Raw genomic sequence first — 144,179 nt, 5'->3', positions numbered from 1 at the left:
ATTGTAGATTGGTTTTGGGTGAACCTTTTCGAAGATTTTGGAAATGCCTGATGTCGACATTTCCCTTCAGGTAATAATTTTGACATTTTAGAGTAGTACGCCAGTTTAGCAATTCACAAACGCTAAATTTAACTACAAAATTTATTCTCTTACAAATTGTTGTTGAGATGATACAGTTACGTCACGCATGTCGTTTGTGCCTCTTTCTAATTTTCTGTCTCTAACAACTTTGCTGGCACAACAGAGCTTTGTTCTTGAATCAGCTCTTCGTCAAACCTATTATAGTGACTTACCATGATAGTTCGATCATGGAACCATTTAAGTCCTCTCCTTTATACACAATGATAACAATATTATATTCTTGATAACTGCTGTGATTTCCAAGTCCTTTCATGTATAAGTTCCAGGTTTGTTGCATTTTATACATTAAAAAAAAAAGACCTAGTGAACATCTTCCTAAGGAGCTTTACAAATATCTACGAGAAACGGTTAAATGTTTACTTTCAGCCAATCGTTGTTTGGAAATATAAATGTATAAGGAACTTCAAATGTGAAAGTAACTAAATAGGACAGCTCATTCAATTCGACTTTTGCCTTGGGGCGATAGCCTGGGTTTTAGTACAATTGCATAATTTGTAAACTGAAAATTTACAATGAAAATGGATCATTCTAATTACGCCAATGTCAAAGTAGATGTACCGTCCGGTACCAGAGTACGTCAAAGTCTAATAAAATGTTATGTCTTGGATACATTAGTATTGCATTATTTCATATATTAAGGTTAATATAGATGTAGTGTTAATATTTGGTACGAGTGATATTGAAATCCTAGAAGACATGAAGATTTAAAAAAACCTTGTTATACCTCATTGTTACATGCCTTTTGAGAAAGATAGTTTTATAACTGATTCACGCAATTTAGGGATCTTAAATGATGTATATTGACATACATTTATATGTGTAAGAGTTGCTGTTACGTAATGTTTACTAAGGTAGTAAAACGTAACACACTATTTTGTAGGACATTAGGAAGATGTTTATTACGTTGCTGTAAATGTGTTTTACGCATTTTTGGCTTTTCAAGTTGGATGAGGTAAAGTTATTAGACTGTGTATGTGTATCCTTCGAGTCACTCTTTCCTATGTGGTTTGTTCCTCATGCTTCCAAAATACTTATGGTTATGGTACCTTTGTTATAATATTCTTTCATATACTCCTCGACTAATATCATAATTCGAAACATTAGTTACCGCTAAAGAATGATCAAGAATGTATATTGATAGCCACTATGTGACACTTTACTGTCTGATGGGTAGGTATAATCATTAATTACAGATACATTTGTACTCATCGAAAATGAAATGACTTAAGTTTGTGAAATTCAAAATTTTGCATTCAAATTAAGATTCATAACTGATTCATTTACAAATTCCGAATAAAGTAATGGTCCAAACTTTATATTACTGGATTCTGCATGTTAAAATACCTTTTCTCATCTGCATATAGAATATAAACACGCCATGTTTACATGAACAAAACATTCCAGAAAAGGGATGATAATGCAATTGTAGAATTATTTTAATTGACGAATATGAAGATATTTAAGGTTAAAATTACAATGCCGTTATGTATAAATCTTTAGGAAAAGAACACAATCAACGGACAGCGAAAATGATGATCTTCTAGATCCGTAAGTAGTAGTTGTAATGGTAGTATATACCTTTCCTGTATCACTTAATAGTTATTCCGTTAAATGAAGATATACTTTACAGTGTAGTTGTTAGCACCATTTGGCGTATAAATTTTTTTCTTCGTGTACGTTAAAACACATTCTTTGTGATTCATTATTCAAACATTTGTCATATCAAATTGGTACTCCTTATACATACCGTGAACAATAAGGTATATATGTCTTAACCAATGTGACCGTCCCATTTCAATAACATTTGAAAATTTTAATAAGTCTATATCCGAACATCTGGTGGAGAGTTGTCTCATTGGCAATGCTACCACATCTAATTTTTATACTGAAGTCAGTTCTGATTGTATCTGTTTGAAAAACTACAAGTTCCTCGTTCAGTATAATCATAATACGGACACAAGGTTATCTCAAAATAAAAAGATGGGTTCCAATGACAGGAGCGAAACTTTTATATGTTTATACCAGAACTCCTGTTTGAGTGTATAATAGAAAAGAAAGGATATGGGGTATCAAACATTGATACAAAATCATTATATGCACAGCAAAACACACAGCGCTTTTATTGCTTTTCTTTATCTCAAAGTCACAGTGAGGCCTTCAACAAGGAGCAAAACAACTCCCACCTCACTCTAAGTTTAAGACGGCCCCTAACACCGGATTGAGTGGAATTCGTTGCAAAAATAATTCGGGTAGACTTTGCAAGATGTAACACCACCAACTCGGGCGCGGTAAAAAAGAACATACTTGAAAGTAATACATATTTAAAACAAAAAAGTTCCTACGTATTGGTGTAAATATCAAACTATGTAGAATATATTTTGGTAATTTAGATATTAAATGAAAGATGAAGAACTGTTGATCCTTGTAGAACACCTTTTGACTGATAATTTTGAATAATACAATAATGTATGAATGAATTCTAAAATTGAGGGCATATATTGCCTGTTTCTCAGATATGAATAAAAAATCTCGCACCTGTGGTTCCAATAATCCATTGATATATTTCCAGGTATCATGGTAACATCTATGAGTTCGAAAAATGATCATATGATCATCTGCAATTCATTCACTCACACAAATAAAAGACCATGTGAATTATTCGTCAATGAGACAGCATTTCAACGACATGTAAACAACCAATAGACATCATGAAATCAACAAGTCCTTAACTATACACGGATATCTGAGAACAACTAGTCAGTGATTTGCATTATATGACACTCAATGTTAAAGCTACATTCACGAGGAAATTCAAAACCAAAAGGGAATACAAAATTTAAAAACTCATCAAAGATAACAGGTTAATAATTTTGTACGCCAGACACGCTTGTCGTCTACAAAAGACACACCAGTGACGCTCGAATCCAAAAAATAAAAGGCCAAATAAAGTACAAAGCGAGTTGTTATCGTAGTCCAACAAGTACAGTTACAAAATTAATAACGGGAAATTTTAATTAGAAATATTTAAATACTAATAATGTCTTTGCAAATGGTAGTGACTGTGGCTGACAAAGTACTTGTTGCGATACCTACTAATGACTATTTGTTACAATTAGTTATTTCTATATTTCTTATTCAATTTAAAATCCAAATTGATATTTTTCACAAGGGCAAAATTGTATTTTTTTCTTTCTTTCTGTTGTATAAACGCTACAATTATTTAAATGGTGTTATAATTTAAGCTCAGAAGAAGAGAAACAAAGGCTAGTAAACGAGATACGAAGTCTGCAGTCACAGTAAGTTGCTTTGTTTTAACATTTTATACTTTCTAATATAATTTCAAACCAGTTTTAGGTACGCACAAACACTCCCTCCCTCCTTTGCTCATGTAGACTATATTGTGTACCATGCATGTGAGTTTACAATTATTTAGTGGCAAATATTTAGGATGTGTATTCAGTTTAACTGTTCATTTGTTGGATGAACAGTATTTTCGTGAAATTTTATTTTCTATCTAGCCATTGTTAACTTGTGCAAATTATCTGCGCATATGTAGAATTTCCATAGCCCATTGTTATTGTAAGACTTTCAAGATACATAATTTAGTCATGATAATTAATTATATGTGCTCATGTATAGAAGTTCATTCACACTTGGTTATGCTTTTAATCTGTTACTTTTAAAACAGATGGTTGAATACCGACCAAATAAACTAAACCACAACTCCAACAGAAATGATATACTTGTAAAATGAAAATTTTCAAGTTGAAAAAGTTGGAATGAAGCAATCCATCCTGAATTAGTTTGAATTATGTTTAAAGGTTATCTAAAGCTTGTTTGCCTTTTGATTGTAACATGAATATTGAATTTCTAAAATAATAGTGTTTGTTTTCAGTTAAAGATGAGGTCACTGTAATTTTTTCGAGCTCTTTATTGTGTAAATATATACAAATATTTCTGTTTCTATCTTGTTTTGTTTGAGTAATTGTTTCGTTGTATATTTCAATTGATATCATACTTAGTTCATACTGGAGTGAAATTTCTCGTCTAATCCTGCAATTTGATTGAGCAAAAACGAAGATCAGAATTGTTATTGATATTGAAATCAGAACACTCCAGTATAATATAATTTTTATTAGGGCTTTAGATGAAATATCGGCTCATATTCCCTGTCAGTGCCTTATATCCCATTTCGCCTGGCGGTCCAGGAGATATAAAACACTTTTATGGAATACGAGCCCATATCTCCTGTGAATATCCCGATTAATATATAATGTAACGGTTGATACAGGGTACTATATATGTCTCTTGGTTATCATGCTTCTATACATTACATTTTGTTGGTTTTCGTAGCATGTAAACTTTTCTATATTTTTTGAATTTCTTTGTACTCTTCTCTGACCGGTTGTTTATTTGTTGTTAGATGATAGAAAATTACTTTTACTCTTTATAGATTTTTTATATGTATTAGAAAAAGTATTAAAAAAATACCGAACTCTAAGGTTTATTCAATAACGGGAATCTCAATAAAAAGTGACAAAATCAAACGCTCCGACTATATCAACCAACAGAACGAATGGAAAACAACTGTACATGTCCTGTTCCTGGCTTTGGTACAGGCATTTCCCGGAGAAATGGTGGATTAAACCTGACTTTATAGCTAGTTAAACCTACGATCTATGACAATTGTTTATAGTTCCGTTCTATTGACAAAATTGGGTGAGCAACTCAAACAGAAAGAATTGGTTAACGTGACAAAAACCGGGATAAGACAGCAATAGATGAGGTCACACAATAAGAAAATTCTTCTGCTGATCATTTCAAGCCATTGTATAATTTGGCCTACATGTAACCTTAAACTAATCAAAGAAACAGGTTGTGCATCTGCGCCCCGAGATATACAATATTTTCTTATCAAACTCTTGAAAATTGAATATCAAATATTCAAAAACTTTACAAGTAAAATTCGAAAAAATAACATTTTAAGATGAGATATATTTTCCCAATAGATGCAATGGAACAATATCTCTCTTTATATTTTATATACAAGTCGATCTGAAATGTATAGTAATTGCAGACTTAATATGCAAACCAATGCATAAGTATGATAATATATTTGATGTTTTAAATTATTTTCATCTTTAATGTTCGTAGGTTTGATATTACATACACACTTTCGTTTTCAGACTGAATGATTTAGACAGGAAAAATAATGAACTTCTAAACAGGTAAAGGAAACAATGGAATCTTTAAACAGTATAAGTCTACTGGTATCTTTTACAAAAATAAAGGAAAGTATATGCTCTCATATAATAAAGTTTTATAGGCAAGGGATTTTGGTTCTCAAAGCGATAATTCCTGTAGTGTCTATCAAAATGTCTAATCACTGGTTCGATTGCAATTGTAAACACTATGTACAATGTTCTGTAACATTTTTATTAGTCATGGATAAAGAATTTCGATACTTTAAAAAAAAAGAATTAACAAAAATACCGAACTCCAAGGTAAATTAAAAAGGGAGAAGTCCATAAAACCTTTCAAAATCAAACGCTCGACTATATCAACTGCGTAATTACTTAATATTTGTTAAAACACTTGTCAGAAAAACGTTCCCATATGTAGTTGAACATATACTGGATTTAAAAGTAAATGTATAAAATCCATGTGTTGTTTAGAAGCCAATATATAGTTGTGACATTGTGGTGTTGAGTAGCTAGAAAATGAAATGAACAGAATTCGGAATGATGAATTTGAGTTGCCATACATTATTGATCCTATTCTATGCTTCTGATTTAAAGCGTTATATATTTCTTCTTTGTCTTATAGTATAAGCAGTATGTTCTAGAAAAGCTTAGGAGACATGGATACATGGACATTGTATATAACATAATGCTTGCTGTATTTTATAGCATCCCTACAAAAATTGTAATTACTGACTTACCACAATTATAAGAAATATTAATAAATTCCGTTTTCTTCCTTTTATTCAGAATATTTATCTATTATATTGAATATGACCAATATATGTTTAAAATGTTATTTTTTCAGCCACCAGGAAGAAACAAGAAGAAACCAAGGAGAAATAGAACATTTTAAACAATTGAATAGAAATAGTGAATTTAGGTAAAAAATATGTATGCATATATAAAGTTATATATTTGAAACTGCAACAGGTCGTTTAAGCAAACAATTGATAAATCAAATAATCCAATGTGATATCAACAGATAATCTAAATCATTTATATAAAGAAAAATTCGTTTATTGTTAGTGTGGTTTTATACTTTGTAAAAGTAGGACTATGTATTTGGACTTAAAAATAGTTCTTGTTATCCGTCTACATTAATCGATAGATAATTCTATATTTGTGGATAACTTAAGTTTTATGAGGAGTTTATGCCAATATATATATACTGTTGACGAATTTACTTTTTCGGTTTAACTGAATAATGATAAAGACATGTTTTGGTCCATTGCTTTTGTAAATCAAGAAGTATTTAAAGATGTCAGATTCCTATAAAAGTTTATTAATTTTTCTTTACGAATATAACCTTACTTTGATACATTTCTATTTATATGCATAAATAAGCAACAGCATAACCAGATAAAGGTTATGTATAAAGATGCGATTGAGAGCCAAACATCTTTGGAATGTTTTGTATCTTTGATGAGTTTTTACTTGCATTTATTGCGAACCCAATGAAAGTTTTCCACAGTGCCATCTCTATCTTGACCAGGTATTTAAACTTTTGCAAGTTCACCTGTCCTATTGAATAGATACAATAGCTATTGTTCTCTGTGTAGTTTATTCTCTGGGACCTTTAAATTTCTTCTAAGAGAAATCTATCATTCATTGATTAAATTACCTGAGTAAAAAAAAAATCTTATATATAGACAAAAATACTGTTTTTATACTCATTAACTGCGTGTGATGATGTAGTTATTCAATATTATTGCGAACCCAATGAAAGTTTTCCACAGTGCCATCTCTATCTTGACCAGGTATTTAAACTTTTGCAAGTTCACCTGTCCTATAATTTGAATGAATACAATAGCTATTGTTCTCCATGTAGTTTTTTCTCTGGGACCTTTAAATTTCTTCTACGAGAAATCTATCACTCATTGATTAATTTACCTGAGTAAAAAAAAAATCTTGTAAATAGAGGAAAATACATGTTTTATACTCAAAACTGCATGCGATGTTATATTTATTCAATATTGATAATATATTTTCAATCGGTTGAATGTAAACAGTGATGCAAAGTTGAAACATTAATAAAATATAAAAAAGAAGATGTGGTATGATTGCCAATGAGACAACTCTCCACAAGAGACCAAATGACACAGAAATTAACAACTATAGGTCACCGTACGGCCTTCAACAATGAGCAAAGCCCATTCCACACAGTCATCTATATAAGGCCCCGAAATGACAATGTAAAACAATTCAAACAAGAAAACTAACAGCCTAATTTATGTACAAAAAATGAATGAAAAACAAATATGTAACACATACATGACACAAACAAACGACAACCACTGAATTACAGGCTCCTGACTCCGGACAGGCACATACATACAGAATGTGGCGGGGTTAAACATGTTAGTGTTGATTTATGTTATATTAATAATATATTTTCATTCAGTTTAATATAAACATTGATTCAATCATAAAAAGTTGATTTCTGACAAAACTTTCAACATTGTTCCTTTTAAAAAAAAATTTGTTTGACATGAATAAAAACTTGAAAATTATGATGTTCAAATTAAGATCTTCTTAAATGTATTCTATAACTAGACAAAAAAAAATCAAATTTCAATAGGAACATTGATAAAACTTTTGTTTGAAATCAACTTTTTATGATTGAATCAATGTTTATATTAAACTGAATGAAAATATATTATTAATATTGAATAAATACATCATCACACGCAGTTAATGAGTATAAAAAAAGTATTTTTGTCTATATATAAGAAATTTTTATTACTCAGGTAAATTAATCAATGAGTGATAGATTTCTCTTAGAAGAAATTTAAAGGTCCCAGTGAATAAACTACACACAGAAAAATAGCTATTGTATTCATTCAATAGAACAGGTGAACTTACAAAAGTTTAAATACCTGGTCAAGATAGAGATGGCACTGTGGAAAACTTTCATTGGGTTCGCAATAACTGACCAAAAAACTATTTACTCCATTTCTTGTCCATTAAAACCAAGTGTCACATGTGAATGATCTTCCAGCGACATCACAAATGACATTCTTGAACAAGAGATACCACACTATATTTTACTCATTTGTTGCTTCAAGTTAGTCTTTAGTTATCTATGTTGTGTTTTGTATACTGTTTGTCTATTGATTGTTTTCAATTTTAAACAATGGCGTTGTCAATTCGTTTTCGACATATAAATTTAACTTTCAAGTTGGTTTCTTCCGCCTCTCTTATCTTTTTGAAGGAATCGAAAACAATCCTATTTAAGCAACGTCATGGGCTAAATAACGGATATTTTATAGCTCCTTCGTTGTTGATAAAGACGTGTACCCATTTATGTCTTTTCAGGAATAACACGAATGAGCTAGTGGGTGTCATTTCTTTTAATCATTATACTCTCTATATGAAATATATTTTTTCCACAATTATATATTGATAGGATTGCTGAATTAATGCGAGAAAAAGATGAACTGATAAAGGCAAAAGACGAGGCACTTTCAAGGTAATAATGAAAAGGAAATACATTTTTACAAATACCCTATTTGTGTTTAAAGAGAGTAATTGTGATCGGAAAAAAATGTTAATATTTTTTCTAAATTACTTTTTATTATTTTTATAATTTTTTTTTAAAGGGAACATATTTTTACTTACTAGTAAATAAAGTAATCAGAGCCTTAAAAATGTTTGCACCTGCAACACTATGTGGTATGAGTTGTCTCATAGTCAATCTTCTGATTTTTATACAAGGCAAATACATGACATTTTATAGGTTAAGTGAGATGATGGGAGTAAAACTGAGAGAGAATAATCCTGCCATTACTGACTTAAATGATCCAAATCGTCCAATGAAACTTGGAGAACAGTTTAATGAGCTCTATGAAAATGAATGGACGGAAGCATTTCTAGATCTACAAGATTTGAAAACTGATGACACTTCCATTGATGAAGAATATGCTGTCACAATTTTACTTGATATATTAATGGTAAATAAATATGGAGTCATTTTCAAAATATCCATCTACTAGCCAGAGTTCGAACCAGTAACCCTCCATCCTACCAAATGAGCTAAAAGAGTATTCACTAGCCCAACTAATTTAGAACAGTCGAATGTCTAATTGGTTAAGAAAAGCACTGCTACAAACACTGTTAACCAGGGATAATTATTTCAGTGTGATTTATTAGTCATCCTTTATTAGAGACCAAAACTTTGGGGAGCGAGAGAATAATAACTCATTTTAAATAAATGAAAATTGTTTTTTTGAATATTTTAAAGACTACAGTTTATGAAAAGTACAAAATTTTAAATTCAGTTTCAATGTTCATTTAATTTATTCAATAGTTGGGTAGAAATTTATCATAAATGCAATTTCGTATTATATTTTCAATTAACATATGACTTTTTTCATAGGAGATAAACAAGAAAAGTATTGCAGAATCGACACTTCAATTATCAGGCTTGCTACAATCAGTTCAGGTCAGTTGATTAATCGCAATAGCTAAAATCTTAAACGTCTCTTCTGTAAGGTTTTCAAAGTATCAGTATCTTCAACTGTATCGTCCTGAACATGCATGAAATATTTGCCAATGGGCGTTAAGCAAACATCCATCAATCAATCTGTAACTGTACACTTGTTTTATTTATATATCTATACCATATCATCATGCATTTATTCATTTCAAATCAAAAAGACTTACAAATTTTTCATGAGATTCACAACTTTCTCCTCAAACGTTAATTCATCACTGTCCATTACATAATTATGCAATTTTGAAAATTATAAAATTTCCAAAATTTGTTCATACTATAACTAATAAAGACAATAATCAGATGTCAAAGTCGACTTAAAGAAAAAAGCAATATATATAAATATATAACTATGGATTATTTTTTCTTATTTTGTTTTGTTTGTTTAGGGTCTTCCTCCAGATGACACCTCAGATTTTATCAAATCAATCAAGGATGCGTATAAAGCTAATTCCTGGAAATATGTTCCCTTGATACAAAAGGTATGTAGATATATTTTCATCTAAGATATATAATAGTTAAATGTTATCTCCCCGAAACATGACAACAGAGTTTGTTTTAGTCTATGCAAAAGATCACTCATCTGTTCAAACAGCATAACAGAAGAAATGATATTATATAACTATTTCATTTTATTTATGTGGATTAAGCTTAATTAGGAACGCTCAAACCCAATCATTTGAAAGCCATTTGATATCAGAATGAAATTCATAGGTCTTATTTATTACTGTTTTGCCAAATGTAGAAGAAATTAACTTGACTTACAATACTTCAAATATTTGAATGTTGATAAAAAGCTGTCGGTTAGTAATTTAAATTTTGTAAAGCTACTTGTCCGTAGTTCTCATAGTCAGTAAAGAAGTTTTAATGTTTTTAACTTGATGGATTTTACCATTGAAATTTGAATTAATTTCTATTTCCTTATTTTAAGAAAATTACTGAAGACGTTTCACACTGCCCAACAGTAGTAAAGTATGTTAAATGCTGTGAGTCGTATATAGAAAACTGTGCAAAGATTTGCTACCTAGCTGCTGTACAAGATCCTCCGATGTTCTTTCAATTTAAACCAGAAGATGTGTACGATAAACAGGTGTTCAAAGAGTACACAACAATGGGACGCAGAGTAAAATTTTTGGTGTGGCCTGCTTTATTTCTGCATAAAGATGGTCCTCTTCTTTCAAAAGGGGTTGTGCAACCTTTACCAGATGTTGAATGAACCTTTATCCTACAAGTTACTTGATGACAACGATGTATATATTATACCTGGAACCATTTTATATATATGTTTTCATTCCATATTGCACGTAGTCTGTCATAAATGCGCGTATGACACATACTTGCATATCAGTAATAATTCACATTATTAGTCAGTTAAATTTAATAAAAGTTTTAGTTTTAAATGAGTTTTTAAGTTCTCAATATCAAACTGATTTTAATTGCGTTAAGCCCAGATTATGATTCAACTGAATTAGTTTGTCTGGTCGTCAAAATGTTTGTGTCTGGTCCTATTGAAGTATGGAGGGTTACTATTGGTTTGAGGTCATCGGTAAATGATCATATTAAATGAAAAAAAAAGCTTTACACACTTGGTGCTTCCTTTGGCTGTTGTTTGGATTATCCTTCAGCAGGAACGTTCAAACCCAAACATTTGAAAGCCAGGGATGTAGATACATGCAAAAAAAAGGGACATTAAAAGAATAGCCACATTCATCTAAGGTCAACTTTGTTTGACTGAGAGTTGTAACCTGTTGCCAATACAGCTATAAATTAAACGTTAAACATATTGGAAACAATTTGGTTTCTGGATGATATATTTAAATCGTACATTCATATTTACACTTAATATGGGGGTACTTTGTTCCATATGGTCAGAGAGATGGGTTTTAACTCTGTGGTCAGAGATCAAACTCACTGCAGTAGTAAATAATCTGAAATATTGGAAATTTTGCTTTAAAGGTAATATCTTGCTTGTCATATTACGAATGCGCGTAATATTGATTTTCGAAAGAGTATGCATCTTTGTTGGAATGAAAACTCTATTAATAATGTGATAACTAGAATAAAAGCTAATGTCCTGGCATTTATAGCTGGGATACGGCAAAAAAAAAAAACCACACATGCATTTTAGTAATTATACACTGATCACGATATGGAAAACTAACGAAAATGAATGTTGATGTTTAACTTATTCAAATAAGGAGATGTCTGATAGCTCATAATACAACTACTAGTATCGACCAAACACAAAAAATCAGGATGTAATCGAATGCAGATACCGAAGCAATTTTTTGATTAAAACCCATACACCAAATGACAAGTTGTAACCGACTACAGGTTCTATATGGTCTTCAATGATGCGAAATACCCATGCGTATAGGGGGCTACAAAAGACTCCAAGATTACAGAATAGTCTGTCGTTTCATAGCTGCAATCATTGAATGCTCTGATTTTAAGCCGTTTCATAGCTGGAATCATTGAATATTCTGATGGTTAGCTGTTTCATTGCTGGAATCATTCAATGTTCTGATGGTAAGTCGTTTCATAGCTAACATCATTGAATGGTAATCTGATGGTAAGCCGTTTCATAGCTGGAATTATTGTCTCTGATGGTCAGCCGTTTTATAGCTGGAATCATTGATTGTTCTGTTGGTTAGCCTTTCATAGCTGAAATTATTGAATGCTCCGATGGTCAGCTGTTTCATAGAATGCTCTTATGGTCAGCGGGTTCATTGCTTGAGTCATTGAGTGCTCTAATGGTCATCCATTTCAAGGCTGGAATCACTGTCTCTGTTGAATGCGCTGATGATCGTTTTCGGACGGAAACCACTTGCCCATGAACTTAATCTTTACCAGTGCTACGATAAATTTGACAGAATTTGTTATGTATCCGCGCTAAACAAGTAAGAAAATACCTTGCGGGTAATAAAAGATATAAGAGAGGCGAAGGATTGCAATGGGACATTCAAACTTATAAGTCAAAAATAAACTGACAACGTCATGGCTAAAAAAGAAAAAGACCAACAGTACACAAAACACAACATCGAAAACTGAAGACTGAGCAACACGAACCCCACCAATAACTGGGGGTGATATCAGGCAGATAAAAGAAAAAAAGACAAAAAGTCAAATTTCACTAAAACAAATCACGAAAGAGACGATCGACATAATCAAAAATGGGGTGCATTCAGCTGTTCTAGAAGTAAAATCACAAAAATACTGAACTCCGAGGAAAATTCAATCGGAAAGTCCCTAATCACATGGCAAAATCAAATGACAAAACACATCAAACGAATGGACAACAACTGTCATATTCCTGACTTGGTACAGGCATTTTCAAATGTAGAAAATGGTGGATTGAACCTGGTTTTATAGCGCTAAACCTCTCACTTGTACGACAGTCTTATCAAATTCCGTTATATTTACAACGATGCGTGAACAAAACAGACATTATAAATAAAATAGTCAAAATATGGGTACAGCAGTCATCACTGTGTTACAATATCAAAACAAACAATTATTTACCAAAAAAAGCACAAAAGCATCTATCAAATTAAAAACCACATTCATTGCTTCGCGTGTCTGACGTCAGAAAATGTAAACGTCATATAAGAAAAAAGTTTGTCATTCAATGTTTCTTCAAAACAATTTTATAATTTCACATGTGGAATGTTGGTATACTGGGTTAAAAAATCAAAAGTTATGTTAGAATTAATTTCAGAAATAGACCGAGATTTAAAATTGTCCAGAAGTTCTTTAGAATTTTTAAGAATCCACATATGGTAAATACCACTATGCGAGTAAAATAAATTTGTCGTTTGTCGTTCAAAGTATTTTCAAAGGAGTAGGTCCGGTAAGGGCCGATTTCGGCCTCAAAATTCAGGTTCATTTGATGACACATTTTGGACACTTTTTAAACCCTTAAGTGTCTACTTCAGTCGATTCAATTAGTTTAGGTGAAAGATTTGAACTGATTTAGTCATTAAAGACGCTCAAATTCAAGCTTAGATATGAAAATCTATCAAATATGCCGTAATATGTCACTTTTCAGATAGTTTCCGTCAAAAATGAAAGTGGCCGCATCCGTGTTCATTCTCAACCTTCATATATGTTATGTAGAGAAGACCTCTCTTGCTTTGCTATAGCTAGAAGCAACCATCAAATCATTTAATCTATTTTAAAATCGGAGATAATTGCATTTAGTGATGTCGTCACAAACATGGAAAGATCGAAAGGATTGTGGCTAAGACAATTACAACAACAAGCATCTGTACTACAGTTTTACTTGTAGTTACCATAGCAAAACAATCTAGGGATATCTAAAGGCACAAAAAAAGTATAACAAAAATACCAAACTCCAAGGTAAATTCAAAAAGGGGTCGTCCATAAACTAACAAAATCAAACATTATCAACCAACAGAACGAATGGAAAACAACTGTTATATTCCTGAAATAGATTGATTATATTTACTTCGTGCTTGGTACATCAGCATTATAAAAACTTGACGGACATAATCACTGATGATAAAAAAAACTATTTCCCAATTTAATTGTGTTTTGTTGTTGTTGTTGTTATTGTGTGCAATGACAGCTGTTTATTTATTTATATAATATTCGTGTGACTTTTTAATATAAATAAGCATGAACTGCATCAGACTATCCAACAGGAATAATGATCGAGTCATATTGCTATCAACCATTTTTGCGGAGATTATAAATTTTAGTTAGAAGGGAAGATCTAAATTTAAAACAAGCGCTTCTATTTCCTCGTTCTCATAACCTAATTCATGTTTTTGTGTGTACTTAAAATTTGAAGTAGTTGAACGAGAAGCACAGTAGTCCCCAGTATTTCCAGTATTCACTATCGAGACATTAACAACTAAATGTGTTCTTCAGTGATGGTGAAGCAGAAACAAGGACTGAAACTGGACTGTCACTGGAAAAAGGTGCAAGGAGCATAAGTTATCTTCCCAGTCAAACTACACATTACTGTGTATTACATATGAATTCTTCAAATCAAAACAGACGACCATGAGCACCATATTTTTCATTATTTATAGACAGTATTTATAGTCCTATCCATATTTATTTAATTAAAATAAATTGAAAAGAAGTATTTTAATTTATTTAGAACTAGGTATTATAAAGAATTAAAATCAAGATTTTTGTATTGTACATAACATGACACATATACCCCTTCTTTCTGTAGATTCTCAGTATAATAACCGTGCTTTTCATGAGCTTTTTCTATTAAAAGTTGTACTGACATAATAAACGATGCAGAAGAGATAATTATTTTTCATTTTTCTTTTATAACGAATGGTAATATTTCTCTATGTATTCTTTTTTGTCCTTGTTGTTGGTATTAAACTTAGAGCATACATGAGGCATTCGTATCATTATTTTATTTCGAATTTCAAAGTTTTTCTATGTTTACATAATTTTAAGTTTTCTTGGATAGATGACATTGGCGTATTCCTAATGTATTTCAATATACAGTCATGCAATGTTTCGTGCTCCCACTTTTAATTGAGAAGCTGTTACAGAATCATAAAACTGGAAGTATTTCTACAAAAACAGAACTGCGGAGGCATATATGCATACAGTTGGAGTTGAGAAAATGCATATATCAATTGTTGTAATTTTACTTGTTGTTATTGTTACCAAACATTCTAATGGATACAGAAACTATGTGATTAGGCAAATGGAACAGAACCTTAATGATCTGAAGAAAATGAAATGGTGTGAAGGAAATGTACAAGGTATTTAACTCGTGTGTTTTCTTTCTTCTATTGTTCATTTTGTGTCTTAGTTCGACTTTCGAATATGTGTTTTAATAGCACTTTGGATGGGTATATTATCTGATGGATTAGGGTATAACGTCTAGCGACTAATTTTAATTGCATATTATGGATAGGACTTATTAATTATTATATAAACAAGATACCTGCTTTGAACTAAATCAACACCATAAACAAGATTTTAAACGTGTTAATCTTCTGATAACATATGATAGGAAGACATGCTACCCACCCGGAAAATTATGAGTCTGAGCGAAACAGTCTTCTTTGATCTTACTAATAAATGACACGTGTTTAGAGGAGAAGCAGCCAATATCAATTTGACGTCTCTGGTTCGAGCCGGTCGGCAATCGTTATCACGACCCCCTGTACTCAAGGGAAGCACGCTACATCGAGACCAAAGAGGCGTCAAAATGCTCCTCGGTAATTTCTTAATTATTTCTAAACATTGAAATACAATTTTCTCATTGTAAAATTAAATCTAATTGTTTTGTTATATATTTAACAAATGCTCTTGGAAAATAACATTTTCATTTTATAACTAAACTGACTTTCGTCGGTTTTTCTTGCATTTACAGCTAAAACAGGAGTTACATACGTTAGATGGGGGAGAAATACTTGCGCAGGGGATGCAACACTTGTGTATAATGGTACGTAAATTTTACTCCTTTTAAGATTCATATAATTTAGAATATACTGAGTATTCAAAAATTTCGGAACTGGAATGAGCAAATGGTCAAATACGGATTCAGTTAGAAATAAGCATGTAGACTATTTATTTATTATCCTTATAGACCGGAACGATTTAAAATTTGACACTTGCTATATAATTCTCATGTCTCATAAGTCGTTTTTATGGCTGGATATTGATTGTTTTATGTGTATATATTTATATAATGTTGCTTATTTTTATGTCAATCAATATATGACACTTTAACAAACTATTTACTTACTTTACTTACTATATACACCTATTTTATAGAAGAACGATTGCATCGTTTATAATGTCTTTTTGTAAATTGTATTGTTAAAATATTTTCTTATCGACATACTGTATACTTAACATCTTTGTGTATGTAAGAGAATGATAGTTCCCTTTTCATGATTATAAAAACGAGCGTTCACGATCATTGCAAGATTCCCAAATGCCCTGGTTGATTTTGATCTAGGAATTAGAATTATAATCAAACAAATAAATTCGTGGCCAGTGAGATTATTAATGTAATGTTAAGACATTTTAGTTCTGTGCTATAATTTAATAGTATAGAGAATTTCTTATTTTGTTGGAAATTTCAATACACACGTTTACACAATGCGATGAAACACAAATTATTCATTTGTTTTCCTACAGTTAGAGTAAATGAATTCAATGCTAGAGTTGCAACTGATCTTCAGTACCCTTTTGCCTCTTTTTTTCTTCATGCCAAATGCGTCCGTATTTTACACTTGACATCTAATACTACTTAACTGTTTTATTTTAGGATTATTGTCTAAATTCAAAATATTCAAATTTTAATAACTAGAAACATTCTGCATTTTACGACGTTCAAAAGTAAATTTCACTTTCTGCTGTAATTGTATAGGAATATTGAAAATAGGAACGGATTCAGAAATCGAAATTTTGAATTCGTGCTTTTAGCTAAATTATAAGTCAAAATATATCAAAGGGACAATAACTTCTATAAGTCGAAGAAAAACAGACAAACAAGATCTCAAGTGCTTCGGAAGGGTAAGCATATTTATATGTCATTTATAAAAATTCTGTTATCAGAATTGTAGGAAAGCAATAAGACCATTCCGTTTTAAAACATACTATACATACATTCTTCACAATTAAAAAAAACAATAAAATTGTACAATCATGAAAACAAGACGACAATAATTCTATACATAGAATTAGAATAAAACTGCATTTCACGGGGGACTCCAAGAATTAAAAGGCGAGGCAGAGGAGCTACACATAGAAAGTAAATGTGAATTTTGTAGGACGGATTTCATAATGTATAGAAAACATGTGACATAAATCAATAAACGCAAATATAGGCTTCTCAAAATGTATTAAAGTGATCCGACTAATAATGAAAATAAATTTAGAAAAGGCGACATATTCAAGTAAAATATGTGATTATTAAATCTCGTAAATCAATAGGAAGATACAAATCAACGTTTCAAACAAAAACTGAGGAAATCCCATGAACTTTAAAAAAAGGATTGAGACCGGGTGCGTCGACAGAAGAAACGTCTCCTATATTAAACAGACGAATAATATTTCTACATATGATCTTATCTCGAGGTTTGTTTTTAATAAAACATTAAAATCTATACATTTTAAACGATTTGTCTTGATTTTATTTTTATTATTGTAAGGTTTTATGGCTGGAAAACATTTTGCGAGTGGCGGAGATGGTGCTAATATTCTATGTCTCCCAAAAGATCCCGAATGGAAAAGGTATGCTAACGGTTTGAACCATTTAACTTCCAGAATTTTTGGACTAGAAATGGACATTTTACACAACAACCAGGCATTTGGAAGTTCGTCGAATGCAAAAAATATGCCATGCGCTGTTTGCAAAACATCCGGGAGATCAGCTGTCCTCATGGTTCCGGGACGAATGACTTGTCACAGCGGCTGGCACAAAGAATTTTCAGGATATTTAGTAGCACAGGCAAGTCAAACGGGACGAACTGCAACTGAGTATATTTGTGCAGATGAAAATTTGGAATCAGTTCCCGGTGGAGATAGAGATGATAACGAGGCTGTTTTGTACCCAGTTGAAGTTGGGGGCTGCGCTACTTTGAAATGTCCTCCTTACAAAAAAGGGCGAGAGTTGACATGTGCCGTCTGCTCACAGTAGACTAGAAATAATATTGAATAAAGTATTTATTAAGCAGAACTTTTATTTATCAGTATTTATAAGCTAGTATTATTTTCTTGGAGCAAATGTGTTGAGCTTGATCATTGCAGTCAATACGATTTAAAAAAATTGCTAAAACCTAAACCTCTAAAGCTTCCCCAGATGAACTATTGGCGCACTGCATTTCCTAATGTTATTTCAGTATTTTTTTACTTATTATTTCAATAGTGAAGATCTCCCTAGCTTTCACAAACTTTTTACCAAATACGAGTATAAAGCATAAAATTAATCAACGAACAATTTTGCTTTCCATGCAGAAAATCACTGCTGCTTGTCGAAAAGGGGAACGAAATTAAATAACTTTACAACCAATGGCAGTCTTTTTCCCTCTTTCGTTATCTAAGTTAAGGTGATCCTACATTCAAACAAGCTGAATAAAATCGGTATTCTGATCATGCATTTATCTAGTCAACTCTGATAGCTACAAGAACAAGATTATACCCCTTTCTAAGAGCGGGGACTACATTGCAATCACCTTGTCCGTCTGTTCTTCCAACAAATATTTTCGTTAATTTTTCTCCCAAACTAATTGACAGAATGATTTCATATTTGATTAATATCTTGACAATTTTAATGCGCGAGCTTTTTTTTTGGTTCTGTCAGATACCTACCTTCTGTTAACTGATACTTTCAATGTTCAAGATGTTGAATGATCTTAACAATTTTCGCCACACATTTCTACAATACCATTAAACAGAATGATCCATATTTGGTCAGCTACTCAATAGTGATGCGTTGTTTCACGTGTACAATTGTTTGATCTGTCAGACGCGTACTTCCTAGTTACCGTTACTTTAAATTATGAGTGGGTGTATGGTAAGCACGACAACATGTGTATTGTTGATCATTCTCATTTGAATATCCTACAGTTTTCTTAGTTCACTCAAAAATTCAGTTTATAAATTATAGATTTATAAAGTTTTATACATACGTCAGTACAAGTAGTTCCGGATATGTGATTCAATTAGATAAAAATAAAATATGAACACGAAATTAACCTTAGTAAAACAAATAATAGAAAAGTAATAGTAGTATTTATGACAATAATAATAAAAAAAAATTTTTGTAAACTTTCGAAGAAATTCGAAAGCACTAAACGTTAAAAGAGCTATAAGCTAAAACAATACAAAAGAAACACTTCATATAGAAAAGAAATAACAGTTGGGTCCTGTAATAAAAAAACACAAGCAGAAGAAAGAGACAACATCATAACCCAAAGAAAAATACGAACGGTAAAATAAGTCCATGCCCCTTCCCCCACAAAAAAAAACAAAAACAAAACAAAGAACAGATAATGGTTAAAAAAAATTCTAAAAACTCAGATGTTCTAGAAGGGTCAGACAATCAACGACTGACAATCTGTTGATAAGTCATCATCAGCAGTCAGTCGTTAGTTAACAGTAATTTCTTGTCTAGACCCTCTAGTTAAAACCAAACTAATTAATAAATTATCTAATCTTTTGTTCCAAACATAAAGAAATAGCACAGGTATTTAAAAACAAATATAGGATACCAAAAGCAGATGCCTCATGAACTTTAAAATTAAAGGTCAAGTGGATGGATATGCAGTTCAACAACTGGCACCTGTCATGTTTCTCGTCACAAGGAAACAATCGGTTTGCACTCTGTAGTGTCACACTCTGAGAAAAGATGACGGAACTCTGCGAAAAGAGGACGGAAGTGTTGCTTAATCAAATCAATGGTCATATGTACCACAGGAATTTCAAAATGGGCGGCCAAATCATGATGATGTTCATCAATCTTTCAAAGAGACCTCAACTATACACATTGGCTCAATATCTTCAGAAACCTTTTATCAAGTTATCAGGAAAGGGAACTCCAGTCCAATAACATCGTTTCTACTTGAAGATATATAATCCATATGCAGGTGCTGCCGAATACTGGAATAATACTATAATTTAAAAATTGATATGTGCTAATGATTATAATACTGCATACTAAATAGCAATGACTTATTAAATTATTAATACAAACGCTACATAAATACTTCTCTTATTTACTTTCCCTCTTCGTCCCCAGTTGGAAATAAGTCCACATCAAACACAATTATCTTTTTTTTAAATATAAAAGGAAGAAAATATAAATAAATATTCAAGAATTTATACATTTCAAATAGATCACATTTGTTAGACGCGTAAATAATGTTTCAGGAAGCCTTTCCTTCTGCAATCTTAAAAAGGGACTAATGAATGTGAAAAAAAACTGTTCTTATGTAAGTCACTTTTCCTTCTCACGAGATTTTTATAGTTAGTCAAGTAAACAAAACTATCCCTTGCTTTCTTTTCCTGTATCTTTTTCAGTTACAACAGCAATGATTTGTGCTCCGCTAGGATTAATTTTCAATTCAATTGTCTTGTTACTTTTCATTTCACCAAAAAATTCAAAATATATTATATTTTATAGGTTTAATCCTCCATTTTCTACATACGAAAATGCCTGTACCAAGTCAGGAATATGACAGTTGTTATCCATTCGTTCGATTTGTTTGAGCTTTTGATTTTGCCATTTGGTTGGGGACTTTCCATTTGGAATTTTACTCGGAGTTCGGTATTTTTGTGATTTTACTTTTTACATGTTTGGAAAAAAATTAAAATTTAAGCTGTGTTAATTTATCAAATTATACAGATATAAGTGGTGAATTGCTTACAGACATTTTCATATGTGCTTCACGTCACGAAAAAAAAGATCAAGGTTCCTTGAGAACGTTTAAAAAAATTGTGGCAAGCGTCATCATTTTATGTGACATTATCATGTTATTTCTCATTGGAAAAAAAACAAAACGAAATATAATTGGATTGTGAAACCATTTTGTCTTACCACACTATAAATAATTATCCCCGGCTTAGAATATTTCTAGGATTTTGATTGGATAACGCACGTCGTTACAAAACCCATAGCCCCTGGGTGTTGCTAACCCATATACCCGGACGTTGCTATCCATTACCCCGGGGAACGTCACGCACGTTTTCCTTAGTTCCATGGTTGTTCTTTGTGAAATATAGAATTCTGTAGATTATTCATGATGTCTGTAATTGAATATTTAATCCACTAACGATGTTATCTTATTTTGTCGATCATTTGCACCCATTTTAGTAAATGCATCACTTGGCTGCCACATTGTCTAAATGGGACTACTGACCTAGCTATGCAAATGACCCACGTTGACGTCACACCGTCTATGATGTAACTCTCACAACATTGAGCGCCAAATTCGACCCACTCCAGTTTCTCTGTCTCCGTATTAAAAACGTCTTATATTTGACTACCTGTAGGGTTCTACCAAAGGTAGTACCCTACACCCAGTAAAAGATATGTCAAGTTCCCAAATTTCAATAAAAGATTTTTAGAAAATGAAAAAAACGTTGCTTTCACGTTACACTTTGTGGTCGAATTTCTCTAATTTCTGTAAAAGGACAAGGGTTACTTTACACGCATGGACGTGACATTCATGCTTCACGAGTTGTCCCCAAAATTAGATCGGACATGGCTACGTATTAACATATTCCACATATTCAACGGTAATTTAGTGAGCACGAGTTTTACTGCTGGTCATGAAAAGTCATGGCAACAATAACACTAAACATAGAATTCAAGTAAAACTGCATTTTCAAATTTACCTCTACCAGAGACAGATGAGCTACATATACATAATGTATTTTGAAAAAATGTCAACCTTCTAGGGTGGAGTCGATAATGTATAGAAAACTTAAGCTGGGACATAGATTAATAAAAACAAACGTCGTCAACTCAAAACGTATCAAAGTGGTTCAATAAATAACACAAATTAATCAGATTATGACTTTAAAGCAACAGATTCTAATGGAAGATATGTAAAACAGACGAATAAAGAAGGCATTTCGCAATTGCTGTTTTTTTTTATCTTCGTGTATGATATACATATGATCTTATCTCGAGATTCTTTTAATTCAAAGTTAAAATCAATATATTTTCAAACGATTTGTCTAATGAATTTATATTTTCAGGTTTTACGGCGGGGAAACATTATGCGAGTGGCGGAGATGGTTCTAATATTCTATGTCTCCCGAAAGTCCCCGAATGAAAAAGGTATGCTAACGGTTTGAATAGGGGGACTTCAAGAATTTTTGGAGTAGAAATGGACATTTTAGACAACAACCAGGCATTTGGAAGTTCGTCGGATGCAAAAAATATGCCATGTGCGGTTTGCAAAACATTCGGGAGATCAGCTGTCCTCATGGTTCCGGGAAGAATGACACACCGATTGGCACAAAGAATTTTCTGGATATTTAGTTGCACAGGCCAGTGAAACAGGACGAACTTCAACTGAGTATATTTGTGCAGATGAAAATTTGGAATCAGTACCCGGTGGAGATAGAAATGATAACGAAGCTGTTTTGTATCCAGTTGAAGTTGGGGAATGTGCTACTTTGAAATGTTCCCCTTAGGTAAAAGGGCGAGAGTTGACATGTGCCGTCTGCTCACAGTAGACTGGTAACAATACTGAATAAAGTAGTTAAGCAGAACTTTAAGTCATTAACATTCATAAACTAGTATTTTATTGGAGCAAATCAGTAATGTTCGGTCATTTGTTGCGAAATGAATTACATCATACATATTGGTAAAACCCTCTCCAAAAACTGATTGTTTTATATCTTGAACATTGTGAACGTAGGTTAAAATACTTTTTAAAACCCAAACCTCTTTATTATCCCCGGATGAACTCTTGACACGCTGCATTTCCTTATTTTATTGCAGTCATTTGTTTACTCATTACTTTGATATTGATATCTCTCTAGCATAAGATAATCAGTAAACAATTTTGTGTTTTACTCGTCATATTGATTTCCTTGCAGCAAATTACTCGACGAAAAGTGGAACGAAATTATACAACTTTACAAGCAAGGTCAGTTTTTGTTCCTATATCGCTTATCTAATTTAAGGTGATACTACATTCAAATAAGCTGAACAAAATGTGTATTATAATCATGCATTTATCTGGTCAACTCTGATAGTTACCAAAATAATATTATACATATTATACATATGTGTTGACATGAATATCAATTATATGGCCATTTTTATAAATTTACTGTTTGCAAAAGTATGAATTATTCGAAATACCAGGATTTTCTTATCCCATGCAAAGATTACCTTAGCCGTATTTGGCACAACTTTTTGGAATTTTGAGTCCTCAAATGCTCTTCAACTTTATACTTGTTTTGGCTTTCTAACTATTTTGATCTGAGCGTCACTGATGAGTCTTATGTAGACGAAACGCGCGTCAGGCGTATCAAATTATAAGTCTGGTACCTTTGATAACTATATACTTCCATTCTAGTTGTTGGGACTATATTGCAATTACCGTGTCCGTCTGTCCGTCCTTCCATGCAACCAACAAATATTATGGTCACATTTTTCTCACAAACTACTTAACTCAATGATTTCATATTTGATCAACAGCTTGACAGTTGTAATGTGTGAGCCTTTATTTTAGGGTTCTATCAGATATCTACTATCTGTTGGCGAATACTTTGAATTATCAAGATATTAAATGAACTTAAACTTTTCTGCCACATATTTCTCAAATAACATTCAACAGAATTACTTCATATTAAGCCAGCAGCTGAACAGTGATGGGTTGTATCATGTGTACAATCTTCGGATCTGACAGACGCCTCCTTCCTGGTTTCCGATACTTTAAATTATGAGTGGGGTATGTTTAAAACGACAACACGTGTATTCTTGTTATTAGTAAACGATGGCCAATTGTAAAGCATTTTCATTTGAAGATCCTGTTCTTACAGTTTTATTCACTCACTCAAATTTTAGTATAAAAATAAACATAAAAAAGATTTTTTTTATACATACTCAGTACAAGTGTTGGAAATGTGATTTAATTTTTGAAAAAAACCCAAACATAAACAGAATTAAACAAATGAATAAATAATAATAGTAGAAATAACAATAATATTGATAACAAAAAAACAACCAAAAAACAATTTTTTTTTAAGCAGTGGATGAAACAACTGCATACGCCTTTTTGTCGCGCATACGACAAAAGTCGTAAAGGCGAGCAAAGCAAGCTTTCATTCCGTCTTCTGTCTTCGTCATGTCGTTAACATTTAGGTATAGTTTGTGGTTATATTTTAGACTTCAAAAACGTTTAATCAAACTTTAATTAATGGAATTTTACGAAACCTTAACAAAAAAGCTTCATCCCGATCAAGAGATGGCATCCAGCGCAAAATTAAAAGTGAAAACAAATTCCCAATTTTTCGTATTTTACTGATAAATGGACTTCGTACTGTTGCAGGTGATACAAAAGACTCTTCAAATAGTGGATGAATAGAAATCGATGGTAGTAGGGGGGGGGGGGGATTGCAATAAAAATGCAATAACCAAAAGAAAAAATAGATTGTCCTGGTTTGAAGTTTTTCAGACATAACTAACTCTGTCAACCTTCATGGAATTTATGCAACTTTGATGGAAATTTCTTTATGGTCAAGAAAAAGCATCTGCAGATAAATTTTGATTAATTTAACTTTCTGTATTTCACTTATAATTTATACAGTCTATACTTAAATAGAGATACCATCTAGGGTAAAATATGCGGGTTTTCTTCCATTTTTAGTAATTTATTTAACCGGCGTATCCGCGAGTGACAATCTATTGATGAGTCATCACCAGACATTATGTAACTGTAATTTATTGTCCAGGAGTCGGTTTCACAAAAAAACTTACGACTAAGATTGGTCGTAAGTCATGAACATTTCAGTATACTAACGATCAATCTTAGTCGTAAGTTTTTTTGTGAAACCGACCCCAGACCTTCAAGTATAGTAAATCTTATCATTAAATTCTCTAATCTTTATTCATAACGTTCAGAAATAGCACAAACATTAAAGATATAATATATATAAAAACTATCAAAAGCAGATGTAACATGAACTTGAAAATTAAAGTGGATGGAAATGCAGTTCAACTACTGGCACCTGTCATATTTATCGTTACAAGGAATCAATCGGTTTACACTCGGTGGTATCACACTCGGAGCAAAGAGAAAAGAGGACGGAACTCTTGTGAAAAGATGACGGAACTCTGAGAAAGATGACGGAACTCTGAGAAAGAGGACGGAACTATGCGAAAGAGGATGGAACTCTTGTGAAAAGATGACGAAACTCTGAGAAAAGAGGACGGAAGTTTGGCTTAATCAAATCAGGGGGTCATTTGTAACACAGGCATTTCAAAATGGTCGGCCAAACCATGATGGCGTTCATCAATCGTTCAAAAAACCTCGACTATAAACATTGGCTCAATATCTTCCATTTTACCTAGTAGAAACCTTTTATCAAGTTATCAGGAAAAGGAACTCCAGTCCAATAACATCGTTTCTACTGAAAGATATATAATCCATATGCAGGTGCTGCCGAATACTGGAATAATACTATAATTTAATCAAAGTACTGAAGTACTGAACATCGGATGACCGCAAGTTCTTGTGGATGGTCACAAGCACTTGTCTCAGAAAAAAAAAATAACATCTGTATACCTGAAAGTGAGGTTAATGTACAGAAATATATTTTTTTCTGAGACAAGTTCGTGCGTGGATAATGAATAAATGACAGGGAATTCAACGTCACCGTAATAACTATTATATTGTAGTGATACAAATCAGTATACTCTGGTTTGTTGTTATATATTATATTAATGTTTGTATATAACAGTTACATGTATAAAATATAATTTTCAATCATTTGTATATCATTCTATTTTACTATTCTAATAATAGTGCAGTGCAAGTGCATGGTGGACACTCTTCTGTAATAATATGATTTTTCTAATAGATTGGATTTGAGCAGGCATTCATATTTTCCCGTAAAACATTCTTGAGATATTCTTCCGCATGCGTTAACACAATTTTTCTGTACGTGTGCATAGATATTATCAATGATTTTTTACTTATATATATATTTCTAACGACAAAACATTTTCATATTATTAATTTATGTTCTAAACAAAAATATTTTACGAGTATTCATTTAAGAAATGAATTTATAACAAGCGATAAGGAATGTTATTTTGCACTCGATAATGTCCGCGTATTTATAGATCGGTTACCAGTCAAACACGAAAGTTATGTAAGTAGAAATCTTGTCGGCAACAATACATCTGAATGCCCTCACGGTCATCCCGATGTAAAAATTGAGATATGCTAATGATTATAGAACTGCATACTAAATTGCAATGACTTATTAAATGATTAATACAAACGCTAAATAAATACTTCTCTTACTTACTTTCCCTCTTCATCCCAAGTTGGAAATAAGGCAACAACGAACATAATTTTTTTATATAAAAGGAAAAAAAATATAAATATTCAAGAATTTATACATTTGAAATAGATCACATTTGTTAGACGCGTAAATATTTTTTTCAGCTGAAGTCGTATTTTAAGTTACTAATGAATGTGTATAAAAAATAAACTACTTGTGTGTGTCAGTTTCCCTTCGTGCATGCGAGATTTTTATAATTAGTCAAGTAAACAAAAGAAGCCCTCGCTTTCTTTTCCGGTGTCTTTTTCAGTTACAACAGCAATGATTTGTGTTCCGCTAGGATTAATTTTCAAATTCATTGCCTTGTTACTTTTCATTCCACCAGAGAGTTTAAAATACAATATACCTATGCAGCTACATCCCTCATCTGTAACATATTTTGGATTTTTATGCTGTGTTGCATAAAACTCAAAATGAACTGCAACCTGGTCCTGTCTTACTGGCACGTACTCGTGCTCCTTGAGAAATTCACCGGCATTAACCGTTTGTCCACGTTCGGTGTGTTTATCAAATACATTGTCAACTAATCCGTTAACCAAACTTTTTTTCTTTGAATCAGGATCTACTCCAGGTATAAAAGGCCTTTGCATAGCAATTCCATATGTATATTGCATCACACGACTTGTTATCGTTTCCGGTTCAAACCCATAAAGGACAGCCCCCCTTAGAATAGCAAGAGATGGCTGTTTCGGTACTACAATGTCGAGATTTGGGAAGTTTTCATACAACGCGTTTATCAAAACAGGTGATTCTGCATGGCCACCGACTACTAATAAAGTCTTCACGTCCCATAGCTCCTCCTTCTGTGCCAATTTATTCAGCTCAGCTATGATACTTTCGATCGCATAATCAAAAAATGTTCTTAGTAAACTATTCTTGATTTTCAGTTTATCATTTTGAATTGTCACCCTTCCCTTGAAATTAGACTTTTTGACTGATTCCTTCAAATTAACTGTGTTTGAATTTTCAAAATATTCAATCCATTCTACTGGTATAATAACTTTCGATTTCCTTTCAGGATCTTTAAGCTTTTCTTCATCAAAACATTTCTTCATGTCTTCGAAATTGTGCAACAATTTGTAATAGGCCGAAGGTTTTTCTTGCTTTATCTTGTCGACAACATTTTCTCCGAACACATCTATCAAGAATCTGTAAAATGCTTCATTAACGGTGAAACCTCCCCAATGACCGCCGCACGCTTGGTGTATTTCCTTAAGAGTGTCCACGCCTGTAACCTCGTGAACAGCAATATCAGTTGTTCCACCTGAAAACATTTACAAGAAAAATAGAATTATATATATTACCAACAACCCAATTATTTGTCTATTTGAAACCCCCTTTACCCAGAACAGTTTCTGTATTAAGTAAAAAATCTTTTTCCGAATAACTGCCAAATAAGTCAGAAACGTATGAGAAATGGTGCAGAAATTAAACTCATCGACTCGCAATCAGACCTGAAAAAAAAACGAAACTAGGTGAAACGAAACGTAACCCATCGAACACATGTTTTTTTTTCGATAAAGACTAAGATAACTTCTGTTATGAAATATGATTTTAATTTTTCTCTCTTTCTGTCTGTATATTTCTTAAATTGTTATTAATATAAAAATGAGAAGATGTGGTATGATTGCCAATGAGAAAACTCTTTACAAGAATCCAACTGACACCGGAATCAACAACTATACTACTCCCCGTACGGCCTTAAACAATGATCAAAGGCCATACCGCATAGTCAGCCATAAAAGGCCCCGAAATGAAAATATTATACAATTAAAACGAGAAAACTAACGGCCTAATGTATATACAAAATTAGGAACGAAAAACAAATATGTTACACAGCAGCAAACGACAACCACTGAATCACAGGCTCCTGACTTGAGACAGGCACATACAGAATATGGCGGAGTTGAACTCGTTTGAAGGCACCAACCCACCCCTAAACCTTGGACAAAGAAGTCCATCTGAATTATTTCCTGTAAAGGTATCTAACAAATATTTTACGACATGGTTGTCCGGAATATCTGAACATTATAGTTAAGCTTTAAGGCCTCGGTGTGTGTCAGAGACCTAGAACAGTTATTACTGTTTCTTTGCGTTGAGTTCAGTTGTTCTATCAAGTGTGCATAGGGATGTCGTCATATCTTAGTATAAACACTTCGTTTTCCTTTACACTTTGATATTTTATAATTCTGACCATTTCGTATCATAATTTATAAATTGAATGTGTTTTCGCACGCATGTTTTACGATATGAATGTGGAAGACAAGTAGAACACAAGAATAAATATCTTATGTGCTTGTCCACTTTGCTATGCTATAGCAATACAAATACAACACAGAGGGTTGAATGTTTCACTATTGTTTTATATTTCATATATCGTATTATAAAATCATATTGAGTACTTCTGATTAATAAAGTAGTTTGCAATAGATACGATAAGTCATTTGATATATAAATGAATGAATGAATAATATAGTTTTAAATAATACTAACCGCCTTGATCCAGGACAATATATTTTGACCCAAGTGTCATCGCAGCAATTATTTTCTTTCCATCGTTAAGAGTTTGGACACTAACTGGAACTCGCCTACAGTGGATTGATGCAACCTCTGGTTCTAAAGCAAGTGTAAGTTGATTGTTTGGTATACCAACCTAAAAAGGATATATTGTATTACACTTTAAAGGAATGAATTGCTTTGCCGAGCGCAGCTGGAAACGACCGCAGAGGTCCAACCCTGAACAGTTGGGGCAAAAATGGGACACAATATTCGCGCTTGATACAGGTCTGAATTTGGATTGTAATTAAATATTTGACACATAATAGGTTTCTGACACAGAATAACTGTAGTCAAAGAACTTAGAATTGGTTATATGATTTGAATTTATATTCAATTTTTTGCTTTTGTGCGAATTGACCCCCCCCCAAAAAGAAATTTTGTTTTTAATTTCTGAAATCTGAGAAAAAATTGCCCCCCTCACAATTTCTTTTTACCCCCCCCCCCCCCCCCACCAATTTTTTTCACCCCCCCTTTTTTCCAAAAAAAAATCTTTCCCTTAAGATATGGTCATAATCTCAATTCAAATTTCCAATGGAGTTTGGAACCATAATTACCCATTCAAAAACATCATAAAAGTCTTAAAATAGAAAATGACATACATAATCATTTTTATCATTAATCATTCTTTTCCCCCCTTTTTTGTCCCTAATTCCTAAACGGTTTGAGCCATAACCCCCCAAAGCCAATCCTAACCATCCCTTTGTGGTATGGAAACTTGTGGTATAATTTCAGAGAGATCCATACACCGTTCCACAAGTTATTGTCTGGAAACTAGAAAAATGCTTATTTGGGGCCCCTTTTTGACCCCTAATTCCTAAACTGTTAGGACTATAACCCCCAAAATCAATCCCAACCTTCGTTTTGTGGTTATAAACCTTGTGTTTAAATTTCATAGATTTCTATTTACATTTACTAAAGTTATTGTCCGGAAAACCAAATGTCTTCGGACGACGCTGACGCTGACGACGACGACGACGACGTGATACCAATATACGACCGCAATTTTTTTTGCGGTCGTATAATAACCCCGTCTTTCGTTTTGTAAAGTCATACGTTGTTCCCATCATTGTTCCTTCGCCTTATGTTTGTGCTATTTAAATGGCAATCACACCACAACTCCATGTTTACAAAGACCAAACGCAAAAATAATAAACAAATTCAATCCACAAAAGAATCACACAAAATAATATGCAGAAGACATGTTAAGTATTTTCTAATTAACCTTAGAAGTTCTAAATTTCATGGAAAGTGTAGGTCGGTTTTCTAAAATGAGTTGATTACTAGCACATAAAATTCCCTTATCATTGAAATTTGATTTACCTTTTCAGCGGCATCTCGCATGAACGTCCTTGCTTTTAGGTCCCATATAGCTGGCACAGTAATTACCCACTGTATACATTCATCTGTTGAATCAGTTTCGTTTGCTCTTTTATTTAAAAGTAAATCTCTAAAATGACCAATCACGGCTGCAAACACATCCATGGCTTTCATTTTCTTCCTGCGAGCTTTATTTCCAATCATTACCGATTCTTCTAAGTAGGTATTCTTAGTTAACTGGTCCTGTTTAGACAAATATATTTGAATAAGTCAACTTTTTATAACAATTTGTTACTTAATTTGATGCGGTTTGTTTTCATGATGTTTCTTTTGACTGTTGTCTGATGTACATGTACCTATGTGCATTCATTTAGTCACATGGTTACTAATACGAATATATAGTTAATAACAACATTTTAAAGAAAGGATACGGTGTATCAGCTCATGATAACAGAAATCACTTGGTACACACGAAATACTCATAGCTTTAATTATTACTGTTTTTCAATCAAAAGTCACAATGAGGTCTTCGAAAAATTTTCATCAGTTAAACATTTCCGTAACTATAGGTCATCAACCTAGATTAAGTTTTTACTATGTTTTGAAATTTTGCTTTTTCATAATTAAGTGCGTATCAGTTTCTTTGAAGAGTTCAAAAATAGAGATTTTAACTGATTTTTTTTTAAACGAGCCGATATCTGTATTGACCCATTATAAGGCCAAGGAAATAATATGTTTGTGTAGGGTTTTCTTTATGAATAGGTAGGTAGGATATTATTATTTATCTCATGTTTTTACATTCAGTTTATGGGGGCCTCCTGTAATTTGTCAAAATACACTACCAAAAAATCCTATCAAACATTACGGTATGCATTTAGAGGCATACCAAATAAGGTATTGGTAGGGAAATCCTGAACACGAGTATTTTAATTTAAGCCTTCTTAGGGAGTTCATTTGGAGTGAACTCAGTGAAAAGCGTAACTTTAGCTAATCATGACACGTGTTATATGTTTTAAAATAGACATTTCATAACTAGATAATATTACCTTTTCGCTGAATAGCATCATTTTGAAATGTTCAAAGTAGTACCATTGTGTAAAGTCAGTTTTTTCAGCATTATCATAGAAATAATTAACTGCATCAAATCCAAAACTGTGAAATGTTCCGTCTGGTTTAAACAGAACACAAGTTGGAGCTTTTTCTCTAATATGAGATGCTCCATCATTCCAAGTGTGACAGTAAATTGATGGGTTTGCTGGATTGTTTCTGTAATCACTATGTTTGCAGTATGCAAATCCAGAGTAGGTTGTCCCGAAATCAATGGCAGCCACTATCACATGTCCCTCTCCGATCAACTAATAAAAACAAATTCTATGTTGACGTTACTATTTGCTTTTGTTTCTTAGTTCTTGTTATGGTATGTTTTTTTTTGTATGTTTCGAAGACAGCTATAGTATTGCATTGATTCTAATCTCGGTTATATAAAGTAATATTTTCTATAGCAAATCAAAATAATGTTAAAAATAATGAAATGAATATGTTTTGCAACTTATCTTTTCTTATATTTCATTGCATGCATCTCTACCATGACTCTCTCTCTCTCTTTCTGTGGGTGGCTCTCTCTTCAACGAATGCATCTCTCTCTAAATCTATCTCTCTCTCTCAGATACTGAAGCCTATTTTACTTTATGGGCATGAAATTTGGGGGTTCAGATATTATAAAGAGAGTACCCTTGAAATTTTGCAAGCTTCTACTGTACTTGTAGAAGTCGACTCCAAACTTTATGGTATACGATGAACTTGGTGTGTATCCCATGGCAGTATACATTAAACTGCGTGTGGTAAATTATTGGTCTAGAATTGTTCACGGCAAAGAAAATAAATTGTCACACATTTTGTATAACTTTACGTTTTTAAAATATTCACAGAATAATTGAACGTCTGAATGGGTTATTTTTATAAAACATATTCTTGATACTTGTGGCCATAGTAATATCTGGTTAGTACAAACTGACTTTAGCAAACAATTGCTAAATGATAGTTTAAAACAAAGTTATTTGACCAATTTCAACAAAACTGGCGTTCAGATATATGTAATTCGTCAAAAGGCTTATCATACAGATTATATAAGGATAAGTTTGAATTCGGAAAATATTCAAATATATCACCCAATAGAGATAGGGATATATTTTGTAGATTTATAACTGGTATTCATAGATTACCAATTGAAACTGGTAGATGGATAGGTTTAGATAGACAAAGAAGATATTATAATGTATATCAATGTCAAGATTAAGGTGACGAATTTCACTTTCTTTTGAATTGTAGATCCTTAGAGGACTCAAGAAAACTGTTTTTTTATACATCTTATTGTAACAGAGTAAATGTAATTAAGTTTTGTAAATTATTACAATGCAAACAACACATGGAAATAAAGGTTATAAATTCACTAGCAGGTCTTCCTGGTTAGTCTGCCAATTGTATACAGTGGTTTTAAAGAATAAAATTGGCTTGTCTTGCCTTGTCTCTCTCTCTCTCTCTCTCTCTCTCTCCGATTTATTAAAGTTTTAGATTTTATTATTTTTATCACGCATAAGGTTAATGTTAACGTACTTTGTCATCTCCCCGACTTGCCATCGTTTCCTTAAATGAAAACAAAAATATATGTATGAGTCCGAATGAAAGATGTCATTCTTCCCACATAGTCTCTTAACAAACTTAAAACAATTGTTAGTTAACTAGAATATTGAAAGTACATGCAACCACTACATATATAGATGACACTAAAACTGAAGACTGATATGTGTATTTAAAGACCTGCATAGGTTAATGTTCCTGTGGTTTGTATATATTTTTACAAAATTTAACAAAACTTCCCAAAAACGAGAAAAATATAAAAACACAATGCTAATTATAAAAGAGATACATCAAACTAGTTATTATTATCATGAAGTAAATTCAGATATCGTTTTACTTTCATTTCAATTGCACCGAAACAAAAATAAAATGTTTAAAAAATTCAATGACGGAATGTGATATAAGCTTTATATCTATAGCTAAAAAAGATGAATGGTTAAATTATTACACTTATTAAATCTATGCAAACTTTATGAAAATCACAGTCTTTGAACATAAATACCTTTAGTTTTGTTTTGTCATAACAAAGTCTTTGGTTGGTTAATTAACCTTCCGCATACATATCAATTTGGTCACAGGTGAACAATGAAAGAATTTAAAAGGCGCGAATCTTCAAATATATGATGATCATTATGGATAGATGTTTAACTTACACCGCATATTCAGGACGATGTGAAGTCAACAGTAAGACTTGTCACCCTACCCGGAAACATTATTCTGACTCCGAGCCAACCAGCCTTTGCACTAGCTCATTAAAACCGCGTTTTCAGCGGAGAATCAGATATAACTCCAATTTTTAAGTCTTTGATTTTACCAGACCGGGAATTATATCCACGACCTACCGCACCGAGGCGAACACGAGACCACCAAGGTGGTTCCAAAAATATATATTAACAATGTATGCGTGAAATGTCTGAACTCGTTTTGATGTCCTTGCCTTAATTTCGTTTTATCTTAACAAAACCCATTGGTAAGTTTTAATATATTTAATGAAATTTTTGCAAGAGATACCGGATATTTTGTTTAGTCGCTTAGTGGTCTGTTATTTTTTTTATACACAAACTCAATAATACAAGTCCTACTAAAGTATACTTTGTTCTTATGTTGTGCTGTTACACCATCGACCCAGGATACGGGGATGGTTGAGCGTTCATGTTTAACCCATCGATATTCAAAATAATCATGTCTCAAGTAGACACCGGTAACTCTTAAACTCAGTTGATGTCATTTGTTGCCGTCTTCAATTATTGTATCTCGTTTATTGTTTTTAGTGTCTATAGTTTTTTTTAATTATGCCACATCTTGCATGAAGAAAGCTTTTATACCTGATTGTAGTTCTATTATTTACAATCATACCGCATTATTTTATGTTAACTTTTTATTCAATTTTCTTTAGAATGTTATAATTTTGAAATCTTATACGATTGAAGAAAGAAGTTGATATAAGTAGCGTTCAGTTTTTCCTATATGTTTGAAAACTTTTGAAACATATAAACAAAACGACATATATCCAAAGTCAATACTGGTTATAATTACATCGAATTTTGCTTTTGAGATTAAAAATATAAACACCAAAAACTGCAGTTTTAATTTTGTTGTCAAGGACGCATGCCTGAACATTTGAAGGCCAATGTTTCATTTACATGTTTATAGAATAATCTAAACAAATTGTTAGAAAAAGAAAATTGAAAATAAAGAATAAGACCACGTGTGCCCCAAAATGCTTTGAAAGCGATAGCGCTATCTGCTTATATGTGGGAACAGATGTAGTGTTTCTTAGTGGCCAATAACAATTTACATATGCGAATACACATGCAGTTATATCATTACTAAGAGTACTTTATTTTACCAAAATTCTTACTGAAGTAGGAATAAAAACTTTGAGTTCAAAGTTTTGATACATACATTAAAGTTCATTCTGTACTGAGAAAAGAATGTGCCTTGAAATGTATGATAACTGACGACTTTCAAAAGGTAATTTTTAAAGTACCACTATTTGAATTGTCCATGTTCCACTTGCCATTATACTTTATAATAGATCAGAGGTCTCTGAATATCAGCTGGTGAATGAGCTATACTGCGAAAAGAAGCATCATCTTCTATTAAAGTCCTCATGTAGATTAATACCATTTTTGCTACCATGGTATATTCCATTTCTGTTACGTACATTTATTTATATACATTGCAAACAACCATGAACTTAAATTCTATTGCAACTTTGTGTGTAACTTTCATATTATAGGACACCATTCCACAATTAATAAATGATAGCGGTATTTTCTTTCAGTTGCAAAATTGGAGATAACAGTATTATATTTGAAGATTTGTGGGCATCAATTTTTGATTTTTAGGTTGCAAACATTCTGTTTATTGACTGTGCATTCATCAAGAAATTCCAGCAAATTTTCAAATACAATACTGTAATCTCCTAGATACAACCTTAACCCCAAAATAACAAGTGGAATTACCTGTTAATCAATCTTTATTTACTTCTGACCTTGCCATCATTGCTACAAGTATTTTGTAACTTCTTGATAATTTCAAAATGATTTTCTACATAGTAATACAGTAAAAATATTTACACGATTAATGTCATCATAGGCTTTGGTAAAATATATGAATGCACAATACATAAAATCATCTTTTAATAATACAAAAAGTAAATATAATGTATTTTGTAGATTTACCACTGCAAAAACATGCCTGCTCTTCTCTTATATGTTACTTCAATTCGGATTATACAAATGTTAATCTATAATTACAGATAGTCCATTTAATGTACGTAAATACAAGAAGCACATTAATTTCTATCGATTAAAAAAAAAAATTAAAAAAAAACGCTTGCATGCATAGCAGGAAACGCTCACTCTGTCGGCCATCCGGTCTCGATTCTTTTGGAGTTTTTGTTACTCAAATGGCATCTTCAAAAAGGATAAATGAGATTTGAACATCGGTAAACTTCTGTGGTCTACAGTTAAACAATGGAATAGTTATTTTTACAGTCCAACACTTATACTTTGAATAAAACAAAAACAAAAAATTAAGTTGGATTTTATCTAATAAATCAGGGTTCAAAAGATTAATAGAATGAAAAAAAGTTTTCCGTTCATTACTAAAAACATTTGGCTAAGGTATATCAGTTTGACTTGTAACTGATTTATATTGTCAAAATGGGTCAGAATAAGGTAATTTGGAATTACCTAAATGTGCCATTTCCTTAAGAATTGAATGCTTCTTTTTGTAGTTTTATTGGGATGTAAAAGCGTTTACCGAAGCACATTTCCCAAAAAATGTGCGCACGATCAACGCTTATACAAGCCCTCCTTCGTTAATTTTTATGTGCATTGTTGTGGCGTTGTCATAGGAAGCCCGTGTTGTCATGGATTTTGCATTTTATTGGGAATAAAATCTAATTTTTGAATACCTCGCATTTGTTGTCTACCAATCAAAATTACGGATTCTTGTTAAACATGCATGTAATGTAATTATAAAAGAATGAAGGCATGCATGTAATGTAATTATAAAAGAATGAAGGCATGCATGTAATGTGATTATAAAAGAATGAAGGCATGCATGTGATGTAATTATAAAAGAATGAAGGCATGCATGTAATGTAATTATAAAAGAATGAAGGCATGCATGTAATGTAATTATAAAAGAATGAAGGCATGCATGTAATGTAACTATAAAAGAATGAAGGCATGCATGTAATGTAACTATAAAAGAATGAAGGCATGCATGAAGAATGAAGGCATGCATGAAGAATGAAGGCATGCACGTAATGTATTTATAAAAGAATGAAGGCATGCATGTAATGTAATTATAAAAGAATGAAGGCATGCATGTAATGTAATTATAAAAGAATGAATGCATGCATGTAATGTAATTATAAAAGAATGAAGGCATGCATGTAATGTAACTATAAAAGAATGAAGGCATGCATGTAATGTAACCATAAAAGAATGAAGACATGCATGTAATGTAATTATAAAGGATTGAGGCATGCATGTAATGTAATTATAAAAGAATGAAGGCATGCATGTAATGTAACTATAAAAGAATGAAGGCATGCATGTAATGTAACTATAAAAGAATGAAGGCATGCATGTAATGTAATTATAAAAGAATGAAGGTATGCATGTAATGTAATTATAAAAGAATGAAGGCATGCATGTAATGTAATTATAAAAGAATGAAGGCATGCATGTAATGTATTTATAAAAGAATGAAGGCATGCATGTAATGTAATTATAAAAGAATGAAAGATTATATTTGTATAGATGAAAATATACAAAAATGTCATACATTTCTTAGATATGAAACGCCTTTCTAGTACTGAATGTCTCTTCTGTTCTTATTTTTGATTTATGTTCTATTGTGTACATTTTTTGTCCGTTGACCGTAAGTTAAATGGTAAGACCTCAAAAACTAGTTTAACCCTGCCACATTCTAATGTGCCTCTCCCAAGTCAGAAACCTCATAATTTTGTTTTGTTTTCAGTCATAATTATCTTAATGTATTTTTGTTTATTTGGAAAATTAAGTGATGATAGGCCATCTTTGATAGTTTCTGTTTTAATTTATTCACAACTTTATAACCTTTTATAGAATTTGGCACATTGTGAAGAAACTTGTTCATTGTTGATAACTTTATGTTGCCCTGTAGATAGATGTATTTTTATTTTGTCGGTATGTTTTTGTCTCATCGGCGTACACACTGTATCTCATTTTATTTATATTAGATATGAGATTGTATGAATTATATGTTCAAACAATAAGCTAGCTTTAGAATAATAAAATTCTTTATTCTGATAAAAACGTTGTTGGGAATTGGTTTGCAGACTTAACAAAAACATAATCAATTAAAAATAGAACAAAGTAGACACAAAAGTCTATCACGGGTAGGCAAAATATGTAATCTCAAATGAAAGGGAAATAAGTTCCATTTTGTACTTGACTGTTTTCAATCTGGGTATATTCACAGAGAAAACTAAATGATTTAGAGATGCAGGATTGTCACTGAAATTGCTGTCTATATGTTAATAATTCTGGTCGTTTACCAACATCATAAATACATACATGTTTATTGTTTATAGTTACTATTAAACTGTAGTTGGCATCATAAATTGTAAGCTCAATATTTCCAAGGTTGTAGGCTCGAGGTCTGTTCTGCACTATATTTGATTACTTTAATGACTTTAATCTAATTTGTTTCGGAAGGTAACCGGAAGTAACCTTTACTTTGTTTTTTTGTGGCTATTTCAGTAACAAGAGATACAAGTTCTGTTCCACTGTTATTGATTTTCAAAGCCATTGTTCGCTTTCCTGTCATCCCCTCGGTAAGTTTAAAATGCAATGATCCAATACGGCGACAGCCGTCATCTGTGACATACTTTGGTGATTTACTCAAAGTATCATAAAAAATAAAATCTACGCTATTCTGATCTTTATAAAGGGGTACATATTCATGTCCTTGGAGATATTTATCCTCTCCGACTTCGAGAATCTGGCCTATTTCTATATGTTTACTAAATACATCTTTGCACTTTTCAACACCTTCTACAGTAATTTTCTTTGATTCTGGATCTCCTTTCTGAAATGCTCGTGTTGTTCCTATACCATATGTATATCTTGCGACACGACTCGTTATCGTTCCAGGTTCAAACCCGAACAATACAGCACCTTTTAATACCGCTAATCCTGGGTCTTTTGGAATGACCATTCCAATCTTCGGAAATTTCTTTTTGAGAGCCTCAGTTAGCACTGTAGAAGCTGAATGCCCACCCACAACCAACAACGTTTTAACGTCCCTTAATTCTTTTTTCGCCAATAATGTCTCCAGTTCTTTTAAAACGTTTTCAATAGAATAATCGTAGAATGTTCTAAACAAATTGTTCTTTATTCTCATTTTATCCCTTTTCACGATAACTCGATCTCTGAAATTCGTCTTTTCTATAGTTTCACCTAACGAGCTTGTTCTAATGGCCTTGAATGTATCCATCCACTCAAGTGGAATACGAAGTGTTACTTGTCCTTCCGGATCCTTTTGATTTTCTATTTTGAATGATGTCTTTGCGTCTTCAAAGTGACGTAGAAATCCATAGAATGCAGACGGATTTGTTTCTTTGATGCTATTAATAACTTTCTCACCAAATATCTCTTCCAGAAAGCAATAAAACTGTTTATTAACTGTGATTCCTCCCCAATGTCCCCCACAAGCCTGGTGAACTTCTTTGAGCGAGTTCAACCCTGTAACTTCATGTACAGCAATATCAGTTGTTCCACCTAGAAATTACAATTATTGTATTTAAAAAAAATTATCGATTCAAAAATTGAGACTTTTGGTAAAACTTTATCGAGAAAAACAACTGATATCTTATCATTGAATATGAAATTATTTAACCTATAGATTTTTTGAAAATTGGATCCATTCAATTAATTTTGCTGAATACTTTAAAACACTGTACCTCCTTGGTCAAGCACTATGAACTTTGAACCTCGAGCCATAGCTGCAATAATTTTCCTTCCATCACCTTCTGTTTGAACACCAACTGGTACCCTTCGACAGTGAATAGAAGCTGCTTCTGGTTCCAGTGCTAATATGAGCTGGTCGTGAGATATTTCTGCCTGAGGGGAAAAAATCGATCAAAATTGGAAATGTTTTAAAAGAAAAATACGTAAGTATATGTAGTTATACATTTAAGGAATATGCCAGTCTTGCATATCCATTGAAATATAATAAATATCTATCTGGATATATATATACCTTCTTGGTCTAAATAACTGAAAAAAATACTGGAAAACTTCTTACCTTTTTAGCAGCATCTCTCATAAACTGCTTTGCTCTCAAATCCCATATTGCAGGAACAGTGATAACCCACTGGACGTGTTTTCCAGTAAACCATTTTTCACTTGTATCCTTAATATCACCTAATAACTGATCTCGAAAGTAGCCGATTACGGCTGCAAAAACATCAACTGCTTTCATTTTTTTTCTTTTTTCAACATTTTTTACTTTTATCGATTCCTCTAAATACGTTTCTGTGGTAAGATCCTGCAGAAAAAAGTTATACTGAGAAGTTGGAGCGGGATGCAATAAATTATGGGGAGAATTTCCGACCTCCAGTGTTTCTTTCCCCTCTTATTCTACGATCTATATATACAGGTGGAATTGATCTCTTGACAATGACCTTCATTTTTTAAAGTGAATTTTGATTGTTGATGTACTGTTAACTGTTTTTTAGAAAAGTGAAGAATATATAAGCGTACATTAATTTTCAAACCGTTTAAAGTACTTGTGTATATTTGTTTCACACCTACTTATTTATAGTAATATTATCAGCACGTTAACGTAAATAAAAATAACAACAAGTTTGTGTTTTTTAAAGTGAAATTAAAGAGGTTTAAGATGATATGACTTGATTTCAACTAAACGTCTAATTTTTCAAATGTCCATTATAACCACTTAGAGTAGCTAATATGTTGAATTTCAAGCTAAAACAGTTAAATTCAAACATCAATACCTACCAACGCAATTGACAACCATCAGCATTTATTTATACAAATTATAATAAAATAAATGCGAGAGTACGAATTATTGAATAAAGGCAGATAGATACCTCTTGTTCATACAGCATCATCTTAAAATACTCGAAGTAGAAGTATTTGTGTAATTGTAATTTTTCAGGATTATCATAGTAATTTCTTATAGCCTCGTGACCAAAGCTATGCAACTTCTGGTCTGGTTTAAAAAGTACACATGTCGGTGCTTTAGAAGTCATCTTTTGTGGTCCAATCCAAGGATTGCAAATTATTGGAGGGTTAACAGGCTCCCTTCTATAATCAATATGCTTACAGTAAGCATAACCGGAGTACGTTGTCCCAAAATCAATGGCTGCTACGATAATTCTACCATGATCTACTAGCTGCAAAAAAAATAATAATGATGACAAAATTAAGACTTTTTTTGTATATTTTGTATATATTATTAATTATAAAATTACGCTGTATTTTTAAATTCAACTGATAGCCAACTGATAGCCAACACAGTTACTTGTTTCTGGAAAATATTACCTATATACCTTAATACAACACGTGTGATTTAACGGTACAGAGGTAACAAAGTTTCAGACACTGCTTATTTAGTAAGTTGAATGCATTATTTAGCTTCAGAGAAACCAAAGTTACAACGTTTCAGACATTTCTATCATTACAAAACCTATTTCCAAAGCCTGACTATAAAATTATAATGTAAGCAACGTATTTCCACGGTTGTGCACTACTTTGAATAACTATTAAAAGTAAGTAGAACATTTATTACTTTGATATAAACAAACATATTCATATCTTTATAGTCGTGTTTGAGTAAAAGAAAGAAAAAGGAAAGAACATTATTACCTTGTCACTCTCCATAGTGGATAACTGTTTTCTGTATCGATAACTGTTTCTGACGATGAATTTTTCAAATGGCTCTAGAAATAAAAAACATATGTATATTAGCAAGTGCTAAGTATGTTACAACTTCAAGAATAACCTACACTTGTTTTCTATTTTTACTGTTTATCGCAATACTTTTGTCCAAAACTTCAAATTTAAAGTTCAGTTAACTTTGATATCTAACACAGCTATTTGCTGAACATAAAACACTTGGGACTTTAAATGATAGCTACCATTTATAATTAATTTCTTACTGTAATAGAAGCACATACATGCATCTACCTAGTTACAAAGGAGTTTAACGAAGCAACTGCCATCACCATGCTAATAGGAAAATGTTGGATAAAGCCAAACACAGCCATAGCATTAGGATAGTAAAACCAAAAGTAAGAAAGAAGTCTTGTCCCCATATAACATTGAATAGTCTTACTGTATGTCCATCAATTCCCTTTGTGATTTCGACTGTTATTTAATCCAGCCTACTTGTATTTGTTGTAACTTTTCTCATACTTTTTAAATAGTCAAAACCTTTAAATGTTTATTTCGAAAATAGTGCTCAATATTGGTTCCTTGTTTGATACGAAGTCTCGCGAGAATCTACAGATAACACTACGTAATGATTTAAGCTAAATAAATAAGTATATATAGGTTGGGTAAACGATTTAAAAAGATATATGATAGTTAATCACGTACTCAGGTGGTTTACACTATTTTATCGAAAAATAGATACGGTATTGATCACAATAATGACGTCGTTTCTTTGTTAAATATTATATACTTTGTATACCTACCATGACTGTCGTCTTTCGAACATTGTGATCATAGGCGTACACATGTATACTCATACCACACGAATAACAACAAACTGTAAATCAAAAGCAATAGAATAAACATATTTAAGGGAAAAAACGCAGATAAATTTCAAAAAAAGCATACCCCCTCTATGAAATCGATCAAGTTTTTACAAATGGTAAGCCGTTATCATATTGTATAGCTCATCGTTCCATTCCAGATAACGTGGCATCGTCATGTCACTGAAAGCTGTGTCACAACGGTGTGAATATATATAAATAAGCTTACAACACAAAGTGTTATGCTATTTTTTTCGCGAGGTTTAAATTTCAAGATCCCAAACTGCCTCACTGTCGATGTCAAGGTCTAAGTAATAGATGTTTAAAGCTTCTCATATCTAAGAGGTGTCAGCCCCGAAGATATGAGACGATTACATTTTATTTACTTATAAGTAATAAATAAATATTGATCTTATCTCTTGTTATAAAAAGAGCAATTCGATTGGAAAAAAAACCAGGAAAAAGTGTCATTTTTTTGCAGATGCAGTAACACTGTCAGAAGATGTTTTGCAGTAAAGGATTTGGAATGAAATCTTAATTGCGTCTATTTTTTGTCATCAAATTGATACCTTATAACTGCTTTTGTTTGACAATATGAATTGCTGTACTTTCTTATTCTTTTTCTTGTTTGCTGATTGCCAATAACTGATTTTTGGTTGATGAATGATAGCACATCTATGTAAATAATGTTACAAAGCAAGCCTGATATGTAATATCTTATTACATTATATTACTAATTACATAATAACAAAAAGTCTGTGTGTATTGATTGATATTTTAGTCTTTTTAGAGACATGATTTTTATTAGTTGTTATTGGCTTTAAACTATAGCTGTCAGTAACTGAGAGTACTCTCAGATCTGTCCTTTTTGTCTTTTGTGTTCTGTTATGATCGATCTGATGAGTTAAGCCCTTTATAACTAAGTTTTATAGTTTGTTCTTATGTTGTACTGTTCCACCAGAGTCAGGGTAAAGGGGGCTTGGCACCAGCAAACATGTTTAACCCCGCCACATTCTATTTGTGCCTGTCCCAAGACAGGAGCCTGCTATTCAGTGGTTGTCGGCAGTTGCTGTATATTTTATTCGTTTTACATAAATCAGGCCGTTGGTTTTTTTTAACTTGAATTGTCATTTCGGGACCTTGTATTGCTTACTATGCGGTATCGGTTTTGCTCATTGTTGAAGGCCGTACGGTGACCTATAGTTGTTAGCTTCTATGTCATTTGGTATCCAATACGAATTAATTTGTATCTGCAATACAGCGGCTCTTTTCACAAAAAATCTTAAGAGTAAAAATATTCGTAAGTCATACACATTTCAGTATAACTTACGAAATTTATCGAAATAAAAACACCGGCTCAGAAAATTATCTCGACTGTAGGAAGAGTCGAGATAATTTTCTGAGCCGGTGTTTTTATTTCTCTCGCAATAACGCGAATGAGCAGTTCGATATGGCTTTTTATTATGATTAGTTGCGGTATAATTTACGACTGCAGACCTCATAATACAAGACTATCCACACATTATTGAACCGGAAAATCTATGCCGAATATCGTCTAATTTAGAAATTTAGCACATCATTCAGATTTAAACTTAAAATGGGGAAAGATATTTTACTGTCGAATTTGATAATTGTAAAGTAATGAATTATTTTTTCTATTTTTTGCTCGACTAACAGAATTGACAGCCAATGACGTCATTCGAAGTCAGTAATTGTACTCAGAATTGGTTCCCCTTTGTGAAATAGTACCAATGTGTAAAGGCGCTTGACGACACGTCGTAAAAGCCAGTCAACACCATTGCTATAAAGACAAATCACTACACAGAAAACTAAAGATTGGTAACACAAACCGCAATAATGAACCAGGGAAATCTCAGTTTATCTGGAAGGGTTAGTAGTCAGATGTTCCTTCTTCACTATTTTTAGCTCACGAGAAAAGTCTAAATTTGATACTTGCTTCTATTCAGACTGAAGGGGTAACATTTGATGTATCAAATAAGTTCTGGACTTAAAATTAACTTTCCGTTGAGTAGTCACCACTGAGGATGTTGAATTATAATCAACTTAATATCTGCTACTAACATGAATGAAAATAAGGTATAAACTAAACGATTTAATTGATAAATATGCTTTGGTGCCAGCTGACAATGTTGTGTTTTGTTTGACTAAGTATTACATTGACATTTTATATAAAGGAAACAAAACAATCTAAAACTTTTGTTTCGACAAACTTATTAGAAAAAAACATAACGGAAAACCATTAAATCGAGACTGAACATTTTCATCACAGAGCATCAAGTCCTGACTATGTATTGATTAGCTAAAACACAAAACTCATTTTAAATCCCACTTTATATCTTCTTCTAGAAAATGTACTACTGTTAAATCAACTGTTTATCTAACAAATGCACCTTTTACTATTAAATATTGAATTATTCAAAATTGCAATAAAGCCTATCAAAACACAGTTGTCAATTATTCTTTGAGTATAAAACATTCAGGTAAAGCCCTTAAATAAAAAAAATAATTCTATTAATCGTGCAGTTAAATCTGTTGACAGTTATGATTTTTGTAACTTTTACACTACTCTTCCACAGAATCTGAAAACATAAACCTGGTAAACAAGTTGAATGCGTTTTAATAATCAGGTCTTTAAATAATCTGGTACAAAAATAACCGATATTTCTTATAGGATTAAACGCCTTCCTCTAAAAAGGTGTTTAATCCTATAAGAAATATCGGTTATCATTGTACCAGATTTATTAAAGACCTGATTATTAAAACATTTAAATATTCAAATCATTGTTCGTTGAAATGCTCGGATATAATTAAATCTTTAACATTCTTGCTTGACAAGATTTTTTTTAGTCGTTATAGCAAAATAAAACATTGTCAAATTATCAGCATTTCTATAGATGATGGTTAAAATGGGGTTCCTTCATTTCTGTATTCTTTAATTTTTATGCCATTTTTCTCCATTCTTTAAATTTTTTGCCCATTATTCTCTATTCTGTAAACTCCATCCAGACCATCATGGATAGTAACTGTGCACCTCTAATGGTCGATCTTTTTCATTGGTTTTATCATATAAATTAAGGAAATGCGATATGATTACCAATGAGACAACTATCCAACAGAGTCAAAATCTAAAGGTAGACAGCTCTCTCATAAGCAAACAACCCATAACTCACAAAAATAAAATGTGTTTGTTTATTTCACGTTGACTGTAGGTATAAGGGGACGGTTGGGATCTCACTAAACATGTTTAACCCCGCCGCATGTTTGCGTCTGTCCCAAGTCAGGAACATCTAGCCTTTGTTAGTCTTGCGTGTTTCTTGAATTTTGGTTTATTTATATGTTTTGGAGTTTAGTGTGGCGTCCATTTCGCTGAACTAGTATACATTATTGTTTAGGGGCAGCTAAAGCCCACTTTCGGATGCGAGATTTTCTCGCTGCGTTAAAGACCCATTGGTGGCCTTGGGCTGTTTTCTGCTCTTTATTCGGGTTGTTGTCTCTTTGACACATTCACCGTTTCCATTCTCAATTCTATTTCTTTCAAAAACTTCAGAAAGTTTTGAACTTGAGAAATATATTTGGGTTAATATTGCGTGGAAGGTTTTTTTAATGGTTTTCAAAGTAAAAGCAGGATATAAACAAGGGAAACAATGTAATTGTGATTGAAAGGAATTTGTTTGTAAATAAGGTAAAGTAGCAAATATTTCATGTATATTCAGGGACCGGAAACAATCTAACAAGTAAGATCTTCAAAGTTCAAAGTTTTCTAAAGCTCATTTTTATTGTTAACTGTATACATGTATAAAAATAAGGAGATGTGATATGATTGCCAATGAGACAAATATCCACCAAAGTTCAAATAAAGTGGGTGTAAGTAATTATAGGCAACCGTACGGCCTTCAACAATGAGAAAAACCCATACCGTATATGTGTCAATTCTAAATAAGATTTACTTTTTTTTCTTAATGGAATGAAGTGCGGTATAATTTTAAAACGAAGGTATAATGTAGCGTGGAATCTTCTCTTTATGAGGCATCGGATCAAACTTTCTCTATATCGACCAAACGTAGCTGTGTATCTTTACATTTTTTTGGGGGGGGGGGGGGGGGGGGGGGGGGTGCATGTGGTCTTCATTTCTTTATTCTTTAACATCTTTGATTATTAAGTCCATTTTTCTCTTTTCTCTTTATTTTTTGCTCATTATTCTCTATCTTTCAGATTTTAGCCCCCCCCCCTTATTCTGTAATATTTATATTTTAGCCCATTAATCTATTTGTTTTGTATACAAATTTTACCCTATGTATGTCTTTAAGTGGTTATTTGGTTGGTTTTTTTTGAAATACTTGACTGCTGATTCAAAGCCATATACATTGTACCAAGTTTTTGATTCATAGAAAAAAATGAGCACTCTGGGAAGAATTATTTTACAACAGTTAAAATAAACAAAAGTAAGCTCTGTATTCATTTTCGGTGGCCGTTTCTTTTACAATCGCTACTATTTCAGTGCCACTAGCATTAATTTTCAATGAAAGTCCTCCATCGTTTGGAGACTTTCGTGTTAGATCAACACTGAGTACCCCTATCATATTACAACCCTTTTCTGTTGTATATTTAGGGTCCTCTTCCTCTGATGCAAAGAATTCGAAGTGAGCACATTTTTGTTCGTCTAAAACAGGGAAGAAGGTATGCTCTGGTTCAAAATGTCCAATTTCTATTACTTGTCCTTTCCTAACATGAATATCGAAAACATCATCAATAAGACTGCCAAGGGTAGGACGCATTGACACATCGTCAACTCCATCTATATAGTTCCTTTGCATTGCTACACTGTATGTATATCTAGAAACACGTGACTCAATTGTTCCTGATTCAAATCCAAACATAACTGCTCCTTTAAGAACAGCCAATCCGGAGTCTCTTGGAACGATAACGTCTACCTTTTTACCCAGTTTTTGTTTAACATCTATCAAAACAGACGACTCTGAAAACCCTCCTACTGCTAATAATGTATGAACACCAGAAAGCTCTTGTTTTTGAATAAGTTATCAAGTTCATCTGTAACATTACTTATTGAATAATCAAAGAACGAGCGGAAAAGCGAGTGTTTGATTCTCATTTTGTCATTTAAAAGTTCAAGCTTGTTATTAAAATCCATCTGTGGTATTACGTCTTTTAACTTTTGATCTGTACTTTTCTCGTATGCGTCAAGCCATGCAACGGGAATTCGAATAGTTGTTTTATCGGTGTCCTCCTTAAAACTTGTTTTGTTACGTTCAAAATTGTGCATCAGCTCAAAGTATTCGGCTGGATGGTTCTTCTTATCATCATTAATGACAAAACCGCCAAACACTTTTACTAGAAACTTGTAAAACTCTCCGTTGACTGTGATCCCACCCCAATAACCTCCACAAGCTTGATGTATCTCCTTAACAGAGCTAGGCCCAGTAACCTCATGAACTGTAATATCTGTTGTTCCTCCTAAAAACAAAGACATGAGTCGATCATAATACCATAAATGGTTTCGTTTCTGTATGCTCAAACAATCTGCATCACTTAAGAAGACAATCATTTCGGCTGTACCTTTCTCAGTCTATGCTATAGATATTCCTTTTATATAACTAGTATGAGCCTTAAGTCTATCATGCATATAATAAAGCTATGAAAGGAATCACGCGTCAAATATATAATTCCTATATATTGTTTAGTTAAACAGCTTGAACATGCGGATCCAGCTGTATTTTTTAAAAAGGGAAGACCTACAAACAAGGCATCGTTATGAGTGAGGCTTGAAAAAAGTCTATGCATTAACCATATATGTAGCAATGGCTTTGAAAACGCATCATACGCATGCTTATATGAATGTTGGTTACAAATTTAGGGTGCTCCGATTGGATAACAAATAAAAGGAAGCTCTGATTTATAGTTTCGAGAAAATTGAGTCGGAATTTCATACATGGCCATTATGTGTAAGATTGGATAAGTATTCGGTAAACAGGAAGTTAATGAGCGATGAACATGAGAAGGCGTGACACAGTAAAGCACTCTCACATATAAAGCTCATTCAAAATTTCAGAAAGCCTTGATTTGTAGTTTCTGAAGAAAAAAAATGCGACAACATATGTGTAAGAATATACAAATAATCTTTTAACACAAAGTGGATGAGCGATGAATCTCGAAATGCATCACACAGTTTAGCAAGTTCACATCAGGCTTAATACCAAATTTCAGGAAAATCTGATTTATAGTTCCTGACAAAAAACGACCAAACTTTTATGGACGGAAACGCGCACCGAATACCGGAAAGACGTAAGCTAGTAAACCCCCGATCCTTTCAGAGCGCGGGTATAATAACCCGTAAAACTATAGCTTCAGCGAATGTGTTATCTTATTATTTAGGATAAGTTATTAGTAATTCTAGAATACATACCTCCTTGATCAAAGACCATATATTTATCACCCTTCTGCAAACTTGCAATGGCTTTGTTACCACAAGGTTGTTCTTTTACACTGACCGGTTGTTTTCTACAGTGTATAGAAGCAGCTTCTGGTTCCAGGGCAAGGGATAATTGATCCTTTGAAATCCCTGCCTATAAAGACAAAATACACAATGCCGATTTCAGTGTGAGAGTAAAAAAATAGTAAATATAAAAGAAAAAACTTATACAAAAAGGCTTACATTGAAAGTCTTATTCCTGGGTTTGGACAAACACTGTCTAATAAACCGAGTTGAACAGATATACCAATTATATTGTCCCGGTTCCTATTCAGAGTCAACTCTGTCTCATGTGTCACACTTTTTTATATAATATACTTTAAAGATAAAAATATACATTACGCTAGAAAAATGAAAGAGGGAAAGAAAGAAAAACAGAACCCATGGTAAACTGTCTCCGACAAAAAAAATTGTTGTTCTGATTTCTTGCTATAGCTACTCGAATCAATTGCGTTCGGCTTATGTTTTTTGCTGTTCTGAAAAATGGAAAAGGAACACGAAAATAACTTAAATCAATAATTCTAAGCATTATTTTTCTCATCCATTTTGTTCTTGTTTATTTCCGCTTTCGTTATCTCTCGAACGATCGACTAATGCAACTGGTGTGAATAAATGAAACCAAGTCACATTAAATCAGTTTAAGGAGAAACCATATCTAGGAGAGTAATTGGTGAAATTAAACATGTAGAGATGCACCGATACAACATTCCTCTAGCTGTTTGTATTAACTGTATTAATAGTACAGAATGACCTAAGACGGTTAAACCGGATCTTAAAAAAAAGTCCCTTTGTGATTTTTATATATTTGGTTATTCAACTTTTGGACTCGAGCGTATGTGAAGATGGTTGTTCCAGAAACAAGTCGTGTAACTCTATTATATACCTTTTCAGCAGCATCGCGCATAAATTGTTTTGCCTTTAAGTCCCATATAGCCGGAACTGTGAGATACCAGTGAAAATCATCATTAGTGAATGGGCCAGTTTTTTTTCGAAGAGCTGTCATATTTTGTTTCCGTCTTTGAAGTCACCTTATCTCCATGACTCGTCTGTAAAGCTTTCAGGATCTGTCCTTTAAAATACTCAATTATTGCTGCAAAGACATCTACTGCTTTCATTCGCTTAGGCGTAATACCATCAACATTTATTGATTCTTTCAGTCAAGTATCTTTAGTCAATTCGCCATGAAATTAAAAGAAAAGGGCTTCAAATGGAAGAATTAAACCATTTATCGAGGAAACGCAGCAACAATGCATCTCATTGCCTGAGTATACATGTATACATTAAACAAAGTATTTTTTTTGCAAGATATAAATATTTTCCAAAATTGTTCAGTTATTTTCATCACAATCAGACAATTAAAGTTGTACAAATTTGAACTTGGTGATCTTCTCCGTGATACCTGTTTCTTAGATTTACAGAGGCAAATTTATACATCGACCCCGGTAATTCACAAAAATTGAGAAGTTTTTCCAGGTCATTAACGTTTTGTCATATGCAAACTTACATCGTGCCAACCCTTTTGTATAAATTACAAGACATCTAGCTACCACGTTTCCAAGTGTTGTTAGGAAATTACGCCAGATAGCAATATCTTAGCCAAAGCACGCGTTCGTTAATTAATTACTGAGGGAAATAAAACGTTCGATTGTGCTACAGGGATAGTTTGTGAATAAATGGTAAATATTGGGTTAGAAAATGAAAAATGAAACGAATGCCGCATGATCTATAATCTGCTTGACAATTCATCAACTAAGTGTATGGTGTCCTCAATTCCTCTATGAAATGTGCCTTTGCGTTTCCGGTGTACGTTACCTTTCATTTTGGAAACACTAAAGGTACAATTATGGGTACAAGGATCAGCAGTCCTTCACCTTTCATTTGAATTGAAACTTTAATATTAACTAAAATATATTCTACCTTGTTTTTTATTTACACCTATATGGGTATGAACTATTTTGTTTTTAAATATGTACTACTAGTTCTTTTCAGTATGTACTTTTTTGACCGTGCCCGATTTGGAGGTGATACATCTTACGAAGTCCACCCGAATCTTTTTGCAAAGAATTCCGCTCAAACCGGTGTTAGGGACCGTCTTAAACTTGCAGTGAGATGAGAGTTGTTTTTTTTTTTTGCTCCGTGTTCAAGGCATCACTATGATTTTGAGATAAAGAACAGCAATAAAAGCGCTGTTCCTTCGCTTTTTGTGTGTTTTTTGCTGTGCATATACTGATTTTGTGTCATGGATCATTGATACCACATATCCTTTGTTTTTCGAAAAAATACAGATTGTTCACGAGACTGATAAAGATCGAATGAGAGCATTCTATAATTATGTCTCAAAGACCTTTGCTAAAAAGATGAAACAATGTTTAAGTATTTAAAATTATTTGCTTTTGTTGAACATGAAGTCGCAGTACATTCACAATCGCTTTGAAGGACTGGATTGATATGAACGCAAAATCACAGTACACAAGCTGACAAACCCTTCCATGTATAGTTTTAACGTGTAAAATTATGTACAATTTTAAGGATCAAGCTTGTTTGATATCAAAGACAGCTAATTTTAATTCATGCTGTGGCGTTTGTGTCAATACTTTTTAAATAAATTGTCAAAAATCTTGAAACGGGATCGGACATTCAAACAATACAATCAAGCTACTTGTAGATTCATTATTATTTGTATGCAAAATTGAAATTAATGTTTGCAAAACTCATTTTTAATAGGTCATGTCATTGAAAAAAATTAGAAGAAATATAGAAACAAAAATTGAAAATACCAATTACATTATGTTTTGGTGTTCCAAAATGGAAGCCACAGTACACGAACACGAAGTCTCAGTACTAGTGCATCGATAACACGAAGTCGTAGTGTATAGAGAACTCCGCTACCATAGTGTGATATTCCACACAAATTGTTGATTAAATGATGAACACTCAATGAAAATATCACGTTTATAGTAAGGACTATGAATTTGAAATAAAATGAGCATAACAAAACCCTGCTTTATTCTAGACCGACATGACGGATTATTCACTAGTTATAGCTCACAGTTTCTTTCTACAGGAAGACATGTCACCCGTTCCCAGACACAAAAGTTCCACTACGAGCTATTTAAACACTTATAACTCTCACGTTTGTGTAGTTTTAATGCCGCGTGCTTGACAGAGAAGCAGCAGTTTTTGGTTGATGATCGAACCGTGGTTCCTGCAGACCACTTGTCGATGCGGTCATAAAATATGAAAAAAAAATGAAATGGAACTGTATACTTAAACATACGTTCTCTTTATACAACATCATCTTGAAGTGTTCGAAATAAAACCATGTTCTTAAATCTCCTTTTTTAAGATGGTCCCTGTAGTAAGTATGTGCCTCGTTTCCGAAACTATGGAACGTTTGGTTAGGACGAAATAAAACACAAGTCGGAGCTTTGGGAGTCATTCCTCCTTCAGACGACCATGTTTGACATTTGATTCTCGATTGTTCTTCTTTTCCTTGAAGGTATTCATCATAATCGTGCTGGCTACAGTAAGCATATCCAAAAAAAGTGGTTCCAAAATCAATGGCGGCAACTACGAGTTTCTGCATTATGAAAAAAATAATACTTATTTGGACAATACATATATATATATATATATATATATATACAAAATATTACTGTAAAAGATAGTCAAACACACATTATTTAAAAGCAAATTATTACTTGAAATGAATCTATTACGCATATAACAAATTCCAAGTGTTACTTTTATTATAAAAAGATCGTCAAAAGATTAAAGAAATTGGTGAATAATTGAGAAACATCGGCAAATATTGCATTAACTGAGAGAAATCGTGAAAGAGAAATACGTTATATAAAATCGGATGAGTTTGTACCAGCATGAAGTGTGCACGTGATCGCAAAAAAATTCTGCCAGTAGGAACGAAAGAAAAATTGATATGTAAATTTCTACTTCATTTTGGACCATGGTAGAGAGTTATCTCATTGGCAATCATACCACATGTTCTCATTTTTATATGCAAGTCATCAATAACTCTTATTCATCAAATATCAGCTGCAGATATATAGGTGATTCAAAATTGCGATTAGACAAATGTACAGTTTTCATGAAGCTTTTGAAGTCCGTAATTCTGCCAAAAGTCGGTCAATCAAACGAAACATCATACTCAATCTGCTAGTCACCATTTCAAACCAATTTACCAAAAATTATATCGATATCTGCAGAGCACAACGTAAAATTGAACACCGAACAGCAAGCTATAAAAATGACTAGTGTAAAACCATTCAAACAGAAAAACCAACGGTCTAATCTATATAAAAAACGAGAAACGAGAAACACTTATGAACCACATCAACAAACGACAACCACTGAACATCAGGTTTCTGACTTAGGACAGGTGCAAACAAATGCAGCGGGTTTAAACGTTTTAACAGGCGCTAACCTTCAACCTAACCTGAAACAATAGTGTAACATCACAACAAAGAAAGACACACTATAAAATATCAATTGCAATGGCTTAACTCAATCAAAAGACATATTAATAAAAACAAGTGAACATACACTAAACGAATAAATTTGATATATGACACAATGCAAATACAAAATTAATAAAACAAGGGGGTTAGATGTAAAACAATATCAGAAAGACAGCCATAACTTTGGACAAAATGCCGCCAAATAAAATAACGTACACAGGTAAATAAAAATAATTTTGTTGTAAGGTATACATGGAGAACGGAAATATTTTTTTACAAAATAAATAATTTTGTTGTTCATAGTACGAGAACAGAAGTGAAAATGTATCGTCATACTAAACACTTATCAAAGGTGGTAAATATTAAAAACAGTGAGACGAGATATAAACTAAATAAGTAAACATTAAATAACGAAAATACATTACAAATTGTATCAACAGGTCAAATAACACGAAAGTACGATTTGAGAGTTATCGCAGTTACTGAAAGCTAGTTAAAAGCCAAAAACAATTAATAATAAAAAATCATGCATCAGAGACTAATTTAATTAGCATGATTAATGTAACAGTTTCACAGATCCATGTGTACACTAAGTCTTTGAGAATCTTACAGTACTGTAAATTCAGAAATTATTAAGGAGCGGTGATTTTGTTCAGTAACAAATTTCTACCGATATTGCAGTGTGTTTAAAGACAACAGGAAACAATTTGATATTTTTTTTTGCAACCTTGCATTTTATTGTTGTGGTTAAACATTAGTGTTCCAATTAATTTTGTGTTGTGGAATGTTGCATAATCTTACGTTGAGTTCCGTTTGTTTACATGTCGTCATATGCGTTCGATTTATCTTCCTTATCCATTAAAAAAAGAATATTGTTTCTGTAATGTCGTTGTTAATTATTGTTAACATTGCATCTGGTTTGCATTTAATTGATTGATTGTTGGATATTTAACGTTCAGTGGCAAGTATTATATGCATATCACGGCGAGATTAGCATTTGATAAAGGATTGAATAGTGATTGAGATGACAAATCTTTAATATGTTTCATTTATTATATCCACACGTCTTTTTGATAACCCAGCACAAAGTTCTACAACACACAAGAAAATTACCATCTTTGGTGGCGGTGAAACGAACCAATGACTAAATGATTTCACTTCTTTTATTACATGTTCTACGTACACACGCCTACTCTTGTGCAGTCTGTTAAATGATCCTACTTTTAGATTTGTTTTACCTCATTTTTGCGCAGGACTATTTACCTTTGATCTGAGCCTAGAAAAGTTTTCAAAAAGATTCCTAGTCCCTCCCATCCCAAGGTTCTACATGTAACCTCTTTCACATGTATGTACTATAAAATTCGATATGATGTCATGTTTATTAAAATCTCTTGTACGATTACTGCCCTTGGTCTTAATATTTCATATTCTTCGCCAAAATTCTTTATTAAATCAGATTTACTACTGTGTTAATTGTATATTATATATTATATATATCAAGTCAATATAATATGTCTACAACTCAAAATGGTTTAAAAAAAAAACCTGCATGTATATTTTTATGTAAAAGACATTTCTAAGGGAAGTGAACAACCAATAGTCCAATATTATTATTTAAATGAATGTCCCCTCTTTTCTCGTTACGGCAAATTACGTCAAGTTAGGGTGATTTTGTTTCGTTCGCAAGATGTTGAGAAACCTCTTATATAACGATCATTCGGGTCCCCATTAATCTTTAAAAAATTTTAATGAATAAAATGCAGGCAACTTGACATATTGTACAGACACATTTCGATTGTTGATGCCTATATATTGGCCTTTATAGGTCAACATATATTTTTTCCTGTTAATAGAGGTTGTCTGGAAATTTTGTTATAAACAATGGTATGCTATCAGTTCCTGTTGAATTAAATATTATCTTATGTAAGGAACAAATACTGTTACAGTAATTGTTCTTCCAGTGGAAATAACTCCTATTCCATGACATAAGGCTTATGGATGTTGTTTTTTTTTTGTTATTTTTGTCGTTGGGTTGCTGCCTTATTGACGTATACGGTCATATCTCCTTTTATTCATTATATTTTTCAGCTTTAATCTTATTTTATAAGTTATTTAAGCGACACCAGTGCGAGCGACGTGACACATTTTGTAGGACGAAAGCATTTTTATATCGCTTACAACTCCGTGTTGCAAATTCAGCACTTTATCAAAACCTGAGCATGAGAAGTTTGCGCCACGATATCAGGATCAGATATGGAAAGCTAACATATACAAGATATAAAATATTTAAGTTGTATGTTTATTGTTTTGAAGAACAGTGGGGATTTGGGGTTATATACAAATTTTTCTAGGTACACCATAGAAGTCTACGACTTAAAGTCTAAAAATACATTACTGTTCGCCGATACTGTTTAAAGCTTCCAAAAATGTCGCCAAATACATGCATATGAGTATGAAGTCCTTCCAGGAATCGTTACGTCACAATGTCGGAAGAATATTATACAATTACTGTCTTTTGATGAGGTAAATGTGTGGTTTTATTGACTTTTGAAAAACTGATATTCACTGAGGCCAACGGCCGAAGTGAATGTCACTAGGTTTTTCAAAAGTCAATTAAACCACATATTTACCGAAACAAAAGACAGTAATTGTTTTATTCCATGTTACGAGACAGAAAAATATGTGTAAAATAACAGTTATTTACCAAAACCAACTAAACGTCAAACGTTATTATACACGTAACAGCACGCGACGTTTTGCGCGGTGAATATACTTTTTCCGCAGGTGAATATGCTTATTTATTCAAAATCCCATTCATATTGAAAAACCTACTAAAGTTCTATCAATATGGAATAACATCTTATATGACATTAGAAATAAATAAATAAACGTAAAATAACGTAGGATTTTTTTTTAGTTGTATGATGCTCGACGTGATATTTGTTCAATTATCAAGCAAAAGCACCTGTTTGAATCTGTTAAAAATCGGATGGAAAATCGTATCGTGTAAACAAAATACTGTACGATTTACCTGAGGGACTGAATCAAATCGGACGGAAAATCGGATGGAAAATCGTACCGTGTAAACGCACCTTAACTTATTTTCTTTAATGAAATGAAGTGAAGTGCGGTATAATTATAAAACAGCCACTGCAAAATGAAGGTATGTTGGATAAAGACATAGCTTTGTCTTGCCACATGCAACCTACAAGAAGTGACTGCACGTGTAGAGAGCGTGGAATCTTCTATACATGAGGCATCAGATTAAACTCTCTCGATTTTGACCAAACGTACCTCTGTATTTTTACATCCCTCAGCCAAACGTATGTTACTTGCGGGGGATGAGTTATTCCCATTTGAGAGAGAAATTGGAAACAAATAACTAAAATAACAAAACAACCGAACTCCAAATAGAATTCAAAACGGAAAGTCCCTTATCAAATGGCAAAATCATTGCTCAAACAAATCAAACGAATGGAAAACATCTGTCATAGTCATGACTTGTTACCATTCACAAGCACTTCCTTATGTAGAAAACTTATATTTCAAATAACACATTTAAATATGTATATGCTTTTATTTATTAGTATAATTGTACATTTGTGTTTTCAAGTAGGTAATATTGATAAAAGAAAAACAGGTAAGAATACATTTACGATGCCATTTCAGGCAAGTCTTGTAAATAACAAACAACAATTCTAATTTCAAACAATTATCTAAAAAAAAATTGGCTCTTAATTAATTCTATAGTTCCGAGAAAAACATGGGTCTGGATTTTTTTCGGAGGAGGGGGGTCTTCATTTCTTTATTCTATAACATGTTTGATCATTAAATCCATTTTTCTTTTTTCTTTCTTTTTTTCTCATTATTCTCTATCTTTCAGATATTAGTCCCCTTTTTATTCTGTAATATTTATATTTAAGCACATATATCTATTTGTTTTTGTAAATATTATACTCTATGTATGTCTTTTAAGTGCTTGTTGGTGTGGGTTTTTTTTGTAGAAATGCGTGACTGCTGGTTCAATGCCATATACCAAGTTTTTGGTTCATAGAAAAATGAGTACTCTGGGAAGAATTATTTAATAAAAGCTAAAATAAACAAAAGTAAGCTCTGTATTCATTTTTGGTAGCCTTTTCTATTACAACTGCTACAATTTCGGTGCCACTAGCATTAATTTTCAATGAAAGCTCTCCATCTTTTGAATCCTTTCTTGTAAGATCAACACTGAGTACCCCTAACATATTACAACCTTTTTCTGTTGTATATTTAGGGTCCTCTTCTTCTGATGCAAAAAATTCGAAGTGAGCACATTTTTGCTCATTTACAACAGGGAAGTAGGTATGCTCTGGTTCAAAATGTCCAATTTCTACCACTTGTCCTTTCCTAACATGAATATCGAAAACATCATCAATAAGACTGCCAAAAGTAGGACGCATTAACATATCGTCAACGCCATCTATATAGTTTCTTTGCATTGCTACACCGTATGTATATCTAGAAACACGTGACTCAATTGTTCCTGGTTCAAATCCAAACATAACTGCTCCTTTAAGAACAGCCAATCCGGGGTCACTTGGAACAATAACATCTACCTTTTTACCAAGTTTTTGTTTAACGGCATCTATTAAAACAGACGACTCTGAAAACCCTCCCACTGCTAATAATGTATGAACACCGGACAGCTCTTGTTTTTTTAATAATTTATCAAGTTCATTTGTTGCATTACTTATTGAATAGTCAAAGAAAGAGCGCAAAAGGGTTGTGGTTGATTCTCATTTTGCCGTGTTTAAGTTCAATCTGGTTTTTAAAATTTGTTTGCGGTATGACGTCTATCAATTCCTGCCTTGTACTTTTCTTGTATGTTTCAAGCCATGCAACGGGAATTCGAATAGTTGTTTTATCGGTGTCCTCCTTAAAACATATTTTGGCATGTTCAAAATTGTACATCAGCTCGAAGTAAGCGTCTGAGTGATGCTTCTTTACGTCATTAATAACAAAACCGCCCAGTAGTCTAACTAGAAACTTGTAAAACTCTCCGTTCACTGTGATCCCACCCCAATGTCCTCCGCATGCTTGGTGAATCTCTTTAACTGAATTTGGCCCTTTAACTTCATGAACTGTAATGTCTGTTGTTCCACCTGAAAATAAGGACACTAGTAAAGAAGATATTATTGTTTATTTCCATCATATCTGCTGTCTGTATCACTAAAGAAAGAGTAACTTTACGTCTCAGAAGAATATCATAAACATTTTTTCCGTAACTTTTAAGGGAGCTACCATTTGAATTTTATGGGGTGGGGGTGGGATTGGCTAGGATGAAAAATTTTGTCCTGTATTTTTTTTAGTTGTAATCTCTGTCCTGCCTTTTTTTTTATTAGTTTATTATGACTTTTTATTACATAAATTGTCATACTGCCTTTTTTTTGCAAAGTGTCTCATCCTGCCTTTTTTTTTTTAACTCAAAACTCCTGTCCTGTCTTTTTTTCAAATTTCATTATAGCCCCCCCCCCCCTAAAAATCAAATGGTAGCTCCCTAAAACAAATCCATGGACTATGTTGTTGTATTTTGGCAAGTTTGGCAACGGATCAAATGTTAAATCTCTCCATATAATATTTCATGACAGCATTTAAAACTAGCTTCTACGACGGCATATAACTTGTCATTCATGAATCAGTTTTATACTATGAATGCGGACCGGATATTAATTTTTTGTGAGAGTTTTTTTTTTTCTCATGACAAACATTTTTAATTTTAATAGTTTACCAGAAACATTCAGGAACAAAATTTAAGAGCATTTTCACCTTATCTTTTATATATATGTAGGACTCGGAGGTGCGATGGGGACGCTGAAGTGCGATGGTCACGCTGAATTACGATCGTCTACGCCGAAGTGCGATGGTCCGTTCGCTGATGTGCGATGGTCTATCTGACGCATGATGGCTAGTTTAAAATCCACAGATTATTTTGAGAAGTACATGTAGATATATTTAACAGTTAGTATATAAATCTACATTCATCATTGTCTATGTCTGTCTTTCATTACATATTTTAGGTCCTCTGTTATTTTTAATTTATATAAATGATATACCACTTCATGTTAAACAATCAGACATGGATTTATATGCTGATGATTCAACATTGCATTTTCATAATAAAAACATTGAAAAAATAAACAGCATATTGCAAAATGATTTAAATGCTATACAATCTCGGTGTAACAATAACAGTATGAAAATTAATGCACAAACAACAAAGTGTATGAAATTGGGCTCAAAACAAAAACTTACACAACTATCAGCATTATGTATTTCCGTCAATGAAACATGTATTGAAAATGTCCATTCTTTCAAATTACTTGGAATTGACATTGATGAAAATTATAAGCTGGGAAAATCATGTTGATCGTATATGCAAGATTATCTCATCTAAAATATCACTTTTGTTTAAAATTAAAGTATATTTGCCTATACACACAAGACAACTATTTTATAATGCATATATTCTACCATATATAGACTATTGTAGTTCAGTTTGGGGAAATTTATTACAAAAAGATTCAGATAGAATCATAAAACTTCAATAAAGAGTAGCAAGAATTATACTTGAATGCGATATTTCTGTTCCATCTAATTTTATGTTTTCATCTTTAAAATGGCTATCTTTTACAAAAAGAATAAAATACCAACAATCAATTCTAATGTATAAAATTGTAAATGGACTAACACCTGATTACTTAGCAATGCTAAATATTAATAATGTGCAACACCACAACTTACGATCTGTCTCTAATAATGATCTATTTGTTCCAAGACCAAATACAAATTTTTATAAAAAATCTTTTCATTATTCTACAACAAAGGTATGGAATAATTTACCACTCAAAATAAAAAATTGTCGAAATGTGGAATTATTTAAGAAACATTGTTATAATCATTTTCTTGAAAATTCTATGCAAGTCGAATAATTTGTTTTCTTTCTTTTGTTGTAAGAATAAGAAAATTTAATCAAACTACCAATTATTACCATTTATTGCCATTTGTATGTTTGAATGATTGAATTGATTATATACTTGTAATATATATTGTATTTTAATGTATGAATGTATGAATGTTAGCTGTATACATGTATTTTGTTTGAGGGCCTCAATGAAAATTAGACTACTTCTAATTGAGTTACCCTCTTTAAATAAAGAATTCATTATTATTATTATTACAGTTGCATACTAAATGATAGAGTTCGTCCTCTTTGATTTTCTACATGTGGGCATTATAATTTTATATTAACATTTTATCTTTACCTTGTTCCTATCATGAGATCCTCGTTTACCGTAATATTATAATAAGGAGAGTCTGTCCGCGGACTCGTATGTATTTAGAGAATTCACGCTCCATATAACGTAGAAAGGAACAAGTTGTAGATTTCGAAAAAAAAAATCGCCACAGTAGGTTAACTTTCCCCTATCCACCAATCCTCCCCGTTTCTCGTAGTATTTAAAGTAAAGAAGCCCCTTATCAACTTAAAAACTTAGAAAACTGCTTCTAACATACAAATTGACATCTACATCGTCATGAAAAGCATTGAAAATGTAGTTTGTTTAGACCATCGCACTTCAGCATTACCTCCATCGCACTGCGGCGTAGCTATCAACAAGATAGCGTCACAATGCCACCATCGCACTTCAGCGTGATCAAAAACGCACTTCAGCGTCAAACTATCGCACCTCAGCGTGACCATCGCGGTTCGGAGTACCATAGCGGTTCAGAGTCCTAGTCAGAAAATTACAAAACCTATTCTTTATAAAATTGAGAATGGACACGGAGAATGTGTCAAAGAAACAACAACCCGGCCAAAGAACAGAAATGGGTCTTCAACAAAGCGAGAAAATCCCTCACCCGGAGGCGAGCTTCAGCTGGCCCCTGAACAAAAAAAAAGTCTGCTAATTCAGCAAAAATGGACGTCAAACTAAACTCCGAAACACATAAATTAACCAAATTTATAAAAAAAACATACAAGACTTACAATGGCCAGAGGCTCCTGCATGACATATCAATAACTTCTGGAAAAAATGTGTTTATTCCTTATAATTCTTACCAGAACATTCGCAATTTTCAATTAACATTTCATTTCATTAGCTTCTATTTACCATCAAATGCACAATAGACATGTCGTTAATAAGGAGTTAACAGCCATATTGACTTTCTGAAATCCATAAACGTGCGATTATAATGCAAATGACGTTAACGCGGTAAGATCATTCATATTTCGCGGAATTTCATTTTATTCAAATTTCATAAATTTTCCAAGCTTGAATGCATTATTTATTGTTTCTATGCTTAAACAAATATGTAATTTGTTTTTCAATCTCAATTTGCTTAGTACCCCTTGATCACATGCATGTGTATAGCGCATGAATAGATCACAGTGAAAGTAGTTTCGGTAACATGGTTTAGCGAAGTGTAAACCAAGTGAAAAACTTCTAATGGACCAATCCAATTCAAGTATTTGTAGATATGCAACATATAAGAATTATCATATAATAACCCTCCCCTTAACTCACCTCCTTGATCAAACACAATATATTTATCGCCTTCCTTCATACTAGCAATAGCTTTGTAACCCCCTGTTTGTTCTACGCCGACTGGCTGTTGTCTACAGTGTATAGAAGCAGCCTCTGGTTCCAAAGCAAGTGACAGTTGGTCAGTGGAAATTCCTGCCTAAAAAGACAAATCCACATACATATAATACTTATTCCAGTGTGCACAATATGTCTTTCAGGGTTGTTTGCAAATATATTTGTGAAAACTAACATATTCCGACATTAAATTTGTAGCTTGGCAGTATAGGTATACTTTCATGAGCTGGATCGACCAATATTATATAAGTGTAATGACCATATGAGTGGAGTTAAAAATCATTATAAATGTTTATCAAATAGATATACAGACGATATTTAATTAAATGGTCTTTTGAAAAATCTCATTGCAAATCTATTTGCTGTAACTCGTTTAAAGCCTTTTTTCTGTAACTAAAAAGGAAAGTATACTAGATACACTTACTGGAAATGTGAAGATATGATTGAAGCTTAAATTTTCTCCTGGACAACATATATGTACGTTTCGGCGATAAAGTGTATCGACAAGTAGTAGGTATTCCTATGGGCACTTACTGCGCCCCTTTAATAGCAGATTTATTCCTGTATTGCTATGAATCTCAGTTTATGACCAAACTTAGTAAAGACACGTCATTGTTACATTTGGTTGATACATTTAACAGTACCTACCGTTATCTTGATAATATTTTTTCGTTAAATAATCCAGAGTTATATACTACCGAAATTTACCCAAAAGAAACTTACTTTAACAAAATCTAATATAAACAACAGTAGTTGTCCTTTTCTAGATTTAGACATTTCAATTGCTAAAGGACTCCATACTAAAATTTACGACAAAAGAGACGATTTTTCATTCCCTATTGTTAATTTTCCTTTTTTAGACGGCGATGTTCGTTTGGCTCCATCATACGGTGTTTATATATCCCAACTCGTTCGTTATGCCCATGTGTGTAGTGATGTCATAGATTTTAACGAACGTAATCAATGCATCACTGGTAAATCATTAAGTCAGGGATTTTGTTACCATAAATTACTTAAAACTTTTACTAAATTCTTTCATAGATACAAAGATTTGATTAGTAAATTTGGCTGTACCTGTAGAAAACTTATTAAAAGCGGTATTTCACATCCTTAATTTTACGGTAATATTGTACTAAAAGCGCGGAAATCACTATGTGATCCGTGTAAACTCATCGAACCTTTAAACAAACTTATTAGTAAAGGTTATCTTACCAATGTTGTAATTAGATCTTTGAATATATTTTACATTGGCACAAATATCGATTTTGTCATTAGCAAATTAAAACATAACTAAATTTGTATTCTTTTCAAACGGGATGTATTATAAATTCACATCCACGTTCATTTTTTCTATATAGAGTTTAACTCCTAACTATCCTACTGCCTGTCGATACTTTTATTTTTGGCATTGCACGTCATGTCTTCTTTGACTGTCCATGACGTTAAAATACTAAATCCCTATGTGTTTTAGTTGATTTTAGTCTCTGATGCATGATTTTTTTATTATTAATTGTTTTTGGCTTTTAATTTAACTAGCATTCAGTAACTGCGAATACTCTCAAATCGTACTTTCTTGTTAATTTGACCTGTTGATACAATCTGTAATGCTTTCTTATTATTTAATGTTTATTTGTTTAATGTTATATCTCGTCTCTCTATTTTCAATATATACCAGCTTTGATGTGTTTGGTATGGCTATACATTTTCACTTCTGTTCTCATACTATGTAAAAAATATTTCCGTTCTCCATTTATACTGTATACCTTCCAACAAAATTATTTTCATTTACCTGTGTACATTATTCTATTTGGCGGCATTTTGTTCAAGGTTATGGCTATTTTTCTGAAATTGTTTAACATATAACCCCTTATTTTATTGATTTTGTATTTACATTGTGTCATAGATCAAATTTATTCGTTCAGTGTATGTTCACTTGTGTTAATATGTCTTTTGATTGAGTTAAGCCATTTCAATTGATATTTTATAGTGTGTCTTTCTATGTTGTGATTTTACACTATTGTTTCAGATAAGGGTGAAGGTTGGTACCTATTAAAACGTTTACACCCGCTGCATTTGTTTGCACCTGTCTTAAGTCAGGAATCTGATGTTCAGTAGCTGTCGTTTGTTGATGTGGTTCATTAGTGTTTCTCGTTTCTCGTTTTTTATATAGATTAGACCGTTGGTTTTCCCGTTTGAATGGCTTTACACTAGTAATTTTGGGAGCCCTTTATAGCTTGCTGTTCGGTGTGAGCCAAGGCTCCGTGTTGAAGACCGTACTTTGACCTATAATGGTTTACTTTTACAAATTGTGACTTGGATGGAGAGTTGTCTCATTGTCACTCCTACCACATCTTCTTATATCTATGACAAACAAAAACAGCTGATCTACAAGGTTTACCGTGTACTTTTCACTATAAATCATGTGCTGTACATGTGTTACAATCCTAGACAATGCCGAATAGGAAATGCTTTACAAAACATAAGCTATCTTTAATAAATGACAACTTTACACGACTGACGTTCTCAGGGTTATACAGGGCTTACACCATAATTTATATATATTACTTCGCCTGAAATTGAGCCCAACAATGTTAGATCTGCAAATTTGCGTTTGCAAAATAGTTTTCTTCCTTCAGTGGTTTTCGAACCCCTGCTTCTGTGAGAGCCTGACAACACGCCTGCACTTTGAACAGTGCCCTACATCTCTAGGCCAACTAGGCTATAAAGCTATAACCTTCGGAAGTCGAGTTATATCTTTTCTCGTCTGCCATATCTAGTGTTGTAATACAGTACATGGTGTATGATGTCAGTAGGTGTCAGACCACCAATTCACTCCTTTAAATTTAGAACGTAGAACATAAAAGAAGCCCGACTAGGACAAAAATAGTGCTTTTGATTTCATTGTTTACTTAAACTAACCTTGCAACACATTTGCAGAAATGAAACTTTTGGTAACAGAGAAGTATATTTAGACCATTTTGAGCCAAAATTTACTTTCTATGAGTTTGCATTAAAAAAATTGAGGATTAATGCGCTTCATAGTTTACTATTTAAGATTTCCAGAAAACCAGGGGATATTTTAGTGGTACTTGGCTTCCGAAAGGCAGATTTTTTTTTACAAGACTTTAAACATGGATTGAAAATTGGCAACATTGCATGCACTGTGTCCTGTGTCCTAGAGCTCTTTGGTTTTAACACAGTATATGATGAACAGCTATACCTAGCATACACACTAATGAATTATAACTGTATAGTTTCACAAATACAATTATTCGACTAATTGTTCCTGTTAATTTTTCTATTATAAGACAACATTCTCTTTGGAGGCTTACAACTCCCTCGGACAATATTTGCATTAGGCAGCTGTTACAGAATGTTGCGGACCTTTTTGGTATTTTTTGGCTTTAAAATCTCGGTTCTATTATGTACTAGAAAAAGAATTTTTATTCCAGAAATTCATGTTGGCTGCACGGAAATCGTTTATTTTTTTTTCCCATTGAATAAAGTATACAAAATAAACGCATTGTCCTTTAACCATAAAACGTACCTTTTCAGCAGCATCGCGCATGAACTGTTTTGCTTTTAGGTCCAAAATAGCCGGTACGGTGAGTACCCAGTGAACATCATCATTACAGAATTTTCTAGTTTTTGTCTTGGAAGAGCTGTCACCTAGACCTCCAGTCTGATTAATAACACAATCTCCGTGACTCACTTGTAAAGCTTTAAGAAAGTGTCCTTTGAAGAACTCAATAACGGCTGCAAAAACATCGACTGCTTTCATTTTCTTGGCCGAATTACCTTCTACATTGATAGATTCTACAAGCCATGTATCTTTCGACAATTCGTCCTGAAATCAACAAAACTATAAAAATTATTTAAACACCAAATCACGTGCCGTTTTATTTCCTTCTTCAAGTTATTGGTCATCTAGTTGGAAGCACTGTGCAGGTACTTTTTGTTAAATCTATGACATATTGTATAGATAAGTAATGGTACAGGTTTGTACCCACGTGACACTGGTTTGACCCAACTAAATGATGTGCAAGTACCAAGTCAGGTTATCTTAACCGTGTGTTCGTTGTCGTTTTGTTTGTACAACGAGTTTGTTTGTTTTTCCCCGGGAGGTTCGATGTTTGTTTTTCCCCGGGGGGTTCGATGTTTGTTTTTCCCCGGGGGGTTCGATGTTTGTTTTTCCCCGGGAGGTTCGATGTTTGTTTTTCCCCGGGGGGTTCGATGTTTGTTTTTCCCCGGGAGGTTCGATGTTGATGCTTAATGTTCTTAATACTTAACAAAGAGAGCGACCGAACACCATAAAAACTATCAATAATCGTAAATGGTTAAGATCAAAGAACAATTGTCGATTATATAGTCATGGTCTTAATCGCTCCGAGCGTAGAAAAAATGTGAAAAATTTAACCGATAATTAATAAAATACCCTAAAGATTAAAAAAGAACATTCCGATATAACGAAAGACAACCCACTGGTATCGTTTCTACCTTAGAACTCGCAGATAACAATGTAGTGGGGTTAAGTTAGTGTGTTAAGATTTTAACTGTCCCCACATAATCTTGATAAGAGGAATAATAAAAGAAACGTTACAAAATCAGTAACGATCAAACTTTTCAACAGGTATTACAGGCATCAGAATCACAGGTATGAACAAATACTCTGGCAGTTACTTAGCAACTGTTATTTACAACCTGTATTATATTATGTCGTCCTACATCATAATAGATATGCAATATGAAAGAGCACAGAGAGTCAAAATTATAAGCAATATAAAGAGTATGTTGCACAGAATTTTAATACAAAATTAAAAAAGTATGTAATATTATATATATATTTAAGGTTAAGAGAACTAACGAGATTCCCAAACATAACCGAGATGCAATGATTTGACAGCAACAGTACACTCGTAACCTACATCAGTAAGGATCCTTAGTCAAAAAGAAATGTTTGAATAATTAAATATTTTCGTTAAACAGAAACTTGCCTTCTCTTTGTATAACATCATCTTGAAGTGTTCAAAATAAAACCATTTGGTTAAATCTTCTTTATTAGGGTTATTCTTGTAATAATCACGTGCCTCGTATCCGAAACTTTGGAACTTTTGGTTTGGACGAAATAACACACAAGTTGGTGCTTTGTAGGTCATCCATCCACCAGCCGACCATGCAGGACAATTTATTTTCGGTTGTTCCGTTTTCCTTTGAAGGTATTTGTCATAATCGTCTTTACTAGAGTAAGCATAAAAAATTATCCAGAAAACGTGGTTCCGAAATCGATGGCAGCAACAACGGGTTTCTACATTATAAAAATCTTTGGCTTATTTGGACAGAATATACTTAATTGAAAAGAATATTTTCCCAAAAATCACAGCAAAACTTAGAATAATAAACTGATCATACTATGTGCTGCATAACAAACTCTAAATACTAATACTACTCCATTTGTTTACATGTGTTTACAAAATATTTCTTTAAGATTTAAAGTCGAAAAATTAAAGAAAGATGTAGAAACGTCAGAAAGTATTGTTAACATTGACAGATCAAAGTTAACGAAAACAATTATTAGGTAAAACCGGATGTGTCACACGAATGCCATCACCTACAGCCATATCTCAAATCAAAGTACTGAAGTACTGATCATCGGATGACCGCATGTTCTGGTGGATGTTCACAAGCACTTGTCTCAGAAAAAAAAACACATCTCTATAACTGAAAGTTAGGTTAAGGTACATAGATATATTATTTTCTGAGACAAGTTCGTGTGTGGATGATGAATAAATGACAAGGAATTCAACCTCACCGTAATAACTATTATATTGAAGTGATATAATCATTTGTTATCACTGAGACTACTATAACACATATGTGTTATAGTAGTCTCAGGTTATCAGTATACTCTGGTTTGTTGTTATATATTATATTTATATTTATATAACAGTTATATATAATTTTCATCCATTTGTATATCATTCTATTCTACTATTCTAACGATATAGCGCAGTGCAAGTGCTAGTCCGAGATTACTCTGACGTCCAACGGCTGTTTTGCCAGACAAGCTGGGGCCGTGGGACGTCAGAGCTCGTCCCATATCAAAAAGTGGATATTTGCCCGTCTAAAATAGATGCGCTGCTTCGTCGCTTCTGGTGCCAACGGACGGCCTTGGAATTATATAAATCGGGTATCAATTTGTTCATTTTTCATTTATCTCTTCATTTATGTAAGTTTCGCCTACCTGCCACCCTTTATTTTCTCATATTTAGACAGTTTTCACAGTGACCCATCGATTCAGACATTTTTACTTTTATTTTCAAATGGACGTCAAGTTACGAGAGATTTTGCGACCTCGAGACTCAAATATGCAAATATTTATACTTTTTTCACCTCCTTTATAGGAGATCGATATTTAACATTTAGTGGCAAACCACGATTTTTCACCTCCTTTACAGGAGATCGGTATTAAGCATTTAGTGCCAACCACGATAACATTCGGAAGCTCTCGGATATTTACATTGCTAGCATCATAAATGAGCGATGTGTTAGATTATATATTCATATTGACCTAGGGTCATATGCATACATCATTTCCCATAGTCCATTGTGCCTTACTTTTTTCTCGTGATCACATGACAATCTTTCAAAATGTAAGTCAAAATGCCAGAATCGGTGGGTCACTGTGAAAACTGTCTAAATATGAGAAAATAAAGGATGGCAGGTAGGTGAAACTTACATAAATGAAGAGATAAATGAAAAATGAACAAATTGATACCCGATTTATATAATTCCAAGGCCGTCCGTTGGCACCAGAAGCGACGAAGCAGCGCATCTATTTTGGACGGGCAAATATCCACTTTTTGATATGGGACGAGCTCTGACGTCCCACGGCCCCAGCTTGTCTGGCAAAACAGCCGTTGGACGTCAGAGTAATCTCGGACTATGCAAGTGCATGGTGGACACTCTTCTGTAATAATTCGTTTTTCTAATAGATATGATTTGAGTAGGCATTCATATTTTCCCGCGTTTGTTGCAAAACGTTCTTGAGATATAATTCTTCCGCATGCGTTAACACAAATTTTCGGTATTCTTGATTTGTTATTGGTATTGTAACATTTTTATATGTTAGGTCAAGCGTGTTATCTGATTGTATCAGGTTTACATACATCTGTATTTTCACCCATAGCCATTTAATACAGTTAGAGATCATCAGAGATTATATTAATTAGGAGTTATATTTAGATTTCTTTGTTTGACTAGTGAGCCCTAATGATTTGCATATGGTGATCTAGTAAATTTATGTAAGGAGCACGGAACACTAGGAGCCCGGATCACCGGAGCACCCGGAGCACCCGGACTTCAGGAGCACGGACTACACGGTGCCCGGTTGCCCTAGTAATCTATATTTGTATACGGGCTTGTAGGAGTCATATAAAAGAGAGAAAGAGCGTGGAATAAGGAGGAGAGAGAATTTATATAGTGAGGAGAGGACAGTTACCGTTACGTTTGTAGAGTAGAGAGGAGAACCGTATTGTTGAGCCTGAAGTTAGATGTACATTGTGTTATACTTGTAACTTTGTTATAGTCTTATGATTTTAATAATACAGTATTGAACTTTTATTCGACTTCGTGTTTATGTTCACTTGCAAGACTTCGTTCAGACTACACCAGGATTCATTTGTTTATTTATGTGACCAGGATTCCCTTAATCACGCTACCAGTAGATTTCAAGGGTAACCCTGTTAAAGAGTATACTTGGCATTTGTCGTCCGTGTACGAGTGAAACTTAGACACCCAACAACACAACACAACCACAAGAATACACACTTTAGTTCAAGTACCATACTAAACTTTTTCGTCACAGTATATATATATTTCTCACGACAAAACATTTTCATATCATTTATCTATGTTCTTAAAAATTATTTTCATGAATATTTATTGATGAAATCAATATATAACAAGCGATAAGGAATGTTATTTCGCACTCGATAATATCTGTGTAATTATACGAAATACATTCGGTTATCAGTCAAAAACGCAAGTCACGTGGGTAGAAATGTCTGTGGCAACTTAACACCGGAATGCCCGGATGGGCATCCGCTGTAAAAAATATGTCGGAACGAAAAATGCACTGTTTATATCATGTATATGGTCATTATGATATACCAATGTCCCAAATATCTGCTGTATATTTTCCATGACAAAAAAGTCAGCAAAGTATTTTTTCACGATCCAAAAAGAGTTAATTCCCCCAAAAGTCATTCTACAAAAAGGGAAACTCAATTGAGTTTTGTAAGTCATCATTACACATTGATGTACAAAAAGTAAATCAAATACCTTTAGACGCAGACACAAGAAAAGTTCAAACAACTCTTTAATTTCAGAATGACGGAACGACGGACATAGGTGACACGTATACAGTGGCAAAAATAGCTCAATATTGTGAAATAAAAATATTGGCTGTTAAAATTGATACACTTACAACAGATGCTGAGGATGCCATCTTCAATGACATAGTCTGATTTACATCTGAAACAGAAATGGGATATTTGGTTAAGCAATTATAAGTATGTTAACAATAGGAACATGAGTTTATTCTTGAAATACATCAGTAAAAAGTATAACACAAATGATCAGAAAAAAACAAAACAAATATTGAACAATACAACAGATCACACCAATAAAGAAACTGGATACTCCAGTACCAATGTTATCTTCAATATCGTAATAGTCTTGGAGTAAATTCTGGTCCTTCCTGAAACCCCAGTCTACGTATCAATAATGAAAATCCTCATTCCTTATTAAGTAAACAAAACATGTTTCATTAATACTATGCGTGTCTTGATGTTTTAAAGGTAAAGCCAGAAATTGTCAAATGGTATAAATAAAATGGTACTTACAAACATAAATTAACTAACTAATACATCTGCAATCATCAGTATTACTGGTAATAGAATGGCACGAAATAAAGCATTGTACTTCCGTGTTGAAAGTTGTAAGTCAATGATTTCAATGTCCGTGTCTGGTGAAACACACACCTATATATTCAAATTTAAATGTTCTATTGATTCAAAATGGAATCAACTACGACATATGTTAGTTGTATATATTTGTAGATATAGAGTATGTAGTACAATGGTGTACTATTACGACTCGGACGTGACAGAAGTAAAATAAACCAATTATAACTTGTTTTAATCGTTTTCTCCGTTTTCGTTTATTACCTCAGTGCGTAACATTATATTGCTAAAAACTAAACATTTTAATTTCTCAAAATCCGAAGCAGCAGAAGAGAAAGAATGGTCGACATTTCAGGCTATAGATTGCATATCAGTTTCTTCTGACCTAAGTCTAGTTCTACGCTTTCCTGATTCATTCCCAGTTTTATCAAGAATATTCTATGACGTCTCATCCATAGCCTGAAACAAGAATCACTTCAACAGACATTACTTGACATTACTTTTTGATTCTTCGATGCCCACACCACCATCACCATCAATTTTGATGTTCATATTTTTTTTCTCTCCTGGGCACAAGTAGGCCATGACCAATAAAATAAACATTTTTTTCTTTGTAGCAACTTTCCATTGTTTTGTTGTTCTTATGTTGTGTTGTTACACCACTGTCCCAGGTTAGGGAGGGCTGAGCGCTCACAAACATGTTTATGAGCCTGTCTCAAATCAGGAACCTGTAGTTGAGTGGTTGTGGTTGGTTCTTGTCTGTGATGTGACAAAAAACACAAATTGTTTTGATATAAATTAGGCCGTTAGTTTTCTCGTTTGAATTATTTCACATTTTTCATTTTTCTCATTGTTGAAGGTCGTATAGTGCCTATAATTTCTTAAATTTACTTCATTCAGTTAACTCTGGTGGATTGTTGTCTCATTTGCAATCATTCCACCTCTCCTTATTTTTTATATATGTCTATTTTATGTAAATTTCCTTTCCTTTTGATTTTCCTATTATCTTCGTAATTAGAAATTTGTAAGGACTACAAACAGAAAGAACAGTTTCTATGAGCCAACTTTTTTCTTGAAACTTTAACGGATATTTATTAATTGACCGACGTATTAACGTTCAGTTACAAGTATGTCATGCATATTCAGGAAGAAAACAAATTAACGAAGATTGCAAAGTTAGGTTCTGCAAAGTCGGTCTACCGGATGAAGGGCGAGAATTTCGACTGTCATTGGAAATTAAGGGTGTTTTTAGTTCCGAATGCCACTGGGAACTTAGTTGTTGGATATGATAAGAAATTTTGATTGAAACAGGCCATCTACAGACCCCACAAAGAGATTTCGCAATTATTCTTTAATAACGTACAGAGAGCTTGGTACTTTCCCCACACGATCCATAAGATATAACGTTCCTATTTCCTACCCGGCATGTTTGCGTACTTTTACATCCTGCACATCAAAACGGACGACTCCTAAAACATCGTTTTATTGCCGTCTGAGAGAAGTCCAGAGTATACTCATAATTATATCCATAGTCAACACATCGTGTTTGTACAGGAGACATAACACGAGATCGACACATCATATCTGAAGATAGTAGAAGACATTATCTGTAAGGTGGTCTGAATTTTTATTTCTTCTTTTTTTTGTGACGTAAAGATTTAGACAGCTTTTCTTCTTAAATATATTTCCTGAAAGTTGAAAATACACTTTGTTCAATATATGTCATTCTGAATAGTAAGTGTCTGCTAAATACTGCATCACAAAGCACTGAAATATTTTTATACCGTTATATAATAAAACAAAACAAGAGGCTCTCAAGAGCCTGTAATTTTTTGCTTAAATCTTTCATCAACGATTAGTTCTGCTTTTTAATATATATTAATGAGGGGCTTAAAAATTCCATTGACATGTTCTTTGTATCTGTCATATTTTCCCCAAAAGCAAAGAAATGCATTTTACCCATAGTGGCTATGTTTCTTGACGAACAAGAAAATAAAATACAAAATTTATACTTGACACTCTGAAACTCATTCAGCCCAAGTTTGGCTGAAATTGATTCAGCAATTTCAAAGGAGAAGATTTTTTAAAGTTAGAAAACATAATAAACAAATTGTGTAAAATTGTCCTCAAAGGGCAATAGTCCTTAAGGGGTCAATTAAAAATTTTGGTCATATAAACTTATTTGTAGATCTTACTTTGCTGAACATATTTGCTGTTTACAGATTATATTTATCATTAATACTATTAAGAACAATAACCAAAAACTGCAAAATTTCCTTAAAATTACCAATTTAGTGGCAGCAACCCAACAATGGGTTATTAGATTCATCTGAAAATTTCAAGGCTGATAGAACTTCACCTAATGTTTACCCCATGTCAGATTTGTTCTATCTCCTTTGGTTTTTAGATATAAGCCAAAGACTGCATTTTACCCCTATGTTCTATTTTTAGCCATGGTGGCCATGTTTTTTGACGAAACAGAAAATAAAACGCTAACTTTATTCTAGATACCCTAAGGATCATTCATCTTAAGTTTGGTTGGAATTGGTTCAGTGGTTTCAGAGGAGAAGATTTTTTAAAGTTAGAAAACATGATAAACAAATTGTGTAAAATTGTCCTCAAAGGGCAATAGTCCTTAAGGGGTCAATTGACAATTTTGGTCATATAAACTTATTTATAGATCTTACTTTGCTGAACATATTTGCTGTTTACAGATTATATTTATCATTAATACTATTTAGGACAATAACCAAAAACTGCAAAATTTCCTTAAAATTACCAATTTAGTGGCAGCAACCCAACAATGGGTTATTATATTCATCTGAAAATTTCAAGGCTGATAGAAGTTCACCTAATGTTTACCCCATGTCAGATTTGTTCTAACTCCTTTGGTTTTTTAGATATAAGCCAAAAAATGCATTTTATCCCTATGTTCTATTTTTAGCCATGGCGGCCATGTTTTTTGATGAAACAGAAAATAAAACACAAACTTTATTCTAGATACCCTAAAAATCATTCAGCTTAAGTTTGGTTGGAATTGATTCAGTGGTTTCAGAGGAGAAGATTTTTTTAAAGTTTGAAAACATGATCAACAAATTGTGTAAAATTGTCCTTAAAGGGCAATAACTCTTTAAGGGGTCGATTGACAATTTTGGTCATATAAAACTTATTTGTAGATCTTACTTTGCTGAACATATTTGCTGTTTACAGTTTATCTTTATCATTGATACTTTCCAAGATAATAACCAAAAACTGCAAAATTTCCTTAAAATTACCAATTTAGTGGCAGCAACCCAACAATGGGTTATTAGATTCATCTTAAAATTTCAGGGCTGATAGAACTTTACCTTATGAACACTTTTATCCCTTGTCAAATTTGCTCTAGCTGCTTTGGTTTTTTAGATATAAGCCAAAAACTGCATTTTACCCCTATGTCCTATTTTTAGCCATGGCGGCCATGTTTTTTGACGAAACAGAAAATAAAACACAAAATTTATTCTAGATACCCTAAGGATCATTCAGGTAAGTTTGGTTGGAATTGGTTCAGTGGTTTCAGAGGAGATGTTTGAAATAGTTTACACCAGACGGACGACGACGACGGACGCCAAGTGATGGCTAAAGCTCACCGTTCCTCTTCGGAACGGTGAGCTAAAAATAATTCAGAATAGTAGAGTAAAACCAACTTTAAGAAGTGTCGAAAACCGTTTCCTTCAGCAGATGGAATGTAAACTGTACCATTTTATGATTTTTATTATTCGAATATCTCATACAGCAGTTCACGTTATAAAATATTGCAATTTTGATTTCCAGTTTGTATTAAAAATGTATTTTAATGTGTTCATTTCAGCATCTCCTGTAAAAAAAGAGATAACCAAGGTGGTATTTAAAAATCATGTACAATATAAAAACAATATCATGTCCAAAAATAAAACCGCTGAAAGGACAAACAATAATAACAAAGTATGACACAGCCGGAACAATAAAGACAGAGCACAACGAATTCAACCAAAAACCGGGGATGAATTCTGGAGCTGCGTGAATGTATCTAAACCGAAATTGGAAAGTTCACACTTTATGTCAAGAAAAGAAACCGACTTAACTGTGGCATGCTGTATTTTAAGTTCATTGGGATAGATGCAGTCAACGTAGTCATTCAATTTAGAATTTTTCTGTGAAAGGACAATGGTCATCATCTTAATATATAAAGCGAAAAGTTATTTTTAATTTTTTCTTGGGAAACTTCTGAATGAAGTCAGCCTCATAATAAAATGCTTCGCTGAGTGCAGCCTGATACGACCGCAGAGGTCGAACCCTGAACATTTGGGGCAAATTTGGACACAATATTCAAGCTTGATACTGTCTGGATTTGGATTGTGATCAAATTTTTGACATAATATAGGTTTCTGACACAAAATAAATGTGGTCAAAGATCTTATAAATCCATTGCGCAATACTGTGCAATTGAAGATTTCTTCTTGAAACTTTTCCCTTAAAAAAATTGGGAAAAAATCACCCCCCCCCCCCCCCCAACTTTTTAAAACCCCCCTTGGAGCAATAACCCCAAAACTCAATCCCAGCATTTCCTTTGTAGTATGGAACCTTGTAGTGCAATTTCAGAGAGATCCATACACTTACACACAAGTTATTGTCTGGAAACTAGAAAAATGCTTGTTTTTGGCCCTTTTTTGGACCCTAATTCCTACATATTTGGGGCAATTAACCCCAAACTCAATCCCATCCTTCCCTTTGTTATATGGAACCTTGTAGTACAATTTCAGAGAGATCCATACACTTACACACAACTTATTGTCTGGAAACTAGAAAAATGCTTGTTTTTGGCCCCTTTTTAACCCTTAATTCCTAAACTGTTGGCCCCCAGAACCCCTAAAATAAATCCCAACCTTCTACTTGTGGTATTAAACATTGTGGTACAATTTCAGAGCAATCGAAATACTTATTCACAAGTAATTATCCTGAAACTAGAAAAATGCTTGTTTTGGGCCCCTAATTCCTAAACGGTTGGGACCATCATCCCCCAAATCAATTCTGACCTTCCATTTGTGGTATTGAACCTTCTTTAAAAATTAAATAGAGATCCATTCACTTAAACTAAAGTTATTGTCCGGAAACCAATGTGTCTTTGGACGCAGACGCAGACAACGACGACATCATATCATTATACGATACCAAAAAATTTTGTGTGGTCGTATAAAAATAAAGGACAAGACGGCAAGCAGAGGGGCACCAAGTTGGATCCAACAGGACACTGATTTTTTCCCCTATATGTTGTAGATCATGGTTAATCTTGCTTCTTTTCTACTTTGTACTAGAGATGCCCACTTTATGTGTTGAAGGAGATTACATTTTATCAACAGATAAAGCACTTGATAACATTGGGCACATTTTTATTAGGTTGTTTACAGAAATTACAGTCCCATGTATTACATATTAATTTAATAAACCTCAGCATAAATTTATAATCTTTTCCTTCTTCTTTCTTTTTAAAAGTGGAATAAAATTACATCTTTATGTTTATTTAAAATTAAATGTTTTAAATGTCTTCGTCAAGCCGCAACGAAATGAATTGTTCATAAAGATGATCACTATGAATGATAATCTTATGTATATTTACTACTTGTTTGTTTTATTGTATATGTGTATGTATTGTATCATTTTCTATTCTTTACATTTACTTATGTTATTTTGTTCTTGCATTATATTGTTCCATAATGATGGAAGTCACGTGCACAGTACATCAAGTACACGAAGGCACATTTCATAGCAGACATCGTATACATTAGGATTTCAATTAAGAAACATGATTTATAATAACTTAAAATCACATAGATTTGTTCATTCAAAAGAAAATTCTTATAATTAAATCCGTTCCTGCATCGAAAATCTAGACTTATTGTGTCCTGCTTTTTTACAACAAGGATGGTGGAAGATCCATATACCATCTTAAATGAAGGATATGTACACAAAAGTTGCTCATAGATCCTTCAGGATTTCAGCAAAACACAACAGCAGCCAAATTTTTTTTTATAAGTAACTACAACACATCTATAGCTGGTAGATTTCCAGAATGATCAACCCATCTGAGGTTATTTTCCCTAGAGGGAAGTGTCCCCAAATCACAACTTTTAATGATTAAGGACAATGAGTATTAACAGACAACTTAAATGTATATATTGACTGCAGGCTACAGAATGTACACACATTCAGCTCGTTCTTATGTAATTGTTGATGTGACTTTCAAATAATCTACAAATACAAAATGTATTAAACTTTTATATATTATTATTAATTAATATATCTAGGTGCTGCAAGACCTTGAAATGTTTCATTTACAAAAGTCTGTACTCAAAATAATGTTCATGGTGTAAACACAGTAAGTTTTTGCCAAAAAGATAGATCCCTTAATTTATTCAAATAAATACATTGGCCATTTTAAACAACATAACAAATCTTATCTAAAGAAGTCAAGAATGGTAACAAAAGACAAGTAGTCAATAAACTCATCATAGATACAAGGATTAAAATTTTGTACTCCAGAGGCACTTTTCGTCTCCAAAAGACTCATCAGTGATGCTTGCATCAAAAAAGTTAAAAAGGCCAAATAAAGTACATGTTGAAGAGCATTCAGGACCCAAAATTCCGAAAGGTTTTGCCAAATACAGCTAAGGTTATCTATTCCTAAGGGTAGCCATGGTAGCAAATCCTTAGTATATCGAAAAATTAAAAAGTCAAATTATGATATATCCATAATCAAAATATATCAAAACATTTATGACAACATAAACATGGAAATAGCTGGGATTTTTATTAAATATAATGCAAATAAATCTTTAAAATAGTAAACAAGAATTTATTGCAAACAATATTTTCTCATGGTTTGAATAACATATCAAAATATTTATTGTTACAATGAAAAATTATTGGCACTTTTCAGTAAAGAAATGGTCATAACAATAAAATATTAGCATATAAAATCCCAATAAATCAAATATCTGTTTACTCTGAGGTTCTAACAATGACACATTTATAATAAAATACTTCGCTGAGCGCAGCCAGATAGGACCGCAGAGGTCTTACCCTGAACATTTGGGGCAAGTTTGGACACAATATTCAAGCTTGATACTGTCTGAATTTGGATTGTGATCAAAATTTTGACATAATATAGGTTTCTGACACAAAATAAATGTGGTCAAAGATCTTAAAAATTTGAAATGGGACATTTAATTTACCTAGAATGGTCTGATATCCAAAATCTAACAACATGGTTAGATTCAGCATATAAAAAAACACCAAAAATTTAATTTTAGTTGAAATCAAACAAAGTTTAATTTTAGACCCTTCAAACTTAAATACATGTATGGAATATTTTGAAAACAGGGCCCAAAATAAAAATGCTAAATGCACAATAAGATTCAGCATATCATACAGCTGCAATAATTCAATTTTTGATGAAATCAAACAAAGTTTAATTTTGGACCCTTTTGGCCTCAATGTAGACCAATTTTAAAATGGGCCCAATATCCAAAAAAAAGTAATACAAGGTTAGAACCCCCAAAAATTATAGACTTTAAATCAATCCCATTGAAATTGGTTAAAAGATCTGTATTTATTTTCAATTGAAGATTTCTTGCTATTGCGCAATACTGTGCAATTTAAGATTTCTTGCTATTGTGCAATACTGTGCAATTGAAGATTTCTTGCTATTGTGCAATACTGTGCTATTGAGCAATACTGTGCTATTGCGCAATAATTTGTTGTTGCGCAATACTATGCTATTGCGCAATATTGTGCAATTGAACATTTCTTGCTATTGTGCAATACTGTGCAATTGGAGATTTCTTGCTATTGCACAATTGAAGATTTCTTGCTATTGTGCAATACTGTGCAATTGAAGATTTCTTGCTATTACCCAATACATAGCAATTAAAGATTTCTTGCTATTGCTCATTAGTGTGCTATTGTGCAGTACTGTGCTATTGCGCATTACTGTGCAATTGAAGATTTCTTACTATTGCGCAATACTGTGCTTATGCGCAATACTGTGCAATTGAAGATTTCTTGCTATTGCTCAATACTGTGCAATTGAAGATTTCTTGCTATTGCGCAATAATGTGCAATCATTTGAAATTTCTAAAATTTTGAAGAATAAAAATATGAACCCCCAAAAAAATTGAAAAAAAAAAATCCCCCCAACATTTTTGAACCCCCTCCCGTTTGGAGTAATTAACCCCAAATTAATCCCAGCCTTCCCTTTGTGGTATGAAACCTTGTAGTACAATTTTAGAGAGATCCATCCATACACTTAAACACAAGTTACTGTCTGGAAAATAGAAAAATGCTTGTTTTTGGCCCCTTTTTGCCCCTTATTCCAGAGCCGTTGGGGTAACTACCCCCAAACTCAATCCCAGCCTTCCTTTTGTGATATGGAACCTTGTGGTATAATTTCTGAGAGATCTATACACTAACACACAAATTATTGTCCGGAAACTACAAAAATGCTTGTTTTTGGCCCCTAAATTCCTAAACTGTTGGTACCATAACCCCTAAAATCAATCCCAACCTTCCTTTTGTGGTATTGAACCTTCTGGTAAAGTTTGAAACCAAATGTGTCTTCGGACGACGCCGCCGCAGACGATGACGACACCATAGCATTATACGATATAAAAATGTTACCAAAATATAAATGCCTAAAGATGGCTTCAGCAATTTGGAAGATTGGCATATTTAAGGAATTATTTAAAAACATTACATGGACATTTTTAACAAATCTAAATATTTCAGATACCTCTATGTTTCATAATTAGTGAGTATTGGATATCACTTGATATAAACTTGAGTTATTATTTTCAATACAACAATAATTAAGTCTTTATGGCAAGTTTGTCATTATTAATATTAGAAATAAAATAACAATAGTTGATATCAAGCAATATCCAATTCTCATTAGTTGTTAAACGAATTTCTCTTATTGTAAAAAGATTTTTTTTTCGATCTAGCAAGCATCATGTCAAATTGAAGTCTGCATTCAGTATTGATAATATAATGTCAGGAACCAGACTTATATTAAATCAGATGTTTTAGTATGTTCCCGAATGGAATCAAATTTGACAAAAATAATATTTACCAGTGAAGAAATCTTAAATATCTGTTGCCATGGAGGAAAAGTAGTTCATTGTGACCTTTTAATTCATGATTGAAATGAAATGTCGCATTGCAGGATAGGCAAACCAAATTAACACATTTTCTATATCACACTATAATCAGTGTGATACAAAAAATATCTCTTCATATGGGAAAAAGATAAAAGGCAAAAAAGCATGGTAGAAAAAAGTAATTCATTATGGAAAAAATGTCTTTAAATGCAAATCATCTACAATAACATGTAAAATTAGTGATATTGTATCAAAAGTATCTTCAACAGCAATGACTGAGAGGTATAACAATTATTGCATTTCGATTTAACAGACTTATGTAAAATTATAAAAAAGATTGGAATATTATCTACCCTTATTCATATACACATTTTAGTAGGTTTCAGAAACTCTAATTTTAGTCCTTGATTGAAATAAATTTAAGCAAAATTGGTCATACCCCCTTATAGTAACCTTCAAAAAAATATAACAGGAAGAAGAAAATGTACATGGTTAAAAATTAACACATGCAATACTGACCAATGAATTATAAAAAAAAAGCAAACAACTTTACCAGTATCAAAATAAACTAAAATAAGCTCTGTATTCATTTTTGGTGGCTTTTTCGTTTGCAACTGCTACAATTTCAGTGCCACTAGCATTAATTCTCAATGAAAGTCCTCCGTCTTTAGAAAGCTTTTTTGCAAGGTCAACACTTAATACCCCTATCATTTTACACTCAGATTCGGTAGTGTATTTTGGGTCAATTACCTCAGTTGCAAAGAATTCAAAATGAACACATTTTTGTTCGTCTACAACAGGGTAGTAGGTATGCTCTGGTTCAAAATGCCCGATTTCTACCACTTGTCCTTTGGTCACATGAATATCAAAAATATCATCTATAAGTCTGCCATGGCTAGGACGCTTTGATGCATCATCAACGCCATCTATATAGTTCCTTTGCATTGCTACACCATATGTATATCTAGAAACACGTGAGGTAATTATTTCTGGTTCAAATCCATACAATACGGCTCCTTTCAGAACAGCTAGTCCAGGGTCTCTTGGAACAATAACATCTATTTCCGGTCCAAGTTTTTCTTTAATAGCATCTATTAAAACAGAAGATTCGGAAAATCCTCCAACTGCCAATAATGTCTGCACATAGGAAAGTTCTTCTTTACGGAAAAGTCTTTCAAGTTCATCAGTAACATTCACAATTGAATAATCAAAGAAAGTACGGAAGAGGGAGTGATCAATCCTGAGTTTGTCTGATACAATTTTGATCTTTTTGTTGAAGTTTGTTTGGGGTATAACATCTTTTAATGTATCCTCCGTAATTTCTTCATATTTGGTGAGCCAAACAAGCGGAAGTCTCACAGTGACTTTGTTAGTGTCTTCCTTAAAATTGGTTTTGGCATGCTCAAAATTATGCATAAGTTCATAATATTCTACTGGGTGATTCTCTTTAACAGCGTTTATCACATCTCCACCTAACAATCGAACTAAGAATTTATAAAACTCTCCGTTGACTGTGATCCCACCCCAATGTCCTCCGCATGCTTGGTGAATCTCTTTAACAGAATTTGGTCCTGTTACTTCATGAACAGTAATGTCTGTAGTTCCGCCTGAAAAGAAATAAAAAGTAACTGAAAAATAGGAATATGTTTTGATGGATGCTATTCCTGATATTTAAGTATCACATTTTCATTTTTAGTTAACCATGGTCATAGAGTGAGAGACCCATATTGGCCGCATAATTCGTTCATTTCCACTTACATCCGACCTACATTCAAATATTTGGAACTTTTTATGAAGGTTTCAGAAATTTAACTATATAATATGGAAAAAATGTTTGATAAATTATTTTCAAAACATTGGTTAATTGTTCTAAAAACGAACGCAAACTCAAGAGGAAATCAAGTTGTTCGTGTACCATGGGGGACACATTTTCGCCGCAATGTATGATATGACAATCCTCATTATCCTGGTATACTATAAAACCGAATGTTTGCAATTACATGAATTAGCTTGAGAGATCATTCCTATACGATTTTTCTCACAAATATTTACTTTAAGACTGCGCATGATTGCCATATAAATCTTACATAATTGCCAAAATCATTTAAAAACACTTGCGTATTTCTCAATATGTGCGAATAACCTTGGAAATGGGGTAAAGAGGAATATCAACAGTTGTAACATTACAAACAGCCTTTACCATCTATTTAGGCAAGTATTGGGTAAAGGCACACAAATTTTACAGAAAAAATAGCAAAACGGCGAAAATGTGTCCAAGGCGAATATGCGCCACCCACTCTATATCCTAATTAATAAGAATTTTTTTCAAAAGTTCCTCAACATACTAAACATGTGAAAAAAATCTCAACTTGGTGGGACCGCAACCTCATTAAATCAAAATTATAACCTGATTAGTGAACTGCAAAATTCTGGTAAAAACCCTAATTTGCATATAATTTTTAATGATCACAACTTAATTACTGTGGATTCATTATTATTCGTTCGATACCAATTTTCGTGGATTTCGTGGGTACAGGTAAACCACGAAATTAAATGTTCAACGAATGACAAATTTTCTATAGGCTTGTTTGCAGACCTCGGCAAAACCACGAAATTAAATATCCACAAACATACAAGTTTTCCTTTATTCACGAAAATTGGTACCCACGAAAATAGATGAATCCACAGTAACATTTTTAAACATGTGCATTCATTATTGAAATCTGTGACCACTTGCAAAACTGTCCAATCTAATTACAGGGTTACAAAATTTGGTTGCAAAAATTCTATGGGGGAAAATCCCTACTGAAATTATTATGAATGCAAGTTTTTATTATTGCGAACTTGATACTGTTGCATTTTTCCCATTGATAAACATTGTAATAATTCTGAATTTACAGTTCTTGCATACATTAATCAATATTCTAATACTAACCTCCTTGATCAAAGACTACATATTTGTCGCCTTTCTGCATACCGGCAATGGCTTTTTTGCCATCTGTCTGTGTTTGTATGCCAACCGGCTGTCGTCTGCAATGTATAGATGCAGCTTCAGGTTCCAGTGCCAAGGTCAGCTGATCATTCGAAATGTTTACCTACAGTGAAAATAACAATATAAAATGTGGAGAATATGTAAATGAGATATTTACCCCAAAACATAATAAACTGTTAACAGAGACTTATCTGGCCTGTGTAACATAGTCACAAATTTTAAGTCATGGTCAACACACCATGTACTTGATGTACAAACTAGTCCTCAATAACGGATAAATATGTATTAAATATGTCAAGCTATCAATTAATCTAATCTAGAAAAGTGAATAAAGAAATAATAAAAGACTATTGAATTTTCTCATATAAGTATTAATTTCAAGGGCCATTACTGTAACGGCAGCTTATTTTAAACACATTCAAGACCATGCTGATATAAACTATGATAATTTTCTGCATACAATTTTGACAAGAAATATAGGTCTATGAGTGATTAAATTGCAATAGTCAACATAAATTATATATTTTAAAGGGGCATACCTACTCTAAAATAATTTTTGAGACTGATTTTCATACTGTACAAGCTGTTAATGAAGTTAACTGTTAATATAAATTTCATAGTACTCATCTTCCAAGATATGTAGGCTTTAGAGTGCTAACAATGAAATTTTTTCACAGAATTAACATTTTAAAGGGACATAACTCCTGCTATTTCATCAGTGCTGATTTTTGGAATACCTCTGAATTCTTACTGTTATAAACATTTATTATTTATTATATTTGCCAGATTTTGATTGGTTAATATGAGGGAGACAATTTACTGTATCCCATGGCAAATACTCTATCATGCACCCTTCATGGAAACACTTCATCAAGTGTGCGCTTTGATAAACATGGATGATTGTTATAATAGTATGTACAACTAAGACATCATAGTTTATTACTTTGAAATTGAAATTTAATAGACAGTAAAAACAGAACATTCAGTATAATAAATTATATTACACATGTCTGAGAATGAGATAGAGCAGATTGATACCCCTCGAAAAGACAATGTCAACCTTGGTTTCACCTCATTTTGTTTGATAGAAGTTTCATAAAAATCTGGCAAGAATCTTTTAAAAATAGCTGATCAGCACGGATTTTCAAACTTTTGCAGTCTAAGGACTGATATCAACCTCATCTCAGTATTTCCATGTCCCCCACAACACTTCCTATTATTTTTGTTAAGCTAAGATTGGGAAAATATGTAAAAAAAAAGAGAAAAGAAGGTTGATCAACATACCTTTTCAGCAGCATCTCGCATGAATTGTTTTGCCTTCAAATCCCAGATAGCTGGGACAGTAAGCACCCAGTGAATGTCATCATTTGAGAAAGCCTTGGCTCCATGACCCTTTAGTAATTCATTCATAATTAATCCCTGGAAATAACCAATAACAGCTGCAAACACATCAACTGCTTTCATCTTCTTGTCTTTACCATCGTTCACATCAATTGATTCCTTTAGCCATGTATCTTTGGTTAATTCGTCCTAAAACAAATAATTTTTTCTCAAATTTTATCTATGATGTGTTTATTCATATTGCTGATGTAACAAACATTAAAAAATACACATATAGATGCTCTGGAACATGAATAGTAGTAAAAGAATTGATTTAATACTCTTCAACATTTTGCCATCAGTTGAAAAAAATATATATAAACAAAATCATAGCAGTTGAAGGCAGTACCTTTTTTCCAAGGGAAATAATCCAATCATTTAAAATATGGGTTAACTTGGTTCATGTACATCATGGACCATGGAAAGACCGACCGCACGACTCAAAATCATGTCACCAAAAAATAAAAAGAAATAAATGTGGATAGTGTCCACATGTGGACACAGATGATGCCCCCGCTTGCATATCATATAGTTATAAAGGGACATAACTGAAGAACAGTAAAAGTGACGCTACCCAAATTTGAACTTGATCTGAGTTTTGTGGTAATAAGCATTGTGTGCATGTAGGTCTCATAACATTTGGTTGAGGCTAACTTAAGTAGAGAACAGAAACTTAAAATTCAGCAATTTTTCTATTTGTAAACACCCATAACTCTAGAACGGTTGTGTATAAGTTTTATAACATTTGGTTGAGACAAACCAAAGTTAGAGAATGGAAATGAAAAATTCAGCCACTTTTATGTTTATAAAGGGACACAACTCAATAATGGTAAAAGTGTTGCCACCAAATTTCGTACTTAATCTGTATTATGTAGTAATAAGCATTGTTTATAAGTTTCATATCATTTGGTTGAGGCACTAAAAGTTAGAAAATGGAAACAAAAAATTTGTACTTGATCTTAGTTTTGTGGTAATGAGTATTGTGTATAGGTTTCATAATGTTTGGTTGATGCAAACTTAAGTTACAGAATGGAAAATAAAAATTTTGCAATCTTTCGAGTTATAAAGAGGCATAACTCAATAATGGTAAAGTGACACTACCCAAATTCAACTTGATCTGTGTTTTATCAGTGGAGGTCAAAATTAAACATTGCATTGTATAAAGCATTTAATGTAGTTGATTCAATTATAATCATGGACAAAGGAAGATAACTCCAATTTTAATAAAAATTACTTGATATTTAGAAGAAAATAAAATTTTTGCAATTTTTCCATTTATAAAGAGACATAACTCTAGAACGGTTAAAGTGACGCCACCAAAATTCAAACTTGATCTGTGTTTTGTGGTAATAAGCATTGTGTATAAGTTTCATAACATTTGGTTGAGGCAAACTAAAGTTAGAGAACGGAAACGAAAAATTCAGCAATTTTTCCATTTGTAAAGGGGCATAACTCTAGAACGGTAAAAGTGATGCCACCAAAATTCAAAATTGATCTGTGTTTTGTGGTAATAAGCATTGTGTATAAGTTTCATAACATTTGGTTGAGGCAAGCTAAAATTAGAGAACGGAAACGAAAAATTCTGCAATTTTTCCATTTGTAAAGGGGCATAACTCTAGAACGGTAAAAGTGATGCCACCAAAATTCAAACTTGACCTGTTTTTGTTGTAATAAGCATTGTGTATAAGTTTCATAACATTTGGTTGAGGCAAACTAAAGTTAGAGAACGGAAACCAATTTTGGTACGTACGTACGTTTGTTCGTACGTACGTACATACGTACAGACCGACAAGGGTAAAACTTAATGCCCCCTCCACTATGGCGGGGGCATAAAAAAACAAGAGAAACTGCGAGCTACTGCTCACTGATTATACCCCGCTCAAACGCTTGATTGTAAACAGAAAGTTGTTGAGTGATAAATCTGAAAACGCATCACACGGTATAACTGACTTATATAAACCCTGAAACCAAGTTTCAGAAATCCTTGTAATGTAGTTCCTAAGAAAAATGTGATGAAAATTTCCAAGTTGGATGTCATGTGTAAAATGAAGTAAGTGTTCGGTAAACAGGAAGTTGTTGAGTGATGAATCTGAAAATGCATCACATGGTATATCTGACTCATATAAACCCTGAAACCAAATTTCAGATATCCTTGTTATGTAGTTCCTGAGAAAGATGCAACAAAAAATATTCATAGGACGGACGGACTGTCGGATGGATGGACAGACAGAGGTTAAACAGTAAACCCCCACTTTTTTTTTTAAAGCGGCAGGGGTTTGATAAATAAAATAAAATAGATATACCACCCTACCTACCTTATTTTTTAATGATGTAACCTGATACAGACATATATTTTTTTTTGGCCTTAAATCCATGATCCCTAGTCTCTGGTTGATAGTTGTCTCAATGACAATCATACAACATCTACTTTTGTTTGTAAACATAATTTTATATATTTGTTTGTGCAGTCATCTTTGATGAAGGACAACATAAGCCAGGGGTTTAAGTTTCATGCCAGGGCCTTTTAAGGCTGACTATACAGTATGGGTGTTTCTCATTGTTGAAGTGGTACAGTGGCCTATAATTGCTTACTTCCACTTCATTTTAACTCAGGGGGCAATCATACCACATCTAGATCTCCTAATTTGGATAGTAGTGTTTTTTTACTCTAGCAGTAGCTAAAAGAGGGATGTTTTGTGCTTGAATATAAAGGTCATTCTTAGCTTGTATCATCCTGAATATGCATGAAATATTTGCCACTGCACAATATGCAACGAACAATCATTCAGCCTAACCTAATTAAAGGAAGAGGCAAACATAAGAACTTTGAGATAAATAGAACAACAACTGTTTCCTAAATTACTTTTTTTTACTTTGAAATTTTATATTGACAGCGATGATCTGTGAAGATTAAGGTAATAAAGAATTTGAAATTAAAAATTAAATTAAACCCAAACTACAAATTTACTACTTAATTCTACCAATCAAATTTGTGATTTTACATGTTTGTACCAACCTTCTCTTTGTACAACATCATCTTAAAGTGTTCAAAATAATACCAATGAGTAAAATCAACTTTGTCTGGATTTTCTTGATAATAGGATTGAGCATCATATCCAAAGCTGTGAAATGACCGATTTGGTTTAAACAAAACACATGTTGGGGCTTTGTAGTTCATCCATCCACCAGCCTTCCATGTCGGACACTGAATTTTGGGATGATCCTTTTTATTTTTGAGATAGTCCTCATAGTCATGTCTGGTACAATAGGCAAACCCAGAATAGGTTGTCCCAAAATCTATGGCAGCAACTACCAGTTTGTCATGTTTTATCTGAAAAATAGGAAAATAAATATGTGATCACTCCCTATTGACTATTGAAACAAAGCATTCACAGAAAGTTACAGAAATATATTCTTCTTACTTCTCATGAAAAACAGACCTCAACAAAAAGCAAAAACATATTTTCAGACATAAAAACTGTAGTTTATCTTTCACATAGTGGAAAGCTTTAGATTTATAATTTTTACAAGATTTTTTCAGAAAGGTTGGATGAAGGTCAGTGATACATCAACCCAACTATATATATATATAAAAAAAGAAGAAATAAGACATCTAACATGGAGGTACTCAACTGATACAGGCACCAATTAAAAGTAAACTATACAATTAAATAATTGTCAGAATTTGTTCAAAATTAAAATAAACAATCAGATTGCTTTTCAGCCTGCCCATTTTTAGTTTTTTTAACCATGTCAACTGATAGAGTGCTATTCACTCCATTAATTTACAGATGACAAGTATAAAACTCAAAATATTATTCAGCATCATGAATTGATACTTGAAGACATTTTTTACAATTTTACAAAGGATGAAGTCTTGAAAATCAGAGGCGGATTTAGAGGGATTTTCAGGGGGCCCGGGCCCCCCCTTTTGTGGGAAAAATTTGGTTGATTATATAGGGAGTCACTGAAGCATGACTGGAGCAGGCCCCCTCTTAGGCAGTCAGTGGGCCCCCCCCTTATGAAAATTTCTGGATCCGCCACTGAAAGTTGCATATTTGAGGCTTCTTTGCTGTGCACACAGCATTTATGAGTAAACATCAACAGCAAAGACATATTGGCTTGGAGTCAGAATAATGTGTCCCAGTAGTGTGACAATGTCTGACTGCGGACTAACACATTTAAATTCCAGTTCTTCATGCTCTTTGTGTCTATCTGGTACAAATTAAGCAAGGTTCATATTCATCTCACATTAAAATATTCTTGTCCTGATATGCATGTTATATTTGCCATTGGACATTAAACACCAATTCATCACCATCAAAATGAGGCTATTGTGAAAATTTTGGCAATTTCTTTAAAAGCTAGAGGTTCAAAGGCCCAAAGAAACCATTCAACTTTAGTCAAGGATTTCAATTTATTAATGTAACAATCTCATAAATTGAAAATATCATAGAAATTATTCCTGTCTTTGAGAATTTGGCACCTTAACAGTTTGACATCATAATTTATACATCTCTAATGTAAAAGTACACACTAAAAATTTCTAGGCTCTGTGTATGCTCCAGAATGGAAAATTTTGACAAAAAGAAAATTTTCAGAAAAATACCTTCAATATTTTGTTAAGAATTGAAGAAATCACATTCCAACAAATTCCTGAAATCAAATAAAAGTCTGTTCCTATAGTTATTGACAGGTACACCACTAAGTTCACATATTTACTGACTCAAAATATGAAGTGGTCAAATCAAAATACCCAGTAGACAAAATCTGTAGTGCAAAACAAGTAATTTAAAAGTGAAATTCTGATCTACTAGTATCTTTTACCAAGAGTCAACTACATTGCATATTAATAAGGAATCATTTAGCTTCCTTAAATCTGACCCAGAATTCTACAAACTTAAATGAAACACTTACATCTTCCATGGCCATTTTCTATGAATTGAAAGCTAGGTTTTGAGCTACCTGAAATGATAAACATGATATGTCTGATAAAGATTATCTAATGACTGTATCTTGCTGTATACATGATATACAGGCTTCAAAACAATTACAATGTTTTTATAATATGAAGTTGAAGTAAACAACTATGCTGTAGTTTTCTAACTGACAGACTTACAGAGGGACTGATGCACAAATTGGAAAACATAATATAGGGAGGCTGGATGGGGGATCCTCAATTCTGTATTCTTTAATGTTTTCGGCTATTTTTCTGTTCTTTAAAATTTTGCCAATTTTTCTCTATTCTTTATTTTTTATCACCCCATTATTCTCTATTCTTTAATTTTGGCTATTTTTCTCTATTCTTTATTTTTGGCCCATTTTTCAGCAGTATTGACCTGTTATTCTCTATTCTGTAAACCCCATCCATACCTTCATAATGCCTCCTACCATCAAAGAGAATGATGGGCATAAAAATCAGAGAGGAGGTGCGATTTTATACATTTGTAGAAGAAAGACTTTTTGTGTCCGTAATGATATTTTTTTTGTAGTTGACTGAAATTTGTCAATTTTTTTGTAATTGACTGAAATTTGTCAAAAATTTTGGGTGTTTAATGCTCTTCAACTTCTTATTTTATTTGGCCTGTTTTACTTTTTTGATAAGGGCATCACTGATGAGTCTTTTGTAGACAAAACGCATGTCTGGTGCACACAATTTTAATCCTGTTATCTATGATGATAATAGTTTATTTAACTCTATTAAATTATTTAATTGACAGTGATTTTTAACAAGGTGACTTCAAAATTGAATGCCTACTTTTTATTAATAAAAAGACATATCGAACACCAGAGATTAGTAAAATCTGATTTATAGCTCATAATACAAATGTATATTGGCTGTGAAAAAACTTGTTCCAAAATTTCACTATATCTATAGGCACAATGACCTTGACCTTTGACCTAATAACCAGAAAATCAATAGAAACAAGAAATTATTTTACTAAATTTTGCTTACCAACTTTTGCTCTCATAAAGTTGATTTTGCTAATTTACATTCATTATGAATGGGTTTACATCATTGCAAAATTACACCCATAAGGGTCAAGTAAAAACAAACAAAATACTAACATTTATATAAGATTACAAGAATAAACAACTAACTTTGACACACAATGTAATATTAAATTTACTACAGTTACATAGGTATCATGAATTGTCTGACATGGGTCTACCACCCTCAGTTCTAATGACTGTTTCATAAAGACTCCAATATGACAAACAAATTCAGGGGTGAGGTGGATGTATACTGGTCAGCAGTACAAGTACATATAATTATCTATAAAAACAGGTTTCTATAAATGAAAATTATGTTAATCTATAGGCAGTAAGCTGTATTATGCTTAAGTTTGCTTTATTGTTATGAGAAAATAGATATGTATTTGTCGCTCTTGCTATGCAGGAAATCTGTGTGAGTGTAATCTGTATTTTGAATAAACAGTTAAACAGTCAGTTATTTTGTCCATGTTGAATGTCTAATTGTAATAACATATTTGCAACTAGCCTAGGGAGTGAAATTAATTAATAAACAAATTAGTACTTTAAGAAGCCCTTGATCATGTCAGAGCTATAAAATTAAGCTCAAATATGATTTTACAGATTAACAAACACATTTTTAATGAAATGAGAGCATGACAATACCACATCAAGACCACAATCATTTTCATTGAAATAGAAATGGTATCTGGACCTCTAAATCTTCAAACTTTTCTATCATGACAGTTTGCATTATACTAACCTTATCCACTATACACCCACCAAGTCTTTAATTTTCTTTCAATGTCATTTCACAAGTTTTATACGTTAGTTGTTACGCAGAAAAAACCTGCAAAATCCCAGTTTCTAAAAATAGTTACAATATTAAATCCCATCATGAACAGCCTCAGTCCAAATAATTAATTTATGATGTCTTTGAAAGCTATTTTTGATTTCTTTTGCTTCAACACAGGCAAGCACAAACTATTAAAAATAATCCTTTCAAGATGTCATAACTATTTGGACTAGTACAGCCTGGGACCATCATAAAGTAAAGTTTGCAAACTATGAGCCCATCTTGATCTATCATAAATGCATGTCGGTACAGGTAAAAATATAATCGTACATTACCTGGTATAAATGAAATAATACTTACAATGATCAACTGAATATGTAAATATATTACTTTCAATTACCCATTACGACTGCGGTGGAAATAGCACGAAAGTAGCATTTGTACTTTCGTTTTAGGATTTGTGTATTGCCTCCCGGTTTTACACAGCCCACTGATTTCGTTTCCGGTGAAATCGTCACAGTCACATGTTATAAAATCGACCCGCCTACTGTGTAGTACGCACGATGTCGACTTTTCTGTAAGATATTTATTCGGTATAGGGCAAATTTTTAAACAAATACAATTTAAAATCTCATATTGGTAAAAATCTATTTTTGTCCCGTCTTAAATGCTTAAATGATAGGCTTTTGCAATCACATGTTTTTATATTGTTTTTATCGGTATATTTAACAAAAAAATTGTTCCGGCGTGACATTTGTTCCGCCGGAACAAATTTCATAGGAAATATGTTCCACCGGAATTTATATCACAGAAAATATGTTCCAGCACTGTAAAATTTGTTCCGGAACTAATTTTTTGACCAAATGTGAAATAAGTTCCGGAACAAAAATCACAGCTACATGAATTTTGTTCAAATATTAAATTTGTTTAAAAAGTTGAAATAAGTTCCTGTGATATTAGTTTTAAACGAAGATATTTCATAGAAATCAATGAATAAGTTCTGCTCAAACCTATTTTACAGACAATAAGTACCTTTGCAACATATTGCACAGCGAAATATTTTCTTGTTACACTTAAAAATTATAATGCAAGCTTGATGCTATACTGTTCTTGCATAGGGTACATTTGCAATTGAAGGCATGACTGTGACTGTAAGATGGAGACAGTGGCGGATCCAGAACTTTTCATAAGGGGGGCCCGCTGACTGACCTAAGGGGGGGGGGGCCGCTCCAGTCATGCTTCAGTGATTCCATATATAATCAACCAAATTTTTCCCACGAAAGGGGGGGGGGGGGGGCAGTCCCCCCCCCCACCCCTGGATCCGCCCAAGGGAGATAAGAAATAAAAGCAATGATAATGTATCATAATTTGTATTTATGTTTTAAGTGGTATTCGACCTCCTTGTTTCCTGTTAATATGTCATGGCTGTTCTATTCATACATATACTTAGCTAAGGGATGGCACAGTTACAAAAGAGTGTGTCTTGTTTCTTTATGTCTTTTAATATAAATGATCAGTCACTTTGTCCTTTTCAAATTAATACAAATTTACCTTTAACTATACTATTTTTTTTCTGAATGATTTTTCTTATTCTACTCTTTTCTGGCTCATAAGTGTCATTTTGGTATTTTTTATTGAGTATGTTATTAAACATATGCCTTACTCCACAGGATCCAAATTGGATGTTTACATTTTTTATTTATTACATTATTAATATAATACATGTTTTTATAATGTACTTGAATGATAACTTTAAACTCACAGATGACAAGTGCTCAGTATATAAGATAACTTGTTTAACCAGTGGAACATATTTCACAGACAAGGCACTTATTTCACCAGGTGAGGAACAAATCTCACAAACCCAGAACTTATTTCACCAGGTAAGGAACTAATCTCACAAACCCGGAACTTATTTCACTAGGTAAGGAACAAATTTCCCCAATCCAGAACTTATTTCACCAGGTAAAGTGTGGAACTTTTTTTTACATGGAACAAATTATATAGAAATTGTCTGTGAAAAAAGTTCTCCCAGAACATATTTCCTGTGAAATTAGTTCCACTGGAACTTTTTTCACAGGAACAAATTTTGGCTCACATATACATGTTTATTTTGGTCTATTTTGCCAAGTTATCAATAAATTAATCTCCAACTAAATATAACTGTGTTTTATTCCCGTAGGAAAAGGATTTATATTTTTTACTTATAATCTATGAGGGGGTAGGAGGGGTCCTGATCCCGAAATCCCGGGCTTAAAAACATGGAATCTCGAGGTCCCGAATTTAAAAAAATTTAAATCCCGACATCCCGAAATTTGAAAAAAGAATTCCCGGATCCCGAAAGGATCAATCCCGAAATCCCGAGCTTAAAAACACCCGATCCCGGAGTCCCGATAAAGGTCCTCCCCCCCCCCCCCCCCCCCCAAATCTATATACAACACAAACAAGAATTTCTGGTCAAATATTAGACCACAGACGGTTTAATTGTATTTTTTCATGTGCTTGTTTCTCACAATAAGTACCAAATTGAACACCAAACACAGTTTGTTCATTATATTTTTGTTTTTTGAAACAAAAACTATTAAACAGTTATACGCGTATCACGGTTCATTCACGGTCCTACAATCTGTTGATACCTATATTTTGGCATTGCACAAGGCCATGACGTCTATACACTAAATCCATTGGATGTTGGCTGTGTACTGATTGATATTTTAGTCTTGGATACATGATTTTTTTTTCATCCGTTGTTATTGGCTTTAAGTTTCAGTAACAAAGATTACTCTCAGATCTGTACTTTTGTGTCTTTTGTGTTTGTTTGTGTTTATTTTTGTATTGTTTTTCAGTGTAAACATGATTTTTATAGTTTGTTCTTATATTGTACTGTTACAGTCACCATTGCCACAGGTTAGGGAGAGCGGTTGTAATACGCACGAATGGCTATGTGCAAAACATTTGAAATGCCGACTATTGTTAAGGAATCTTTTCTGTTCAATATTTATTCGGTAGAGGGCAAACATTTAAACAAAAAAAATTTAAAATCTCATGTTGGTTTTAATATTGAATCAGTGGTTGTCGTTTGCTACTATATTATCATTTTTATTTTTCGTTTATTGTTTTGTACATATAAAACAACTGTTTTACGTTTGTCATTTCTAGGCCTTTTATAGCTCACTATGCCGTTTTGGTTTTGCTCATTGTTGTAGGCCGTACGGTGACCAGAGTTGTTAACTACTGTGTCATTTGGTCTCTGGTGGAGAGTTGTCTCATTGGCAATCAAACCACATCATCTTATTTTTATATTTATACATCTAGGATCTAGTTTATGCCAGCAGTCTGGATTAAAAAAGTAAAAGAATTTTACTTTCTGTCGTATACCTGGTAAACAAATATCCTTACTTTATATTAGCAAAAGTCCATTACTTGTGTTAGTTCTACATGTATGAGGTACTAAATTTATAGAAGCTATTATTGCACTTAAAACAAAAAACAAAAATCCAATCGACCAATGTTTAGGATTGCAAATTTCATCACATACTCAAAATTGAATAAGATCGAAACCAGTATAATTGCAAGTCACATCATTTTCCGATATCTGGTTATTTTAGTCGTTAGGTTGCTGTCCCATTGATGTATACCCCAAATCTCCTAATTTTATTCATACTGGAATATAAATTAACATTACATGTATAATATTTCAATAACATACAATAAAAAAAATCGTGTTTGACACTGAATTTATGCGTCCGAGTAAACTACACCTGTACTGAAAAATAAGGCTCATAGGAATATACCCTACTTCAGTAATTACAGAGCTAAAAAGTTATTGATACCAGATATACAAGAATTGTTTTTAAGATAAACCCAACTTTATTTCCAACCATTGTCAAGATTACCATTTTGTCGAGTTTTAGCGCATTTTTTTTATGGAATATCAAAAAGATCAATTTCGATTAAAATATTAACCTTTGTTAAAAATACTTTTAGATACTTATCTTTCAAATTTACATCTGATCACATGAATAATTATGCACTCTAGATATTTCTCTTCCTTCCTTATCAATTTTGTTTTAAGTAGATATGTTAATTTAGTTGTTAATTAAGGTAACGTGAAGTAGGACTGTGACCTGTTAAAGAAATTGTGTACTTTTTTTCTGTCACTATTGGACAAATCCATCATTGTTTAATGTTGTGGCTGTATGCCTTTATATTCATACTTTGTATGCACCTGTCCTAAGTCAGGAGCCTGTTGTTCAGTGGTTGTCGTTTGTTGGTGTGGTTCATAAGTGTTTCTCGTTTCTCGTTTTTTGTATAAATTAGACCGTTGGTTTTCCTGTTTGAATTGTTTGACATTAGTCATTGTGGGGCCCTTTATAGCTTGCTGTTCGGTGTGAGCCAAGGCTCCGCGTTGAAGACCGTACTTTGACCTACATGTATAATTGTTAACTTTTTATACATTGTGACATGGATGGAGAGTTGTCTCATTGGAACTCATGCCACATCTTCTTATTTATATTTATAACTAATTTTATCTATGATTGATTTATTTTTGCTTGCTTTAAGTCCAGTGGCAGCTGTTTCATGCATGTTCGGTACGAGAAACTGTTACATTTAATACCATAATATAAAAACAAGAAGATGTGGTATGATTGCCAATGAGACAACTCTCCACAAGAGACAAAATGACACAGAAATTAACAACTATAGGTCACCGTACGGCCTTCAACAATGAGTAAAACCTATACCATATAGTCAGCTATAAAAGGCCCCGAAATGACAAATATAAAACAATTCAAAGAGAAAACTAACGGCCTGATTTATGTACAAAATAGTGAACGAAAAACAAAAATGATATACACCAACAAACGACAACCACTGAATTACAAGCACCTGATTTGAGACAATCACATACAGATTGTGGCGGAGTTAAACTAGTTTGAAGGCGCGCCAACCCTCCCCTAACCTGGGACAGTAGTGTAACAGTACAACATAAGAACAAACTATAAAAATCAGTTGGAAAGGGCTTAACTCATCAGATCGATACAAAGCAGAAACAAATCTAACAAAAACACAGAGTGGACGTGACAGGTTACTTATAAATCCTAACAACAAAAAGACACTAACTACAGATCTGAGAGTACTCGCAATTACTGACAGCTAGTTCAAAGCCAATAACAACGTATAAAAAAATCATGCATCTAAGACTAAAATATCAATCAGTACACATCCAACTTCCAATGGATTTAGTGTAAAGGCGTCATTAACAGTCAGAGAAAAACATAACCTTGTGCAATGCCAAGATACAGGTATCGACAGACTGTAGAGCCATGAATGTGCATATGTATATAAAAAATAATATTTAGTTTGATTTTAACTTACTTATAACAAAATCAATATTAATACCAATAAAAAAATATACAAAGATCTAATTATAGTGTTGCATTGGTAACCTTATAGAATAAGTTTATCTAAAGGATCTATAAGTTTATCCGGATCGTATCTAAATTTCCGGGCTCGGTAAACAATATCTCCGTAAAAATTAGGATGTGCTATCCCGTTAAAAATAAGTTTTCTACATGTACAACCAAACTTACAAACCAAATCTTTATATCCATGGAAGAATTTAGTAAAGGTTTTACTGAGTAATTTGTGGTAACGAAATCCCTGACTTAATAATTTACCAGTAATACATAGATTACGTTCACTGAAATCCAAAACGTCACAACAGACACGGACATAGCGAACGAGTTGGGATATATATACACCGTAAGATGGTGCCAAAGGAACATCACCGTCAAAAAAAAAAATTAACAATAGTAAGTTCTGCATTGTAGGCTAACAGATGTGAAGGGCGGGAAATTTGAAATGCAACGGAAAAACAATTGTATTTTGATAAGGGTATACATTTTTCCTTTCAGCAGGCCACCTACGAACCCCCCCGTGAAAGAGTTCTTGCAATGGTTCTAAAACGCACAGAGAGCAAGGACGCCCTCTCCCTCTACAAAAACATCGGATTCAACGTCTCAATTCTGACAGGACAAGGCTGCAAACCAATGACTCCCGCACAGACAAACGGACGCCCCAATTTGACAAGCTTAAGGTTTTAACTGCCGTTCGGAAGACCAATGTGAACTATTTTTATACCCCAGTCACACTTGGGGTTATATTAACTATATTTAGGAGAGGGATTTAAGTTGTGATATGAAACTTGTGTGACTGTCTCATCGTAAAATCAAATAAAATATGTTTAAATGCATAAATATTTCAACAGACTGTTTTTTCTCAATAACCTGCCGGAATGTCAAATATAAACCGCGTGTAACGTCGCCACGTTTTGATAATTATTCTGTTTCCTTATCTTTTTTTTACTTAAACATATTGAAGCGTTCATTGATTAAAATTAACACAGTGTCTGAACCCTGAGTACAATGAAGTGTTTCTCTATGTTTTGATTGAACAAGGAAGATTTACTTTTTCCCCCATTGATTTATAGAATTATAAGCAACGGTTTATGAAACATCATCGGCAATTGTTCTTTAGATATATCTTCATGTTTCAAGATGCATTTTATAAGAATAAATAGGATGTGACGAATTATCAAAATCCGTTTGCAATATCTTCAATAAGTAGCGATGATATATCAAGCCTCGCCTCGAGTTTATAAAGATGTCACTAAAATCAGTATAGACTACCATTTATGTCTTCCTTCGACACACAAATTTATTATTTACATCCAACATTAAGAGATAATTCTTATAGATTTGCATATCTACAAATACTTGAATTGGATTGGTCCGTTAGCATTTTTCCCTTGGTTTACACTTCGTTAGACCATGTTGCCGAAACTATTTTCTTAACCTTCATTGTGATCTATTATTGCGCGATACAGATGCACGGGATCAAGGGGTTCAAGAAATTGAGATTAAAAAAAAAATTACATAACTGTTATTTCTATTCTAATGAATACTAAAAGGAAATAATGCATTAAAGCTTGGAAAATGTATAAATTTACAATAAAATAAAATTCCGCGAAATTTCATGAATGAACCATAAACGTTTTGGGAAAACTTGACGACATACGAATGAAAACCCTCTCAAGATGAAGATTATTCCGTTTCTTGTACGCTTCAAATTTAAATAATATCTCATTAAAATGAATTTTTTGGGAAAATGACGCTATCAGCGGCATGTTTCCGATACCATTGACCAGAACTTACGGAAGTCGATTATTGCCTCCGCCTACCGCACTCGGTTTCATATTTACTATTTTACATACTAACTGGAATCTGCTTGTATTACGCTACACTCGAACAAAGTGTTGTAGTCGGACGGGAACCAGTTTACATACTTTAATTTATTTACCAAAAAGATATCTTGACCTGTGCATAAGTTTTTTGTTATTAAATGGTATTTGGAGCTATCCCTTTGTTATATTTTTCATATTTACATGATAAATAGATCCGTTTTGTTATGGTGTTGGACTTTTTACCCTCCAATGATCAGCAATCGCTAGACAAAATAGTTCTCCTAAATAATGTCAGCCTTTCATGCCATTTCAACTTTACAATCATTAAAAAAAGTGAAAATCGGAATCATTTTGATATCCATTGGATAGAAACTGGTCTTTATCCAGATTTACGAAGATATTAAAAATCGGAAATTAGTAATACGGTTATACCCACGCGGTGCGTATGAATCTTTGTTTACAAAACAGGATTTCGGAACGTCTCTAGTTTTTAGATCGTAAGTCACGATAAACTCAAACTGAAAGTAAACAGTTGTTTGTAAGACGCAGGTTTACTCACCATAAACAAGATGAAACGTTCAGTATGGCATATATTTTAGGTTAAAGACGGTTCCATTCATTTAAAAAGCATTTTGAAAGAAGACGATGGGATTATTTCAGGTTTGGGGAACGAGTATATTATCACAAAGTTCATTTCTTGACGACCTCATAATTTCATCATGTCGATTGTACAAATCGATTTTTATACGACCGCAAAAATTAAAAAATTTTTGGTCGTATATTGGTATGACGTTGGCGTCGTCGTCGTCGTCGTCGTTGTCGTCGTCGTCGTCGTCGTCGTCGTCGTCCGGCGTCGTCCGGCGTCGTCCGAAGACACATTGGTTTTCGCACTCTAACTTTAGTTTAAGTGAATGGATCTCCATGAAATTTCACCATACGGTTCAATACCACGAAAGGAAGGTTGGGATTGATTTTGGGGGTTATGGTACCAACAGTTCAGGAATTAGGGGCCAAAAAGGGGCCAAAAATAAGCATTTTTGTAACTTTCAGACAATAACTTGTGTGTAAGTGTATGGATCTCTCTGACATTGTACCACAAGGTTCCATATCACAAAGGGAAGGCTGTAATTGATTTTGGGGGTAATTGCCCGAAACGTTTAGGAATTGGGGGCCAAAAAGGGGCCAAAAATAAGCATTTTTCTAGTTTCCAGACAATAACTTGTGTTCAAGTGTATGGATCTCTCTGAAATTGTACTGCAAGGTACCATACCACAAAGGGAAGGCTGGGATTGAGTTTGGGGGTGATGAATCATAAGGGGGTTCAAAAAATTGGGGGGGGGGGGATTTTTTTTTTTTTTTTTTTCTTTTTATTCCTTTTTTTTTCTTTTAAAATTTTCCATTTTAAGTTGGTTATTTCTGATTTATATTTAAAAGCAAATAATAATGATATGGTAGGAGATACACACCAAACAGGATGTGTAAATTATTATATAATAAGTATTGTGCAATAGCAAGAAATTTTCAATTGCACAGTATTTCACAATAGCAAGAAATCTTCAATTGCACAGTATTGCGCAATAGCAAGAAATCTTCAATTTAACAGTATTGCGCAATAGCAAGAAATATCCAATAGCACAATATTGCGCAATAGCAAGAAATTGTCAATTGTACAGTATTGCGCAATAGCAAGAAATATTCAATTGCACAGTATTGTGCAAAAGAAGATACTTCGTATAAATTGCTTATTTCTTGATCAATTTCAATGGGGTTTTATTCTTGAATTCTTGGGGTTCTTTAATATGCTGAATCTAACCGTGTATTAAGTTTTTGGATTTTGGGCCCCGTTTTTAAATTGGTCCACATTGAGGTCCAAAGGGTCCAAAATTTAACTTTGTTTGATTTCATCAAAAATTGAATTATTGGGGTTCTTTGATATGCCGAATCTAACCGTGTATTTAGATTTTTAATTTTGGGTCCCGTTTTTTAAATTGGTCTACATTAAGGTCCAAAGGGTCCAAAATTAAACTTAGTTTGATTTTAACAAAAATTGAATTCTTAGGGTTCTTTGATATGCTGAATCTAAACATGTGTTTAGATTTTTGATTATGGGCCCAGTTTTCAAGTTGGTCCAAGTTGGGGTCCAAAATTAAACTTTGTTTGATTTCAACAAAAATTGAATATATGTGGTTCTTTGATATGCTGAATCTAAACATGTATTTAGATTTTAGATTTTTGGCCCAGTTTTCAAGTTGGTCCAAATTGGGGTCCAAAATTAAACTTTGTTTGATTTCAACAAAAAATGAATATATGGGGTTCTTTGATATGCTGAATCTTACCATGTATTTAGATTTTTTATTTGTGGGCCCGCTATCAAATTGGTTCATATTGAGGTCAAAAGGGTCCACAATTAAACTTTGTTTGATTTCATCAAAAATTGAATTATTGGGGTTCTTTGATATGCCAAATCTAACCGTGTATTTAGATTTTTAATTTTGGGTCCTGTTTTTTAAATTGGTCTACATTAAGGTCCAAAGGGTCCAAAATTAAACTTAGTTTGATTTTAACAAAAATTGAATTTTTGGGGTTCTTTGATATGCTGAATCTAAACATGTGTTTAGATATTTGATTATGGGACCAGTTTTCAAGTTGGTCCAAGTTGGGGTCCAAAATTAAACTTTGTTTGATTTCAACAAAAATTGAATATATGGGGTTCTTTGATATGCTGAATCTAAACATGTATTTAGATTTTAGATTTTTGGCCCAGTTTTCAAGTTGGTCCAAATTGGGGTCCAAAATTAAACTTTGTTTGATTTCAACAAAAAATGAATATATGGGGTTCTTTGATATGCTGAATCTTACCATGTATTTAGATTTTTTATTTGTGGGCCCGCTATCAAATTGGTTCATATTGAGGTCAAAAGGGTCCAAAATTAAACTTTGTTTGATTTCATCAAAAATTGAATTATTGGGGTTCTTTGATATGCCAAATCTAACCGTGTTTTTAGATTTTTAATTTTGGGTCCTGTTTTTTTTAATTTGTCTACATTAAGGTCCAAAGGGTCCAAAATTAAACTTAGTTTGATTTTAACAAAAATTGAATTTTTGGGGTTCTTTGATATGCTGAATCTAAACATGTGTTTAGATTTTTGATTATGGGACCAGTTTTCAAGTTTGTCCAAGTTGGGGTCCAAAATTAAACTTTGTTTGATTTCAACAAAAATTGAATATATGGGGTTCTTTGATATGCTGAATCTAACCATGTATTTTGATTTTGGACATTGGACCATAATAGGTAAATTAAAAAAATTGAAGTTCTTAGACCACATTCTTTCTGTGTCAGAAACCTATGTTGTGTAAAATCTTTAATCTCAATCCAAATTCAGAGCTGTATCAAGCTTGAATGTTGTGTCCATACTTGCCCCAACTGTTCAGGGTTCGACCTGTGCGGTCGTATCAAGCTGCGCCCAGCGAAGCATTTTATTACTGTTTACTGTCGCTTCTCATGTTTTGTATTTAAACGGTCGTTTATTTTTAAACCCGAACCACACTGTGTATCATCGCCACCGGAAATTGGGTACTAACGAAGCGGAGAGAAATGAAAAAAAAAGTAAACAAGGTAAGAATTCATTCAATTTAAAGCATTTCTACTGATTTGACGAGGGTACCGCTTAAGAAATGATTTTCTGATATATAATTCTTTAAATTATTAGGCCGATAAGTACAAAATTAAGACAAGATTTTGTGTTATACTCAAGAACTTGCCACTTAGTACCTGAAAATTTCGAGGTCGATCGTCCTCTGTCGCCCCATTGGCAAGATATTCAACTTTTTTTCATTATTTTTCCAGACACTTTTTTAGATTATTATAGTGTGGCATCATATATACTGAAATTTGTTGTCAAAATGAACGTTTTTAAAGAATATAGACCATAGAAAATAAAGTCTAGGGTACGGCAACTTGCTCATGTTGACAAATTTACTGTATGGCAACTTGTTTTCAACTGTATGGCAACTTGCTAATTTCAAAATATTTATTTGCCGTCTTTTTAAAGAAAATAAAGTGTTAGGTTCAAATATCTAATTATGCATTTGATAAAAATACAATTCGCTTGACACCATTTAAGATGTATACACAATATAAGGCTTGAACACAGTCCTATTACATCTTTTACATACCTGATGTATACAATATGAATACGGTATATACAAAAGCTGGCAAATGTTGTAACTTTCGGAAAGGCATGTCACTGTTTTACTGGCCTGTTGTTCTGCCCTGACGTAGCGTTAAATGTTACACATGTCCGTCCGACCCGTCTCTCCCGTCCGTCATGAAACTCCCAAAAATTGGTTTCCGTTCTCTAACTTTAGTATGCCTTAACCAAATGTTTTAAAACTTACACGAAATGCTTATCACCACAGATCAAGTTATAAATTGGGTAGCGTCACTGTTACCGTTCTTGAGTTATGCCCTTTTATAAATGAAAAAAAAAGCTAAAGCTGTCGTTTCTGTTCTCAAACTTTAGATTGCCTCAACCAAATGTTTTAACCATACAACATTAGTCAGCATTTGCATATAAGTGATGAACATTTCGGGGATGGGTTGTGGGTGGAGGGAAGGTAGAAGTAATGGCAGGAGAATTTTACCGCATTGAATATTTAGAACCATTAAGTGAATGAATTCTCTTTCAACTTTCAGATAAAATGAATTATAAATGAATAATCATTCTCTGCAAAAAAAATGTTGTATTGCTACACCACGGCACCATGTTAAGGGAGGTTTGAGTGCTAACAAACATGTTTAAGCCCGCCTCAATATATATATGTGTCTGTCCCTGGTCAGGAACATGTAATATAGCGGCTGTCGTAAGTTGCTGCCTGACATATTTGTTTATGATTTTGTCATAAATCAGGCAATTTTGATACGGTATGGGTTTTGTTCATTGTGAAGTGTATTGTAACCAATAGTTGGTCAAATCTATTTCATTTGGACTTTGTTTGAAAGTCCTCTCAGTGAAAACCATTCCACGTCTCCTTTTTCGATAAATGTTATTGTTTTATTTGTAAAAGGCAGATACAGCCATAAGAATAAAGAACATTAATTTTCTATAAAAAAAATATTAACCTTAGATTAATCATTTTTGGAAAGAATGAAAGAAGAATCCGATACAAGGGATACAAATCCGGATGTGGCTACGACATAAACTATTTATATAAACTTTCTACTTGAGAATAAAGATGACCTTGTATGAAGTTTTTTGTTGTTGTCATCTTGATATTATATACTTATTAATACAATTCACAAAAGCTAGCATCTTTGACTTGTAAGTTTAAAGAATTATAATGAAATAACATCTAATAAGGACAGGTTGAAATATTTTTGAATCCTGATGGTGCATACTCATAAATTCTTTTGGAAAAATCCACGTAAATTTAAATGTTGATTTGATAGCGTTTATTTATTTATTTGCCCTCTTAAACAGTTTTGTTATAATACCGAAATCAGTAAATTCTTATCGTGAACGAATAAGTCGGGTACACCTTTTTACATTCAGGCGTGCTTAAGTTGCACTTTTTTCTTCGTATTAAGAAAAATGATTTTAATTTTAGCATCTATCTAAAGATTAGATTATTCACACACACACACACACACACACACAAATAGGGCTTACTGTTGATTTTGAAACTCTGAATTCACATTTATATTCAACCAAACAGATAGGCCGAGATCCATACCTTTATAAGTTTCAAAACAGAGAAGGTGTGTTTGAAAACAAATAATCACGTACTGCTATATCTTTTAAGGCAAATGCAAGTCTTACTTGTATTAATTATATAATTTTAATTGGCATAATATCACATTAAAATTTACTGAGAAATATTATACATAGTAATCATGAAAATGTACTACTGTAACAATGAAAATTCGGACGAATACACTCCTTTTCACTACCCCTCCATCTACTCATTTAAGTTTAGGCCAAACAGCCTTAGCAACAGTCTTTTATTATTTTTTCCCTGTAAATAAAAGGATTGATTGAATTTACTTAAACTAAAAATTAAAATACAATCTTATTTTCAATAAGAAACAAGAAAATTAATTCGAAACACAATTCATTATTTATTTCTCCTAATTTTCAATGAAAACAAAGTATTTTCTTCACTTTTCTTTTAACAAATTATTCATTTCAGAAATTTAAAAAATAAACAATAAACAATGTTGAAGACCGTACCTTGACCTATAATGGTTTACTTTTATAAATTGTGACTTTGATGGAGAGTAAATTGTCTCATTGGCACTCATTCCACATCTTCCTATATCTATTTAACCCAGCACATTCTTTATGTGTCTGTCCGAAGCCACGAGCCTGTAGTTTGGTGGTCGTCGTTGGTTCATCTCTATCATATTTGTTATTTTTCGTTAATTGTTTTGTTATGAGTTAGGCCGTTAGTTTTCTTGTTGAATCCTTCTACAATTTTCATATCGGGGCTTTTTATAGCCGACTGTAAGGTACGACTTTTCGTTGTTGAAGGCCAAACGATAGCATGTAATTGCTTACATACACTTTATTTGATCCTGGTGGATAGTTATCTTATTTGCAATCATACAACATCTCCACTTTTTATATTTAAAAAAAAAACAGCGCCAACAAAAGATGAATGGTCGGTTTTATTTTTATTGAACTTACAAAATTTCACCCTGACAACAAATAAGACAACAGTCGTTAGTATTATAACGATATATGAATGTATTTAGGATAATATGGTTGAAAAAAACCTTTTTGTCTTTAAAAACACAAAGTCAAATAGAGGTACGCAACGACGACTTCTGAACGAAATTAACGGCATATATTTTATAATATTTGATATAATATAAGTAGTTTATTTTGTATATTTGTAAGCCGGTAAAGCTTTGATACAGCCAAAATTTCGTCACTTGATATTATCTAAACAGTGATTAATTTCATCTTTAAATTACAATATATTGCAAGACGCCGTACAGACAAAAGTTGTTATTTTGCAATTCGCCGTACAACGTTCTGCAATTCGCCGTACAATAAACAAACAATGTTTTGGTCCATATTCTTTAAAAACATCTTTATGACAACAGATTTCAGTCAATATGATGTCACACTATCATAATCTAAAAACGTGTCTGGAAAAATAATGAAAAACAGTTGAATATCTTGCCAATGGGGCGACAGAGGACAATCGACCTCGAAATTTTCAGGTACTAAGTAGCAAGTTCTTGAGTATAACACAAAATCTTGTCTTAATTTTGTACTTATCGGCCTAATAACTTACATAATTATATATCAGAAAATCATTTCTTAAGCGGTACTCTCGTCAAATCAGTACAAATGCTTTAAATTGAATGAATTCTTACCTTGTTTACTTTTTCCCCCATTTCTCTCCGCTTCGTTAGTACCCAATTTCCGGTGGCGATGATACACAGTGAACCAGGCATATGCATTCTGTAATTGTGCAAATCTTCGATCTTTGGTCAATTGGCTTATGGATAGTTGTATCAATTTCAACTCTTACATTATTATTTTTTTTAAATATATTTGCATTACACATGCAATGGCAGTACCTTTCCAATTACAATTTATGTGTTGTGTCTAAATTAAAGTTGTAACACTTTATAGTGACTGGAAAGGGTAGAAAAATTCATCAGATGAGAAAAGGCTGAAGATACTTCAAACGGCACCGAATCATTAGATATTGCATCTTATAAAAAGAAACTGAGATTTGGATAGTTCCACTTCAAGATAAAAATGTTTATCTCTTGTGAAATGAAATAAAAGAAATATTGTAACACTGTAGTTAATTAATCAAGATACTATTACGTGTATTTCTGTATTGGCCTTATTATTGGTTCTCGACCAGCAGTCAAACGGCACCGAATCATTAGATATTGCATCTTATAAAAGGAAACTGAGATTTGGATAGTTCCACTTCAAGGTAAAAATGTTTATCTCTTGTGAAATGAAATAAAAAAAATATTGTAACACTGTAGTTAATTAATAAAGATACTATTACGTGTATTTCTGTATTGGCCTTATTATTGGTCCTCGGCCAGCAGTATTGGCCTTCCGCTTCGCCTCAGACCAATACACCCAAGACATGGACCAATGACAAGGCCAATACAGAAATACTTACGCAATGATATTATAGAATGACAGTATGGTTCAATAGCGGGAATCAGCCCCTCAACTACTTTTTACATAAATATTACCTTCTGGCTTCAACGCTTTATTCGTCTTGTCTGGAGATCTTGCTGTAATTCCAGTTCAGCAAGCATTTTAGAGACGTATCCCGTCCATCCTCTTTTGACTTGTAATCTCTGGTGATAGATTTTGCCGCTTGACATTGTATCCTTTCAAGCTTCTTTTTTTTTGTTACCGTGTAGGGGTCCCATACTATGGCTCCATATTAAATTATAAGATCCATTCCTAAAGATCTAGATCATTGTTCTAATCTGACACAAATTTCAATAACTGGAATGCTACCCAAGTTGAATATATGGTGACCCACGAGAACAGCATTATCACTATTGAAATTGTGACTAATACCATCATTGTTCAATGTCATTAACTTAAATGGAGACAGACATTTGACCTGAAAGACATGAAAGGTGGTGTGGGAGTGCAAAATCAAAAACTAACTGACTATGATATATGGTTAAAGAATGAATATCAATTACATGGGTCAACATGGTCAAGGGCAGAGTTGTTATAAAATAACAATATGGCAGAGAAGTGGTTTCAAGTTTCATATAAAGCGACCTGACTGACATGAAATAAAAAATCGAAGGAGTATCCCTATTTGTCTAATCTTCAAGGTGATATAAAACTAGTAAAACAATATTATACTATTGTCTAAATATACAGAAATATAATTTGCTTCAAGTAACAGAAATTACTAGGTCACTAGTAACTTATTTAATGAGTATGTGGGGTATAAGAGCTTGCTAACAACAGGCTCTTCATAATCATTTGGTTTGAAAAGGATACTAGTAGTCTATATTCTTGATTTAGAAAAATGTAATTGCAAGAAAAAAATCACATTACTTAGAATACTTTAGATCATTCAGGTAGTCTTTATTTATATGTACAAAAGAACAGCCAGTAGTCGTTAGATCTTGTAGATCATTCAAATAGTCTTGACCTTTTTATTAGTACAAAAGAACAGCCAGTATTCATTGGATATTGTAGATCATTCCGGTAGTCTTGACCTATTTATTTATACAAAAAAACAGCCAGTAGTAATTGGATACTGTAGATCATTCAGGTAGTCTTGACCTATTCATTTGTACTGAAAAAACAGACACATATACGAATATCAATTATATGCTTACGAGACATGTTGCAATGTTAAACTTATTACGGTATGTGAAAATCAAGACTTGCATAAAAAATATCACAATATTAGAGACAGTGGCGTCATTTTTCCTCAGAGCTTTCAGCTCTTTGATTAGGTAGGTGTTATTTCAGTTTAGATTCTATTGCATTTATCGAACATTAATGAATTTCAGAAAGTCAATATGGCGGCTTACTCCTTAGTTACGAAATGTCAATTCTGCATTTGATGGTAAACAGTAGCCAATGTACCAAAAATTGTTAATTAAAAATTGCAAATGTTTGGCTTAAGAATTATAAGGATTAATCACATTTTTTCAAGATGTTATTGATGTGTAAACTGGGTCGCTAACTCACAAACTTTAAATGAAAGTCCTTCGGACTTTTATTTAGTTTGTGAGTTAATCGCCCCAGTTTACACATCAATAACCTCTAGAAAAAATGTGTTTAATCCTATAATAACTTAAGGCCACAATCGAAGGAGTTTCGGAATACGGAAGACTCGGAAAATGTGTCGATTTAAACTACAATGTCGTGGCTTGTATCTTAAATGATTTTAAAAAAGAATATCTAAACAGCAACAATTGTCCTTTTCTGTATTTGGATAGTTCAGTTCACACTGGAAACTCTATACAAAAATTAACCACAAATGAACCGATTTTTCGTTTCTTATGATACCGCTGCTGGTGGACTACCAGTTCCCGAGGGTATCATCAGCTCAGTAGTCAGTACTTCGGTACTGACATGATTTATAACAAAAGAGAGGCGATAGATACCAAGGAGATATTCAAACTCATAAATCGAAAACAAACGGACAACGCCATGGCAAAAAACGAAAAACGATGAAAAGACAAAACCAGTACACAAACACAACATAGAAAACTAAAGACCGAGCAACACGAACTTTCTTAAATTGTCCGTTGATAAATAAGAAATTATTAAGAAAGGACGGTTGTAACTCCCCCAAAGTTGACTCTAGATGGACTTGGCTATAATTTTTCAGGCAAAGTTGACCATAGATGGACTTGGCTATTATGCTTTCCTGGAAACAATTTCAGATTTGATATGGAAATTTGGCTGAATCTGTAGAAATCTTATAACACACGAATTGTTACATCCTAAGTTTTGTTGAAGTTGTTTATAGAGCTCTTAAGTATAAAAACGCTCCATGTAAACTTATTGATCCTTTGAATAATATTTTTATTGCTGTCAATTTAACATTGTAGTAAGATCGTTGAATACTGCCAGATAACGTTTTTTAATGGTACTAACATCGATTTTGTTTTTAATGAAATTAAACATACTAAGTTTAACATATATTACTATGCAGTTATGAACTCTTATATCCCTGCATCCTGTCGTTACCATATTTTGGCATTGTACAATTAAATACTTTCTCAGACTGTTTAAGAAGTTTTTACACTACATCTGTTGGGTGTGTAATGATTTATATTTTAGTCTGAGAAATCATGGTTTATTTATAAGTTGAAATTGGATTTGGACTAGCTGTCAGTAGCTGCAAGTACTTTTAGATCAACATCTTTGGGGTTTTTGTAGCTCACAATACGGTATGTGTATTGCTCATAGTTGAAGGCCATATACCGTGACCTTAAAATCTTTATATCCTTGTCCTTTTGTCTCTAGTGGATATTTGTCGCATTGACAATGAAAGTACATCTTTTTTAATTTTTTTGTAGTTTTTGCAGTTTTTAAAAAAATAGATTAAAGAAGTTTGTAGAACTAAAGCAAAGAAGGTAGACAACATTACGGCAAAAATATAGATAATGATAACTATCAGACTGGTGTTTTGTGAACATCTGAAGGACTTGATAGATTTAAACTACTTTTTCGTTTTTGAATTCTAGGGGCAAAATTGTTACCTTGGTATACCTTTTCCTTTGTTGTGTCAAAGGAGTATAATCTGATATATATTTTTGAAGACTGGTTGTTGCCCTCTAGACGTCATTATAGTTATTTTCATTTGTTTGGGTTGCTGTCTCATTGACATATACCCCGCATGCACATTCTTGGTTCATGTTAAGACATTTAACTTGAATTCAAGCTCCATTGGTTTAAGTTTATGAATTGGGTTTGTTTGTCGAACTCATCGAAGATACCATGATTATGGTTTGATACGCAAGAATCACTCTAAATAAGACCTACCAATCACGCTCGAATCAAAACAGTTGTAAGGCCATGTCATATACGCAGTCAAAGAGCATAAAAACCCGAAAATATCGAAAAGTTGTGCAAAATACGGATATTAAGACAATCTATGTCTGGGGTAGAAAAACCTGAATGTTTCGAATAATTCAACATTTTAAAAGAAGTTTCCTTACAGAAAATGAACATACTAATGATACTTGATGGCAACACAAAAAGGGTTGACTATATATATCATGTTTTACAAAGGACAATTAAACTACTTGACTGTTTTTGTGTCCAGGCTGTCATCAAATTTGATATATACTAAAAGTCTATCAAGTTAATAATGGTGGAAGTTAATGATTATGGGTTAAAATTATAGTTTTTATTATAAAAAATAATCAATGAACACTTGGAGATTTTAACATTTATGTTATTAAAGTAGCAACATCTATAATAACAAAAAACAATAAGGTCTTTCCTCACGTAGGGGAAAGACCTTAATTAACTCTATTTGAAACATCACAAACATTATCATGATTATTGTATAAGAAAACTGACAAAATTTCATGAACAGAAAACAGAATTTGAAGGAAAAACTTAGATTTTATAAAATCTCCGAAAATAGGAAACAGGAAAATTTGTCAAATGTTACACTATATAAAACATAGCAGGTGTCCGACGGGAAAACTTTTTACCAGAAAAAGCACTAACAAAAGTTCCTCTACACAAAAATATGCAAAAGACTGCTACATAATATATATGTTCATTAACGGTGATGATTCGAGCATTGATGATGTTTTCAGAAAAGATGACCATAAATCAATTAGTGACCAAAGTAAAACTGTGACCCAAGAATGTAATATCATCGAAATGAGGGTAACTGTACAAACTCTCCTTGAAAGAGTAGTACTATTAGAGAAAAACGAAATCGAAAATAAAAGAATTATCAAAAACATAAAAACTGAAAACGACAAATTAAAAACAGAACTTTCGAGCACGAATGAGCGATTAAACCAACACCTAATCAATTGCGAACGAAAATTTACACAGTATGACGCAAACCACAAGTTAATAAACCAACAATCCAAAGCTATTGGGGAATTTGACTTTAATTCGTATACAGCTAATGTAAAACGATTTGACTCCGAACTTGAGCGACATAGTAAATTATGCGTTAGTCTACAAAAGAATATTAGCGATTTAAAATGGAATTCAAAACAATCTTATGCCTCTAAAGCAACCCCACCGGGAACCCCAGATAGTCCGCATACTACCGGTATACATATGAACTCTAGTACGAGAAGTGGTCAGTTATCACCTATAGAAATACCAGACAGGCGATCACCCGTAACTTGTAAACAAAATATGGAAAAAAAATCTCCTAACGGTAATAACAATAATGATAATGTTACAGGTTTGCCGTACATGACGCATGAAACGCAAAGCAAAGAAAACAGAGACATTTCGAAACCAAATACGGAAAACAATGACATTATTTATAAAATTCCTGTTCGACTTAAAGGATTCACTAGCAATGTTGAAACGACAAATGAAAACTTTTTTACGGGTGTTACAAAGAACAGAACGGCTAGGTATTACCTGTCAGGAATTGACTCAAAATCTACGCGAGCTGGAATTTTAAGTTACTTAGAAAATAAAAATGTACATGTGACATACTTACGTTTGTTTAGCACAAGGAACAATGATCGTCGGATATCTGCAAAGCTTAACATCGCAGAAAATTGTGCAGAAACTGTCGAAACAGAAAACTTTTGGCCGAAAGGCGTGTATTGTAGAAAATGGTTAAGCAACCGTGAATGGAATCAACGCTTTACGGATGATGCTCAACATGAACCAGACTCATAATAAACAATCAAAATGCAGTGTAAAATATTATTTTCCCTTGTTACCTTGGTTACCTTGTTTCTTATAATGTCTAGTCTAAAACTTTTAGCATGGAATGTAAGAGGTATTATGTCTTCTACTGTATGTTTGAGTAATTTATTAAGAAGTACTGACTGTGATGTTTGTATTATCTCTGAACATAAACTTAAAACCAGATCCTTAAATTATTTGTCAAGTATTGAACAAGGATATAAATGTGTATGTAAAGCTGATTCCTTGCCTAATTGTTATAACGCATATCATGGTAAAGGTGGTATTGCCATCCTGTATAAGAGCACACTACAATTTTCTATTAATGAAATTCATGATACGAACTCAGAAAGAATTGTTGGTCTTGAGATCAAAACCCCATCTAAGGGGTCATTATTTATTTTTGGTGCATATTTACCGTCTGATGAATCTGTAGATAACTATAGAACTGAACTTAATATATTAGATACATTATATACTCATTATAGTAATTATGGCAATGTTATAATCGCAGGGGATTTAAATGCCAGTTGTCTTGAGAAAGATAAATTATGTTCAAACAGGTACAAATCTGCGGAGCTATTGAAATTTGTTAAAAGATATCAATTGCTGTTTTCAGGTGGAAAAATTAAACATAAAGGGCCAGATTATACATTTATTAATAAGACATCAATGATTGATTATATTCTTATGAATGATAGTATATATAGGCAGCTTAAGTCTTATGAAATACTTAGCGAGGGTTCGGTTAGTAGTACATCCGATCATTTACCAGTTTTAGCCGAAATAGTGTTGCAACATAATCCTCATCAAATATTGAATTCATTTAGTAAGCTACCAGCATGGCACAAAATAACGGACGATCAAATCGAACTGTATAAACAATTTTTACACGAACCTTTACAAATTTTGATAAAGAAAATGGACTCGGATAATGCAGATATTGATACTATATACAACGATATGGTGACTATTTTACATTTTGCAGCAGATAAAACAGTCCCGAAGTGTGGATTTAATCCTTTTACTAAACCGTATTGGACATCTGGTGTTAAGATTGCCCACGAGAAGGAACGATCATTACGAAAAGCCTGGGTTATTGATGGTCGCCCTAGAGGTATGCATCACGATTCATATAGGTTATACAAGAGAGCAAAACATGAATTCCGAAATATACAACAGGCTGCGTATGAACAATATATACAACAAACTAACGATGACATTAACAAGGCAGCTGAATGCGATATCCGTCTTTTTTGGAAACTCATTAAACGTAATAAAACTGTCTCGTCCAAAATTTATCCTGAAATAATCCAAGATGACAATATATGCAACACTCCCGAAAGCATCGCTAATGCGTTTATGAACTATTTTTCGAAACTCTACCAGCCTGACAGTGATGACGTATATGATAATGACACGAAACAACAGATTGAACTTGATTACAATAAAATAGTAAAATCTTGTTATGAACAAAACGTGTATTTACCAGGTGGTATTATCCAAGAAAGTGAAGTCGATGGTATAATTAAACTCTTAAAGCGTAGAAAAGCTAGTGGCCATGACAAAATTCAACACGAACATCTGTTGTATGGTGGAAATACTTTAGTTCGATGCTTAACATCGTTATTCAATCTAGTTGTGAGTAAAGGTCGTATCCCTAATGGCTGGAAACTAGGTCTTCTTGTTCCATTATTTAAAGGCAACAATAAACCTAAGACTTCACCGGACAGTTACCGACCAATCACCTTACTTTCATGTGTACTCAAAGTGTTTGAGCATGTTATTAAGTCAAGATTGTTGTTATATGTCTTTGATGAAAGTGTCTTTCCGAACCCTCAGCAGCAAGGTTTTCAGAAATATCTCGGATGTCTTACTGCATCCTTTAATTTACATGAAACTATATTTCATAATATTGAATTATTTAGTAAAATTTTTGTAGCATTCCTGGATAGCAGGAAAGCATTTGATACGGTATGGAGGCTAGGTTTAATGTACAAACTGTTTAAACTTGGTGTAAATGGCAAGCTATGGTTAATAATTAATGACTGCCATTATAATACGAAAAGTGCAGTTGTTGTCAATCAATGTCAATCAGATTTTTTCTCTGTATTAGAAGGTGTACGACAAGGAGGTGTGCTCTCAGGTTTATTGTATTTAGTATTTATAAATGATTTAATTTGTGATCTGGAAAAATTTAATCCAAATACAGGTATTTTCAATATCAATTGTTGTGCACCAGCTCTTGCAGATGACATATCATGTATTGCCACATCTCCAGTAGCCTTACAACGTATGCTTAATGTGTGTAACCAATATTCAAAGACATGGCGTTTTCGTTTTAATGCAAATAAGTCGTGTATTATTCAATTTTCTGTAAATACAAGAGAGATCAATGTCAATTTTCCATGGTTAATTGGTAATGAACGTATCCCGATAGCAAATAACTATCTGCACTTAGGTATAGAACTAAACTCTCGATTTAAATCAAATCAAAGAACTGAAAGTTCATGCAGAAAAGGCAGAAACGCATACTTTGCGTTGAATGGTATAAAGACAAACGCAACGAATCCGTGTGTATTACTCAAACTATATAAAACTGTGATACTACCCAGTGTTTTATACGGGTGTGAGATGTGGAATAACATGAAATCTTGTGACAAAGCTACTTTAAACCGGTTTCAACATTTTATAGTGAAACATATTCTCAACTTGAAAACGTCGACTCGATCTGATATGTGCGAAAGTATTCTTGGTATTCATCCAATAACAGGATATATTGACAAAAGAAAACTCATATTCCTACAAAAACTGTGTATCTTAGACATTTCCTCTCTTTCTAAGAGAATATTTCTCACCAGATTGTTTACTTTCTTTGTAGACTCTCAAAGGAAACACTATGGATTTATTCCTGATATCGTTGACATTTTAAAACAGTATGGACTTATTAGTTACCTTCTTGACTATATTGAAGAGGGAACATTCCCATCAAAACAAATTTGGAAGTCTATCGTTTATAGCGCAGTTGATAGTATACAGTTAAACAATTGGTTAAACCGTGTTAATTCTGATGACAATTTCACACGTTTCAGGAATATTCACACGTCAGTGACTATTACGGAATTTTGGAAATACTCAAATTCTTTTAAGGAGATTAAAAATTCCTTTTTAATCACTAAATTACTAACTGAAATACCAAATACAACAAGTAATACATGTGATATATGTACAATGAATTTTAAAGATGTTTATGTACACGCGTGTTGCAATTGCCCAAGTACTAATGCACAGCGCGAAGTCTGGTGGGACATTTTAGTTGACAATTTTCCAGTGCAGCTTTACTGTGAATTAAGCATGTATGACGACGAAATCCTGTTTCAAATGTTACTCGGTCGAAAACCACTGACAATTTTTTCAAACATAGATGAATCGGAACAGTTTCTCAAGCTGTGTCATGCACATGTTATCCAGTGTGTAGCAGAATATAGTCGATCTCTTAGACAGTGTTATTAGATGTGCCAATACATGATGTGTCACTGCATCAGTATTTTAAATATTGCTTGTATAAACAGTCATTTATCTTTTGTGTATTTACTTTATATTTTGCTCTTATACTAATATTTTGTGTGTAATTATGACGTTTACTTATATTCATTAATTATATGTTCATTGAATCTCATTTATGAGGAATTAAAGATATGAATGAATGAATGAATGATTTAAAAACTAAGATTTTTATCATAAAACTTCCGAGAACAGGAGACCGGAAAATATGTTAAATGTTCCAAAATATATGTAAATACTGAATATTTGAAATCTCTCCTGACAAACAAATATTGTCAAATGCTTTGTTTTTAAATAAATCATCAAAAACTGGAAAAGTAAATAAAATGTATTAAGATTCTGCCAAAACCTCTGTTGCAAAGACTTTTCAAGGTATGAATATATTTCGTATAGGTATGTATAAAACATTCTATAGTCTGAGAAGAAGCAGGGAGAAATCATTGTTGAAATTTAAGGTGATTTATTGGAACTGTATAAGTTTGGCTATTAGGCAAATTATAGCTGGTAGATTCAGGTACTTGATAGCAATCTTTTATTCAAAAGCAATACAGCTTATAGAATTTACATTTACAAATTCAATAGCATCAGTGATTAATTACATACGTGTTTTACAATAACGAAACAAGTTTGAATCAATGAATCATCGGCGGAAAATGACAACAATATAAATAATGAAATATGAGCATTATATTATGAATAAGGAATCTTATCAGCTAAATAAAGGTATTTACCTAGATTGTTAAGCTCTTTTATGTTATGAACAGACAATAATTGTCTAAATTTATAACAAGATGTTTTTTTTTCAAGTAAAATTGTTTTATATTTTTTTTTCTAATATAAAAATAGTGTCACATACTAAAATATAATGGTATTCATCTTCAATCGGATGTTTATTACACATATTATCACAAAATTTGTTTTCTCCTTCAATATTATAAAATATACCGGTTTCAATGTTAATTAAGGCCGTGTGCAAACAATATATATCTACAAATATATCACTACAAACCAGTAAAAGTCTGAAATAATCTGTACTCGACTGTACTGATTTTTACTCGACCAGTCTGAATTGGTCTGAAATTTACTTAATATCGACCCAGTCTTAACCATACTCTACTGTTAAAATAACTTTCTTTTTAACTGACATGACAACAGCCACAATTAAATTAAGATATATATAAAAACAGATTTACATCCTCTAATAATACATGATTCTCTTAAATTTGTCAAATCGTGATAGTTAAATTATCCAATTTTAAAGTCTGAGTCTTGTTAAATAAAAGATTTTTTTTTACCTGAAAACCACACCTATACTGAGGGTAATAAAACCTTATTAAAAATAAGGTCCTTTTTGTTTGGCATGTGTTTTTTTTAAACAAAACTTGATTTTCCTAAATTCCTAAATAAAAACGAATGTAGGACAGAAAGTCACAGGACAAAAAGTCACAATTCAGTTTTAAGATTATTTTTCTTTGAACAATAAAACACTTATTTTAAAAAAACATTTTTGTATTTTTCTTGAAACAATATCAAAAATGATCAAATAATTGTTAAGAAAACAAAATGTTACAGTGTCTTGGTACTTAAATGGCTTCATGGTGCCAAGAAATATATCGTTTGCATGATTAAAATTTTATAAATCTTTATTTATCAAGTCTTATGAATAATTTCCTAAACTGTAAAATGAGTATGTGTGATAAAAAGTAAACATTTCAAGATCTTTCTCATAAATATTCAAACAATTGTATACAAATTATTTGTGACTTTTTGTCCTATCAAATTTGTGACTTTCTGTCCTGTGACTTTCTGTACTTAGGTTTCATGGTTACATACAATAGTTATATAACTATCTTTTTAATGAGGTAACAACATCAAACAAAATCACTGACATTGTTTAACCTTATATCAGAAATATATCTATTCCTATTTATAATTTGGGATATACATATAATTTAAAAAGGGATAAAAATTAAAGAAATGAATAAAATTTTTCTTCTGATTAGGGGTAAACTATAAAGTAATACATCCTGCTTGGGGCACACTGATTAAAAATATCACACCTGGTTACTACTGGAAGTGTTTAACGACCTTGACTGGATATATACAGTCCGCCAAAAGTTAAGCACCACCTAAATATAACTGGCAATATTTTTTCAAATATTGCGAAAAAAATATTTATGTTTGGTGTTAGGAATTGCCTATAACATACACTAAGAAAATTCATTACGACCAAAAAAATAAACTCCGATAAACACGCCAAGCAATTTTTTATTAAAGGTCATCTGCACTTTTTCGAATACACTGTTTCGATGCCTTTAAATCATCTTCCTACTGTCCCGCGTTCAGGTGACATTTGACCTTCACCAAGTCACTGTGAAATATGGCAAGGGGTATATTATATGTGACTGAACCTTGACAAGCAATAGACATGTCAAATGCCGGTAGGAGCACTAGTTGCATAGGTAACCATCTCAATGTTAAACACACCGTAATTGTCAGATTTTTACCACATCATGTTGACACAGGAACTGTAAATGATAGACCAAGGTCCGAAAGACCCCGTTTAACTACCGATCGTGATGACAGACTCCTTATTGGTTGTGCTAAAGACAACCCATTTACTCCTGTCCCACAACTTAGACACCACTGGCGTCAAGGTGATCATGTTAGTGTTCGAACATTGGTCCGTCGACTTCATAGAGGCTACTTAAGAGCACGTTGTGTTGTCAAGAGACCTGCCCTAACAGCCTGGCACCGTATAATCAGGTTTCAAAGGGCTAATGACCATCGACGCAGGAACATGAGAAGCTGGCAAAATGTTCATTGGTCAAATGAGAGGAGTCAGTTTCTGTTACGACCAATAGACGGCAGAATACGAGTTTGTCGTGGAAATAAAACTGCTAATGACCGAAACAACATTTGCCCAACGACTGCATACGTTGCTGGTGGTGCTACAGTATGGGGTTTCTTCTCATATTGTTGTAAGGTGGGTATGCATATTCTGCAGGGTAACATGAACGGACAGACATACAGGTATTTGGTGCTTAAAAACATTGTAGTCCCTCCACTTGCTTCAAGACCCTTGTGCATGTACGACAATGCCAGACCACACAGGGCAAGGATTGTAACCGAGTACAAAGAGCAAGAAGCCATTGACACTATCTTTTGGCCTTCCATGTCTCCAGACATGAACCCTATCGAACATGTCTGGGATGCCATTGGCAGAAATCTCAATCGCAGAGATCCACCTTTGCGAAATCGTAGCGATTTAAGAAGAACAATTGTTGCTGAATTGAATAAATTTGCTCAACTAAAGTTCAGAAGGCTTGTACAGAGTATGAGACACCGTGTTATGGAACTGTACCGGAAGAGAGGGTGTTACACATCCTATTGACTCAAATATTGACATTAAAATTTGCCGAACATACCAAAGATTATTTGTAGAGACTTTTAATGATATTGGGTGATTAATTGTTGTAAAAAAATAAAATCACAGTGAAACTTAAATTCCGTTTCTGATTTGTGTAATTTTCACTATTTCTATGAACGCAAATTTCAAATGCATAGAACCTGCATACGTGAACAAATTTAAGTCTACGGTTTGTTTATGGTATATGTTAGCAAAATTGCTACATGAATATTTTCTCTTTTTCGAGGATTAACTGATTTTTTTAAATGAAAAAAATTTCGATGCAATAAAATTAGGTGGTGCTTAACTTTTGGCGGACTGTATACATCCCTCGCACGGTGGGTCACACCTGGTCAGAGAGTAACAAATTTTAAATAACATCCATTGAAAATTACAACATCCTGTAAAACTTAAATAACAAGGCCTTTTGAATTCACTAGATAAGTAATACACGAGTTTAAGAAAAATATGGTTTTCTTTTTACCTGTAAAACACACATGTACTGAGGTAATTTAAAACCATTAAACCTTATTTATGCCATGTCTTTAATTTTGACAAAACGTATTTAAATTTAATTAAAATAAATTTCTACTGCAACTTTCGACGGGTGCCACATGTGGAGCAGGATCTGCTTACCCTTCCGGAGCACATGAGATCTCCCCCAGTTTTTGGTGGGGTTCGTGTTGCTTAGTCTTTAGTTTTCTATGTTGTGTCATCTGTACTATTATTTGTCTGTTTGTCTTTTTATTTTTGGCCATGGCGTTGTCAGTTTGTTTTCGATCTATGAGTTTGACTGTCCCTCTGGTATCTTTCGCCCCTCTTTTGGAATATATTTCCTTTTTTAAAAGGTTATCAAGGATTACTATGAAAGTTTTATTATTATTATTATATTAAATTTTTGGTTTTACAAAACAAAGGTGTCAATTTTAACATTTATTAAGTTGCTTTATATATACTATTTTATATATATTTTGATAAAAAAAATTTGAATAACATTTAAGATATTTGAATAATGGTTGAAAGTTCTAGTATTTTTGATGTGCATAAATCAATGTGAACATGATATCATGTATATAAAAATTCATTTAACGAACTTAATTTATTACATGATATTTTTTCAATCCAACCAGAAATTTGATCACCTTGTTTTATTTTAATTTTGAATGTGATATACATTTTATATATATATATATATGTATGTATAACAGTTCCTAAATTGATAAAATACAATAGATAGATACAAAAAATAGGTCTAGGTTGGTTAAGACTTGGTCGAGTATGGTTCAGACTAGGTCGAGTATGGTTCAGACTAGGTCGAGAATGGTTCAGACTTGGTCGGGAATGGTTAAGACTATGTCGAGTATTGTTCAGACTCGTATAAAATGGTTAAGTACTGGTAGAGTAAAGGTCGAGTACAAGTTCAGACTGTTTAGTATGGTTCAGACTACAGTCAAGTAATATCAAGTAAATTTCAGACAAATTCAGACAGGTTTTCGTAGATAAAACTTTAAAGTATCTGGATCGTGTATATACAATGGGTGGCTTGATGTCTGTAAAAAAATCCGGCCTCTAATCATTAATGTGTATGAATACAAAAATATGGAGATGTGATTTAATTGTAAATGAGACAACATTCCACTAAAATGACAGGGATGTAAGCGACAATAGATCACCGATCGCGGGCCTTCAACAATGAGCAAAACCCATACCTGATAGTCAGCTATAAAAGGACCGACATTACACAATGTGTAACCTTCAAACGGGAAAACTAATTTATGAAGCATGATTTATGACAAAACAATACACGAAAAACAAGTATGACAGATAGCCTTTGACGACAACACATGAACATGACTCAATTCATCGTATTGTCACGAAGCACAAACAAGCAATAAAAATTCAGAGTAATCACAGTTACTAAAAGCTATAGTTCAACGGCATTTACAACTGATAGATCATGTTCTCCCATACTAAAGTATCAATCAGGACACATCCAACGGATTTAGTGTAAAGACGTCATAAATAGACAGTGAAAAGTATGACATTGTGCAATGCCAAAGTATAAGTACATTATACCTATAGGATGTAGAATCATAAGTTTTCATAACTGTATAACAAACAAATTCAACGTTAGTACCTATAAAAATAATATTCAAAGATCTTACTACGTTGTTAAATAAATAACCTCTAAGAATATTTTTTTTTTCAAGGGATCGATGAGTTTACATGGATTGTACCTAAATTTAGGTGCTTTATAATCTATATTTAGATACAATACATGAGTAAACTCATTGATCCTCAAAAAAAAAAATTATTCTTAAAGGATAACCGTCACAAAAAAATATCGGTATGACAGATAACTATGGATTCCATAAGCTTGTACATGTTACGATAGGCCATTCGTTACATGTACTTTTTACGGAACGTATAAATGGATTAAGCTACTTACGTTACACAACGGCAAAAATTGCTTTCGCTCAGGGTTTTCTCCCACTGGATCAATCTTGAGCTTTCAGTGTACATTTTCTCCGCTGATTATACTTCAGTTTTTATTCAATAACTGATAGCATTCATATCGCTTATTAAACGTATTTCTAAGTTCAAATTGACTATATTTATGTGTATAATAGATTGCTGATGCTGGTTTCTTTTTCTTTTTTTTTTTTGCTTCTCAATCTTGAGTTTTTTGTACATTATTTGTCATTTTTTTTAATTTGGCTTTTTTTCAATGGTTTCACTAACCTTCAATTTTAATGCAAAATATTCGTATAGAGTATTACAAACATTGTTAATTTAGAACCACTTTAGTAATGCATATAATGCATATCATGTATATCAAATCAAGGATTACTTATCCTATACAAATCCTTGATCAAATGTATCAAGTGATCGTTCACCATTTCTGTTTTAACAGAGACATTAACGGGTGCGTTAACTATAACGATGTCATTGTGAATACGAAATAGAATTAACGGAAACTTAACGGGGACATTAACAGGTCTGTTAAATAACGGATGCTTTGTGAATAAGCTTCCAGAAATTAATTACGCAAGACTGTCCACTGGCACTCGAATCAAATTAACACAATATCTATCACGATCTATATAATTAGTGATTTAAAAGCAATGAGATTTATAGCAGTAAAGAAACGTATCTATTATAAGACAGATGCAGTCTGAACCTAAAATGAATTTACAAGGTATGGCTTAAAACGGAAAATGAATTTTACATTGAAAATAATTATCATCAAACAAACAAAATTATCATCACCTTGTATTATTAACTAGTGCATATTTGTATTTTTATTGCTAAAAAAGATTTATAAACGACACAATATATTCAAATTATGATTGTTGATAAATCAAGGGAGACCAGATGTACATGGAAACTCTGGCATCTGTGAGCATGTATTTCTAAGCATACACATTTTGGTGAATTTGTTTTTTTTATCAAATCATGATTCATCCTCATATTACTATTATTCATGCTTACCATATAAAAATAAGGAGATGTGGTATGAATGCCAATGAGACAACTATCCACCAAAGTTCAAATGAAGTGGATGAAAGCAATTGTAAATGTACTTCTTTCTGCATGGAAAAATTCAATACCTGACTTACCAGAGGTAATTGAATAGACCGGATTATTGACGTCGCAGAATTTCTGAAAGCGATTTTTGAATCCCATCAATGATTTTTAAAAATTTTTTTTTTCGTGAAACAATTCTTTGATGCATATCCACACTTAAATCAGTCAAACAATGTTGCATTTCCATATTGCCAAGACTGAGCAATGAAAATCTGAATCAGAACAAAAGAATATTGCAGGAATAAATACGTGAACGTGCTGTTACTAGATAATTTCACGTCAGAAACTCCTCTTACTGTCATTACAACAGGTAAAAGGCAGACGTGATTTGCTGATGACCATCCATGACCAGATCAATATGTAGTGACAACGTCAGGTCAATAAAATTTGATTATGCAACGTCATTTGCGAGACATGTTTACGGCTGCAACGTCAACTGATAATCAAGTCGTTGAATGCCATAGCAGATAGATTCACGTTCTCAATGCTTCCCATATACTTAAATGCCAAAGAATAGACTGCAGAAAACCCTTTTAAGACCTAAAGTTTAAACTGCATAATTGCCAAAATATACTGTTATGAGTGGGATAGACACCGAGTCAGAAGGTACAAAACAGAACTCAAAACATGCCCAACATATTATTTTTATATACAAATGCACATTCATGGCACTACAATCTGTCGATAATTGTATCTTGGCATAGCACAAGGTCATGTAAATGACGTCTTTACAATAAATCCATTGAATGTTGGATGTGTACTGATTGATATTTTAGTCTTACATGCATGATCTTTTCATTAGTTGTTACTTTGAACTAGCTATCAGTAACTGCGGGGACTCTCATATCTGTACTTAGTAGATATAAGAAGATGTGGTATGAGTGCCAATGAGACAACTCTCCATCCAAGTCAAAATTTATAAAAGTAAACCATTATAGGTCACAGTACGGTCTTCAACACGGAGCCTTGGCTCACACCGAACAGTGAGCTATAAAGGGCCCCAAAAAATTACTAGTGTAAAACCATTCAAACGGGAAAACCAACGGTCTAATCTATATAAAAAACGAGAAACGAGAAACACTTATGAACCACATCAACAAACGACAACTACTGAACATCAGATTCCTGACTTAGGACAGGTGCAAACAAATGCAGCGGGTTTAAACGTTTTAATGGTACCAAACCTTCACCCTTTTTCTGAAACAATAGTGTAACATCACAACATAGAAAGACACACTATAAAATATAAGGGTCTTTTTGTTGTTAGGATGTATAAGTACCCTGTCATGTCCACTCTGATGTATTTCTGCTTTGTGTCGATCTGATGAGTTAAACCCTTTTCAACTGATTTTTATAGTTTGTTCTTATGTTGTACTGTTACACCACTGTCCCAGGTTAGGGAGAGGGTTGGCGCGCCTTCACACTAGTTTAACCCCGCCACATTCTGTATGTGCCTGTCCCAAGTCAGGAGCCTGTAATTCAGTGGTTGTCGTTTGTTGCTGTATATCATATTTGTTTTTCGTTCATTATTTTATACATAAATCATGCCGTTAGTTTTCTCGTTTGAATTGTTTAACATTTGTCATTTCGGGGCCTTTTATAGCTGACTATGTGGTATGGGTTTTACTCATTGTTGAAGGCCGTACGGTGACCTATAGTTGTCAATTTCTGTGTCATTTGGTCTCTTCTGAAGAGTTGTCTTATTGGCAATCATACCACATCTTCTTATTTTTATACCAACAGAACTAGTTGACTTTTCTTTCAATCATTTAGGCGTTAGTTACAGGCAGTTATTGCCTTTGACGTTGACACATCAATTGATAAAGGGAAAACCAGGGTTTCAGTACATACCACAGGATTTGAACATTAAACATGACGTAATCAATTCAACTTTCGAACTGCAAACTTTTTTTAGACAATGAAGTAATGAAAGAAATTATGTTATACATTTAATTTACAAGAATAGCATTTAAAATGAAAATGAGAATAATGATTAAAAATAAATCTAGTGTTGCTTTTTAAAGTCCGTCAGTATATTTCAGGACTTGGTAAGGCAAGGATTTGTATAGAGTCTCAATATACAAATCCTTGGGTAAGGCACATTAATGTGTGACGACCGTATTTTTTTATATACAATTACAGCACTATAATTATGTTGTCGTATATCTTTGGAAATCAACGCCTATTCGGTCTGCGTATTCAAGACAAAGGAAAATCCAGAAATTTATGCGTTTCAGATACAGTAAATGTTTTTTTTTTCTGTAATCTAAATTGAATAAAAAGATCAAATAAACTTAAATAGACGCGAAGACAAAAAAATATTTATATGTAATCTTCTTAATATTTTTTTAATAATCCTTCTGTATTTTTTATTTGACAATAATCTTGTTTTGCTTTTTGCTTTCGATCAGTCGGTTTTAAAGTAGTATTGCCTTTACTTAAGCTGTAATAATCCTTCCATGCATTATCATTACAGAATCAAGTGAAAAATCTTTTCCAGGCTAGAGCAATCAGCCATTACTTTAGCTTCGAAGCCGGAATATATATAACATGAGACGTGGAATATATGTCGATCAGACAGAACAAAAATCGCAAATACAGAATTTTTTACTTTTTTCAGTTGAAATCAAGATTATTGTTCTGGGTGGTTAATCGGTACAGAAGATACGATTATGTAATATTAACGAATTCTAGTCAAAGTGGATATCTAGACTCGTTTAATGATGATAATTTTGATCATTTTAATTCAAGGTAAGTTTGATCACAAATCATTCTATATTTTATTGGGATCGGTTACTACTGGCAGGATAACTAGGTTCTGATATAAACAATTCAACAGAAAAGTTAAAGTAACATTTTTGGAATCGTGTGCATTATTGACTACTTCTGTGGAATAGTGTCAGTCAAAATGATAAAACTGGCTCTGCATTTGTTCGTTTTGGAGAGAAATGCTCCTTCACTTTTAATTTGTTTTCGAGAGATTGTGAATTGTTTCCCCCAAAAATGTTTTCATTAAAACATATATGAGTAAGTAAATAACACTTTGAAAAGAGCATTATTTTTTCATTTATGGTATGGCATTAGTAATATTTGGGAAATGTCTTTTGTAATTCTGAAGCTTGTATGTACACTTACCATTCACCGCGATTTTGTTCCGTACTGTACATGATTAAAACATCAAATTTGAAAGATCCTTTTGTTTTTTACCTTCTCGTACCACGCTTACCATAAAAAATTATATAAAAGACTCAGAACAAAACCAAAACAGTAAAAAGACTCCCCAAAAATTGAAAATTTCAGATGAAAACATTATCTGATCATTTTACACAAAGTCATGCTCTTGTTATACCTTTATTCTTTTTAATATAGCCTAATATACGAATGAATATAATCGAGGTAAACAGCATTTCTTCTTTTTTTTATACAACTATTCTAAATTTAAAAATTTTTTTTACTAATTTGAGGGGAGGTATGTTGTCTAGCATTTGAGAGACGACAAAGAAAAAAAAAACCTAAGTAAAATTTTTATTTTTTAAATATTTGTTGGAAATGTTAGATATTTGTATTGTTTATCATGGTTTATTTTTGTTATTTCATGTATTTAATAGCATAGAAAAACAAAGGACATGGGGTATCCATCCATGACACAAAATTTATTTGTTTGGATTTGACACTTAAAAATTTCCTATCTTATCTTGTAAGCATTTGTCTTGCTTTGCGAATGGATATATATAGACCCCAGGGTGGTCTTCCTTAGCTTGCGGTACGGGTACCTAATGCATAGAAATTAATAACATGCCATGAGCCCCATGAGGTTTGAAACCGGGAGATATGATCATAAAATTATAGTTATAGAAAACAGAGTATGTGTTTCAAGTGATGGTTTTATGGAAAACAAAACGTATTTTTTATTTAAATGTTCTCTGTACATGTATGACGATTTTAAACATACTTTTAAAGTTAAAAAATGAATTAAAAAAAATAATTCAGATTACAACCAAACATTAGTGATTAAATTGTTTATTTTAAGATGTAAATACAATACGTGTGTGACAAATCTTTTATTTAATTTTAAGATGGCGTAGAAATTCTAGAGAGTAGAGATTTCTGTGAGGAGTCCGTATCTTCGATGCTAAACATTGAAATAGAAGTTGTGTTGTCTGTGCTTCCTTCCGTTCTGCATCATCCGTTTGTTGATAAACACCATTATGTCTGTATTGTTAATTTCTTTTACGTAGAAGTGTTAACATTATCAGCAAAAAGTTCAGATTTTGGTAATTAAACCAGAAAAAGATAAGATAGTACAACGATTCATATTGCCATACAGAAGTAGTGATAAGGTATCAATTTGATGGCAGAAAAATAGACGCAGTTAAGATTTCATTCAAAATCCATAACTACAAAACATATTCTGAAAATGTTACAGCATCTGGAAAATAATGACACTTTTCCTGTTTTTATCAAAACTAATTGCTCTTTTTAGAACAAGAGAAAAGATAAAATATCTATTTATTACGTCTATGTAAATCCGAAGTTATCCTCTCATATCTTCGGGACTGACTCTCCTCAGATGTGAGAGGCTTACATCTAATACATGTATAGGCGGTAGTTATAGATTGAGTTTTATGGCTTCGTGTTTTTCTCTTTATTTTCATTGATTGACATATACAGATTATGATGTGTACCATAGCACTCAAACTGATAAGGGTAAAAGATCAGAAAAGATAATATATTCCAATTAAAGGGCCCATGAAGAGCAAAGTAATATAATATAATATTATTTTTTATAATTGACACAAATAATTTTGACAATCATATATAAATATGAGTTTAATTTTATGATCTTAAGCCACAGCCAAATCAGAGCCAAAAGCATATGTGTAAAAAAGCAGTAATAAAACAGATTGTATTGTTTTAACAGGCAAGTATTCTTGATGGGTTGCATATAAACACATCTGTAATATATTGAAAGTTCTAAAGAGTTCAAAACATTTATCATATAAATTACAATCTTTTCAATGCGTCTAGATTTTCTTGCATGAAAAGCTAATTGAACTAGGCGTTTGTGTTTAACATCTCGAAATTTTACAACTTATCAAAATTTTATCAAAGACCTCTTTTCTCAAGAGATTATAAACGGGACTCACAAATACAATGTGCTTCATCTTCAACTTTATCCAACGTTAATATTTTTTACATAACCTTTGTGATTTATCTATATAGATTTTTGCATATCTATCCGTCTCTTTTTTGGGGGTTTGTGCATTTTTTCTGATATTGCATAGTGCTTGTCTATTTTCAAATTCTTTCAATTCCAAATATTTTTCTATCTAAAAAAAACTTAATTGCAAAATAAGTCAAGAGTTTACCTTTAAAGTCTAAAAAAATCATTATTTTCCATCCCAATCCATTTTCCAAATAAGCAAATCATATTTACATCAATTTCTACTTCGCGTGGTATTCAAGAAACCCTCATAAAAAGCTGACGGATTTCAAAGTTATTTGTAGAAATTGTCTTTGCTCAACTATGCAGATTGACTTCCACGAGAACTTGTTTTTGATTTTTTGGGGTCCACAAATTGCAAACTCAAACAATTGTTGTGTCAGGTTTTTAAAATCGACACCATAATTTAGAAATCTTATGGTCACTTTTCAAAGGAAAAAAATCCTCGAGCTTCTCAATAATATGATTCATACATGTACTACAAAATCAATTTGGGACTTCACAGTATTTATAATAATAGACATTATAAATCTCAATTTAGCTAGTTTTGTGTATCAAGTAAGATATACTGATCATGAAGTAAGACATTTTAACTATGATTTTTTTTGTTATCTGATATGACATGATTTTTCTTCATAGGTTACCTGTACAGCGTCCAAGGTTCAGTTGTAGCATATGGTAAGTATTGTGTTCTGTTATGCTTAGTATTTTACATTTAAAAAAATTTGAGCACGAACCATCATGTTTGACCGCTGTATAGATATGCATGTCTCTTCAAGTTTTTATGTGTGGTAAGGTTGCTTTCTAAATGACACTTATCTCTATCTCTTTTCATTTCGAATCGTACAGTTGGTTATAAATCTGTCTTATCGTTGACGGTTAGCAAGACAAACAAGACAAGACAAATACTTTATTAAAGTCTAACCTTACGTACATACATATAAAACATAGACATATATAAACAACAGCGTATACATAAGCCACTCTGAAAACAGTTAAGAGAGACTGATTAAAAACACATATATATATAAAAAAAATGTATATACAAGCATTATACCTATTTCTTACATAGACATATATAAAAGGTAAACACCAGCGTATACATAAGCCACTCTAAAAAGAGCTATGAGAGTCTGATTAAAAACACATATACATAAAAGAAATGTATATATACAAGCATTAAACCTATTTCTTACATAGACATATATAAAAGGTAAACAACAGCGTCTACATAAGCCACTTTAAAAAAGAGTTGTGAGAGACTGATTAAAGACACATATACATAAAAGAAATGTATATACAAGCATTATACCTATTTGTTACATAGACATATATAAAAGGTAAACAACAGCGTATACATAAGCCACTCTAAAAAGAGTTAAGGAGGGACTGATTAAAACACATATACATAAAAGAAATGTATATACAAGCATTAAACCTTTTTGATACATCGACATATATAAAAGGAAAACACCAGCTTATACATAAGCCACTCTTAAAAGAGTAATGAGAAAATGCATCATTTTAAATAACAAAAGAATAAGATACCGTCACAAGATATTTCGATTTGATTTGATTTGTCTTTTTGTTGTTTTTTTGTATTATTTTCTCAAAACTGTTATCATGAATAAAAGGAGATGAAGTCTCTTGTCTATGAGATAGCAACTCAACGACAAAAATATCCAAAAGACACCAAGAAGTCAACATTCAGTTTTCCACATATGTCAGTCTAAACAATATGTCATGTTCTATGTATAAGACACCTAGAAGTCAACATACAGTCTTAAAAAAATGTCAGCCTATTCAATATGTCATGTTCTATGTATAAGAACCTACAAGTCAACATACTGTCTTCAACATGTGTCGGACTATACAATATGTCATGTTCTATGTATAAGAGTCTTCAGACAACATATGTCGGCCTATATGATATATCATGTTCTATGTCTGACTTGATCATGCAGAGTCTAAAAGGTCACGAATAAATCAAACAGAGACTATTAAAGATGTGCCCTCTATATCAAGTTCTCAAAGCTCACCAAAATAACCACAATGCTTATTTACAAATTTGTGTTTAGAAAATATTTGGTTTTAGGTATACAAACATACAACAGACGTTCATTTTTATATAAAACAAAATTCGAGGAGAATTTTTAATGTAAATTATTTTAATGCAGGTTATTATGGAACTAACAAACTTAAGAGAAATTATGCAGTTATGCAGAATGTCACGTGGGCCGAAGCGTTTGATATTTGCAGTAATTATTTCGACAGTGGACGACTTTTTAGGAAAAAAAACTTCGTTCCACATCTGATGCATGATAGATGTATACTCAAACAAAATGGGTGGTAAGTCTTGTGGTATACAAAAAAAAAATGTTTTGGCGCGTTTCGTCTACAAATTCTCATTAGTGACGCTCGAATAAAAGAAGTTAAAAATATACTTTATTGACATTGGTTGTCTTTTTTCCGATATTTACAAATTCTTAAGTTTTATAAAATAATATACCCACACTGTCTACTAATGCCACATAATAATCGTTATATAAGGTTGATGCGCAAAAGAGATAACGTTGATGCGCAAAAGAGAAACGACAGTCTAGGTGCTGTGTGCAAACATTTTCAGGTCACATGGTACGACTTCAGCATTCTTTCATAATCTAAATATGATAAAAGATAGATGTGTTCATGTTATTATATTAAATGGACTTTCATTAAAATTACTCCTAATTGAAAGATATATGTATCGATGATAGAAATTGTTCAACAAATATTTTCTCTATGTTTTACATGTACTTCTCTGAGTATCATTTAAGAAATTGTATCGTTATTGCGGAAACTTTTGTTTGATCTCTGTAAAACAGTTTTGTTAATATTTCAGGAACTCATCAGTGAAAATGTTGATACAATCAGTTAACGAATACTGTCACACATTTTAAAAGTTCTCATTAAATCCCTGTCCAATGCTGCATAATAAGTCGCCTAAATACGAACAAATCATAATGGAATAAAATATTAACAAATTTGTCACATACGTTTACCTAATGCACAAAAACCCTTAATTTATGTATTTCAATAATAATTAGAATAAAATAAAATTTTATCATTTAAAAAATTTGTAAAATATCTTTTAATTTGGTTTTCTCCAGGTAGTGTATTTTTGTTCGCCCCATTTGGTATTTTATCCTTTTATAAAGGTAATCCAATGGGGCTAACAGTAGATATATGTATGTTCCTGTCCCAAGTCAGGAGCCTGTAATTCAGTGGTTGTCGTTTGTTGCTGTGTTAAATATTTGTGTTTTTCGTGCATTTTTTTGTACATAAATTAGGCCGTTAGTTTTCTCGTTTGAATTGTTTTACATTTGTCATTTCAGGGCCTTTTTTAGCTGACTATGCGGTATGGGATTTGCTCATTGTTGAAGGCCGTACGGTGACCTATAGTTGTTAATTTCTGTGTCATTTGGTCTCTTGTGAATAGTTGTCTCATTGGCAATCACACCACATCTTCTTTTTTATATTTAGTTAATATTTGTCATGAAAAAAATTAATGCGTCGAAGTAATACATGTAGACAACAACAAACAAACATGTCAAAACAATTATAAAAAAGAAGAAACTCGATTTATGTCAAGAACAAATAGATTCTATCGTACACACAAATAACTTTTAGATTTTTTTTATTCTAAGATATTTTTAATTTGGTTATCAGAACTATAAAGAGCTCATGTTTTATGTAATGTATGTGTATATGAAATACTCGACTTAAATTCAAGATTACCTACTTACTTAATAGAATTTTGAAAAAATAATCAATGCCAATCTTTGTAGTCATTGAATATTTTCTCTTTACAAGGGAGTATTCAGATATTTGGATTGGATTTATGTCAAGCGGTTACAGTCCATGGTTAATAGCTAAACATACGTCATGCACTAAAGCCTACAATTCGCTACTGCCGGTATTGCCACCATTGACAGAGCAAAGCGCACAGTGTTTGGTATTAAATATGTCTGACACAAGTTACGATGATGTTTACTATTCCACATCGTGTTCAGAACATCGTGCATTCCTTTGCCAGTCTCAAGTCAACATTGGTACTTATTTATCATTAATTTATTCTTTTTTTATAACAATCACATACACACACACACACACACAACCATCCTCTCCACCCCACAGAGTTTTTATATTAAATCAACTTCGCCAGAGTTAGTTATTATTGAATAATTTATTAACTAAGATAAATGATAAACATATTTTCAATTTGTCCTTGCTAGTATGGAATCACTTATTCCAGATGACAATCTCATAGACTGAAAGTAAAAGTTGGTTTTATGTAGCTACAGTTATACAGACATAGGATTTCGTGTTCCACGGTCCAAATTTCTTGCAACTGTCACGAGTTTTAAATTGTTTGAATAAACTCTTAAATTATATTAAAAGAGAAATCAGTTACGGAGATTAAGAGGACAAATCAAAATCAACGTGAAATAAACAAGAACAACAAAGTTTTGGTAAATACTCATTCCACTTCATATCATATAATACATACAGGAGAGCATATTTCAAGGTGACCCTTTGTATTGCAAATAAGTCATAACCCTTTATAATTGAAATCCGAAGAGGCTGAAAAACTGGAGAAGACCATGAGTTCTTCAGGTAATATAGTCAAGGACATTTGTGCCCCCATTCCCTTATTTGACAGCGTAGACCCATTCGTGATGAAGAAAACTTTTTGTGTTGCCTATATAGTACAAACTTAAGGTCAAATTCTAGAATAGTAATTATTTTAGTTTTTCTATCAAATTACCTTTATGAGAAATAGGTAAATGAAAAAAAAAAAATAAAAACTTATCATCAATAAAACTCTGGTTTTAACATTCGCACTTCAAAAGGAAGAGCGAATGCGAAGGGACAACGATTTTGTCAAATTTCCAAGATTGTCTGAAAACAATAACTATGATTTCCTGTGGCAATATGCTAAAATTAGTGGCAGACTTTTAACCGCGAAACATATAGCTAAACTCTGTACTACTCCCCCTACTAGCGGAAATTGCAAACTGTGTGGACACTTTGTTCTAGATATACTGAACCACCAAATATGTATGTGCACAGAACTTCAATCACATAGACTTTCACTATATAACAGATTAACAGAATTGACTAGTTACAATTTCGTGTACACAATGGTTTCAAAATCGGACGAGAGCTTCTCAGATCTTCTGCTTGGCAATCAGGAAGATCTCTTTGACATTTTAACACCAGAGCATCGTTTGGAAGTCCTTAACGAAGGATTTTTCTTCCTTAAAAACTGTAAACTGTAAATACTTTTCCATTCAAAATATTAAGTGACATTTCTAATTTTGTTATTTCAAAACTTTACAATTGTACATAATATATGCATTTTGTCTTATGTCAATCTCCTATAGGAGGAAATAAAGTATGATGATGATGATGAAACATATTTTATTGTATCATTTTATTTTGTCAGGAACAACAAGTTACGCCCGATATGACGACATGATAGTTATGGAATCGCTACTGAAAGATGTACCCATAAAGCAAACGGATCATAACACTACTGAGTATATGTGTAGTTCTGATTTAATTTCCATAGATACAAATGCTCTCGCCTTTGCGTCTGTTTATTATGGAAATAATGGCACGTGTGTCACATTTTATTTAGAGAAGTTAATATGGTATCCTGTGAAAGTAGAAATGGTAAATCATTCTCAAGCAGTCAGCTTTGTAAAGTCAACTGGTCATGAAGGTAATAATAATAATATCACTTAATATACCTCTATCGTATCTGACTGACAAGTGCAAAGCATATCTTTTTGTCCATCAGCTGTATTATATATATATAAATGATATTTCATGCGTTCTACCAAGAGTCAGTTCTCAACTAGTTAAGTCTGTTCTGAATGCCGTTTACAAAAGTCCTTCAAGAGCACAGTGACAACATCTACTCTGGTTTTGGTGGCGGGTATACAAGTTTGAATTTAAATGATTAGTTTTGTTACATCAGCACTGATTCACACCGATGATTTCATCCTACTGTCAAGTTCAATTCCACACCACTTGATATAATCTATCCAAACGTAGCGCATGCCAACCGATTAACATGAATTATCTCCCATGATTAAAAGTACACCATGGAAATAACTGGCAATCGCAATCATCATGGCTGAAAATAAAGCATTTGATGAATAAAAATTTTGGTTGTGCTACAAGGGGTAGTAAGTGAATATTTGTAGAGGAAAATGTAGAAGGACGCTATTGATCTATGCACACTGCTTTACAGTGAATCTACGATTTCGAGACAGAATCGTGCCGCCCAAAACTATCCATGCAAAATTCCAAACACCAACTAGTGTTTTCATTTCACGAAGTGTTCATTCATTTAAGCATTTTTTATCAACAGGTAGACGATATCAAGTAATATGCACCAACATTCAAAACTTGTGCTACTGTGCACATCCTCGGCCTATGGTCTTTGGTGGATAGTTGTTTTATATACAATTATAGATCATCTCCTTATTTTTTTGTATAATTCCAAACATTTTACATGATTGAAATGACTTAAATACAGGGACAAATCTTTTTTCTAGAATGGAAATGGGTTATTATGAATTATAATCATAGAATTGATAACGTTACATACAATGTATTATACAATTAAGATGGTTAACATATTCACATATTACCTAGTAAATACTTCTCTTAGTTATATATTCATCTAAGTCTTTGAAATCTACTTAAAAACAATTTATAATGGAAAAGCATGTTTTCTCCTATTCAAAATATGCATTACACCTTTACAACTAACGTGAATAATATTAAAATCTTGGTATGGTTTGAACATTTGCATGATACACTATATCTTTGATATCTGACCGATAATGAAATGCAAGGTTTATTCAGAGTAACCAATTCTTCTGCACAGAGTAATCATTTTTCGCCGATAATCTACCACAATTTATCTAACGAGGACATTTTTAAAAATTATATATCAATACGGTTTCATAATAAGTCTGTCGTTTTACCTCTAGGTGTCTCCTTTTGGAGTCACTGTGTTGTGCAATCAGCAAACATCTACTATATGATTAAACGCTTTTTTAAAGGAATTTATTGGACTTTTATGATATGTTTGTGAGTGACTTGGTCCAGTTTATGCACAAATAATTTCATTTAAAAATCCTTTTAATCCTTATAATTCTACAAAATTGGTGATAAGGAATTTAATTTCCTCACTCGTATCCTCGTCTCATGGGTTTTCGTGCTATTAAGAATGCATTGTGACGTCACAATTTCCATTGAAAAAGCATGCATAGTACGAATTCATATGACGTACGAAAACATATGATCTGACCATAAAATCTATCACACGTAAATTGTATATTTGTGTCATTGAATTCAAGCCTGGCGCATGAATATATTTTTTGGTTAACGCATAAAAAAAATGTACTCCATGACATTTGCTATCTGAGATGAAAATAAATTAATCGATATCTTCTTATCATTCAAATGAATATTTTGTGATTATTATTTAATTTAACGATGAACGCGAAAGTTAAAAATAAATATTTTTAACGTCGAGCCGGTTTGAGTTATTATCGCCGCATTCTTGTTTACATTGGTTACAAAAAGTAGGTCCGTCAACGTTGTCTTTCCAAAAATAAATAACTTCAAGAGCCACTACCGGAAGCCTTCTCTACCAATCATGTAAACATATTCCCTAATATGCAAATCATATAAGAACTATTTTTATATTATTTCCAGTTGTAGTAGTGACGAATGCATCATATCCAGTTCCCGTTGAAAATACATACTCCGATAACTGTAAGTTATTTAGTTGAATATAGTTAATCCTTTTTTAATCATTTTCAGAAAAATCAGAAAATCCCATATTGATATCTTACTACAACAGTAATGAATTGAACATAGTTGATAGGATCACAGTACTAGCACTTATGGCTATTTCGTGGCGACCAGCTTTTATTGGTGGAAGAAGCCGGAGTGCCCGAAAAAAACCCCACCGACTTTCGGTAGGAAAACTGGCAATCCTAGTCAATTAAGATTGGAGTCAAGCGCACCTGCCAATTGCGGGGTTCGAACTCACAACATCAGTTTCGACAGGCTAGTGGTACAGAAGTTGAACTACTTTTTATCTCTTAAATACAATTTATTGCACATATTATTATCTACAACATTCTACAATCTATTATACGGTAAACATATAGTCCTTATACTATCAGGCTATCTCAATTACACAACTACCATTCAGCACATTCTACCACTATTTACTTGAAATTTACACAGAATACAAAAAGAAAAGATTGGTCATATATGAAAAAGTCAAAAACAGCTCGGCAATTGTGTCAATCAGTAACATTGAAATCAAGTGTTCGTATCGGCTGGAATCCATTCCACCATGTAGTTATACGATAATGACCGTAAGAATGTTGACCGGAACTTTTATTTCGTCTATTTAATGCGATTCAAATTGCATTGTGTCAAAAATTAGTATACACAGAATCTTACACATATACCCACATATGAATCTTCATCATTATTTACAGTCTTTTTTTAGAAACAAAATTAATCATCTTGTCCATTCCGTCTTGTACTTCATCTGACATCAATCTGGTTTGACGAACGTCCTGAAAATCTTCAGTCACTATTTTATTATATTTCAAATACGATCTATCACCTTCTAAAAGAACTTCAAACGTTTGACGATATGTACAAAACAATATATAAAACGGCACGGCTATCTTGTGTCTTTCCAATTAGTAAATCAGATGCAGCACGGCTAAATACATCATCAAAATTATTCACATCAATATTTTCTGAACATGTTTCTTGACGTTTTTCTATCGAATAAATATGTTTATTTATACACTCCGTATTGTTTACACATTTCTAAGGTAAATTGTCACCTGTAACATCAATACACTGTTCTCTATGCATGTATTCGACAGTTTCAAAATCAGCTGTATCATCTACTGAGGTAACAAAGGGAGTTTTATCTATGTCCATTTCATCAGACTTTCTTTTCGTTATATTTGAAATGTTCTCTTCAATATCAAAAGAATTACAATCCACGGAAGCAATTTCATCCTGATTTAAACTATTATTTTGAAAACTGTTATTACATTCTTTCATTCTTTTAGTGTCTCGTCTAACTGTAGAGTTTGATTTCCGTTTCGATGGTGTACCGTCTTGATTTGTAAACACTATAGAAATTCTTGCTCTATCATTTTCACCATGAACTGTAAACGATATGTTTCTAAATTGTTCGCATGAATTTTGTATTGTACTTATAAGTACAGATGGTAGTCTCCCCATTCTATATAAATCATATGAAACTAATAGAGATCGATAAACTAACTTTCGAAAGCCTCTTTCGACACGCAACAGTTAAAACAAAATTAAACACATACAAAAGTCAAAGTTTTTGTCTGTAAACTTGATAAACTTACTTCAGCAATAAGTAAGAATGATTTCCATCCGTTTTCAGCTTGGTAATCCGAGCAATAACTTACAAGAGAACTTCAGTCAAAAACACGACTAGCCATCTTGCGGTCCACTCGACTAGTCTTTTTCATTTTTTTTGTTTTGTTGTTGTTGTTGTTGAACTACTTAGACCACTCGGCCACCTCACATTACTAGATTATGAAACAACTAATACCCTTACGCTTACCAACCACAGCTAAGATATTATATCACAATCCTATCGAAAGTCCTCATGTGTGATGATAACCTATCCGTCATCTTTAGTTATTTTCCTGCTTACGAAAATTATTAACAGAAAGAATGTTTTATATCATACGGATTTATTTCAGGTCCTTGTACATTGATCTATCATGTCAATCGTCGTTGGTGGGGTTCGCATTGCTCAGTCTGTGGTGTTGTCCGTCTCTTTTATAATCCACATAAGGATGTTTTCACTACATGTATATATACATATTACCTGTGGAACTAATAATTCACGTGAATTGATATAATTTGAAAATGAAACTTACCTTCATCAAACAAAAAGTACCGTTCTTTTTTCTTTTGGGTTTTACTACATACATTTGTTTATTTTAATTCAATATTCTCGTTTTGCAAGTATGTTATACATTTCCCGTAAATCACTTTTTTATATCTTTGTAATATCTTACGTTTCTATGATCGCCTTTTTTGTTTTACCGAAAATAACTTTAAAATGTGTCTATTTTGGTCTGGCAAATCTTCTGAGAAAGATTCTTATCCAGCGTTAGATGTTACATTTTCATAATACCCTTCATAAAGAAATACCAAGGGCAAATCATATCTTCTAACAATGATTAATGATAACAAAAATGCTACTGTTTAAATAATCATCTTTAAAATACTGTTTTAAGGTTTCAATTACGGTGTACCAACAGTTCCTAGTACAAAAAAGAGCACGGCAACACGTTTTGACCATAGTTTTAGTACGGACGACTCTACTCACAATATAGCGTCATCTAATAGTTTACTTTTCAGTGCTGAAAACAATAAACTGAGTTTAGAAATCTCATCAAATTTACCCACAACTTTAAGTTCAACAGAAAATTCTACTCCCAGGAGTGAACACCCAACCACAGTTGATGACAAAACAGTCACCACAAAGTCAATAACAGAAACAGCACGTGAAACCATATCTGTTATCACAACCGACAAATCTACTTCCAGAACTGCATTAATAGATTCAACATCAAGTGCAAATGGTAAGATTTCATTCGGTCAATCCCTCCCATGTCTTATTAGTTTTTACATGATCTTTTTTTAATTTTTGCGGCTCTTTTCAAGCTCAAATTATTTGTATATTTCATAAATGTTTTTTTAAGCCGGCAGACATCGAGGTGACATTTAAAATTCAAAAATTCAGAGAAACTGACAACGCCATGTAATAAAACGTTAAACGACGAAAAGACAAGTTATCAAAACACTACCTAGACATCTAAAGACTTAGCAACACGAACTCAAATAAAAAACTCGGGGTGATCTCATTCACGTGCTCCGGATTTGTAAGCAGATCATACTCTATTAGTTTCACCCGTCGTGCTGCTCATGGCAAGTACACATTCGGTGTTGAGTCTCATTAGTTGATGTTACAACCGAGGAAAGATAATGTGATAGTTGTAAGACAATTGGAACATATCTTTTTCCTCTGTGACATAATTATTCTATAACAGTCAACCAACCAACAATAGATTAACCGAGGTACCTTTTGGAATTATATGTTAATTTTAGCGAAAGGAACTCTGTATCATTGCCTGACCTTTATGAATAAGAGGAAACAACAGTTAACCGATGTTCAAATCTCTTAAATCTTTTATAAATATACAAACCAAGATAAGGAAAAATAAGGAGACAAGGAGGGCCTAACAAGGTTATCGTCTGCTGAAATGCAGGTTTCACCCGCTATGCGATTCCAGACTCAGTCGAAATGTTATGATAGGTTATAAGACAGTGAAAACAGATCAGACAACTGATATGATATTTTGGATCACGAAGCCACATATACTGTTGTTTAAAACATCATATTTAAAATATTGTTTTAAGGTTTTAATTACGGGGTACCAAGTGTTTCCAGAACAGAAAAAAGTATGACAACACGTTATGACCATAGTTATAGTACAGACAACACAGATCACTACACAACGTCATTTCTCAGTGTTTTCGGTAGTGTTAGCAATAAACCGAGTTTGGAAATCTCATCAAAATCACCTACAACTGCAAGTTCAACAGAAACTTCTACATCAAATACAGAACATCCAACAACAGTTTATGACAAAACTGTAACAGAAATAACAGACACAGCCCGAGCAACCATTATATCTGTTATCACAACCGACAAATCTACGCCGGTACCTGCATTCATAGATTCAACATCAAAAGCAAGTGGTAAGCATTTATTCTGTCATTCCTTGCCATATCTTTCATAAATGGTTAGTCGGATGTTCATTTTGAAATGATATGTTAGTTTTTATGAATATTCAAACCAAGACCAATGAAGCAATCTGATTCAATCGATTGAACTGTAAACGCAGTGAAACTGGTTGCCTCATAGGGTTTGAAAGAGGCGTCTATTGTTATGCTCACCTCACCCGCAATGCAAATCCATTATCAGTCGAAATGTCTCGATAGTTAAAAATGTACAATCGATAAATTAAGGCGACTTATGAGGTAGCTAATTATTTTTGATCGCCAAAAAATAATTCCTAGTAAGATTACGTCACATTTGTTACTAAATCGTATTGGTGACTATAAAACTTAGTGTCGATTGATTCATTCGTTCATCTCCCATGTCTGTCTGTCTGTCTGTCTGTCTGTCTGTCTGTCTGTCTGTCTGTCTGTATTTGTATTTATATATATATATATATACATATATATAAAAGTCTAAATTGAAAACAACGTTCTAACCTACGATTGCGTTGGATAAAAACCGCAATTTTTATACGTGTGCATGTAAAACAAATTTCGTGGTAGAGGGGTCTAAATACAGCACAAACAACAATTTCCAAAAGACCAAAAAAAGTGAAAAAGTCTATTTCAACAAAACGCATTTGACTAACAGGTCGAACAACTGATGTTCTTAAACCCTGCTGACTGCCATTGGCGATTGCCAAATAAATTGATCACCAGATCTAACAAAATGGATCTTAATATTAATTTAATACCAAACAGAAAAAAATAAACTTGTGGAAAAGATGGTATACCACAAACATGAGGTGCAAAAATTTGTACACTATATCCGGATTTCGACAATTAATGTCTCTTCAGTGATGTTAGGGATCGAAACGGTATTTGGAAGGCCATATAATTTACCTCAATTTAGGAAAGACTCTTGAATTTTAATGAGTCGAAATAGGATGAACGGATCATATAAACCCGAAGGAAAATATAATACAAGCCCAAACGAAAAAATATATAAAAGTCTAAATTGAAAACAACGTTCTAACCTATGATTGCGTTGGATAAAAACCGCAATTTTTATACGTGTGCATGTAAAATATATATATATTCGATCTACCTTTTGGAATTTTATGTTAAAGGAACTCGGTATCATTGCCTGACCTTTATGAATAAGAGGAAACAACAGTTTACCGATGTAAATCCTTTAAATCCTTTATAAATATACAAACCAAGATAAGGAAAAATAAGGAGACAAGGAGGGCATAACAGGGTTATCGTCTGCTGAAATGCAGGCTTCGCGAATAATTTTATGAAGAAAACGAGGAAAAAGAAAATTGCCAAAACGACTATTCTAAATTAAAAAAATCAAGTTATTTCACCCCTTCAACCGGAAGAGAACGATGGTTAGACGAATATACACAGACGGTAAAAGATGAAATATTGAGTAGACCGAGCCGAAAATTTAAAATGAACATTAACACGGTAGAAGAAAAGGCAATGCTAGAACTGTTATACGATGAAAGCATCGTGATACGACCGAGCCAGAAATCCTCCGGCGTTGTTATAATGAAAACAAAACAGAAGACTACAAACTAGAAGTTTAACAAGAATTAAATAACAACAACACTTACAAAGCAACAGACAAAGATCGCACACAGAAAAAAGAAAATAAAGTAAAAAAACTTGTAGAAAATTTATGGAAAAGAGAAATAATAGACACAGACATGAAAAAATATCTACTGCCGAAAGGAACATGTCCTGGAAAAGTACAAGCAAATCCAAAATTGCACAGGAAAAATCATCCGGTAAGGACAATTATTAATGGACGGAACCATCCGGCAGAAAAGATCGCGGAAATAGTGGAAAACGAGCTTTCGGAAAATGTTCGAAACTTGCCCACCTATATTAAAGATACAACAGATTTTAAAACAAATTAAATGAAATTCAACAGTCATTACCAGAGAACGCAATAATGTTTTGTTTAGATGTAACTAAATTGTATCCAAGTGTTCCACGAAAAGAAGCACGAGAAGTATGTAAAACAGCATTAGAAAATCGATCTAATATATCAATCCCAACTGAAGATGTTCTTAAAATGATGGACTTAGTCATTGAAAATAATAATTTCAGCTTTAACGGAAAACACTTTCTACAAACCGAAGGAACAGCTATTGGTTTCCATCTTGGCATGAATTATGCTTGTACTTACCTCGGAAAATGGGAAGAAAATTTATTTCAAAAGAGTAATTTACAGCCGTATTCATATTGGAGATATGTTGATCACATCTGGGGAATATGGGAACACGGTTTAGAAGAGTTAAAAAGATTTCACGAATTGTCTAATAATTTACATCCGCGAATTCAAACTGAAATGAGTTATTTGACTGAAAAAATCGAATTTCTATAGATTTTTGTAGCCATAGAAAAAAAACACTAAAAACAGATCTTTATACAAAATCCACAGATAAGCACCAGTACCTACATGTTTGGTCGAGCCATCCAAATGCTGTCAAAAATGCTATACCTTATGGACTCGGTATTCGTGTTAAAAGAATTTGCTCAACAGAAGAAGATTACAAAAGAAGAAGAGAAGAAATAAAAACGAACCTACAAAAACGAGGAAGTAATAATTCCTTAACTGAGATCAACTGAAAAAAAGTCGACATGTTAAACCGGGACGATCTTTACTGTACAAAACAAAGAAAGAAAACAACAGAGTACCTTCAGTAATTACTTTTTCCAAAGCGGTTCCTAATATACATTCCCTTCTCGGAAAACATTTGAAAATTCTACACCAATCTAACAGACTAAAGAAAATATTCCCCGATCCGTCAATCGTAGCGTTCAAACGCGATTACAACATAAAAGACATCTTAGTGCAAAAGACACATACTTTATTATTCTACAAACAGAGTAATAGCTGTGGTCCATGCGGAAAAAATTGCACATTGTATTCACACATAAATGAAATCAAAGTATTCTGTGATAACACCGGTTATGAAAAAAGATAAAACGCGGCAAATGAACGTCATAGAAGTTATTGTAACGTAATGTCTCCAAGCGATGTAATTGTTGTTTCAATCTTGTAATTTATTCCAATGAAGAAGGCCGTAATGGCCGAAACGTCAATCAGAGACTTTATATATATATATAAACAAGTCTAAATTGAAAACAACGTCCAAACCTATGATTGCGTTGGATAAAAACCGCAATTTTTATACGTGTACATGCAAAACAAGTTTCTTAGTAGAAGGGTCTAAATACAGCACAAACAACATTTTCCAAAAGACCAAAAAAAGTAAAAAAGTATATTTTAACAAAACGCATTTGACTAGCAGGTCGAACAACAGATGTTCTTAAACCCTGACTGCCATTGGCGATTGCCAAATAAACGGATAACCAGATCTAACAAAATGGATATTAACTATTAATTTCATACCAAACAGAAAACAATAAACCTGCGGAAAAGATGTTATACCGCAAACAAAAGGTGCAAAATTTAGTACACCATATCCGGATTTCGACAATTTCTCTTCAGTGATGTTAGGAATCGAAACGGTATTTGGAAGGCCATATGATTTACCTGAATTTAGGATAGACTCTTGAATTTTGAAGAGATATTTAATATATATATATATATATATATATATATATAAGTGCCTATAAATAGCAGCACATGACATACAAATCTATGGGAGTGTGGATTAATCAGTACAGAGATTAATTCAATCACACAAATAAAATTATAGATTGCCTTACAATGTAATTTTAACACACTATTTAGTATGTTAATATAAGAATGTTTAAAATATTTACAAAATGATGAAAATAAACGCAATATTTCGCTAGACTAACTAGCTTTATCAAGCGTGCATCTATCCAGGTGAAATCGGATGTAGATGATAAGAAACCTTTGCAGCTCAATGTATATGTTGCACTTGAATTTATCTTCCTTGAAAATAATACATAATTTGGATGAAGTTCAAGATTTTTACAAAATTGGTAGTTGAAGTTAGCAACGTCCATTGGCCAATATTACAGGATAAAAAGGACGACGCTGTGTACTAAATTATTCTTTATCTTTCCTGTATCTTTTCTCATCTTTTTCGTTAAGACCATCAGGTTCTAAAGTGTGGAGTTGGTGGATCCAAAAATTTTCTCTTCTCCTTCTCGCCGTGGTGTCCCACTCGGTGTTGACTTCTATGATTTGGAAAGTAACATTAT

At 32.7% G+C, this 144,179-nt stretch overlaps 7 protein-coding genes across 11 annotated transcripts in view; 2 read left to right on the top strand and 5 right to left on the bottom strand.

The window, feature by feature from the left end:
* The window catches only part of LOC127716616 (uncharacterized), a 15,333-nt gene extending 4,057 nt beyond the window's left edge, over positions 1 to 11,276 (top strand). For 2 of the 3 annotated variants that reach the window (XM_052222864.1, XM_052222863.1), the window contains exons 4-14: positions 8 to 70; positions 1,022 to 1,093; positions 1,642 to 1,689; positions 3,384 to 3,437; positions 5,328 to 5,369; positions 6,190 to 6,264; positions 8,791 to 8,853; positions 9,121 to 9,334; positions 9,760 to 9,825; positions 10,266 to 10,358; positions 10,808 to 11,276. In XM_052222864.1, coding sequence (XP_052078824.1) covers positions 8 to 70; positions 1,022 to 1,093; positions 1,642 to 1,689; positions 3,384 to 3,437; positions 5,328 to 5,369; positions 6,190 to 6,264; positions 8,791 to 8,853; positions 9,121 to 9,334; positions 9,760 to 9,825; positions 10,266 to 10,358; positions 10,808 to 11,092 — 1,075 coding nt within the window. In that variant the 3' untranslated portion in view covers positions 11,093 to 11,276. The remainder of the gene's footprint in view (positions 1 to 7; positions 71 to 1,021; positions 1,094 to 1,641; positions 1,690 to 3,383; positions 3,438 to 5,327; positions 5,370 to 6,189; positions 6,265 to 8,790; positions 8,854 to 9,120; positions 9,335 to 9,759; positions 9,826 to 10,265; positions 10,359 to 10,807) is intronic. The other variant, XM_052222865.1, reaches the window with a different exon arrangement.
* A 4,152-nt stretch (positions 11,277 to 15,428) lies between these two features.
* LOC127716627 (uncharacterized) lies at positions 15,429 to 18,568 on the top strand. The gene is made up of 3 exons (XM_052222877.1): positions 15,429 to 15,635; positions 16,253 to 16,324; positions 18,042 to 18,568. Exons 1-3 carry the CDS (start codon positions 15,470 to 15,472, stop codon positions 18,527 to 18,529), a joined length of 726 nt encoding a protein of 241 aa, XP_052078837.1. The 5' UTR covers positions 15,429 to 15,469; the 3' UTR covers positions 18,530 to 18,568.
* Positions 18,569 to 26,922: 8,354 nt separating this feature from the next.
* LOC127716611 (heat shock 70 kDa protein 12A-like) lies at positions 26,923 to 34,020 on the bottom strand. Its single transcript, XM_052222855.1, has 6 exons — positions 33,938 to 34,020; positions 33,412 to 33,441; positions 31,845 to 32,153; positions 30,802 to 31,041; positions 29,416 to 29,575; positions 26,923 to 28,186 (listed from the first exon to the last, which is right to left on the bottom strand). The coding sequence occupies exons 2-6, from the start codon at positions 33,433 to 33,435 to the stop codon at positions 27,120 to 27,122; spliced, it is 1,800 nt and encodes a 599-aa protein (XP_052078815.1). The 5' UTR covers positions 33,436 to 33,441; positions 33,938 to 34,020; the 3' UTR covers positions 26,923 to 27,119.
* A 4,198-nt stretch (positions 34,021 to 38,218) lies between these two features.
* LOC127716610 (heat shock 70 kDa protein 12A-like) lies at positions 38,219 to 42,473 on the bottom strand. The gene is made up of 6 exons (XM_052222854.1): positions 42,301 to 42,473; positions 41,832 to 41,905; positions 41,054 to 41,359; positions 40,246 to 40,488; positions 39,902 to 40,061; positions 38,219 to 39,719 (listed from the first exon to the last, which is right to left on the bottom strand). Exons 2-6 carry the CDS (start codon positions 41,844 to 41,846, stop codon positions 38,638 to 38,640), a joined length of 1,806 nt encoding a protein of 601 aa, XP_052078814.1. The 5' UTR covers positions 41,847 to 41,905; positions 42,301 to 42,473; the 3' UTR covers positions 38,219 to 38,637.
* Positions 42,474 to 46,840: 4,367 nt separating this feature from the next.
* On the bottom strand, positions 46,841 to 51,411 carry LOC127716621 (heat shock 70 kDa protein 12A-like). The gene is made up of 3 exons (XM_052222870.1): positions 50,113 to 51,411; positions 49,164 to 49,323; positions 46,841 to 48,214 (listed from the first exon to the last, which is right to left on the bottom strand). Exons 1-3 carry the CDS (start codon positions 50,230 to 50,232, stop codon positions 47,736 to 47,738), a joined length of 759 nt encoding a protein of 252 aa, XP_052078830.1. The 5' UTR covers positions 50,233 to 51,411; the 3' UTR covers positions 46,841 to 47,735.
* Positions 51,412 to 57,715: 6,304 nt separating this feature from the next.
* Positions 57,716 to 71,364, bottom strand: LOC127716619 (heat shock 70 kDa protein 12A-like). 2 transcript variants are annotated; one of them, XM_052222867.1, is made up of 6 exons: positions 71,244 to 71,364; positions 70,826 to 70,872; positions 67,335 to 67,645; positions 65,888 to 66,187; positions 62,266 to 62,422; positions 57,716 to 58,845 (listed from the first exon to the last, which is right to left on the bottom strand). In XM_052222867.1, the coding sequence occupies exons 3-6, from the start codon at positions 67,494 to 67,496 to the stop codon at positions 58,445 to 58,447; spliced, it is 1,020 nt and encodes a 339-aa protein (XP_052078827.1). In that variant the 5' UTR covers positions 67,497 to 67,645; positions 70,826 to 70,872; positions 71,244 to 71,364; the 3' UTR covers positions 57,716 to 58,444. The 2 variants fall into 2 exon arrangements, with proteins under 2 accessions (XP_052078827.1, XP_052078828.1); XM_052222868.1 differs by having other exon boundaries at positions 66,053 to 66,187.
* A 6,747-nt stretch (positions 71,365 to 78,111) lies between these two features.
* Positions 78,112 to 92,138, bottom strand: LOC127716613 (heat shock 70 kDa protein 12A-like). 2 transcript variants are annotated; one of them, XM_052222856.1, is made up of 6 exons: positions 91,975 to 92,138; positions 89,763 to 89,810; positions 87,862 to 88,176; positions 84,750 to 84,995; positions 83,409 to 83,568; positions 78,112 to 82,080 (listed from the first exon to the last, which is right to left on the bottom strand). In XM_052222856.1, exons 2-6 carry the CDS (start codon positions 89,775 to 89,777, stop codon positions 81,032 to 81,034), a joined length of 1,785 nt encoding a protein of 594 aa, XP_052078816.1. In that variant the 5' UTR covers positions 89,778 to 89,810; positions 91,975 to 92,138; the 3' UTR covers positions 78,112 to 81,031. The 2 variants fall into 2 exon arrangements, with proteins under 2 accessions (XP_052078816.1, XP_052078817.1); XM_052222857.1 differs by lacking the exon at positions 91,975 to 92,138 and adding an exon at positions 91,582 to 91,917.
* Positions 92,139 to 144,179: the final 52,041 nt, after the last annotated feature.

The sequence above is a fragment of the Mytilus californianus genome, unplaced genomic scaffold, assembly GCF_021869535.1.
Source record: "Mytilus californianus isolate M0D057914Y unplaced genomic scaffold, xbMytCali1.0.p SCAF_9, whole genome shotgun sequence".
Lineage (NCBI taxonomy): Eukaryota > Metazoa > Mollusca > Bivalvia > Mytilida > Mytilidae > Mytilus > Mytilus californianus.
The sequence above is the reverse complement of the archived record's forward strand: the minus strand, read 5'-3'. Positions and strand labels throughout refer to the sequence as shown.

What these genes read in the sequence shown, in the direction of transcription:
- LOC127716627 (XM_052222877.1), top strand. Translation starts at nt 15,470, where the DNA reads ATGCATACAGTTGGAGTTGAGAAAATGCATATATCAATTGTTGTAATT. An exon ending in GTGTGAAGGAAATGTACAAG is followed by an intron (nt 15,636 to 16,252) that starts GTATTTAACTCG and finishes TTGCATTTACAG; the next exon opens with CTAAAACAGGAGTTACATAC. An exon ending in TGCAACACTTGTGTATAATG is followed by an intron (nt 16,325 to 18,041) that starts GTACGTAAATTT and finishes TATTATTGTAAG; the next exon opens with GTTTTATGGCTGGAAAACAT.
- LOC127716621 (XM_052222870.1), bottom strand. Translation starts at nt 50,232, where the DNA reads ATGACAGCTCTTCGAAAAAAAACTGGCCCATTCACTAATGATGATTTT. An exon ending in TGCGCGATGCTGCTGAAAAG is followed by an intron (nt 49,324 to 50,112) that starts GTATATAATAGA and finishes TTGTCTTTATAG; the next exon opens with GCAGGGATTTCAAAGGATCA. An exon ending in TATGGTCTTTGATCAAGGAG is followed by an intron (nt 48,215 to 49,163) that starts GTATGTATTCTA and finishes CTTTGTTTTTAG; the next exon opens with GAGGAACAACAGATATTACA.
- LOC127716611 (XM_052222855.1), bottom strand. Translation starts at nt 33,435, where the DNA reads ATGGCAAGTCGGGGAGATGACAAA. An exon ending in TGATGCTATTCAGCGAAAAG is followed by an intron (nt 31,042 to 31,844) that starts GTAATATTATCT and finishes TTGTCTAAACAG; the next exon opens with GACCAGTTAACTAAGAATAC. An exon ending in TGCGAGATGCCGCTGAAAAG is followed by an intron (nt 29,576 to 30,801) that starts GTAAATCAAATT and finishes TATCCTTTTTAG; the next exon opens with GTTGGTATACCAAACAATCA.
- LOC127716613 (XM_052222856.1), bottom strand. An exon ending in TGCGAGATGCTGCTGAAAAG is followed by an intron (nt 83,569 to 84,749) that starts GTATGTTGATCA and finishes TTTTCACTGTAG; the next exon opens with GTAAACATTTCGAATGATCA. An exon ending in TGTAGTCTTTGATCAAGGAG is followed by an intron (nt 82,081 to 83,408) that starts GTTAGTATTAGA and finishes ATTTCTTTTCAG; the next exon opens with GCGGAACTACAGACATTACT.
- LOC127716619 (XM_052222867.1), bottom strand. Translation starts at nt 67,496, where the DNA reads ATGACCTACAAAGCACCAACTTGTGTGTTATTTCGTCCAAACCAAAAG. An exon ending in TGATGTTATACAAAGAGAAG is followed by an intron (nt 66,188 to 67,334) that starts GCAAGTTTCTGT and finishes TGTTGATTTCAG; the next exon opens with GACGAATTGTCGAAAGATAC. An exon ending in TGCGCGATGCTGCTGAAAAG is followed by an intron (nt 62,423 to 65,887) that starts GTACGTTTTATG and finishes TTGTCTTTTTAG; the next exon opens with GCAGGAATTTCCACTGACCA.
- LOC127716610 (XM_052222854.1), bottom strand. An exon ending in TGAGAGATGCTGCTAAAAAG is followed by an intron (nt 40,062 to 40,245) that starts GTAAGAAGTTTT and finishes TTTTCCCCTCAG; the next exon opens with GCAGAAATATCTCACGACCA. An exon ending in CATAGTGCTTGACCAAGGAG is followed by an intron (nt 39,720 to 39,901) that starts GTACAGTGTTTT and finishes TGTAATTTCTAG; the next exon opens with GTGGAACAACTGATATTGCT.